This window comes from Antechinus flavipes, chromosome 4 (assembly GCF_016432865.1).
Source record: "Antechinus flavipes isolate AdamAnt ecotype Samford, QLD, Australia chromosome 4, AdamAnt_v2, whole genome shotgun sequence".
Classification (NCBI taxonomy): domain Eukaryota; kingdom Metazoa; phylum Chordata; class Mammalia; order Dasyuromorphia; family Dasyuridae; genus Antechinus; species Antechinus flavipes.
In genome coordinates, this window is record NC_067401.1 from 135,759,467 (window position 1) to 135,903,645 (window position 144,179).

Below are 144,179 nucleotides of genomic sequence, written 5' to 3' on the forward strand. Positions count from 1 at the left end.
GATGCTCTATTCACTTCGCTACTTAGCTGGCCCCTGTACAATGCATTCTTGGTTCTGGTTGTTTTGCATCAGTTTATGTAAATATTTCCAGGCCTTTCTAAAATCAGCTTGTTCAGAATTTTTTATAGAACAATAATATTCCATTATCGTCGTGTACCATAACATATTCAGCCATTCCCCAATTGATGGGCATGTACTCATTTTCCAATTCTTTGTTACCCCCAAAACAGTAGCTACAAATATTTTTACACATGTGTGTCCTTTTCCCTCCTTTATGATTTCCTTGGAATACAGAGCCAGTAATGGCACTGCTGGATCAAAGCATATGCACGGTTTTATAGCCCTTTGGGCATAGTTTCAGATTGCTCTCCAGAATGGTTGGATCATTTCCTTTTTTTTCCCCGAGGCAATTGAGGTTAAGTGACTTGCCCAGGGTCACACAGCTAGGAAATGTTAAGTGTCTGAGGTCAAATTTGAACTCAGGTCCTCAGGAACCAGAGCTGGTGCTCTATCCATTGCGCCATGTAGCTTCCCCTATTGTTGGATCATTTCCCAACTCCATTTTGGTATCTTCTGAAATGCACTAAATGATCTTTGAGCCAAAACAAATTTGAACTCATATGCTTACTAGCTATGTGAACCTGGGCAAGTCACGAAATCCTATTTGTTTCAGTTTCCTTATCTGTAAAATGGCAAACCACTCCAGTATATTTGCCAAGAAAACCCCAAATAGTATGACTGAACAACATCTTCTAAAACTCATTAGAAGTAAATCTTGAGTAATCCTCGTTGTACAACCCTACTTATCCATGTAGAAAATAGACAGTTGTTACTGGTAACAGAGTGATTTTTATTGAGGAACTATCACTTTTCAGGATGTTTTCTAAAACATCAGTTTCAGTTGTCACATTTCAGGGAAGTTTTTAAGCAAGAGGATTTGTTGGTAGTATGAGTAAGAGGAAAGGTGACCTTTGCCCTCAGGGAGGAAGGAAGGCTAGTTGAGTAACTAGGTGAAGAAAGAAAGATCCCGAAGGAACAGTTTTGAAATATGAGTCCTAGCACATATTAGGTACCCAATAAATATTTCTTCAGCAAACTGGAAAGACGGAAGAAAAGTGCAAAAAATGGGTTGTTGTCTCTTTTCAGATACAGATAGAAGAAATAAGTAGTTAAATAAGTTATCACTGAGCTCCAACCCACAAGGGGCAATTGGGGATATCTGAGTCTTTGTCCCTTGCTAGTGGAAATGTAGTAGGTACTTTACTTCCAGACCTTGAACTATGGAAATGTGTACCTAGTTGAATTTGAGGAGGAAATCTCTCCTTAAAAATCAGGAAGCTTTGATATTAAATGTCATGTAGTTTTAAAATGATAGGCTTGCCTTGTGTTTAAACTACTCTCAAACAGTTGCTTGCTAGGCATCTGGAAGTGCTGGAGGAAGGTTTTATATCCAGCATAATCAGAGAATGTGCTCTTGTCCTCTGGGCTGGACATAGGTGGTTACCCACCTCTTAAAATTGGCTACCTCAGCAGGGCAGCTCCTATCCTGGTAGGTTCTTGGAAGTCATGCTGAAGTGCTGTTGTTCAATTTCTCCTCTTGCCCTCTTCCAGGTTGAGAATCTGAGACTACCCTCCACCTTAGTGCCATAAAAGTAGATTCTAGAGGAGTCTTGACTTTCAGACTCAAAGCTTTAATTTTCCAGTAGCAATTTTGGAACTAGACTAATCTCTGAAAGGGCTTTGTAGCTTCTGTAGTGATTAGCATACTGTAACACAACAATCAGGCAATAAGCATTTTTAGATACCCACCATGAGTCTGGCACTGTTAATAACTGGGAATACACAAAAAAGACACAAAGACACTGCCTTTATGTTGGTGGAATGAATGGAGAAGGAGATATCTTCCTTTCTCACCAGATGGACCCCAGTTGTCCAGGGTTAATCGTTCCTTGCCTCCAGGCCCAAGCCCCCCCTCCTCTCTCTCCACTTTCACCCCAACTAGTAAATCTAACAGTAATCCTAAAAGGGAATTTGAGGCTATTTGTGACTCTTCCCCCCATGATAAAAGGGGGGGCAAAAGCTTACAGATCAGAGTAATCTGCTTGCAACCCACTTCCATTCTTGGGGATTACCATTGAAAGGGGAGGGAGGACTAGAATAAATCTGACAATTTAGGGTTAAGAACATGAGAAAGGACAGCCAAGAGCTTTTGGACTCTGCAATATGGAGTTCTCACAAAACTAAGGACCATGTTTTCTCATGTCAGAATTCTCTAATCACTAAATAGTAAGAACTGAGTTTGAGTAGATATGACTGTAACACTTGGAAGCTAGATACAGTGGTGTCAAACTCAAATAGAAACAATTCCCAGGCTTCATAGACTTTGAAAACCATAAATACATTATCTATGCTGAATTGTAGTTTTATTTATTTTGTTAAACATTTTCCATTTACATTTAAATTAGAAAGCACTTTGCCATATATGCTTCCTTTCAATCCTTGAGCTAAAGCATAGAGAGTGGCCTGAAGGTAATTTCAAAGCTTTTATCCCCAAATAAATAATAATTCTCCTCCTCTTCCTTCTTCCCCATAATATTCTGAGAAGGTTCCCCATTTCTTACATATATGTAATGTGTGTGTGTGTGTGTGTGTGTGTGTGTGTGTGTGTGTGTGTATAAAGGCATTCTCTGCATACTTCTGCTTATCAGCTCTTTCCCTGAAACATTTCTGAAAATGCTCTGGATAGTGTCTTTCTTTATAAGTACTCTGCAGTTGATTTGAATATTTATAATACCCAGAATAGCTTAGTTGTTGTTATTCTTCAAACAATATTACTATTACTATATACAACAAGTCTTGCTGTGACTTGTTTCATTCTTCATTATTTAATGCAAATCTTTCCATGGTTCGTTGAAATCAACCAGCTCATCCTTTCTTGTAGCACATTAATATTCCATCACAGTCATACCCCAATTGATGGGCAACCCCTCAATTTCCAGTTCTTTGCCATCACACAAAATGAACTATTTAAAAAATTTAATTTTAATTTTGAGAGGCGATTCATATATACTCTTTTTTAAACATATTTCCTTATGAATCATGTTGAGAAAGAAAAATTAGAATAAAAGGGAAAAGCCACAACAAAAAAATTAAACAGAAGAAAAATTAAAAAATGAATATAACATGTGTTAATTTATATTCAATCTCCTTATTTCTCTCTCTGGATGCAGATGGTGTTTTCCATCCAGAGTTTATTGAAATTGCCTTGGATAACTGAACCACTGAGAAGAGGCAAGTCTGTCACAGATGATCATCCCATAATCTTGCTGTTACTTTGTACATTGTATTCTTGGTTCTGCGTGTTTCGCTCAGCATCAAAGTACATCTTTCCAGGTCTTTCTAAAATCAGCTTGTTCATAAATTTTTATAAAATATTAATATTCCATTACTTTCCTATACCATAACTTATTTAGCCATTCCCCAATTGATGGGCATCTACTCATTTTCCGATTCTTTGTCTCACAAAAAGAGCTGCTACAGATAGACATTTTTGCACCTAGGGGTCCTTTCCCTTCTTTTATGATCTCTTTCAAATACAGATCCAGTAATGGCACTGCTGGTTCAAAGGGTATGCACAGTTTTATAGCCCTTTGGGCATAATTCCAAACTGTTCTCCAGAATAGTTGGATCAGTTCTCAACTCTGCCTTCAATGCATTAGTGTTCCACTTTTTCTACATCCCCTCCAACATTTATCATCATCTTTTTCTGTTATTTCAGCCAATATGAGAGGTGTGAGGTGATACCTCAGAGTTATTTTAATTTACATTTCTCTAATCAATACAAAGTTATTTTAAAGTCAGTTTTTTACTTTTTGAGACAGTACCTTCCAATGTCTTCCAAATTTCCCTTGGTATTAAATCCAGTGAGTGTGTCTTTACCACATACTTGCTACTTCTCTGTCAGTCAATAAGCATTTATTAAGTGCTTTCTGTGTGACTAGTTGTTATTACCATATTGTTGAAAAGAACCAAATCTGTCACAGTTGATCATCACATAATTTTGTTGTTACTGTATACAATATTTTCTTGGTTCTGCTGGCTTTGCTCAGCATCACTTCATGTAAGTCTTTCCAGGCTTTTCTGAAATCAGCCTGCTCATCACTTCTTATAAAACAATAATATTTCATTACATTCATATACCATAATTTATTCAGCCATTCCCCACTTGATGGACATTTACTCAATTTCCAGTTCCTTGCCACTACAAAAAGGTATATTGGAACTTTTAAAGGAATAAAAACTATTTTTTAATATATTTTGTGTTTATATCACCTTCTCAAATATACCAAATATCTCCCCTATTCAGAATTATTCCTTGTAATAAAGAATAAAAAAAAGAGAGGCAAAAATATTTTAGCAAGATTAACAATCAAATCTGAAGGTATTTATTATATTATATATCCATGGCTCCCTATCTTTGCAAAGAATGGAGAGCAGTACATTTCCTCATCTTTTATTCTGGGCTAACTTTGCTCATTACAATGATATAGTAACACAGTATTCAATTTTAGATTTCATCTCATTTTTTGTTATTGAATTTCTAATTACATTGTGCTCATTGTATACATTGTTTTTTATGATTCAGTTTATTTCACTTTGCATTAGTTCATTTAAATATTCTCATGCTTCATATTTTTCATATTTGCTGTTTCTTACAACATACTGTATTTTCTATTACAGTCTTGTTCCACAGTTTGCTTTGGACTTTTCCCAGTTGATAGACATTAATTTTGTTTCCAGTTCTTGCTATAAATATTTTGTGTATTTTTTTTTAACAGATTGCAATTCATGCCTTCTCTTGTGTGATTCTTATGCATGATCTTTTACAAATTATCTTTCTATAAAGAATCTGTCATATACTCTAAAGAGTTCTTCTAGGTCTTAATATTTCATGGATTCCACTGTTAACATTCAGACTTTTCATCATTCTGAGACTTTCTCATTTCGTGACTGATCCATCTTTTTTTTTTTTTTTCTGACTGTAAATAATGCCTTTTCTAACACTTTATGTATCCAAATCATATTTGGCAGTATGCTTCATCTTCTCATTGCCCTTTGGGTTACCCACAATTTTGATTCTTCAGAGATTGCAGTGGTCTGTGATTCTCAGTAAGCTGCCATCACTAAAACACTATTAGTTTTGAAAAGAAAATCTTTTTTATCAGGTAGTATTTGGTGATCTTGGCAAGTTATCTACAAAAAGAAAAGATTAAGTACAGTATTTCGTTTTATTACCAAATTAAAGTTGCTAAGAGAGGCAGCCCTGATTTAGTGGATAGAGATATAACCTCATCAGAAAGAATTGGATTCAATTGACACTTCTGACAGACAGGATAGGATATATAACTGTGGTCAAGTCACTTAACCTTTTGGTACCTCATGCAAGTCCACAGGAATATAAATTGCCAAACAGTTATTTAGCTGAATTAGTAGAGGGAATTTTCTCACTGGGAACCTCCCTATGTGGATGAAATAACAGGTGTGAATAAAGAAAATAGTCTAAAAAGATTTTCTTTCTCCTGGAAAAGAATTGAATTTCTGAGTTTCCCAACTTTACCCATCACCACCCCATGTCTCTTAATCTTACCTCAATCAAGTCTTTCCAACACTAGAATTTATTCCCCCTCCCATCCCAGGTCCTTATATATCTATCCCTGTGGGATAGGAAGAGTTAAACTACTTATTTTGAGCAACTTCATTCCTAAATAAATTTTGCTCCTAGTTCTCAGAATATGAATAGTTTACTACATACCCTGTATGCTAAGAATTTAACTAGGGTGGTAAATAGAGCATCGGTCTAAAGCACAGCATGAAATGGAACAGATAGAATTTCTCTCAACTCCTAACCTGCTTTTGCTATTGTAGCTGCTTCACCTTATTATCTTTGTCCTAATTAAGAGATAGATCTTCATGTCGGTGTTTCCTATTCTTACCCACTCTCCTCACAGTCTCTTTTGTTCCTTCTCTTAAAAGGGATGTAAGAAAGTTTGCATCTAAAGTCTGAACATGGGGAAATCAGCCCTTTTATCAGTCAAACCAAAGGGCATGTATACATTGACTACCTAGTTCTATTCCTATAATTCACTCTCCATTCTTTTCCATCTTTTAGAGTTCTTAGCTTCATTCAAGCCCAGGTTCAAACTTTTGCTGAGTACAGAGTCACGTGGGAGAGAATAACTGATTCTACCTCCATAAATTATATTGTATTTATGGATCTGTTTACATGTATCCCTAGAAGAATGTGAATTTCTTGAGAGCAAAGACTAATTTTTTCTTTCATTTCTGTAAAGCATAGGATTTTATACACAGAAATTCTTGGCTAGATATTTGTTGAACAATTAGACATGGGCCAGGGAAGAAGGTTACAATTTTTAGATGTTCTTATTCAATTCTTCCCCTTCCTCTTCTCCCCCAATGATTGCTAATTACATAAGTGCTTGCTGAAACTCTAATCTTTTCATCAGCTCAATCAATTAACAAACAGGATAGAGCAATAAAAAGACTATATTAAGATTTTAAAAATTCTAGTTTGAGATCTTCCACAAAATACTCTCTGTCTTCAAGTCATTTTTACCTCTTTGAGCTTTGCTTTTCTACTGTAGATTGACTAGATTATCCTTAAGGGCCTTTTTGTCTCTGACATTTTGTGGTTTTATGAAATACTTACCTAACGTGGTGTAATGGGAAAATAGTTGAACCTGATGTCAGGAGAGTCCTTTCCAACTCCCTATTTCCTCATCTGTAAAGTAAAGATAAAACTTGTAGTGCCCGCATCTCAGGATTATTGGAAAGATCATAGCACATAATGTTATTACATATTATTATAAGCACTTTGTAAACTTTGAAAGTAATATTAGTATTGCCCTTATAATGCAGTCATTCAGTTGGCTCCAGGGTCAATTTAGTGGTTCTATAGGGTCTGACTAAAGATTATAGACTCTCATAGAGCCTTAAAGGTTCTGCCATCTAGGCCTGTCATCTTTCTAGAATTAAACCGGAATAGTCTTGTAAATATAGGAAAATTCCCACCAGAGGGCGTTAAAGGTGCATTGGAATTGGAACTTTGGGGATCTCAAGTAAGCTATGATTTACTTTGAGCTCCAATGAGCTCCATTCTTGAGCAGGGCTTCCTTTGCCTGATACTGTAGGCTCCTTGCTGAATTTATGAGATTCTTCTAAACACTGTGCAAAGTTGGGAGAAGATGAGGCATCTATGAGGGGAGTACCCTACACCCCTAAGTCTACTTTTTTGATATCACAGGTCCTTTACCATATTATGATTGAATTGTTAGTTCCAAGATATGCTTCTAGGTTGGAAAATTCCTTGTCACAGTAGTACTGATTGGGTTAAGAACTTGTCTGAACCATTATCCCAGTGTGATTTGAGACAAATTACTTAGCTCTTTGAGGTCCCAGTTGCTTCATCTCTTAATGAAGGGGTTGTACAAAGTGGCCTCTTAAGTTTCTTATGTCCTCCTTCTCCTTTCAGCTTCCCCACTCCAGCTCTAAATTTACACCCCTTCCTTGGGCCTGGTTCCCTTGTAGGTTAATACAACTCTCATTTTATTCATTCCTGGGGTTGGAAATCTCTTATATTTTGCCTCAGGTCTTCTGAAGTGCTTTCCCTCTACCAACTCTGGGCTTTCTTTTTCTTTCATTACATCTTCCTTATATACACACAAACACATTTCCTGGAATGTCCCAGCTCAGGTATGGAGGTGGGAGAAGGAAGCCTGGATACCATGGCTAAGAAGGGTGTGACACTTGAATATGTTACTACTGGGAACACTAGGGTGAAACCTCTGAGAAGAGGCCCCAGGGTAAGGTGTTGATAAAGAAAGGCCCACCCTATTTTACTGTCTTTTACTGGAGAGGTTTCCTAGGAAGGTGACAGAGTCTAAACTGACTCACTCATTCCTTGACTTGTCAGGGATTACTTAAATATCATCCAAATTTCTCTAGACTTTATGGCTCCTTATCAATAGAAGCAATATCCCTGCAGTATCAGAATCAAGGGGGAAATCAAGACTATTTCTTTAATTTGTTTCTAAGAATCTCAGAAATTTAAACATGTATGTGAGATTTATCAGTCCTGCCACTTGATTTTACAAATACTAGCCCTGGAGAGTACAGTGGTAGTAAAATGAATCACTCTGCATTTGCTATGCTAAGTCAGACAGTCACTGATTATTTATTAAGTGACTGCTCTGAGCCTGGCACAGAGCTAAAGTATTGGGGATACAAAGAAAGGCAAGGCACTTCCTGATCTTGAGGCGGTCATAGCTTAATGGGAGAGACAACACTGTACATGTGCAGCTATGTACAAACAAACTATATACAGTATAAATAGGAACTAATCAATAGAGTAAAGGCACTACAATTGAGAGGGACTGGGAAAAGGTTCATTTAGAGAGTGAGATGTCAGTTGAGACTTGAAGGAAGTCAGGAGGCAGAGATCCAGAAAAAGAAAGTTCCAGGGTTGGGGAACAGCCATGGAAAATGCCTAATGATGGGATGCGGAGTGCCTTGTTTGAGAAACAAGAATACAAGGCAGTCAGTATCACAGCACCAGAGAATACACAGAGAAATGTAAGATGTAAGAAGACTGGGAAGGTAGAAGGGGTGGTGGCAGAAGGGGAGGTGCAGAAGAGCTTTGAACACCAAATAGAGGACTTTATATTTAATCCTAGAAGTAATAGCAAGCCACTGGAGTTGATCGAGTAGAGGAATGACATGGTGGGACTGGTGCATTAGTCAGCTTTGACAGCTGAATGGTGAATGACCTAGAATAGGAAGAAACTAGTTAGTGGCAGGCAGACCAACTAGCAGGCTATTGTAATAGACCAGGCATGAGGAAAGGAATATCTGTACCAGGAAGGAAGCTGAAAGAGAAGGAAGTGAAATCTAGAGATGTTGCAAAGGATAAATGGTCAAGACTTAACTACAGATTGGATCATAGGGCTGAGAGATCGTTGAGTATGGCATCTAGGTTGTGAGCCTGGGGACCAGAAAATGGTAATATTCTTGGCAATCATAATAGAAATTCAGAAGTGGGGAAGATTTAGGGGGAAAGATAATGAAATACATTTAACATGATTGCACATATCTAACCTATGGTGTTGAGGTCTAGATTTGGGGTGCCTAAATGAAATTAGGGTTTAGTTGAGGTCTAGTGGCAGGCTTGGGATATAGGAAGTCAAACAGCTCCCCTGCAAACCCCCCTGAATTCGGGGCAAGGATAAGGCAGTAAATGAGGACTAATAGCAGCAGGAGTCTCCAATAAAGGCAATTATTAGCCAATTGGCATCAATTGGCTAGATTGATAAAAAGAGGTTTATTATTGGGTTTGGAAGTAAGGAGATAGGTGATGGTAGAGATAAGGAGGGCACCAGACTAAGGGTCCAGTGGACTGAGGGTCCTCACATGGCTAGCATGTTTGGAATCTCTGCGAAGCAGGGGTTCCCAGCATGTCCCTTTTATAATAGGAGATTTAGCTAGAGGGGCTTTTGGGTGTAACCCTAAAGTTGGCTCAGATCTGGGTGGGGTTGGGACAGGTCCGGTTCTTCTATTGGAATTCAAAGGGACCAGGATTTGTGAGTTAAAGGGTAATTACATTCACTAGGAGGGGATGGGAAGCTAGAAAGGAATCTTTCCCACATCAATAGCAAATTGCTTGATGTCTTAGAGAGTGAAGGGAGTGAGGGAGAAAAATGTAGAACTCAAAATCTTATAAAAATGAATGTTGAAAACTATATATGTAATTGGGAAAAATACTATTTACCAAAAAAAGAAAAAAAAAAAGGGATAATGAGTTCAGTGTAAGCATGTTGAGTTTAAGATATCTATAGAACATCTAATTCAAGATATCTAATAGGCTATTGTTAATGCAGGACTGGAGGACAGCAGCAAGATATGTAGATCTGAGAATTATTATCACAGAGATAAGAAGTGCATCATTCTTGAGACTGTTTTACAGAAATAGTTAAATTTTATCTTGACCACATTCTTAGGAAAGGGTAAGAATTATATTCAGTATTCTAAAAGGTGGGGGAAACAATCAAGCAGATTTTTTTGTTGTCTCCTCCATGCAGGGCACCCCTCTAGGCACTGGGAACACAAAGATAAAGATAAAATGATTCCTGTCTTCAAGAAATTTACATTCTTTCAGGGGAAACAACACATACAAATAGAAAATAAATACAAATAAAATTTTGGGAAATGGTCATTAGCAGGGAGGAGGGGCCCTTAGGCAAGATCTCATTAGGAAGGGGGCACTCGAGTATTAAAAAAAAGGAAACTTATTAAGCTGTGATTCTCAACTCCATATGGGCTCTCATAACTTAAAGTGTGTGTGTGGGGGGGGTGGTCACAGAATTATGATTTATTATCAGTAAATATTTGATTTGTATATCTATTTGATATACCTATATGATGAGATCTTCAATGTTAGGTGTGGTTAACAGAGGAATTGATCCCTGAGGCAGGCAGGGAGAAGGCTCTGATAGAAATCATTCTAACTTCATGGTCCCACCCTCTGAGAAGATCTTCTAGTCTGAATCCAAGGTATGTTAAACCCCTGTGACCCACCCTTTGTAGAGGTCTCTAGCAGTCTCACCTTGCCATGCCCTGTCAGAAATCCCAGTCATGTCTCTGAGATTAAATTTTCCCTATAAAATCTGCTTTTTAGCCATCCTATGACTGCTGCCTTCCTTTGGATTAATCTGCCATGGCACCCTACCTAGTGACATCTTTTTCCCTTTATTCTTCCCCCCATGCCACACGGTATATCTCCTAACTCCACTATGTTTCCCAACCTCACTTCTCTTCCTTATAGCTAGCTCTTTTGGGGCACTCTGTCCCTCTCAGGAGTAAAGGCATGCCCCAACCTCGTAGGGTGTTTCTTTTCTCCTAGTAAATGGCAAGTTCCAATTTGCCCTTTCCATCATTAATTATTAAAACTAATTTCATATGGTTTCCCACTCTTATTTCATATTTACCAATCCTAGTGTCTATTGTGTCCCTTTATTTTGTCTACAACCTCTTTCCTAAATAATTTACCTTTTGCCAAAGACAATGGCCATTGTGAATTCTTCACATGACTGAACCCCAAGTTTTGGTGCTTACTGTTATCTGGTGTCTAACTCATCCTCATCATTTTAGTTCTCGGACTACATCATATACCACATCATATGTACTTGGGGTCCCATAAAAATTTCTCTGACAAAAAGGGATCTGCAGTGAAAAAAGTGTCCTGGTATAAAGGAAGCTAAGGATTAAGGATGGTACCCAAACTAAGAACAAAAAGAACAAAATGTCTAGTTAAGGTCTTTGCTCTTCTTTCCCTAGAAGATGATGCTATGATCCCTTTCTGTTCATTAAAGATAAGGATATTGATCTTAGAAAAGTCCTTTTAGTCCTTGGGAAAAGCTGTCTAGGAAAGAATCTAGTAGTTTTAGTTGACCTTTAAATGACATTTGTTCTAGAACAGTAGTCCACAAACAAATCTGGTCTGTTCCTTTTTTTTTTTTTTTTTTTTTTTGGTAGTGCTTTTATGTTTTAAAATACAAAAAAAAAAAAAAAAAAAATCCCCCCTCTCCCCCCAAAAAAACCCAAAACATTCCTTCAAGGCAAAGGAGGAGTGTTCAGCTTTTGCCTTCCTATCTGTTCCCAGTAACCAGCTGAGTGCCTGGAACATAGTAAGTACTTAAAAAATTCATGACTCCTTGATACATATACATACTTGCTTTATATATACACATATAAGGATATTAAAGATGAGGGTTGGAAACTAAATTTTTTTTTGATAGGGATGTATATCAAACAAGTTTGGAAACTATTGCTCGAAAATATGCCTAAATCAGATTGTAGCAGCTAAGTGATTCAAAGGATAGAACATGGAACTTGGAGTCATGAAAAAAATATGAATTGGAACTACTTCAGATAATCTGTGTCCTGCTTCACAAAGTTGTTGTAAGGACCAAATGAGTTAATATTATGTAAAGCATTTTGCAGATGTTAAAGTATTATCTAAATGCTAGATATTAATTATAACTTCATTCTGGCCACATTGCATTTTTCTCTACTTATTATTTCCATCCTTCCCTTTCTTATTCCCCCTTCTTTAGTTTTTCTACTTTCTTCCTTAAGTTTAAATCTTTCAAAGTCCTTCAAATTTTTCCTTTCCTTTAAGTCCTTTAAGGAATCACGTGTCCTTTCCTTTGTGGAAACTTCCCAACAAACTCATTTTGTCCACTCCCAGTTACAAATGAATTTAAGATTAAGATAAACTGCCTGGACTTTTGCTTTGTACTTAGCTGTCTTCTTCATATCTATTTGCATAAGTCTTCTTCATTTCTTTCCTCCCCTTCAGAATAAAATGTAAATTTCTTGAGAACAATGACTGTGTCATCTTTCTTCAATTCCAAACTTAGTATATTACCTTGCACATTAAAAGTACTTGTATTAAAGTTGTTATTATTATTTAAAAATTTGTTTTAATTTTGTTTCTCAGTCAGTTGAATAGAGGTGTTTGCCTTAGCTTCCAAGGTTAGACTGCTGGAAAATATACTTATGTCAGATAGGATTCTGGAGATACCATATGAAATAAGTCACAAGTAGCAGAGTATCAGAGATGAGTGTTTTACTTTTACTTCCATTTCAAATGTTGAACTCAGAACTCTGAATCTCTTTCCAGGGACTCACTACTTAACTGAATCCTGGAAATATCTGCTCTTAGTTTCTTATTACCAAAGAGTTCTTATCCTTCCCCAGCCATTATCATGCCTCCTAATAACAAAAGCTGGTTTCCAAGAAAGTAAACCTCAGCTCTATTCCATGACTGAGAGTAAGGAGTCATTTTATCCTGGCTGAAACAAACCCCCATCTGGAAGGAAGAAAATAATATCAGAGTTTCCATAAGAGTTGCCTAAAAGGGAGTGAAAAGAAAACAGCAAAATTGGAACCCCAGGCCTGTTGGGTTGGAAAAAGCTGTGGACCAGAAACTTTGCCCGGCAATATTCCATCAATGCTTTCCTCTCTTCTGTATCAGGGTTTCTTTACCTTCCTATAAAGCCATTCTTCCCTTCTTCCAGATATGTATGTATCCTACCTTTTTTTCTCAGAATATTTCTTCTATTCTCTGTGCCCAGTTCTCCTTCCATTTTAATTACCTCATAGCTAAAAAGCAAAAACAAAAACAAACCACTTGAAGTTTTACCCAACTGTCCACATAATATAAAAATCTTTCCTATGCTATATCTGGTAGAATGCCATGTCATTCTATGTTTGAAAACTTTCAAAGACAAGAATTTTGACATCTAGGGATTTAGTCCTGAAAGAACCATATCTAATCCTTTCATATTGTTATTTTTGTTTTTATAATGGCCTCAGCATTTCTTGAACATAGCAAAAAGGAAAGAAAAAATATTAAGTATTTCTCCATAGAGTCTTCTATTTTCTCTCATTTCCTCAAATTCCTACTATTTTTCCATTCTTTGTATATAACCAGGGAATTTCTGAACTATACTCAACTGTAGATTATGAAAAGTGAAGAAGGAAAGGGCATGGGTATCCACAACCACAGCTCCAGGCCAGGGTGCCTAAATAAGGGAAGGGAGGGGAACATTAGCAGGAAGATTGAGTCCGTTCTTCAATCCAGTGGGATTCATGACTTCTTGTAGTCTTGTGACCAAGCACTGTGCACACCCTAGTCCACATGCCTCCTCTCTAAGGGAGGCTCTTGCATACAAGCTGTGTCACTTCTCTGTCCTTTCTCATGGCTTCATGCCTTTTACCTCCATGGTCTCTAAAGGGAAGGTCATGGTGGTTATCTGAAATGATCTACTAGCTTCTGTCTCATTGAACAATTGTCAATATCATCCTCAGCTCCATAGGGAAAATAGCTCTAATTCAAATATATGAGGACACTGTGTAGACAGAGGCTACAAAAATTATATATGAAGAGCTTTGTGTGTAAAAAGAGATCATATTAAGACAATTGAAAGGAACTAGACTTGGAATTAAACAAAAACAAACAAACAAAAACCCTGCCTCTTATATATACTGGCTGAATAATCCTGGACAATTCACTGGATGATTCACTTCTCAGTGCCTTATGACTGTGTGGTTCAGAAATGGTGAGGGGTCACCATTTAATAAAAAAAGCTGGAGAGATCTCTAGAAGCAAAGCAAAGTTTATTATACATTATATCCCGAGAAGGGTATCCCACCGATGGAGTAGAAAATCGAATGGAGGAAGCACCATCAGGGGCAGAGCAACACTTTTAATCACTAACGCAAATACCCCTCCCACCACTAACCCTCATCCTTATTGGCTGAGGATCTTACAGTCTAAACACGGGAACTACCCAAGAAATTGAACTTGACCAATAAGTACATAGTTGCCCATATTTGACTGAAATAGAAAGACACTGATGTCATGGGAGGATAGCAGGAAGGAGACTTAGGGATGCCCTTGACTCAATCTTCAAAGTCCTTCAGGCCTACTCAAACTCTCAAGTAGATGAAGCCTTACTCGAATTTCACAACTGAAACTTGAAAGATCTCACCTCATCTCATTCATGTCTAAGATGAGGGGTGGCAGAGGAGGTACCTGGGTACTTTGACAGAGAAGTTCTTCGTTGGGGGGTCATTACACCAATGAAATCATAGGTCTGATTAAAAAAAAATGTGCATTTTTAAAACACTAAATATCATCTATTAGTCAATTTTGATGTTGCTAATTCTTAATCTCTTTGGTCCTATTAAAATTTAATTTTCTTAAAACTAAATAAAATTAGCATTTTCATATCCAAAGTAGGACAGAAAAATAAGATTGTATATGAAATGAGAAATCTCAATTACTTATAGCTTACTTTTTCTTTTAAGTATATAATAAATTCATCATATAACTTTCAAAGCTGCCCTGCTTGTCTATTTCCTCCTGGCATTCCTTCTGTTTTCATCTATGCATCTAAATAATGTCTCAGTGGAAACCCTTATCTTTAACACCAACTCCCTCTTTGAAAAAAAAAAAAAAACAAGAAAGAAAATGAAAATTCTTCTAATAAATTTGCAAAGTCAGAACAAATTCCTACATCTTTTGTAACTGAAAATGTTTTAGCATACTAGGTCATTACTTTTTGTCCAGATGTATGTATGTACATGTAGCATGATTCATCAGTCCTCTGAAATAGTGGTTGTTTATTGAGTTGTTCAGAGAACTTATGACTTTCAAAGTTGCTTTTCTTTACAATGAGGTTGCTGTTATATCAGTTATTCTTCTGGCTTTGCTTATTTCACTTTGCTTCAGTTCATATAAATTTTCTCAAGTTTCTCTGAAACTATTCCTTCAAACATTTTTTAATACTATTGTTCAGTCATTCCCCAGTTAATAGGTACTCTTAATTTCCAGCTCTTGTACTGTAATAATAATAATAATTTTAAAAAAGCACTACTATAAATATTTTACACATATTATTTTCCTTTTTTCTTTGATCTATATGGGCCTTAAGCTGAGTAGTGGTAATATATTCTGGGTCAAAGACTTTGCACAGTTTAAGATTTTCAGGGCATAATTCCAAATTGCTTTATAGACTTGCTGGACCATGTCCCAAATTCAATGCCCTCTCCTTTATACCAAGCTGCTTTTATTTCTGTGAGTCAGCTTGTTGTATTGTTGGATAATCCTCATTGTTGTAAAGTTATTTTTTTGTGGTTAGGTGAGATTTGTTTCCTTGTACTTTTCACGTATTGATCATCATTGTGTCCTACTGGGCTATAAAGAATAAACTTAATCCTTCTGCATGATAGCCTTTCCTCAAATATTATAACATAGCTATTCTGTTGCTCTTTAATATTCTGTTCTTTAAGCTAAACAATCTATGTTCCTCATATAAGGTAGTTTCTAAATCCCTCCTGTTTTCGTCTCTTGAGCACACATCATCTAGTCAGTGTACCTTTTAAAATGTGACACTCAGAAGTGAATGTAATTTTCTAGATGTGTGCTGAGTGTGATAGGATTATCACTTCTCTTGATGTTATTATGAGAAATTTGTTTTAACAAAGCTATGACTGTATTAGCTGTTCTTTTTTTTTTTTTTAATTTTTATTTAATGATTACTTTATATTGACATTATCCCTTGCACTCGTTTCTTTTCCGATTTTTTTCCCCTCCCTCCCTCCACCCCCTCCCCTAGATGGCAAGCAGTCCTTTATATGTTGGATATGTTGCAGTATATGCTAGATACAATATATGTTTGCAGAACCGAACAGTTCTCTTGTTGCATAGGGAGAATTGGATTCAGAAGGTATAAATAACCTGGGACGAAAAACAAAAATGCAGATAGTTCACATTCGTTTCCCAGTGTTCTTTCTTTGGGTGTAGCTGCTTTTGTCCGTCATTTATCAATTGAAACTTAGTTAGGTCTCTTTGTCAAAGAAATCCACTTCCATCAAAATATGTCCTCATACAATATCGTTGTCGAAGTGTATAATGATCTCCTGGTTCTGCTCATTTCACTTAGCATCAGTTCATGTAAGTCTCTCCAAGCCTCTCTGTATTCATCCTGCTGGTCATTTCTTACAGAACAATAATATTCCATAACATTCATATACCACAATTTACCCAGCCATTCTCCAATTGATGGGCATCCATTCATTTTCCAGTTTCTAGCCACTACAAATAGGGCTGCTACAAACATTTTGGCACATACAGGTCCCTTTCCCTTCTTTAGTATTTCTTTGGGATATAAGCCCAATAGAAACACTGCTGGATCAAAGGGTATGCACAATTTGATAATTTTTTGGGCATAATTCCAGATTGCTCTCCAGAATGGTTGGATTCGTTCACAACTCCACCAACAATGCATTAGTGTCCCAGTTTTCCCGCATCCCCTCCAACATTCATCATTATTTTTTCCTGTCATCTTAGCCAATCTGACAGGTGTGTAGTGGTATCTCAGAGTTGTCTTAATTTGCATTTCTCTGATCAATAATGATTTGGAACACTCTTTCATATGAGTGGTAATAGTTTCAATTTCATCCTCTGAAAATTGTCTATTCATATCCTTTGACCATTTATCAATTGGAGAATGGCTTGATTTCTTATAAATTTGAGTCAGTTCTCTATATATTTTAGAAATGAGGCCTTTATCAGAACCTTTAACTGTGAAGATGTTTTCCCAGTTTGTTGCTTCCCTTCTAATCTTGTTTGCATTAGTTTTGTTTGTACAAAGGCTTTTTAATTTGATGTAATCAAAATTTTCTATTTTGTGATCAGTAATGGTCTCTAGTTCATCTTTGGTCACAAATTTCTTTCTCCTCCACAAGTCTGAGAGATAAACTATTCTATGTTCCTCTAATTTATTTATAATCTCGTTCTTTATGCTTGGGTCATGGACCCATTTTGATCTTATCTTGGTATATGGTGTTAAGTGTGGGTCCATGCCTAATTTCTGCCATACTAATTTCCAATTATCCCAGCAGTTTTTATCAAATAATGAATTCTTTTCCCAGAAGTTGGGGGCTTTGGGTTTGTCAAACACTAGATTGCTATAGTTGACTATTCTGTCTTGTGAACCTAACCTTTTCCACTGATCCACTAATCTATTTCTTAGCCAATACCAAATGGTTTTGGTGACTGCTGCTTTATAGTATAATTTTAGATCAGGTACAGTGTACTAGCTGTTCTTAAAAGCAGTTATGTTATATTGTTGGCTCACCTTGAGCTTGTGACTATGAACTGTTAATTTCAGTGTCCTGCTCTTCCTGAACTTATATCTGAATTTTTCAGCCTAAATACAGGATCTTATGTTTATTTGTGTTAAAATTAATCTTTCTGAATTGGGTATATAATTTGAAATTTTGATTCTGCCTTTCCAGTTTGTCATCTGCAAATTTAATTAACATAGCAGATCAAAGTTTGGCTAGGCTTTCATTTTTCCTAAGCACATTTCAATTTTTGATCTCTAAATTCTAATGCAATTTTTGTTTTTTGCTGTGATCTCTGCCTACTTCTCTAGTCTTATGTCTGTGGAAGAGGGGATTTGTTACTACCTGAGGCAGTTCCAGGGCCCAACTGAACTGATGGTATTGCTGTGTGCATATGGGTATGAGAAGGAAAAATAGATGGGAGGAAGGAAAGCAATAGAGTGTTGGCTAGGAAATAGAGAGTGAGAATCATCATTCAAACCTATTACCTTTTCAGTGAAGATTTGATTTTCTCATTGTAGAAACCTAGGTAGAATATCTTGTACTGAAAAGTAGCAACAGGCTCAATTTGCTCTTCCCTGAAACTTAGGGGGTGGCTGCACAAGATTTGTCCAACTAGTTACCCAGATGATGGGGAAAACAGAAGGAAACAGACAAGCAGAAAGATGGCCATGATTATTGGGGAAGACATTTTATTTTTCTCTAAGTTTTAATTTGAAAGAAAAAATGCCTGGGAAAAATATTGTAATGGTCCTAAGAAAGTTTACTCAGATCAGAGGATCAAATACCTTGTACTATTTTGGGGGAAGGGATGAAGGAGAATTGGGGGAGCAGGTAAAAAGAATGAGAGAGTCCTTTTGCAAATCATTTTGTCACTGTTTTGGAAAGCGTGATCTCAGACTACTCAGGGCTTGAAAACTTGCTGTGATATTTGGTGGTTGATAAAAAAAGAAACAAGGATCTTCAGAGATCATTTTACTCCTCCCATCTTCAGGAAGATTTGTACCTGAGCTTTTCTAGATAGGAGTCACTTCTCTGAATGATAGGGCACAACAGTTTAGTGCTTCAGGCTCTTTAACTTAGTGCAATAAAGAACTTTGGAGGTTTCTGAACCATCCAAATCTTAAGAGAAATGAAGCAGCTTGTTTGAGGTTCACTGGGTTGGGATTTAAGCTGTGGGCCTCTGATATCAAATCCCAGTTTTTTTGCTTCTCACATTTAGGTGATAACAGACTTTGCTCTTTACAAAATCTACCATATGGTTTGTTCAGAGAGGAGTAGGCTGGAGAATAAGTCCTGGGGTTGGACCCCTCTGGTCTGAGTTTATGTCTCACTTCTTTTGCTTATTCCCTATGGGACCTTAGGTCAGCCATTATCTTTTCCTGGTTTCAGTTTCCTCCTCTACACAATTATTTTTAAGTCTATGATCTGCTGATGATCTTGTGAAATCTCTGTGCTCAACGAACCAAAATGATAAAGGGGGTGTGTGTCCCCTCGTTTTTTCCCTCTCTTTCTCTGTCTCTCTCTCTGTCTCCATCTCTCTGTCTCTCTGTCTCTCTCTGTCTCTCTCTCTCTCTCTCTCTCTCTCTCTGTGTGTGTGTGTGTGTGTGTGTGTGTGTGTGTGTGAAAGAGAGAGACAGAGATAGAGAGACCACTGGGGTTTAGTTAGAACTTCAAAGTTCTGTCAAGAAAAGTTTGAATTCATTGTCTAAGCATAAGTGGAGTGAAATAAATAAGTAAATCCTTCAGCATTTTATGCATTTATAGGGCAAGGTAGTCTAGCAGAAAGAACCCAGGCTGTGAGTCAGAAGACCCATATTCTATATTCATATCTGCCTCCAGTTCACTGCATGACCTTTGGAATGTCTCATCTAAATCAAGAAGTTAGCATCTTCTATGTTCTCATGGGAATGAATAAAGAGGCAGATAAAAGCTGTGGCAATATAGTGCTTTAAGATTTATGAGGGACTTTATATACATTATCTCATTTGATGTATACAATAACTCAGTAATGCAGGTACCATAGATATTATAATTTCTCTTTTAGGGAAAGAAAACTGAGGACCTAAGAGCAGAAGTGACTTTGTCTCACAGCTGGTAAATATCAAAGGCCTTCTGACTTTTTAATTGCCTTTTTCTCAGATACTTAGAACTCTTAGAAGAAAAACATCAGAGAGATAAATAAAGTTATTCAGATCATTTCTCAGCCATCCTCAATTTAAAAAAAAAAAAAAAAAGATATTAGCCAGTAAGCAAACCCCATGACCTGGATAAAGCTAAGGGCCTCAGTCTAAACATGACCCTATTAATGGACAGCTGACAGGATAGAAGGCCTAAGTCTTAAGCCAATTGCTATTTACAATTTTCTGACCCCCTATCTGCTTCACCCAGGTGAGTTATTCAAGTCTAGGCCAGTACTCCAAATGAAATACTTTATCCCTGAAATATATAGCTAACACAAAGGGAAAGGAAAAAAAAAAAATGCCAAGGGATAGTCAGAATGGGGTTGGGCTGGTTTCCAAAAGGAGAGAGTGGAAGGGGAGGGGGGAGGAGAGAAAGTAGAGGAGGGGAGCAGAAGGATGATGAAAGAAACTGAGAAAGAAAAAGTGAGGGGTAGACAGAAAGGAAGAGGAGAAAGATGACTGAAAAGAAGGAAACAGTTAAAAAGGGCTATATAGCAAGAATCATGAAAGGAAAGAAGCCAACAAACAGGAGGGGAAAAAGAGAACTAGGGAGACATGAAAGGAACTGTGGGATAAGGGAAAGAATGCTTAATTTGGTGTTAGAGAACTTCTGCCATTCATTGTGTGATCTCTGTGGAACTCAGTTTCCTCATTGGTAAAATGGGGTGGGGTTGGATTAAATCTTTCAGCTTGATATCCAGGCTCATTCAGCAAATACAAGGTCCTGCTATGTGCTAAGGACTGTGTTAGATAAGGGAATTTAAAGAAAATCAAAGCAAAACAATTCCTGCTCCCAGGAGACATGCACATATTTAAGTATAACAGAATAAATCTGCAAAAAAATCATGCAAAATAAGCACAAAGTAGGAGAAAAGGAGAGACTTTTTAAAATTGAGAGACTGGGCAAGACTAGATAGAAAGTGGTGCTTGAGCTTTATCTTGAAGGAAGTAAGGAGACTTCTTATAAGATGGAAGGGAAGAGGGATTCCGTGCCAGGCCTGGGGGACTGCCAATGCAAATTCACAGTGAATGGAGATAGAAATGTCATGTATGAGGAACACAGAAAAGATCAGTTTGGTTGAAACATAGAGGGCAAGAGTATATTATGAAACTATAGAGAGGTTGGGTTCAGGTTAATACTGCTGATAAAGACTCTTTAGGAAACAGGGATAGTATGGCACAAGGGAAGGACAGAAAGACAAATGGAAAGAAATAGCTAAGGGACTACCATCCACAGTTCAGAACCCCAAACACCCCTAGTTGGCTGGGCTGAATAGTACAGAATATAAAACCATTTCCCCATAATAGTAGCAGACGATCACAGAAGGTGAAAGCCAAGAGAGATCTTCGATAGTCTTAGCACTTTATGGTTAAATGCACATGATCTCATATGATTTCACAATATTTCTATGATAAAGAAAGTTCAGGTATTATCTCTATATTACATATGAGGATACCAGAGCTCAGAAATTGTGACTTGGCCAAGGTCACTAGTAAATGGCTCTTGATTCCTGGTCTTCAAACTCTAGGAATCAGTGAATATGAAAAAGAAAACCAAATAAATTGACAAATGACTTTAAAGATGCCTATTCCTATTACATGTAGCAAAGATACCAAGGATGACATTGAGGTTTCTGGCTTTGGATACATGGAGAATAGTAGTACCCTCAACAGTAAGAGAAAAATTAAGAACAAGAAAGGATTTTGAGGTAAGATAATGAGCTCTCTTTTGGATATATTAATTTGAAATACCTGTGGGACATCCAATTCTAGATTTTTTAGGATGATGTAAGGTGTGTAACTATCAGGTAGTGCATTTTCAAACAGTTTCTTAATTTTGAGTAGGGGGCTTATTAATTGCCTATGTTTCTGTTACAAAATTGAAGGGGAAATGCCTTTATAAAATGGGTCACAGTTCTGTCAAATCATTAAGCCATCTTAGAAGCCTTTTTTTGCCTATTGGAGACCATTCCTTGGTATTCTTTCCAGAAGGTGGGATAGAAAACTTCTATATTATTGAATATGATTTAGACAGTGTTTAAAGGGGAGCATTATTTTCACCTTTGCCTGAAGCTCTGAAATGGAAGTTGATCACTTTGTATGCTGGGTCAACTTCGAAACTCCATTTAAAGAGTAGTTTTCCCACCTCAGTCATCTCCTCATTTCTCACTTGGCTATATATACTACTTTGGCACAGGTTGACTGACTTCTCCACTGTGTCCCAGGAAGCTTATTATTGGGACAGTTTCATCATCCTTAAAGATCTCATCAGCCTTGGTATTTTATGTTATTGCACATTTATCGCTCATTAGAGGTGGGGCCATGAACTCCAAGACTCTGGTGGAGGTCCCACTTTGCCCTCCTTTTCAGCTTCTTTTTATATTTTCTCTTCCCATTAGATTGTAAGCTCTTTGAGGGCAGGACCTATTTCTTTTTATATTTGATTCTAGCACTTAGCACAGTATCCAGCACATGTTGTTGTATAGTTGTTCAGTCATATCTAATTCTTTGTGACCCTGTGGACTATACTCTCTATAGAATTTTCTTGGCAAAGATACAAGGGGTTTTCATCCCCCTTATGGGAGGCAAATAGAGATTAAGTGACTTCACAAGGTCACACAACCAATTCATGTCTGAGACCAGATATTGATTTAGGTTTTCCTGACTTCAGGCTTCGCTTGCTATCCATCTAACTGCCTATCTAGAACATAGTAGGCACTTAATGAATATTTATTGACCATCATATTCAAGCCACCTTTTCTGCTATCTGGCTTGAATACCAGCTCTCTTTGCCTTTTTCTATGTGGACCTTTGGCCCAAAGTAAAAAAGACTGGAGTTATACAGGTGATTATCTTTTCATCATTTTAAAATTTATTCCATGTGAACTATACTCACAGTCATCTTATACCTCCCATTGTAAGTTACAATATATCTAGTAAAATTCATTAGCCTTGTGTACAAGGGCTGTCACAGTAAACACTTTATCTTTTCAGCTTCACCTTATGCTACATATGCTTTACTCCTGGTAGAATATGAACATGTCCAGTGTTTTCCTATTAGAATACCTTTGCTTACGTTGTTTCTTCTGCTTTAATCCAGTTTCTGCCTGATGAACTTCTACGCATCTTCTTTTTTTTTTTAATTTAATTTAATTTTATAATAACTTTATATTGACAGAATCCATGCCAGGGTAATTTTTTTACAACATTATCCCTTGCACTCGCTTCTGTTCTGATTTTTCCCCTTCCTCCCTCCACCCCGTCCCCTAGATGGCAAGCAGTCCTATATATGTTAGATATGTTGCAGTATATCCTAGATACAATATATGTTTGCAGAACCGAACAGTTCTCTTGTTGCACAGGGAGAATTGGATTCAGAAGATAAAAATAACCTGGGAAGAAAAACAAAAATGCAAATAGTTCACATTCGTTTCCCAGTGTTCTTTCTTTGGGTGTAGCTGCTTCTGTCCATCATTTATCAATTGAAACTGAGTTAGGTCTCTTTGTTAAAGAAATCCACTTCCATCAGAATACATCCTCATACGATATCATTGTCGAAGTGTATGATGATCTCATGGTTCTGCTCATTTCACTTAGCATTCTACGCATCTTTTAAGCCATATTACAAATATTGCTTCTTTACTGATGCTTTACTTATTATAACAAAAATTATTCTTTTTTTCTGTTTTTCTGAATCACTCCAAGTGGTTTTCAATCTCTCTCACAGCATTTAAATTCAGTCTTGGATTATAGTCTTGTTTTTTAATTTAAATCGTGCTCTCTCTGCAAAAATTATTGCTAGATGGTTCAAAGGATATCCAATCAAGTCCATCAAAGCACTGTAGCTTCTTAAAAGGTAGGGTAGCTACTCATTTTTGTTTTCTGTGTAGCCATGATATCAAATTCAAGTTGAAGAGGGCCACTAACCTTGGATCTTTGATAAGGATCCTTGCCAGCTGCATATTGACTCAGAAAGCCACATATTAACATTATTTATATTCTGTTTTATTTTTATTTATTTCATTAAGTATTTCCAAGTTATATTTTATACTGGAATTGGCTATGAGCCTCATATTCTTCTGTGGAGCGTATAGCACATATATAGTTAAATATAGTTATTTGTTTTAAGTATTCAGTTCAAACTAAGAAGATCATATTTTTCTAAACTAGTTACCTGTAGTTAGTTGTCTTTGGACAATGAGAATTTGGACAGTGACCTAGGGAGGCAAGTATAGGAATCCAGTTCAATTCAATGAAGTGATCTTTCAGTCTTGACTTTGTTGCTACTTGATTTGTGACCTTAGGTTAAATTTTTAGATGTTCCTCCACTTTATGGTGGTTGTGGTTTCATTAATTTCCGAAAACTTTTTTTTTTTTTTACTATTTAAAACCCCCCACCCAACAATAGCCCCAAACCAACAAACAAAAAAATCCCTAAATAGATTTCTGTGAGCTCAACCTTAATTTGAGTCCTAAGCCTTAATGTTTCATAACATGGCAGGACTCCTTTGTACATCTTTGTTCCAGAAGAAGAAAGGGGATAAGGGGACTGAAGACCCATCATGGAAAAAAAAATGCTGACTGATTAAAATCCTATTTTGGGTGATGCAAGTCTTTGTAATTTGTGGAATAAAGTTCTATCTCAACTTAAAACTGCATAGTCATTTTTCAGTCATGTTCAACTCTTCATGACCCCATTTGGGGTTTTCTTGGTGAAGAGACTGGAGTGGTTTGCCATTCCTTCTCTAGCTCATTTTACGGATGAGCAAATTGAGACAAACAAGAGTTAAGTGACTTGCCAAGGATCCCACAAGTAGTAAGTGTCTAAGACTGGATTTGAACACACTAGGCTCAGCATTTTATCCTTGCATATCTAGCTTCCCCTTAGATAGAACTAGTATAGTCCTAATCTGAAAAAAAAAAAAAAAAACTTACCAGAGAATAAGGATAGTAAGTATTATAGATTAATGAATCTCTCTCAGCTTCTAATCCTTTACTCCTATATATTAGATATACTTCCTTGGTTAGCATAAAATGGTAAGATGAGGACTCCTGAAATGTACATAATCTACCAAAGTTGATGATGCTTTCTATAATCCAAAACATTTGAGAGCAGTGGAATTCTCAATCTATTCTTTACTCCTTAAAGCTTAGTGTATTGTATAGTGGGTGTATATTTAGTAAACCTTCCTTGAATGGTTTGAATTGTGCCTCTTTAACTAAAAAGCTTTATCTTCCTTTTGTGCACTGTCCTGATCTGTATTGTCAGACACTGGGGATACCTGTGCTCTGTCTCATTCTCTGTGAAGAAATATATAAATATGTATGTATATGCAGGTATATCTGCCTACATACATACATGTATGTATATACATACATACATATATATACTATCTATCTATACGAACTAAAATAGACTATTTATAAAAACATGCTATGATTTCCCAGGACCAAAGAAAATAAATAATTATCATAGCTTTCCTCTGAGCTCCCCTGAATTAATACAGCCATAATATCTGCTGATGGAACACTATTTAAATTATCATCTTAAAAACACACTAATTTCTTTTTATTTTTTGTATCTCCATTTCCTTATTTTAATACTTATTGCTTTATGAATCATGTTGAGAGAGAGAAATCAGAACGAAAGGGAAAAACCATGGGAGAGGAAAAAAAAACCCATAGCATGTGTTGAATTACACTCATATCTTCATATCTCTTTTTCTGGATGCAGATGACATTCTCTGTCCAAAGTCTATTGGGATTGCCTTGGATCACTGAACCACTGAGAAAGATCAGGTCTTTCATAATTGATCATCAAACATTCTTGATGTTACTGTATACAGTGTATTCCTGGTTTTGCTTATTTTGCTTAACATTAGTTCTAATGTTAAAAACCTGCATTCTGACATCTCAGAGGTTTCAGAAGTATTATTCAGTCTGTCAACATGTACTTATTAATTGCTTGCTATAAACCAGGAAGGTACATTCTATGTGAAGAAAGATATAAGTATATATGTATACATTCCTATCCATATGCATGTATATGTAGGTATATCCACATATACATACATATATGTGTATATGCATACATACATATACTATCTATCTGTATGAACTAAAATAGATACTGAAGATATAAATACAAAGAATGAAATAATGTCCACTCTTAAAGAGCTTCCTTTCTTTAGGGTAGACAGATGAATAAATAAAAGGTAGTTAAATCTAGAGGGTTAGAAGTATATGTTTTGAAGTAAAGGCTTTTGTGAGGTGGAAGTAAAAGAGTTAGTGTATTCTTGACATGTGAGGATGGCCATTGCAAAAGCAAGGAGATGAGATGGGAGATTTTGTGTGAGAAACAGCAAGAAGTCTATTTTATACAAATTGCAACTATAGCAAGGGGAGTTAATATCCAATAAGGCAACAACAGAAAGTCACTTTCTGCATAGAGGATAGATCAGAGTATGGAGAGATTTGAGGCAAAGAGTCTAATTAAAAGACCATCATAATCTAGCTGGATGTAGAGATGGCAAGATGTGGCACGACTGGATATTTGGAAGATGAGGGATGAAGATTTGAGCATAAGGAAGGTTTACATACCCGGGAGACTGAGAGAGTGGTGATACCTTTAACAAAAACAGGGAGGTTTGAAAAATAAGTTCTCTGTTACTGTTTTTTTCTTTTTCCTTTTAAACAACAATTTTATTAGTTTGTAGTGTCAGTCAACTAGGATACTATGTGCCAAGCACTGTATTAAACTGGGTAAAGAAAGAAAAACAAAAAAACCAAACTTGCTGAAAAACACTGATTCTAATGGCAGAGACAACATGAAAACAATTTTGTGCAATGATAAATTGTGGATAGATTAAGTTGATTCAGAAGGTCTTGAAGAAAGCTAGGGAAGCTAGGAAATGGAGGAAAGGGAGAATGTTCCAGATATGAAGGACAGTCAGTAAAAAAAGGTCAGAGTTGTGTGAAGAACAGTAAGAAGACTGGCACCAAACATCTTAGTGTAAGCTTATAAATAATACTCTGTTAGAAAAAATTGTCAGTCTACTTGAATCAAGTTCCAGCTTTCTTACACCCATGCACAATGCAGATTCTTCAGAATCATATTAGCAGATGGCATACTATTCCAAATATTGAATTGCTTACGGTATGAGGCAAAAGTCCCCAGGGCAAGCTCCTGCTCTGATTTTAAAAAAGGGATCCCATGAGGCCTTAGTATCTTTGGATCTACTAAACTATTGCTTTAAAAATCTTCTTACTCCAAAAATAATGTTAGACAAAAGGCAGGGAATGTTTTCTGCCAGGCCAGAGGGTCAACATAAATTCATTTTTGATCCATTAGAACAGCAAATTAGGACAAAATTAAAGGGAGGAGAAATTGAAACCAGTTGGATTTTAAGATTGCCAGGGCTTTATGATTTCAAGTCTTCTTTCTTTTAGTTAATTCCATTGGAGTGGTTAGATTCTGATCCATTTTTTTCCTTGCTTCCCCCTAAAAAACCAAACAGCCAAGTAATTACTGTTGATAGTAGCATGCCCGCTACAGAACTATAACCTTTACAGACTTGGGATTCCTCGAGAAATGTTGGAGTAGCATTCCAGAGACCCACGCCTCATATATACACAGATGCATTTTTGTCAGCTGTGAGGGTGTGGGCTGACTTTCACAGTGGTAGATGTAACTTTGCAAAGCCTTTGTGGCTAACCCTTCAGGAGAGGTTTCAGCCAGACTGGCTCATCTTGATTTGAGGATTAGTGGCAAGGGGCTGGTTTAGTCATGTTGCTTCAGTCATCAGGGACTGGCAGACAGCTAGTTGCTAGACTTAGGATCAAGCTTAGTGAAGAGGGAAGAGGTGAATTTTAAAAAAAAGTTAGAAAAGAACTAAGAGTACTAGATTATGACTCAATTTTAACTTCCCAATGGAAAAATACCAAAAAAATTGAAAGAATTTGAGATATATAAAAAGGCTTCCTCCAATCACATTCACATGCATAGGTATTCATTTTGTCAATCTCAAACAAAAAGAAAGCATCTTCATACTTTTTGTAATCATTTTATTATACTTTCATTTCATTAGCTTTTGTTATGGTCTTTCTACCAAAGTATACTTTTGTGACTTAAATGGCCTTGAAAAATTGCTAGGGTCAAAAAATTCATCCTACTGTGATCAAAATGTTTAGAGTGCTCCTTAAAAAATAGAAATAAAATATATTAATCACATCTCTATGAGCATGTATGTGTGTTTAACATCATTCACTGGATCAAAGGAAGGCAGCTGCTGTCATAATGGATGAAGGGCCTGATGTAGAAGTGGAAAGTTCAAACTTTGCCTCTAGCATAAACTGACTGATTGTACACAGGCAATTTAACTTCTTAGTGTCCTGGACAATTCTAAGATAGAAGAGTTACTGGTCACTCTTTGAAGAAAGGAGTTTGCACACCTGAGAATTTTTTCTACTGATGAAGTCACTTGGTCAATATCCAAAAATGTCCATAATTAAAGTAACTGACTACATATGTATGTACACATATATACACACATTTATAGGTAATATATATCAACATATATCTCTATACATTTATATTTTAATACCATTTATATGTTTATATATGTATGGCATATGTATTAAAGCAAGTCTGGTTTATAAGGGCTAGCTTAACCTACAGAGTAGACAGGCAACATTCCATCTGTACTTTTCATTTTCAACGGTCATCCCAACAGCCATTTTGAATTTCAGAAAGGAATCAACAATAAGTCTACATGGTATCAGTCTCTAATAATTTACTGTCAAACTTTTTTTGTGGACTCCCCCCCCTCCTTATTGGGATTCCACATATTCAAGACATTCTGCGGGTAAGAAACATGTTAATAAGATGATATTTACAGTTTCCACATCTGAAGATGGCACAGGAATGTTAGAATTTACAGAAAGTTAGGCCATGATATATATAGTAATTTTTTTCAAGAAATCTACATAATGAATTGTATGCTTAAATGGTATTGATGAAAATGTGAGAATTTAACAAGCATTTAGTAAGTGTTCACTGTGTGCCAAGCACATCTTTCCCTCAATGAACTTATGTTCTATTTTTTTTTTGGGGGGGGGAGAAGGTGGTAGTGGTGACGGATGGGGAAAAAGAATATGAATACAGAAAACTAAATATAAAATATGTACAAAGCAATTTGGGAGCAGAGCATTGATTCCAAATATGAAGAACAGTTAAATGTAAATAGGGGCTTCAGGGGATATAATGGAAGGGTAAGGGAAAATGAGCTGGAGACATTTTGAGGAATAAAGGATATAAGGTAGAGAGTGGAAACCCATGAAAGGAGTTTTGGGCTAGGTAGCCTATGATATTAGAAGACTTAGAATCATGAGGATTTTGAGCTTAGCCATGGGTCAGAAGATTGTTATGTCCTTCACAACGGTAATGGTAATGTTTATTTAATCAATCCTTGAATAAGAGGTGGAAATTAGTGGGGAAGGGGATATATAGATGGATTTTTTGCTGACTATTTTCAGCAGCAGACAGTCTTTTTATGGTCCTATATTTGAATACTGTAAGAGATTTTAAAAAATACTGCTAGGTTTATTGCTTGTTGATTTAAAAAACAAAACTTAGAACAAAATCATAGCTTTGAAGGTTCTTATCCAATAGGATGTCTATCATTAATAAGGAAAAAGTATATTTCTCCAAATATATAATTATGAAGAATAATTTTGTTCAGCAACATTACTTCAGGTATAAAACAAGATGTGTTCACTTAAGGTATTTATTTGCTAAAGCTATGAAGGATATCTTGCAATTCATGCAAAAGAATTCCCTGTTAATACCTACATTTTCCAAATATTATTTGCAAATGACAATGTATTACTTGCATTGCAACTTAGAATGCTATAGAGTCTTTTCAGTGAAATTTGAATTAATGCAAAAGAACTAATCCACATCAGATAAAAACAAAATGAATGAAAAAGACCCATATATTTTGATGGGTAGCCTATTGAATTAATCTAAGACATTTTGGACTGGGCACTGCTGACAAACAACAAGCTGGACCTAACATATTGTAGTACCTAGTAGATTTGGCTAGTGCATTTTAAAAATTGCCCATTTTTCAACAATTCCAAATTATTTGCTAATGTAAAAGCCCATCTTTTAAATACAGGTATTTAATGGATATAAATCATGGTATAAAGTTAATTTGGAATAATACAAATTACAAGTCAAAAGACAATGAATAGAAGATGTATGGTGATATAAGAAGCTTACAGAATGTTACCAATAATCATTTATTGCTTCTAAAAAGTGATGGAAAGGACACTGTCAGAGATGTATATGATGGATGACCAGAAGAGGTAAACTAATCATATAGCTGAATATTTGAGACAGAAGATGCACTGTTGGTATCCTCAAAATGTTAAAATAACCAAAGGAAAGCATCCAGTGCAGTAGCTATGTCCCCTATGAAAGATTTACAGAAAAATAAGGACAAGAATCAGAGGATGAGAAGATGTGGAAAGAATACCATTGTTGATGAGATCATTGCTAATGATCCACTAATATATCTAAATGGGTTCTTAGTATTCTCCTAAGTCTTTTTCATTTTCTTTTCAAAAAAAAATAATTTTTTTTTGAGGCAACTGGGATTAAATGATCTATCTAGGGTCACACAACTAATAAGTATTAAAGAATCTGAGGCCAGATTTCAATTCAGGTCCTTCTAACTTCAGAACTGATGCTCTATCCATTGGGCCACCTAGCTGCCCTGCCTTTTCCATTTTAAGATTACACACAACCAATGGTCCTTTATTTTTGTTTACCTTTCTCACTTCTTCGCATTATCCATTTCTAACCTTTATTGAGATTTTGCTTTAAAAATATCCCTTCCATAATCTTCCTTTTATGTCTTTTACTTCAATTTTTTATCTATCATTCCTAATGGGCTTAAGTATATGAATTAGTAAAGTTCCCTATGAAATCCCTAACCATACGGGAAGAAGCACCTTTTGATAAGAACATGTTTTAATGCAGGTTTTGTTTCTCATCTCTGTTTTACAGGTAGAGAGCCTGAGATAGAGTCATTCAAAAAACATTTGTTGAGCCCCTGTTCTATATAGGTTCCTCTGGAAAAATGTCCTTAGGTGACAGTCAGTCATTGGTGGACTTGACACAAGTTGACATGCCTCCAAAATGGCCACGGTTGATAATTTATGATTTTGTCCTAATGTTTTTCATCTGAAAAAATTTAAGTCCTTCCAGGTAACTGAAAAAGTCCAAGTAATAGTTATTAGCCTTGAAGTAGTACTTGCACTTTTAGACCCTCTCATGCAATGGAGTATGATTTTTTTCCCCCTAGGGACCTCATATATGCCTAGATTATTCATAGTCTTCTTTTTATAGGCATTACACCTTATGTCCCTCCCTGGCCCCACCTAATATTATTAGCAGAACATATATCTAATCCCAAATTCACCCTTGATTTCCTGAGTTGCAACTGCCTAGCTGTGGGAATGGGGTCCAGACAAGGTTCAATCTTTTATCTGTTAGCTCTCATTTTTCACTATCAGGAAGTCTATAACTTGGAGTCTTTATAAAAAAAAATCCATTCTGAGATCTTTTTTGCAATGTGTGAGGAATAGAAAGGTGAGAGGAAAATGAATAAAATATATAGGAAATTGTTCCTTTCATTACAATAATTGGGTTGAAAAATCTTAGAGGAGGACAGTGTGAAGGGGGATGAAACTTGTAGTTAGGAACACATATCAATTAGCAGGTTATTTCTTGAGTGCTTAATATATGCCAGGTACTGTGACAAGAGTTAGGGAGATGCAAAGAAAGTGGAAAATAGCCATGGCAACCAAAAAACTGACATTGTAATTCCAATAAGGGAGACAAAGTACATTAGGTATGTGTAAAATAAATTCAGAGTAGATACAAGGTAACCTTTTGGAACAGGTGCTAACAATTGGTGAGACCTAGAAAATACTCTTATAAAAGGAGTTGTTTCCCTTCTTCCTTGATAGAATGAAAATAAGATAGAGCGATAGTTAGTGTGCAGTGGATAGAACACTAGATCCAGAGTCAGGAGGACCTGAGTTCAAATATGACCTCATATACTTAACCCTAGATATGTGACTCTGGGCAAGCACTTAACTCCAATTGCCTTGACAACTCCCCCCCCTCACTCCTCCACCCCCCCCCCCCAAAAAAAAAAAAAGATAGACTTTTTGGATCTTTTTCTTTTTTCTTTTTTAATATTTTATTTTATTTTATAATAACTTTATATTGACAGAATCCATGCCAGGGTAATTTTTTTACAACATTATCCCTTGCACTCGCTTCTGTTCTGATTTTCCCCTCCCTCCCTCCACGTCCTCCCCTAGATGGCAAGCAGTCCTATATATGTTAGATATGTTGCAGTATATCCCAGATACAATATATGTTTGTAGAACCGAACAGTTCTCTTGTTGCACAGGGAGAATTGGATTCAGAAGGTATAAATAATCCTGGAAGAAAAACAAAAATGCAAATAGTTCATATTCGTTTCCCAGTGTTCTTTCCTTGGGTGTAGCTGCTTCTGTCCATCATTTATCAATTGAAACTCAGGTCTCTTTGTCAAAGAAATTGGATCTCTTTCTCAAAAAGGTTTATAAGATCCTCAGGATGAGAAAGATAGGTCAATCAAAATATTTATAGGAAGCTTTTGGAAGTTAGGAAACAAATTGTACCTTTTGAAATTTCTTTACAGAAGACTGAAATCTAGCCTGAACTCTTTCAGGGCCTTTTTGGCCCTCAATTTACCACTTGCAACATTTTTTTTATCCCTATCTACCAAATGTGTATGTGTGTATATGTTTATGTATGTATATAAACTGATAACTACTTTAGAAATAAATTTTAAGACAAGTATAATGGAAATGTATTGTGAGGATTCTGTCTTAATTAAGTGGTTAAAAATTTTCAGACCTAAAACAACTCTAATATATGTATATTGCCAAAAGAGAGGATAACATATATATATATATATATATATATATATACACACACACATATATATATACATATATATGTGTGTGTGTGTGTGTATTTCAATATTTAGTGTGATTTTGTACAGCTAAAATCAGACTATTCTTTCAAAATAAGGTATTTCTAAGCTCTGTTGTATTGCTTCTTGAGAACAAAATTGGCAGAATGTCTTTCATTCAACAAAAGTTTATTACGTTCTTACTATGTGCAAAGAGAAGTAATTCATCATGTTTATTGAATTAAGCAAGGCATTATGCTAAGGATTAAAAAAAGATAAAGCCCTTGTTCTCAAGGGACTTACTAATGGGGGGATAATATATGTATGACAAATAATACTGATAAAAATGTACTCTTAAGGGCAAAAGAAAGTTAAAGTATTATATTTTTGTCTTGGATGTTGGGTAATCAGGAGACATCTCATTTAAGGTGGGCCTTGAGGAAATTAAAGATTTCAACAGATGGAAATGTGGAAGGGAGTGTGTTCTGAATATAGAGGAAGAAGAGAGCAAGATAAGATCAAGGGATATTAATTGTTCATTTTCATTGGAACAGTATATGAGGACATGAAAATGGAAATAAAGATGGAAAAGTATATGAGAGGTAGATGAGAGCCATTCATATTTAATCTGATTGGAAGTAGGGAGTCACTGAAAGTTTCTGAACTTATTTTGGCAGCTATTTCAAGGAGGGATTGGAAAGGGGAAAAGTTGGAATGGAAGAAGTTATCAAATGGTCTAAGTAAAAATTAATCAAGGCTTGAAAATTTGAGAATAGGCAATATGAGATCTAAGTCGTATAGAGAGGCAGAACTGACAGGAATCAATAACTGTCTTGTTACCAACTGGCAACTGTTGAATGAAACAGTGGTAGGAATGAAAAAGGATATAATCCTCTCTTCTCAAGTGGCTTAATAACGGAATAATTCATGTACACAAGAATGATAAGTCTGGTCAAAGTGGTATAAGAAATTTTAGGAAACAGTACTTTGTTCTTGGGGTGAGGGGTAATCAGCAGATACTTTTCATCTAAGCTGGACCTTGGAGAAAGATAAAGGTTTCAACAGGCAGGAATGTAGCAAGAAAAGAGAGTGAGACCTTTAGAAATGTGGTACTGTGGGTCAAGGGAGATTTTAGGGCTAGATGTGCAGATATTGTAATCTGCTGTATAGAGATGATGATAAACCTTGGGAATAATTAAGATCAGGGAAGGAGATTATAGTGAGAAGCAAAAAAGCCAAAGTGTGCAAAAGCTTCACTATTTTCTCTAGTTATCTTCTCATCAGCTGCACTGTCAGCAAAACCAGAGATCATGCTTTAGAGAATTTAACCCTTATTTATTCCTACCCTGGGACTCTAGTTCCTCCCCTGATTTGTCATCTCCAGCCAAGCTTTGCTTTACCTCCCTACGATCTTGTAACTATATCACCCCCTTCCTCTTCCATTTTTTTGAAAATACATTCAATCAATATCAATACCACTATTAATACTGGAAACTGGAAAGTATTTGTTAAACTATCCCATTTTGTTTCTGTGTGCCATTTTGTGTCTTTCCAAACCACTCTTTTTTATGTGTTGTTTCCCTCTATTAGAATTAGAATGTTAAACTCCTTGACTGATGGTACAATCTTCACATTTGTATCATAGTGCTTAGCACATAGCACTAAATACATTCTTTTTTCTTTCATTCACTTACAGGGAACACATGCTGGTAGGAGAAGAGAGGAGGAAGAGGAAGAGGACTTATTGAAGGAAATCAAGGAGTGGTCTCACAGGTAAGAGAAGGAAATTACATGGAAGATAAGGGAAGGAAAGCAGTAAGAAAAAAAGAACTGGCCAATTAAGTCACAGAAAAATGATGGAAAATGATGACTGAGAAAATTCTTTAGTTTTGGAAATGAAGAGGTCATTAGTGACAGAGAAAACTGGTAGGAATGAAAGTCAGTACTGAGTTCAGGAATTTAAGAAAATAGTGAAAAGTGACAAGATGAAAACACTGGCCAACTCTTCTTTCCAGAAGTTTAAGTGGAAAAAAAAAAAGATGCTAGTTGAATGAAGAGAAGTTTTTTCCTTTTTTTTTTTTTTAAAGAATGGTAGAGAGAATGGAAGAAGCAAGTAGAGCTACAGCAATCATGAGCAAAGAGAAGGGATGAATAACTGAAACAGCATCCTAGGAAAGGAGGTTTAAATGGAAGGATTAGTTTTGGCAAAGAGGAAGGCAATCATTCTTTGACTTTAGTAAGGAAGGAGGTAATGGGTATAGAGTAGATTAAGCTAAAGAAATACAGTTCAGTTTTCTCAGCAGAGCAGAATAGTTTCTGCTCAAGATGTTTATAGGCTTGTGTGTGTGTGGTAACAAAACCTGTACAGAAAACAAAATAGAACTAGGGCAGTAAGAAAAGATACTACTAGGTAATAATAAACATTCACAAGAGAATTTCTAATTGGGAAGTGATTTGAGAGAAGAATAATTTTCATTTATAGATTGATTTATGGTTAGCATATTGCTTAGGAAGGACTTCTTGGAGGAATTAACAGTTGTCCTTTACCCAGTCTATCTTTTACACAGCTGCCAAATTAATTCTTCAAGCACAGTTCACAACATGCCAGTCCCCTGCCTAAAAAGATCCAGAGGAACTCTCTTTTGCCTCTCAGATAACCCAAACTCTTGTTTAATTTTAAAAGGCCTTGCTTTGCAGAAGTGAGTACTAACTTATCTTTCCATGCTTACCACACATTCCTAACTTTAAGTGCATTCTATTTTCCAGCCAAACTGGTCTGTTCCTCTTCCCCGCCCTCCCCAAGATTTCTGTGCTGTTGCACATGCCCAGAACGCTCTACCCCCTCCACCTGACTGTTAAGAAGCTATCTTTTCTCTCAAAGCTTAGCTGAAGCTGTCTTCTCCAGAAAGCCTATCCAGATTTCCCACCCACCCAGTACTAGCTAATCTCCCTCCATTTTAAAATTTCAATGGTTACAAGTAATGGATTTGGACTTTATGCTGACACTAGCAGAGTGACCTGTCAAATCACTGAACCTATTTGCTCATCTGTGAAATAAAGAGATGGCACGGAACTCTAAATCTGTCATCCCACGTCTACTTCCAGTAGAAGGCAAGTTCTTTAAGGGGACAACTGTGTTTGTCTTAGTATTCCCAGGCGCTAGCAGCGTGGCATCAAGACTGAGAATAGGTGTCTTTTAAATTAATGAGCAAAAGACTGTAATTGGAAGTGGAAAAATTCAATTCGGGACGGAGACCCCCCGCCCCGATCCTAGAGAAAGTTTCACGTCGTTTCCTCGGATTTGCCCGAGGCCGGGGCGTCACGAGCCGGAGCCACAACAAAATTTTCCTCCCAGTTTTTCATCACCTCAGGATTCCAAGAGGTTGATGGAGCCAAAAGGGGATTTTCCTGGTCGAATTTTCCGAAGCACGGCTTTAAAGCCTTGGTCGGATTTTGGCTTAGAGGCAAAAAAAAAAAAAAAAAATTCACGAAACTTGGATCTTTTTTCTTAACTCAACTGACTACTTCCCAGTCTTTCTGGGACGCACAGCTCATGGACTCCGCGCCCCCTGCCTGACAGGTGCACCGCCTCTCCTTCTGCTCCCCTCTGCTCCCCTCCGCTCCGGCCCGCATCCTGGCCCCCCCTACGTCGCGTTGCAACCCTGGGCGTGCACGCCTCGGTGGGGGCGCGCCCGGCTGCGGGATCGCGCACGCATGCCTCCCGCCGCCTCCACCTCCCTTTCCCTCCCTCCACCCATCCCTCCACCCCCTCCTCTTCCCTCCCCCCTCCCCCCTCCCCCAGTGTGCCGCCCGATCGCTTGCTCGCTCCCTCCCTCGGCCCCTCGCACTCGCTCGGGCTGGGCCTCCCCCTCCCCCCGGCTCTCTCGGTCTCCTCAGGCGGTAGCCCGCGCTCTGTGGATGTGGCTGGCCGCCGCCGCCGCCGCCCCCCTCTCCCTAGCTCGCCGCCTGCCCTGTAGCCGCCGCCTGCGCTTCCTCGGCCCTCCTTCTCCTCCTCCTCCTCCTCCCCCCTTCGTCCTCCTCCTCCGCCGTCTCAGCTTCTGCCTCGGCCGCCGCCTCCACAGCTTGGGCCCCGCCGCCGCGATGCCGGAGAAGAGGCCCTTCGAGCGGCTGCCGGCCGACGTCTCCCCGATCAACTACAGTCTCTGCCTCAAACCCGACCTACTGGACTTCACCTTCGAGGGCAAGCTGGAGGCCGCCGCCCAGGTAGCCCCGAGCCCCGAGATCGGTCCCGGGGACCGCACGCGGGTCTGGGGAGGGGTGAGGCGGGCGTGGGCATGTGGGGGGATCAGGGCAGTTAGGCCGCGTCGCTGGAGGGGGGGAGGCGGCGGCGAGGAGGGCAGGGGGCCGCGCCCCGCCCCGCTGGGCTAGGAGGCCCCGGAGGAGGAGGCGGCGAGGCCCACCCTCCCCATCTCTTTTCGACTTGCACTAGGGGAGGTGGGGGCGAGGTCCTCTGGAAAAAAGCTGTGGCAAAGGACTGGGGGCAGGGGAACCCAGAAATCTGTCCGAGTCTCCCCTCCCTCCCCAAAAGAGCCTCGGAGCACACCTGTGTGGATCTCCCCACTCCGCCCCTTCCGGGCTTTGCTGCATTATTCTTGAGAGGGTGATTCAGGGAGGAAGAGGGGTCATCGGAGAGGTGTCTCTTCTTCCTCTACCTTCCAGTCTGTCACTTCTCTGTCCTCCCGCTGCCTGGGGGACTGGGGGTTGAGGTTGCGGGAGATTAGAGGCGGGGGAAACCGGGGGAGACCGGGGAAGGTTAATCTCAGTCCAGTTTGTTGGCACATTTTCCCCGCCCTTGTTCTAAGGCCAGGAAGATGATCCTCCCCCTAGTGACAGTGCAGCAGTGACTTTGTTCCCCTCTCTTTTCTCCTTCCTCTCCGCCCCCCCCCCCCCATCCCCTTCGAAGCTGGGGCACAACCCCTTCCCTCCTTTTCTTCATTTCAGAGTCCCAGCGCCCCGATTTAGGGGCTCTTTGAAGCAGGTGGATTTATTGCTACAGTGGTAGTTACCAAACAGTGCCTTCCCCGAGAACAGTTAGTTTTAGCATATCATTGGTGAAAATATTCTTTTCTTTATAATTGTAGGTATGAGTAAGTCGTACTTTTTTTCATCGTCTGCTTTATTTCAGATTTTGCTAAATTTCAAGCCTACACATGTACCATTTAGAGTGGTTTGAGAAGAATGAAATGGAATTTTGAAATAGGAAATGTTTAGTCTAACTTGGATCAGTTATAGTCTTTAAAACACGTGCCATGTTGGGAGAAAAATGAGCAATAATGTATTTGATGCCCTTAAAATGCTTTTATGGCTTTCCCCCCTTTTTCTTTATTACAATGGGGATAGGAAAAACCCAATAGGCCTGTGTTTTAGAGAACAGGATTTATTAGTGAAATTAAAGAGATATGAAATAGTCTTGGAATGTTTGTTAAAAGCTCATTCAGTGAACTTGGCAGACTTCTATGACAGCCTAAAGGGCAAGATAAACAGGGTAAAAATTCTTCCAAAATGGTTGTTCAAGCAGATGGAATATTTTTGATGTGCTACTGCGTCAAAAGGCAAAATTTAGCATTGTGAAAATAAGGTGACTTAAAATTTTTTTTTCCATTTATATAAATGAATGCCCAATGAGAAGATCTTGGTCTAAAATTAGGATTTGGGAGTCTGGGTCTAGTTATGGTTTGAGTGGAGTGATTTTTTTTCTGCTGTTTGATATGTTAGCAGGGGGTAGGTGGGAGGATTTGTAAACATTATTCTGTCTTGTGACTTGGCCAAACTGCAGGAAGATTGACCTAGTGATGAATGAAATGGTGAGAAAAGAGTAATCCTTAAAAATCACATTTTTTTTTTTCATCTTTTTTAAAATTGTCACAATTGCTCCTTTTTCAGAAAAAAAAAAAAGATTTACAAGAAGTACATAGAGAAATAGAAAATATATACAGGCAAAAACAATTTTAAGTTTATTTCATAGTTTGAATTTAAGGAATGAGAGGATAGGGCTAGAAGTTTTTTTGTTTGTTTGTTTGTTTGTTTTTAATGGAATACCTGGAGCAAATAAATACAGGTTTCTTTTCTTTAAATATTCTTGCTCTTCAAAAGAGCTGACCATTACAGGAAAGCCTATTTTTGGATTTGAGAACCTATATATTAATGTATTGGAATTATAATAAAAACATTTATGTGTATGTAAAATATTGGAATATGTAAATAATAAGAGGAACATGAAGCTATTAAAAGGTGGTTATAGTATGTAGATTTAAAGAGTATTTAGCAAGGTTTGTTAATGTTCATGTGAACTAAAACAAGAAGTTTCCTCTTAATATGGACATTTGACTTAACAAAATTAATACCTTTAAAGACCTATTTTGTAATGCAGATGGATGGAATTAATTCCACTGGCGAAGTATCATAAAAAAGTATGCAAATTGTTCAGGTACCATAGTTGCAAAATCTTACGATAAGCCTAGAGTATTTGTACAGGTTACATATTAGAAACTTAGTGGATTTTTAACTTTGTTTTGGGTGTGGGCCTGTGGGGGAGGTGAAGAAATTATTGTCCATGTGCAGGTCTTTTGCCTTTGTGCAAAATTAGTGCAGATGACTTAGGTTTTGAAATCTTAATTTCTTTGTATCTAGAAAAACTAGTCCTTTTTTCCCCTTACTGTTTTTTTGTTTTTTTTTTTTTTTTTTTTTTTTTTTTTTTTTTTTTTTTTTTTTTTTTTTTTTTTGAGGCAAATGCATTTGGTAGATGTCTCAAATAGTAAACTTAAAGTAGTTTATAGATTAGTGAATGTGGCTATCTGTCTTGATAAAACCCTGTAATGATAAATGATATAATACTTGGGCTTTCTCCTGTGATAAAACAGAAGTAGCCTAAATCTTCAAGGCCAGAGATCAGTATATGCCAGCAAAAAATTATATTGTTACTGAGAGGGTAGTTACAACTATAATAGTTATTTTGACTGAAAGGAAGACTCCTTGGCACCTTAATGAATATTGTCAGATCCTTGTGGTGTGGTAGTTATTCTTCAAAGCATTTTTGCATTCCATGAGTAATCATTTTGATATTCTTTGTATTTCCACTTTTTTTGAGTGGGGTAGGTGAAAGGAGGGAAATGTTTGTAATTGAATTGAAATTTTTCAGATCAAGAAATACTTTGAAGAGGTTAATAAAACCTTATTCTGACATACACTGACTTTTCACTACTTTTTCCTCTAAATATGTTGTTGGGAGGAGGTCTAAAGTACAACACACTGGTATTATGCAGTAATATACTCCTTTAGCTAGTTGTCAGGGAAGAAAGTCAAGTTTTCTAAATAACTGTAGCAAACTTCTTTAGATTCCAGAACTTTAAAAAATGTAAACTTTTTTGAATGGAGAAATTTCTAGGATTGCACTATATACCTCTGTCACCTTAAAGTTTATGAAAAGTAATACAATTTTTATTACTCTAGGTAATCATTTCCATCATTTACTTTGCTATGCCATAATATGACTCTCACATGATAATTTCAGATGCCATAATATCAGATATATGATATATATATCATAGGGTTAGAATTGAAAAGGAGCTTAGAAATTATTTAATCTGACTTATTTTATAGATGAGTAGTAAATTAATGTTCATCAAGAAACTTTGATAAGATCATACATACAGCATGCAAGTAGCAGAGCAGCTAGTACTGAAACCCAGGTTGTTTGAGTAAAAGTCCTGTGCTTTTCCCATTGACATTGGCTCAGATTATTGAGATGTTTATAAAACTATTTGCCCCTTGAATAAATGACCCCTGCCTAAGTTTTTCATAACTTTGTGTCTTCAAAAAATTTTTTTTCTTCCATTATCCTTCTTCATCCTCAGTTGTTTGTTTTTCTATGTACCTTCTGCCCAACTAAGAGATGTCTTCTAATTTGTGATTTCTAATCACCTGTGAGCTGGAAATAGTCAGATACACAATATTATTAGATAAAATAAGTAAAGAGGTTCTGAAAGGGAAATTGAGGCAATCTCCTATGGTTGAAGTGCTTGAATTTTTAATAACAGCATGTACTTAATGCCATTCGTTTTAGCTGGTTAGAGATTTTAAAGCTTGCTTCCTGATTTTCATGATGGTCTTGCTGAACCTAGTGAGATGTACTATTGTAGTACAGATTGTCTGTTTATTGTACTCAACACAGACGTTTTTCTGTATATCTGAGTTTCTTTAGTTTGTTTATACTAGTCTAGAATGAGTCCTTTGGTATAATATTAATCTGTTTTGGCCCCAAATTGGTTAGGAGTCTTCTGAGATATGATTTATACTGAAATCAGGTTTTGAGATTTAAGTTTGCAGCTTTATTTATATATGTTTTTGTTAACATTTTGGTGTTAGAAAATTTGACCCATATTTATGTTAACAAATCATCTTTTTATGGTTGCCTTGAGAAATTTTACTGCTGCTTCATAGACTCAGATTATTATAAATTTTATATGCACATGATGAAACTCAAGTATCTTGCTAATCTGAATGAGTCATACTTTAAAATGACATCCATTTAAAAATGGTCGCAACTGGACTTTCTGTTAATGACAATCTGGGCTTAGTAGAGATTCTTGGTTCACGCTATAACAAATACCTTGTATAGTTCTGAATGATTCTGGTAAAAAAACTTAGTCAGAAAAACACAAGCTGTTACAGATTGCAGTCTCTCCAGGCATAGGAAACCTCCTTTGTAAAATTGTTACCAAGGGGTCAAACTGTCTTCTTAGCCCAGTTATTACTGAAGTGCATTCTGTATCTGACAACCTGGTAGGCTAAAACTCTGGGCAGGAAACAAAGGATACATGAATATTCCGTAATTTGGAAGAATAAAATGAAAAAGTTGAAAATGAGCTTGTTATTAAAACATTTTAATACTTAATATTTGCTTCAAATCTAGAAATTAGACACTGAGTCTAAAGTTAGGAAACTTGGGTTTTGGAACAAGAAGATAATCTGAAAGCAGTAATAGTAAAATTTGTTTGAACTGTTTATCACTTCAGTTGATGCTGAAATAGTATTGCTTATATGTTCTTGCTGAGAGAAATCATTGATGAGCTCAGTTGTATTATCAAATCAGTGCTGGTGTTTAGAAAGTACCAACTTGGAGTAAGTTGGAGTAATAACTTGGAGTAGTTTTGAAATCATCTTTGATGTTTCTTACAAGACCATGTATATACCATTTACAATATTTATTTCATGAGTTCTATGGATATTTTCTTTTGAAATCATTTTTCTTATCTCTTTAATTTCTGTAATATGTTTTAAGAACATGCAAGTATTCCAAACCAAGGTTAATCTGTATCTGTTAGCTTTTTTCAAAAATAGCTTTTATGAGTAATCTCTAAGTAGTATGAGTAGTACTAAGAGATAAAAAGTACTTCAATATAGTATGGTTTTTTTAAATCTTATATAACTAGTATTTAATTATAAAATGTTGGGTGATGCTCAAATATCTTTTTGGTTGAAATCCATCAGTGTTTTTTTTTAAAGTCTAACAAGTTTTTAAAAATTAATGAACTCTTCTAATAAAACTCTGGGTGAAGTTATATTTTTAAAATATTTCTGTTCCTTCCTTTCTACCCTTTCTAGAACTGACAAATGTTCTTGAAAAAATAGTAACTGCTCAGCATTTTAAGTTGTTAGTGTGAACAGGTGGTTTGCCCTAAATATGTTGGAAATTATGTCCTGCTAGAAGTTGTAGACTATCCATTTCCAAGATATGCATATACTTTACTCCACAATTGTAACAGTGGTAAGATGCTAAATGTAATTTGGCATAGCCTTTTTAAAATAGGAGAGTAAGTATTATTTTGAAGCTGGTAGATTAACTGCTTGGCTACCATTAAGTCTACACTAGATGTTGACAAAATGAAAATGTGGTTGCCTAGATAAGGAGAAAAAACAGGTAACTAAGCCACTGTAATTGTTCTATTAGCATAAACTTTAAACTCAGCAAAAGATAACTATACATTTAGCCCTTTGGGGAAATGATCTACTCAGTCACTGCTTCGTTTATGTGTACTTTTTTTTTTTTATTGCAAAATAACAGTCCAATACAATATAGCTGGTAATTTATGAGTAGCAAAACCTCTAGTCCAAATATTGTAGACTAAATAGCCTTTTGTGATATAATTGACTTAATGCTATTTGAGGATATTTTTCTGAAATAAATTATGGGAACAAACATTGTTTTTAAAATATTGCTTTCTGAATAATACATTGGCACTGAAACAAGAAAACTTAAGGAAAGATTTTTAAAAATTTGTTAAGGTTCAACACTGTACTTCCAATGATTTAATTAAGGCTATTATTGACTCAGAATTAATCACTGGTTAAAAATAACAACTTTTTCCTTCTACTTTTTAGTGATATAATTATCTCCTTACCAGAGACATCATGGTGTAGTAGGTAGAGTTCTCCACTTAGAATTGAGGAAGAATTGGATTCAAATTCTACTTATTCACTAGCCTTGTAATACTAGACAAGTGATTTAAAATCTCTTAAGGCTCAGTTTTTTTAATCTATTAAATAGGGGTGAAGGACTTAAAATAGCACCTATATCACAGGGTTGTTGAGAGATTTGTAAACCTTTAAACCTTATATAAGTTTGAGTTAGACTGTTAAGTGTAAATTTCTTAAATGTATAAAATTAATGATTTAAAAAATCAATTTTCTTTAGAAACTTTGGCCTGATTTGATGTATTGCAATTTCTTTAGGACATTTGCCATTCCTATTCTATGCCATTCAGTTGTTTAAGCCATTTCATTAGAATGAATTGTGTTCACTAAATATTACAAAATAAATTTGTATGTAATCAAAACTTGTGGGCAGGAGTCCTTTATTTACTCAGCTTATTTAGATGTACAAATTTTAGCAAATGTTACTGTAGCTTTTACTGGTTTTGACATATTTTCATGATTTATACTAATTTACTCAGATCTTCTATTTCCATCTCTGATCTCTTAATACCCAAAGCCCAGTTTTAAATGAAGGTTTTGCATTAACAGCTATTAACAATGGCACACAGTTAAAATAAACAGAGCAAACATCTTGTGAAAGAAAGATCAAGAGGATTCATGACATTGTTGATTTTTGTTCCTAGGTGAGGCAGGCCACCAATCAGATTGTGATGAATTGTGCTGACATTGACATTATTACAGCTTCCTATGCACCAGAAGGAGATGAAGGTAAGAACCATTTTCTGCTTTGGTTTGTTACACTATAAATGTTGTTTTAGGAAGTAAATAAGTCTCTGTAAGAATGTCTTAGATATGGAGTGTTAGACATTTTAATGCCATACTATGTTTGAGAATAATATAATAATAGAATGATGGACACCGGACAGTTCTGAACCTACTTCTTACATTGAATTTTTTTGTGGCCCTGGGCAAATTATTGACCTTGGTTTTTCACAAATGAAAAATGGAATCTACTCTAATACCAGGCCTGTTAAAATATACAGTAAAGGCATTTACTAGAGTTACTTGGTTCTAAGTTTATACATAGTTTTCTTAGTTTTACTCTCAAACTGTAGCTTTAAACTAATATTTTGAATCTTACTGAACAAAGGAGCAAAGGAAATTTATATGGTGATGTGGAAATGGTTGAAAGGTACTTTAAGCAGAAAGGTCTTTTTAAAAGAAATAAAATCCATTGAATAGGAAACCTTTATATTGGCATCTTTTAAATGAGTGGAAAAAGTTATATTAAATCATGTAATTAGGAAATGGATTGTAGAAACAATTCAGTTGAGGTCTCAAATCTTAATCCTATACAAACTGCCATGTAGAAATCATGATTGGCATAAACTTACAGAATTTACATTGGCAATTCCAGCAGAATTACTTTTTAGGGTTTTATAGTTAAACTGGAAGAAAGCTGGTAGGTCAAGCCTCTCATTTTACAAAGTAGGTAGCCTAGACAGGTTAAGGTGCCTTGCCCAGGGTCACATAGGTATTAAGTGAGAAAGCAAGAGTCCACACCCAGATCCTGTGACTCTAAAGCCAAAGCTGGAACTTGTTGCCTCCTATGGCATGCTATCTTACAATTACCAATATCTTTGCTATCTCCCTGAGAAGAGATTATTAAAATTGGATATAATATAAGAATTAAGAGTTGAGTTTTTAACTTGAGTATTTAGAGTAATATTTTTTGTTCTCTTCCATCTCAGCCTGTTCAAGGAAGTATTTAAATACAATTTAATACCTAAAGGTCTATTTGATGATTATTTTAAAAATTCTTTGGCCCATAGGAAAGAAGCAAAATTTAAATAGCAGATGCTCAAACTAACAAAGCACTCGTGTTAAATTTGATTACAAATGGGATGAAACTGCTGTGGTTTTAGGTTTAGAGGAAGCAGATCCTTTAAATGGATTTGAATAACTTCCAATTTTGTTTGGAATGGCTTGTTAACTCAAAAGAGTGATTATTTAATTTTTCTAACTGTGAAGAAAAATGGAAACACTTAGCCAGCCATACCAAGACAAACTTTCTTCCTGGACTGAAAACACGCGAATTAATTGGAAGGATGCCAAAGAAGTTTTTAGTGGTTCCCATCTTAGACAGGTTAAAGTGGAAGAAAATAAAACACTACCAGCAATTACTCCTCTTGCTGGCTTGCTTAGCTTGTGTTTGATTTTTATCTTGTCTACTATTCTTTGAAAATTGTTCTGAAAAGGTTTGCAAAGAAGTCAGAGGGCCTCCAAGTTTTGAATGTGCATACATTCAAAGTTGATGCCCAACTTGATAGTGATCTCTAGTCCAAGGAAGCAGTGGTGGGTGTATTAAGGGAGTGGAGAGAAATGAAAACTGTTGTAAGGAAGTAAAGAAGGCTTTGAGAAAACTGTAGATGAGGCATTAATGTTCATAGAAAATTTCAAGTTAAATCTTTCCCTCCAATTTAGGCAAGGATATGTTTCCTGAGTTCAGTTTCCTTATAATTGTTAATGATCTCTGCCTTAAAGGAGGGGGGAAGGGGATTCCCAAACTAGAGGGCCTTGTGAGAATTCACTCAACTCAAAGCTTTGAAAATATTGGATGCTAGCAGGTCACACTAGCTTCTTATTTTGTGGTATGTGTAGAGAAATACGAATAATTCAGAGTGATTTTTTTACTTTATTTACAGTGCTGTTATTATTTAGTATCTACACACAAATGTGTACCTTGCAATTATTTTTAGAAATAAGGTTAGATTCACCTGTTTTCAGGTATCATATGCCTGCTCTTGAATAATGATAGACATGATCATTTGATGTTTCTCCATAAACTGATAGTGGAACTTGATAAATTTGACTCCCCAAATTCTTAATACTAGATATTAATGAAATATGAAAATTTTGGGGAAATGGAAGAAACATCAATCTTATGCGCCATCTAAAATGCTTTTCAGAAAAGCTGGTTCGTTTGCTATAGGAAGGACTAACTTTTGGTGCATTAAGATGAAAATGATGATAATTTGAAGACATGAAACCATTACCACATATTTAACCTTCCTTCCTTTTAAGTTTCATTAATGAAAAAAAGACTTGTGCAGTAAGCTATAGTATTCCAGGAAAACCATGGCCTATGTCTCTTCAAACTAAGACACCTGTCCTTAAATAGAAATAGTTTATTTTTAAAACATTTGAGTTCTTTGTAATATTTTAAAATAAATCAGTAAGAAAAACGGCTGAAAACTGTTTTTTTACTGTTCTGCACTTCAAGGGTTGGTGAAATCACTAGCACTTAAACCAGTGCAAGGAATGCACCTCCCTACACAGTGCAGGGATTAGTATTGTCTTCAGCTCCCGCAAGAGAAATACGAAACTTTTGAGTGCCTGAACTCAGGTCCTGACAGGTAAAGAGCCTTTTAATTTATCCTTAATAGATGGCTTGGACATAACCTAGAAAATTATCGTTTCAGTCTGTACTATTTTTTTCTTCTGTTTACATTATGAGAATTATGTTTGTAAAATTATTTGTATAAGAGCATTGCCATACAGAGTTCCAACACATAAGATTTTATATTCAGTGAAGTTACAGGAGAAATGTGTTTTAACAGATTTATTTTTGAAAATGGATATATGAAAGAGAAGAGAGAGTGATAATATATGAAAATTTGGAATACTGCCAAATGGGCAGGGATTTTGAAATAAAATTCTTAAATTTGCCCCAGAGACTGGTTGACCCATCTTTAGTAGTTCAGACTTTTTGATTTGCAAATTAGACAAATCTGTTTTTTGGCTTTACTGATAGCTTTATAGAAATGAGTGATGACTTATAAGAACATTTCTAGTCGTTAAAATAGTATATTAAATAGTAGTATAGGATTGATAAATGTGAATAAAATTAGTTTTTAGCTTTAATGTATCATTTAAAAACAAGATATTGGCAAAATAATAACCCTAAAAGAATGGGAATTTTGTAAGACACTTTGGAAAACTACCTAAAAAAGTGGAAGGAATCTTAAAATTTTGCATTTAGTTCTATCAAAGAATTTCAACTATGGGCAAAGCAAATGTGAGTATCCATTTAGTATGAAATTTATGTAGCTGAATAGCATAATACAAAACTGAATTGAGGGCTTTGTAGTAAAAAACTACACAAATAATATAAAGGGTATAAAAATAAAGATCCTTGTCAGTGGCATGAACACTGTAACTTTGGGGTAGTGCTTCCAAAAATCTAGCATAAACTACTATTTGATAGCTTTTGCTCATTGGTACTATAACAGAATAGACTCCTATTTGTTTTCTCTTTGACTGCCACAGGATTCTTACAGTTGTAGTAAATGGCATCCTTGGCGTAAAGTGTACTTTACGGTACATTATTCTAAATAGTAGGGTTAGTTAGGCAAAAACCACTGAATATTCTTGACTCAATTGAAGAGCCAAATATTTTTCTCATTTTCAGAAGAATCCAGTTTTATCAGTTCAACATGCTCCTAGTCATTTTTTAAAATTAGGTTGCATTTTTAAATTTAAATGTTTTATTTATCTTTGAACATTAGTATATTCAACTTAACTTTCTTAGTAACTGTTTACACCAATGAGCAAATGCTAATTTATGTGCCTACTCTGTCAGATACTGGGATAGGATGTGGAGATACAAGGATAGTATGTAAAAAGATTTAAATGCCAAAGAGTATTTTTGCATTTTATTCTAGAAATGTGAATTTAAATAATTAGTCCCTTGCTTCAGTGGACAATTCATTCAGCAAACAATTAAGTCTTCGCCCTTAGGGAGCTTACAGTCTATAAGTAAACATAAAAATATGCACAGAAGTTTATTCAAACATGTACAAAAATAAATACAAAATAAATTTGGAGGTGAGGGATGACATTAGCAGAAAGGAGGATCTGAAAAGGCCTCTTATTGGAATATGACAGTTTTAAAATTGAGTTTTAAAGAAAATTAGTGAATTCATATTTAAATTAATTTCAGATTATAAAATATTGTTGTTTTCCAGTCATTCTGTCAGATCTTATGAAGATTCTAGATTTGTCTATTTATACATTAACCTTTCCTCTTTTCTGGTCCTTATAAATGTGTTCTAATTTTCTGGTTCTGCCTCTTTTTTTTTTTTAACTGCATATGAGAGGTAGCAGACTGAGCTTATCTTGAAGCCAAGAAGATTTGGGTTTCATTCCTTCCTTGTTTGATGCAATTTATTAAGTATATACCTCTGGCAAATTATTGCTCAGGATACAAAACAAAATTTTTTTTAAGACAGTACATGAATCTTTGTCCCTGGGATTCTCATAGAATAATTAACCACTTTTAAAAACTCAGAAATGTAAATAAAATTGGATCCAGAATTTTGTATATTTGCATTTGTATTTTGAAGATGAACATGATAGTGACATCAAGGAATCTTATTTTATGATTTAATTACATTTGAAATGGATAAGGTGAACTAGCATTTGTTGAAGCTGCAAATGATCTTAAAACTTTTGATTTCAAGTAAAAATGCCTGATTCTGGTATTCAGGGATCTATTCCTTTTGAGTCTTACTTCAATACTGCTTCATAAAGTTTGTTCAGCCAAATTGGACATACTTCATCTCTCTGTTATCATCCTCCTCTTTATTGTCTTTATGCTTTTGTGCTTTTTTCCCTATGACAAGAATGTTTTCCTTATTGAAATTATTCTCCTTCTTCAAAGCCCATCTTGGGGCTACACGAAGGCTTGTCTGTTGGCTCCCAGATCAGATACAAAATTGATAATATTATCAGAGCTCTCCTTGTCTCATAGTTGTACATATTTTCTCTTTCCTAGTAGATTGTAAGCCCTGTGGGGATAACGTGTGGGGTGTTATGTATATGTGTATATAGGTATATATTTACCTGTATTTGCTTTCACTTAATTGTTTTCTGAATGAATTATTCACTAAAGCTTTATACTAAATATGTACATTTAAGCCTCTAGGATAAAATACAAAAATATTCTTTACCATTTAAAACCTTTTACAGTCTGCTTCTGGCCTATCTGAGCCAGATTATTTATTATACATTATGCTCCTTTGTGTGTTCTCCTTTCCAGTCAAAATGGCCTGCTTGCCTCTTAACATAGTATTCCATCACTTTCATCCATGTGTTTGCGCAAACTGTTCCCCACATCTGGAATGCACTCACTTTGTCTTCAGTCCTGCCTCAGAGGGCTTCCTTCAAAGCTTAGCCCAAGTGCTGTTACTTCCTTGACTCTGATATCCCAGCTAGGAAGGGTATCCTTCTTTTGCATGCAAATAATTTTAAATTTTACCTTGCAGGAAATTTGTATTTATTTCTTTGTGTATACATGTTGTTTCCCTCACAATGTAAAGCCCTTTGAGAGTAGTAGAGGCACATTGGCCTTTAATCGAACTTGTTGATTGGAGTATAATGTAAAACCAAATAAACAGTTACTTGGCTCAAGCCTGCTACTATCCTGTTGACAGTGGATCAGAAAAAAACTCATGAATAGGACATGTGATTAGGAGAAAGAAATATAGTGGTTGGCACATTTCATTTAACTCTTGTTGTTAAAGAAATGACTTTCCTTGAACCAGATATTAATAAATGATCTAGTTGATGTTTGGTAATCTGAGAGTTGTATTAAAATTTAACTCTGAGAACATTTTAAATGACTAAAATCATTTAAAAAACAAATACACATACACATTTTGGTGACTATTAGCCACTATTAATATTTAGAAACTCTTCCAGTAACAAACACATTTGTTTTGTAGAATATCTTGTGGTGTCCTGTGTAAAATTTTTGGAGTTGATTTTATGTTAGTATTAGAAGAACCTATAAATTGGAAACACTAATGGACGTACTTTATTTATCTGGCTACTAGAAGCGCAAGGATAAAATTTAAAATAGTACTTTATTGGTTCTGTGGCACATATAGTAGGAATGTTACAATTATTACTCCATTTGGGGGAAAAGGTCAAAATAAGAATGTTTCAAAGGGTGACTTTTCTGCAATTGTATATTTTTCTCCTTGATTATTATTTAGACCAGATTTGTATTTTTACTACATTAACAAGTGGTTTATACTAGAGTTTTGCAAACTTAACATTATTAATAAACTGGCAAAATTGTGCCACCATCATTGAGGCTGCTCAGTCCTATCTGGAAAGTCCCTAGCTTCTTGAAAATTTTGAAAGTTATAAATTCTACAGTAATTTAATTTGGGTGGGGGTGTAGGTGATGGATTCCTCTCCCTCACCTCCTTAATTTCCTGGCTGTTTCACATTTCACTCATAATTCTTTAATGAAATGGATTGTTAGAAAGACAAACTTTAGGAATGTTATATTTTAGTCTTATGTTGTAATTACATTATGATCTCAGTTTTATTAGGAACTTTAAAACTTCATTTATTTAAATGAGGTATGATTAGCATTGTCTTTTTCATTGGTCTTCTGGAATCGTGCTTGATTATTGTACTGATCAGGCTTTCAATGCTGTTTGTCTTTGCAGTGTAATAAATGTTATTGCATAAATTGTCTTCTGGTAGTTGGTTTTGTTTTCTGTTTTTTATTTTTAGTCTGTTCAGTTTGTACAAGTCTTCCCACGTTTCTCTGAAACCTTTCCTTTAGTTGTATCTTAGAAGCACAGTAGTTTTTCATAACATAATTTGTTCAGTTTTTCCCCACTTGAAGGGCATCTCATTATTTTTCAGTTCTATGTCACTACAAAAAGAGCTGCTATAAATATTTTAGTGCATATAAAATCCTCTTTTTTTTGATTTATATATTTGGAGAATAGGCCTAGTAGTGGTATCACTGGGGCAAAGTGTATACACACTTTAAAAAGTGAATAGATCCAAATCAGTTTCCAGAAGTGTTACACAAATTTATCAATTACATCAATAGTGCATTAATGTGTCTTATTTCCCCCAGCTTGTCCAGCATTTGTCATTTTTCTTATCTTGGCCAAGCTAAGGGGATAAGCTAGAACTACAGAATTAATTTTATTTATATTTCTTTAATTTTTAGTGATTTAGATTCTTTTTATTTTTATTTTTAAATTTTTTTTATTATAGCTTTTTTATTTACAAGTTATATGCATGGGTAATTTTACAGCATTGACAATTGCCAAACCTTTTATTCCAATTTTTCCCCTTTTTCCCCCCACCCCCTCCCCTAGATGGTAGGATGACTAGTACGTGTTAAATATATTAAAGTATACATTAAATACAAAATAAGTTTACATGTCCAAACCGTTATTTTGCTGTACAAAAAGAATCAGACTCTGAAATATTGTACAATTAGCCTATGAAGGAAATTTTAAAAAAAATATGAGGGCAGGAAAAAATATAGGGATTGGGAATTCAATGTAATGGTTCTTAGTCATCTCCCAGAGTTCTTTCGCTGGGTGTATCTAGTTCAATTCATTACTGCACCCTTGGAACTGATTTGTTTCATCTCATTGTTGAAGATGGCCAGGCCCATCAGAATTGATCATCATATAGTATTGTTGTTGAAGTATATAATGATCATCTGGTCCTGCTCATTTCACTCTGCATGAGTTCGTCTAAGTCTCTCCAGGCCTTTCTGAAATCCTCCTGTTGGTCATTTCTTACAGAACAATAATATTCCATAATATTCATATACCACAATTTATTTAGCCATTCTCCAATTAATGAGCATCCACTCAGTTTCCAGTTTCTGGCCACTACAAAGAGGGCCGCCACAAACATTCTTGCACATACAGATCCCTTTCCCTTCTTTAAAATCTCTTTGGGATATAACACTGCTAGATCAAAGGGTATGCACAGTTTGATAACTTTTTGAGCATAGTTCCAAATTGCTCTCCGATTTGGATTCTTTTTAAATTTGAACTTTTTTTTCTTTGAGAATTGCTTGGTTTTATATCTTTTGACAACTTATGCAGAAGGTCTTATTCTTTTAAGTGTAAATAAATTTATCTTGAATTAAGTCCTTTGTCAGAGAAGCTTATTTCTTTGACCTTACTCCACTCCAGCCTCAAGTTGACTGTTCCTTTCTTTCTTTATTTGTTTAGTTTAGTTTAGTTTGGTTTAGTAACTTAATTTTATGTAACCAAAATTAACCCTTTTTATCTGTGTGATCCTTTGTGTCTCTTGATCATGAACTCTTCCCCATCCATTGATCTGAAAGGTCATTGCTGCTTTGCTCCTATTTATTTGTCCTTCACCTCTCTTTGACTTCGTTGAAGAATATTCACAATTTCTAAAAAAGGTATATCATTTTATGGTTTTACCAGTATGGGTGTATCTATTCTCACAGCCTGTTTAGAATTGACTTTTTAATATTATTTTTGCAAATATGGGTATGAGATAAAATCTAAGTTTTATTGATTTACATTTCCTTTACTAGTGCTTGCTTTTATTGAATTTGGCTAAAAAAGATGGTTATCGTAATTACTTCAGAAAGAGCTTTTGAAATAAAATAGTATGTCAAATTCATTAAAGCTTTGACCTTGAGGCAGCTAGATGGCAAAAGCAGTAGATAGAATACCAGCCCTGGAGTCAGGGAGAATCTGAGTTCAAATACAGCTTCACTTAACACTTGGCAGGTCATTTAATCCCAATTTTCTCACAAAAACAAGCGAGCAAGCAAGCCTTGATGTCATCATACATCTATTTTAGTGATATTATATATAGATAAATGGACACGGTGATGAAACTAAAGTGTAGTTCTAATGGACAATAATATAGTCACACCAAGCTTGATATTTTATATCACTTTTGGCATATGATATGGTAAAGATTACTATCCCTTATGAAGGCTTTGTGAAGTGGTTTAAGTGCTAAGAAAAATATATATAGATTTCTTTTCAAATTGCCTAAATTTTAGTTCCATTTATGTATGTAAGGAAACTTTCTTTGAATATCTTAGGCCACTCTCTTTGATCTTTTCTGTGTAGTTTACACTATTTCTGAGCTTTATATTTGGATAAATTCTGCTTCAGATATTTACTAGCAGTGTAACCCTGGGCAAGTCATTTCATGTTCCTTAGCTTCAATTTCTTCATCTTTAAAATGGCAATAATAACAACTACCTCATAATATTGTTGTGGAGGTCATATGAGATATGTAATGTACTTTGCAAATCTTAAAAGTGCTATATGCTACCTATGATTATATGGAAAGAGCTTTGAAAATACATGTAGGTAAAACTTTAAACTTTTCTTATCTATGATACATATTATATATATAAATGCTAGTCCGTGATCATTAAAAAATTCTTAAAAGCAATCATAGATTGGGGGGATTCCTTCAGTCCTATAAATGCTTTGTTCAGGCCTCTTAGTATATTAGTCAGCTTTTAGCTTAGATGTAGATGCATTTTTCTAAGCAATTTAATAGTGATATTTTTACTTGAAGTGGGTGTTTATTCATTTCCATTTTAAAATTATAGATATTTAGATGAGCTGATCTGTACTGTTGTGGAATCTTCTTTTCATCCCTTTAATACTCTAGTCACTCAACAAATATTTATTAAAGGCCTGCTATGTACCAGGCACCGTGGGATACCCTAGGGTTACAAATACAATAAATTAAATAAATGTAAACATAAATGCTAGATCATTTATATGAGAGAACATTAGTAGTTGAGAATTTCAGAAAAGACTTCACATAGAAGGTAGGTACTTCAAATAGGTCTTGAAGGAAGAAAGGGCTTCTATAAAATAGAGGTGAGGTTGGTGGATGGGATCCAAGTTAATTTATTCTCTCTCATCTACTAACACTGCTTTGAACTATGATTGGGGGAAAATATTTGTAAAATTTCCTTTGCTCTACTTTCTGCCATTCTGCTTAGACAAAGATATATCCACAAATTATAATGCATTGTATTTAGTGCTGAGGCATCCCAAGGTGAACAAGGCCACTGGTGGGAAATTGAAGCTGTTGAATGAAACGCAGCATGACTGGAGATCCTTAAGAAAATGTGCTAACTTCAAGAAAATGGAATATGGGAGAATTAAAGCAGTGTTTTAATGTTGGATATTTCCCAGACTGTCCTGCAAAAGCTTTTTAGATTTCAAAGATATTTGAATCTGTAAACTTGTTGAAGTGGCAATATGTTAGTGTAGAATGCAGTACTCTTCTATGCCCTCCTTATTATATATGTACTTATTTAACATTTTCCTCATGGGGTCCATCCAATGTTTTAGAAGCACTCTTCTGAATTTCTTGACTTTCTGTGGAGTGCACACTCTTTCTCTGTCTAATATGTTTGCCTACCTCCTTTTTTGGTTACATCCTCTGATGATATCCATTATACTGCTCCTGTACAATTCTTTGTTGGTAATGTTCCATTCTGTCTTTATGCCCTCTTCACATCTCTCCATTGTCTTTGGATGAACTATTTCTTTAATTTTTAGGAAACTTCCATAAGTATACTAATGAGAATATTACTGTAAAGATTCTTCTTTACAGCAGCTTTCAATTTTATAATTATACAACTGACAGAAGAATACAGGAAATACTAGATCTCAGTTATTTAAAATTATATTTTCAAATTCTCATTCTCTTCCTTCTGTTTTCCTTTCTTTCCATCCTACCCTCATTGAGAAAGCAACAGAACTAAAACCCTTATTACAAATGTATGATCAAGCAAAACAATTCCCACAGTGACCATGTCCAAAAAAATCCAAATCTTTCCCAGGAGTAGAGTTTTAGCTGGAATTGTGGCTGGTCATTGTTTTTATTAGAGCTCCTAAGAGTTTTTTTCTTAGAAATGAATTTCCAGTTGATAAAATTTCATCTGAAGAAATCAGAGCTATTTGTAATCATGTGAAAAAGTAGACTATATCACTGTTGCTTAGAAAAATGCAAATTAAAACTACTCTGAGGTGCCACCTTACACCTATCAGATTGGCTCATTTGACAGAAAAGGAAAGTGACAAATGTCAGAGGGGATATGGGAAAATTGAGATGCTAATGCACTGTTTGGAGGAGTTATTACCTGATCCAAACATTTCAGAAAGCAATTTGGGGCTGTGTACAGTGGAATATAAAAGTGATCCAGCATAATCCACTACTAGCTCTTTATCCCAAAGAGATCAAAACAAAAAAGGAAAGGCACTTATTTGTCCAAAAATATGTATATATAGTAGTTCTTTTTGTGGTGACAAAGAATTGGAAATTCTGGAGGTGCCCATCCTTTGGGGAATGGCAGAACAAGTTGTGGTATCTGATTGCAATGGAATATTATTGTGCTGTAAAAAATGGCAAGTAGGATGATTTCAGAAAAATGTGTAAAGACTTAGATGAACTGATACGAAGTGAAGTGAGCAGAGCCAGATCATTTTATGCAGTGACAGCAGTACTCTTATGATCAAACTATGAATGAATTAGCTATTCTCTGCAGAGAATAGCAGAGAATTGGCAGTTATTTGCCAATAAAGATAGAGCTGATACTATTAGCATACTATTTTTCCACCTTCTGTATTTTGTTTTTTCCTTTGTTTCTGTCATCTTTCACAACATGGTTGAACATGTATTATCTATATCAAATTGCTACCTTAGGGAGAGGTAAGGGGAGGGAGAGAGAATTTAGAACTCAAAATTTAAAAAAAAGTTGAAAATCATCTTTATATGTTACTGGGGGAAAATAAAATATTAATATTTTAAAAAAGAATTTTGTCTTAGGACAAAAATTATTTGTCTTTACAATATTGCTATTGCTATGTAAATTTTTTTCCTGGTTCTGTTCTTTTTTTCTCTGTATCATTTCATGTAACTCTAACCTATGTTTTTTGTAACCATCTAATCATTTCTTCTACCACAATAGTATTCCATATATACTGCTGTATTTAAACAATACATTTTATTGATACATTTCCTCATGATAATATTATGATAAATTTGTTCTATTTATTTAATAGTAAATTTGCATACAAACACACATACATTTCTTCAAATATCATATTGGATTAGTGCTACACTACATGTCAACGTTTTTTTTTCTCATTAGCATTTTATTTTTCCAAATACATGTAAAGATAATTTTTAACATTCCTTTTTGTGTTCCACATTTTTCCCCCCTCTTTTTCTGACTTCCCTCTCCCCAAGATAGCAAGCAATCTGATAATAGGTTACTATACGTGCAATTCTTGTAAACTTATTTCCATATTTGACATGTTGTGCAAGAAAAATTAGCTCAAAACAGAAAAACCATGAGGAAGAAAAAGTGAGCAACTGATCTTCCCTCTCAAAAAAGGGGAAAATACTATGCTTTGATCCACATTTAGTCCCCATAGTTCTTTCTTTGGGTGTGGATGGCATTTTCCATCCCAAGTCTGTTGGAATTATCTTAGATTACCACATTGTTAAAATAGGTTGGTTTTTATGATCTAGGTTAAAGAAGGCCCTAATTTATAACACTGCTTCTGTGTAAGATATCTAAATTTCAGCCATCTCACTTAATGTGAATATAATTTTTTTTAAATTCTAAGTACTATTATTTCTATAAAGTTTGTGAAAAGTTTGATATACTTTTAAGAGCATAGTCCTGAACGCTTGTATATCTACTCTTTCTCATAGCTTCTATTTTCTGGATAAATTATATTATACTTTAACTTAAAAGGCATTTTGAAGCTGTTTGTATTGGTTTTTATATTTATGAATAAAATATTGAGGAAGAACAAGTGCTCTAATATGAAACTTTATTTCTCAAGTTTTACTTTAGGCAAACCTTAGTTAATTTGAGTTTTCTCTTATTCAACTTAAAGAAAAATAAGGAAATTTAAAAGAAAACATAGATTTAGTCAAAGATTTAGCTTTAAAGAAAAAAGTTAACAATTACATACAGCTGTCTTCTATGTACTTTACTTAAGTTATTATTTTTGGTAATTCATTTTTTCCCCAATTACATGTGAAAACAATTTTTAACACTAATTAAAAAAAAATTAGAGTTCCAAATTATTTTTCTCCCCTCTCTCCCTCCTTGAGATGATAATCTATTATAGGTTATACATGCATAATCATGTCAAACATATTTCCATATTAGTAATTTTGTAGAAGAAAACTAGAACAAAAATGTAGAGAGAAAGAAAATGAAAAATAGCATTTTTCATCATGATTCCTTTGGAATTGTCTTGGATCATTGTATTACTTAGCATAGCTAAATCATTCCCACAAGTTTGTACAATTTGTTACTGAATACAATATTCTTGCTTCACTTTGCATCAGCTCATATAAATCTTCTTAGGTTTTTCTGAAATGATTATCTTAATCGTAATTTCTTATAGTACAGTAATATGTTATAAATGTCCATGTATAAATAGGTCCTCTTCTCTTTTTTTGATCTTTTGGGTTACTGACCTAGTAGTGGTATTGCTAGATTAGAGGGAATACTTTTATAAATCTATTGAGCATAGTCTCAAATTGCTCTCTGAAATGGTTGAATCAGTCCACAATTCCACAAATAGTGCATTAATGTCCCAATTTTACCACAACCACTCTGACTTTTGTCATTTTCCTTTTCTATCAAATTAGCCAATCTGATAGGTCTAAGATGGTACTTCAGAGTTGTTTTAATTTGCATTTATCTAATCACTTAGTGATTTAATGCATTTTTTTCATGTCTATAGATAATTTTGATTTCTTCATCTGAAAAATGCCTTTTCATATCCTTTGAATTGGGGACTGATTTGTATTATTATAAATTTGACTTAGTTTTCTCTCTATATTTGAGAAATGAGGCCTTTAATAGTTGCTGTAAATCCTCTTCATACCTCCCTCCCAGTGTTCTTTCCTTGGGCTTATTTTTGCAAAACCTTTTAAATTTCATCAAAATGATCCATTTTACATTTTGTAGTGCTTTGTCTTTTGCTTGTTGGGTCCTCAATTCTTCCTTTATTCATAGAGCTGACAAGTAAACTATTCTTTGCTTACCTGATTTGTGGTATAATTCTTTATATGTAAATCATGTACTCCTTTTGTCCTTATCTTGCTATATGGTGTGAAATGTTGGTTTAGTTTCTGCCTTACTGTTTTTCAAGCAGTTTTGTTCCCAAAGCTTAGTTCTTTGGGTTAGTCAAACTAAATTACCATGGTCATTTACAAGAATGTATAGTGTTCCTGATATTTTTCACTAATTCTACCAAATCTGTTTCTTAGCCACTACAAGATTTCTTTGATGATAAGTTAGATCTGGTATGATGGTAATATTGGGCTTCCTTGCTTTACCCCTGATCTCTTTGGGAAGGCTTCTAGCTTATCCCCATTACAGATAATACTTGATGATGGTTTTAGATAGATACTACTCAATATTTTAAGGAAAGCTGCATTTATTCCTATGCTTCAGTCATTATTGAACAGAAAAATAATCTTGTGGGTAGATTCTCCCATCATAAAAGTATGATTAGTTAGCATAGAGCAGGAAAGAAAGCTAATAATATTTTAAGATAATATTTAGCAAAAGATTAAAGAGAAAGACAGATTCTTCTGGTTGTCATTCAGTTAATCAGAGCCTTGTGTCTTGTGGTTAATTTTAAATTTTTCTTTAGCTTTACATTTTACAATGTTTTTACTGCTGATTCTGTTTGGAGTGATGTTGCCCAGCCCTGAAGTCGAGAGGACCTGGGTTCAGATGTGGGCTGAGACACTTAACAAACACTGCCTAGCTGTGTGACCCTAGGCAAATCACTTAAACCCCAATTGCCTCAGCAAAAAGAAAAAAATAAAGGAGGAAGTTTTTGCTATATGAAGATACAGTTTAGAAGGATTGGTAATCTAATTTTTCTGTGTAACTGAAAAGGGAGTTCCTCTGGCAACTTTTCATTTGTGATAAAACAAATTTGTAGTGTTTAATAAACTTGGAGCTTTGAACAAAGGGCATATAAAGTTAATCTTGTGTATATCTTAAATAATTGGTATTCTTGTATAATTTTTTAAACCAATTTTTTCAGTGTATCAACCTCAGTACAATTAAAATAGATCACTTTAATGACCTTGTCTTTAACAATAAAACTAATGGTTTTCCAAAAGTCTCTGTAATAAATATTTTTTTTTGACTTCTTTCTTTCCATTGATTCTGTTTCCAGCTTTTGAAGCAAAGTTATGATCATTTGCTTCCATAAACCTTCAGAAAGTAACTTATCAGAACATATTAAATGTTTCATAGTTAATATCCACAAATAATTGCTACATTTTGTAGAATGTAAATGCATCGAGGATACTTCATTTTAGAAGATTACTATTCTGTTGACTCCATTTTTGTTGTTTATTGAAATGCTGAAGCTTCTTAAATTTGTAGTGAACATTAGCATCCTTCATTGGGGTGTACTACCCCATGCCTTAGTCATAAAGAAACATTCATAAACAATATGTATGTTTTGTTTTCTCCCCTAAATGCTGAACATGATAGCAACCTTGGGAACAGGGGACAAGTGTGGAGCTAATCCCCAGCTTTTTTTGATTGGGGTTCAATGCCATTTAAATCTAGAAACAATAAATAATATGTACAAATATTGGAATTCTGTGTGATGTCTGGGAATCTTTCTGTTTTTTGGAAAGTTAGAGTAGGAAGCGATTTTGACTTGGCTTAGGTTGAACTCTAGGAGCCTCTAAAGGATAGTTACATTAAAAACATCTCTTTTAAAATTCCAGTCTTGGTATGATTCCTGTAAGAAAAAGAATGAATTGTATTAGTTGTATTATAAAGGAATCAGAATTGGTATTGTCTAAAATTGTGTAGATTTTAGAGTCTGAGAATCTGTAAAATCCAAGAGAGTTGTATGTAATACTGTCCCTCATCTCTAAATTTTTAATCTTAGGATCTGGATTCTGGCTTTACTACTTATTACTTGTGTGAGCATGGGCAAATAACTTTAATTTCCTGGATTTGTTCCCTCATTTGCAAATGAAGGCATTGCTCTTCAGTGCCCTGTTAGTTATTTGTCTTGTATATAGCTTATTTGTATTTCTTCACCATTAGAATGAGTTTTTTGAAACTGATTTTGAAACTAAAATTGTCTGATTCATCTTGAAATTCAACCTTAATTTTGGACTTCACTAACAAACCAATTTCCTCAGCCTTCCTAGAAGAATATATCTCAGCATTATATTATATTTAATGAAACCTCTTGTGAAAAATTACTGTTTTGAAAATCTTTGTGGAACTTAGCTTTTTGGTGCTCTACAAAAAAAGATCTCTGTATAGTATTTTTAGTAGTTGGATAGGATTGATCCATAGCAGGGGAGCATAATTTTATTGTATCTTTTGTCTTCTGAAATTGTGGTAACTTGTTTAATCTCTTGTGTATGTGAGAGAAATAATAGCACAGAAAGGGAGAATGTCATAGAACTATGTCATAGAAATATGAGGAATACCTTAAAAATCTTGCTTTTTCTGCCTCTTCCACATTTATGAATTAGCTTAAAACTTGTAATCATTTTCTTACAGAGGCAGAAGACTAAATTGTTCTGTATCTTGGCATTTAAGAATCATATATATATATAAAATATATATGTATTACATGTACAAAAATATACACACAATATATACATAAAACACACATATGCTTTTGAGAATTGTTTAAGATAGTAAGTTAATTGCTTTTAATGGAAATTTTGATTTGATATAGGCTGTTGTCTGAATCATGTTCATGAGTTTAAATTGGTACTCTTTGTTTCAGAAATACATGCCACAGGATTTAACTATCAGAATGAAGATGAGAAAGTTACATTGTCTTTTCCTAGTACACTTCAAACAGGTAAGCAATAAAGTAATATTCAGAAAAAATGAGATATAGAACTTATTTTTTATTCAGAATAATTTAAATTGAATTTAAAATGTTTTATTTTGAATAACATCTTGAAAATGAATGTTTTTGTCATCCAATAATTTATGTATCCTATATATTTCCCTTTTTTGTTTTATTTTTTTCTGGTTATACATGTAATATTAACTTTTAAAATTCTTTATGAATCATGTTTGGAAAGAAAAATCAGAGCAAAAAGGAAAAGCCACAAGGAAAAAAAAAGTCAATATAGCATGTGTTTCCATAGTTTTCTTTCTGGATTCAGATGGCGTTTTCTATCATAAAGTTTATTGAGACTGCCTTGCATTACCACTGACAAGAACCAAGTCTTTCATAGTTGATTATCACACAATTTTGCTGTTACTGTGTACATTGTATTCCTGGTTCTCCTTGTTTTGCTCAGCATCAGTTCATGTAAATATTTCCAGACATTTCTAAAATCAGCTAGTTCATTGTTTTTTATAGAACAATAACATTCCATTACTTTCATATATGACAACTTAGTCATTTCCCAACTGATGGGCATCTGCTCATTTTCCAGTATTTTGTCACCACAAAGGAACTGTTACAAACATTTTTGCACATGTGGGTCCTTGGGGTACAGACTTATTAGTGACACTGCTGAGTCAAAGGGTATGCTCATTTTTATAGCTCTTTAGGCATACCCCCAAATTATTCTCCAGAATGTTTTGATCATTTCATAACTCTACCAACAATGCATTAGTGTCCTGGTTTTCCCAGATCCCCTCTAACATTTATCATTTTTTCCTGTCATCTTAACCAATCTGAGAAGTGTGAGGTGGTACCTCAAAGTTGTTTTTAATTTGCATTTCTCTAATCAGTAGTGATTTAGAGTATTTTTTTTATGTGACTATAGATGGCTTTAATTTCATCATCTGAAAATTGTCCCTTCATCTCCTTTGATCATTTATCAATTGGTGAATGACTTGTTTTCTTTTTTAAATTTGACATTTCTTTATATATTTTAGAATTGAGACCTTTATCAGAAACATTGGCTATAAAATTTTTTCCCTGTTTTGTACTTCCCTTTTAATTTTGTTTTTTTGGGGTTTGCTTATGCAAAACCTTTTTAATTTAATATAATCAAAGTTGTCTATTTTGCATTTTACAATGTTCTCTAGTTCTTTTATCCCATATATTTTTGATCATATATATCTATATAAGCTTTCAGTTGAAAATTACATCATGACTTGTATTTTTTTTTTTTAGTAGATTAAATATTATGTTGGAAGATTCAGGTTGATTGAGACTGGTCCTGGGTCAACAGTTTTCTTTTTAAATGAAAGAAAGATGAACTTAGTGAGAAAAGTGCTCACTTTATTATTCTGTTTTAAGTGAGTCATCTTGTGTAATTCACTCAATTATTCAAAAAACATGTATATGAATCAAAATTGTTTTTCCTCTAATTTAAATTTATAATTTCAGGGCTGTTTCATCTTAATTTCTAGTTGGATCTTCACTCCATTTTTAATTTTTTACATACCATGAAATTACTGATCTATAAGATGTTTAAATAAAGGTGGTCTGCTGTTTAAAGAAATTCTGTGGGAATGAACATGGGACAGGAATCCTTTTGTAATGGAAACGGCCATTCTAGAATTTATCTGTTTTGTCAGTTCAGATGGTATCAGATTTTCTTAAAGCAGGCATACTTATATTTTAGAAGTCAAGATACTGACTATTACAGTTAAACTAATGATTTTCTAACAGTGAAAGATTTCTTTATTGGAAACCTTGTCAAAGCAATATTGATCCAGAAAAATCTTGTAGCTTTGTAAATTTCATTCCTACACATTGTGATTATAGGTAGTTTTTCTCTTTTAGGACATCTCCTATATATTGTTTTATATCTATATAACATTCACACACACAACTATGTGCATGTATAGCCATACATGATTCACGATGCATCTTTGTGTATTTTATCATCATCATCATTAATTATTGCCTAGGTATTTATTGCAAGTGGTTAACTCCAGATTGGGTTGTTCAGTATTAGTTGAGATTTTACTTTTCCCACATTTTATAATTTGGAAAGCACAAAGTAAGCCATTTCTTATACTTTCTAGTATGTTCACACAATCCTCTTTTGTGTTGTGGCTGTCTTGCCAGTCATTCTGATATGATTTTATTCACATACGTGATCCTTGCTGAAAGTTGAACTCAGAATGGAAGTTTGGGAGAAATCAAAGTCTTGAAGTTTGAAGTTCGACAGAATCTATATTATGTGGATGATTAATGGTGATGGTTTTTTCTTTTTTTTTTTTCCCTCCCCAGAGGTTGGAAGGGGCTATGTGAAATATATTAGTGGATTATGTGCCTCTTAAGTGCCACTTATCCTGTGCTGGTGATGGGATTCTATTTATATAGTTGGTATTCACAGATTCTTAAATAAATTTTTAATTCTAATGAGAAATAATTTTTTTTCGATTAATTAGAACTTGAGCAGGATATAGCTAAAATTATTTTAACTTTGTACATCTATTCTTCAAAGTTCTAGCAACATGTTACTAGATAGTAAGTTTTTCATCTGTGGTAATAGTAAAAGCTAAAGCTGATATGGCATATAGTATTATTCATTTATGTAGAATAAGAATGTGGGACTTTAATCAAATGAAAATATAGTTAACCCCTAAAAAAGGTAAAATAGATTTTTTAACAGATCATAATACCAGCCTTATTCTATCTCATATTTGCCTGATAATTAAGATCTTTTTTACCTTATTAGGGTATGAGCTCTGTCATAGTGAAACCAGTAAGTGGAAAAGCTTCCACTTAAATTTTTACATAACCCTGGTTATGTAGGTGTATAAAATCAGCGCACAAATCAAACATTTATTGAAAATCATAGTTTCTTAATCCCCACATTCAGTTACTTCATATGGGGTTTCATCTCACAGTTTAAGTAGCTGAGATCTAATTCACCCATTTTTCAGTTTGTAGTCATTTCAATGCCTGCTTTGTGTTCAGTGTTAAGGAAACAAAGAAAGGTAAAAAGACAGTCCTTCTTTTCAAGAAGCTTATAGCGTAATGGGAGTGACAACATAAAAAGAATTATGCACAAATAAGGTATAGACAGATGAAATGGAGGTGATCAACAAATGAAAGTCACTAACATTCAAGGGGATTGGGAAGAGCTTGGAGAAAATGGGATTTTAGTTGGGACTTGGAAAAAAGTTGATGGAAGCCAGGAGCCAACATTATTATTACCTTTGTCGTGAGAGTGAGAGTTCTACACTAGATGTTGGGGATAGCCAGAGAAAATGTCTAGAGTCAGGAAATGGAGTGAACAATAGATTGTAGAGAATGTAGTAAGATGAAAAGGTGTTAAGACTAGAAAGATAATGAAACTGAGACTGTAAGGGCAATGTCTCAGTTTTTACTTACTGTCATTTTTGTTGTCATTTGTTGCAGGAATTTTAGCATTATATTACCATGGTTCTTTTATCTTCAGAAAAGGAAGAACTAGGAAGGACTAGATTCTGACAGTTAGGGGAGAAGGATATTAGGATTTTGGCATTATTTTCAAATTATCTTCTGTGAGACTGTTTATTTTGTTATTTTTTAATATATATTTTTTTAAGTTATAACTTTTTATTGACAGTACATATGCATGGGTAATTTTTTACAACATTATCCCTTGTACTCACTTCTGTTCTGATTTTTTCCCTTCCTTCCCCCCACTCCCTCCCCTAGATGGCAGGCAGTCCTATACATGTTAAATATGTCACAGTACATTCTAGATACAATATATGTGTGCAGAACTGAACAGTTCTCTTGTTGCACAGGAAGAATTGGATTCAGAAGGTAAAAATAACCTGGGAAGAAAAACAAAAATGCAAACACTTTACACTCATTTCCCAGTGTTTCTGTCCATCATTGATCAATTGGAACTGAATTAGATCTCTGTGAGTATTTCTTTGCTGAAAGAAAGAGGTTTTCATTATTTTGAATTTCAGTAGATCTTATAGGTTGTTTGTCTTTCCTAATAACAGCATGAAATTTTCAGCAGATTATAGGTAAAGTGTTAGTAATCTTTCTATTTTACCTTATTAAACTACTAATGATTTGCAGGCAAAAATTTGAAACTGGTGCTGATGAAGTACAAGTCCATTTCTTGCATCTGCACCATCAAGTATGCTGGCTGGTTGTCTTTATAACACTTAATCATTGGAGCAGCACTTTTCTCGGTGAAGTACTAGTAGCCATTCAAATCTAGAATCATTTCAAGTCTCCCTTCTTTAAAAAATAATTCATTTGTCATTCTAAGCAAGGCCCACTGGACTATTACATCTGACTTTCAGGTGAAACTTGTTTTGTTGTTTCTTCCTTGAAAGCAAAGACTATCTTGCCTTTTTTTTTTTTTTTTGTATTCCCAGAATTATGTATATAAATAGTAAGCATTTAATAAAATACATGCTTCATTTTTCATTCCTTTCTACATGATTGACTGATACTGAAGTTCTTTCTGAAAGGGACACTCCAAAACAGTCTGAATAACATAATTAAGACTAAGGGTGTGGCTTCCAAATTGATTGCTTAAACAATGATGATACTTTTCTGGATATATGTTCTAATGTGTTTTCTTTATAATCCTACTCCTAATTAAATTTATGAATATTACAAACAGTAGGCTTAGTCTGTTAGTAAGTAGTAATTTTAATTTGTGTAGCCTGGTTTGTGAAACGTTGGTAACAGTTCTATAGTTGTTGATTTCTAGTGATTTTAAATTTATGTCTTGAACCCTAGAAGCACTTGTAATCTGTTTTCTCTGGAAATTAGTTTCTGATGAATTGATTGTACTGAACTAGGACTAAATGGAATTATCTAACTTATCCTACATTTTTGTCAGCATTACATTACTTATAAATTAAACATATATAATTATTTGCTGTTTGAAAAAATGGTAAGCTTCAAGGTTCATTTTATTGGCATATTTTTTAGATCAGTCCATGACTTTTCATAAAGAATTACAATGGTGTCAAGATGAAGAGTGGCTGTCCTATTTTGAGTGAACCTAGATAACAAAGATTATTTATAAATTTTTCTTAGGGATTTATTGTATATAGACAATTTTAAAAATTTTATTAGATTTTAATATTAACATTGACACACATTCCAGTATATAAAAAATGTATAAAAGAGCAGTTGAAAATTTATTTCTGTTATGTAGTTGTCATATACATCTATATATATGTGTGTGCCTGCCTGTGTGTATGTGTGTATTTTAAATAGGTAGAGGCAGAATGGATTCAGGTCCTATCTCTGGCAAATACTGATTCTGTGGCCTTAGGCAAATTACTAGCCTATCAGTACTTTAGTAATTCTCAAAGACTATAAGTTGCAAAGTAGGTGCCAGTTGGCACTGGTATAGGGAGTTTCCAGTGTCAATCAAATTACAAATCTAGTCATTTTCCTTTACATTTTTGTAGACATAAATTTGTTATCCTGGTTCTGCTTATTTGACCTACCATCAGATCACATACAAATCTTACCACTATTCTCTTAGTTCTTTATACTTTATATAATGGGTATCATTTCCCAAGGTGCAATAATAATCCTTTTTATTTATATATTCTGCCCAACCATTCCTATGTTAGTAATTTTAGACTAAAAGTTAATGAAGTGACATAGATGAGTTTATTTATCTTTGTTAAATAATATCTAATATGTGACTTCTCAATAATGATATGATTCAGGCCAATTTCAATGATTTTGTGATGATGAGAGTCATCTACACCCAGAGAGAGGACTGTAGAAACTGAGTGTGGACCACAACATAGCATTTTCACTTCTTTTGTTATTGTTTGCTTGAATTTTATTTTCTTTCTCATATTTTTTTCCTTTTTGATCTGATTTTTCTTGTGCAGCAAGATAATTATATAAATATGTATGCTTATATTGAATTTATATATATATGTGTGTGTGTGTGTATATATATATATATACACACCATGTTTAACATAAAAAGAATAAGATCCAATATTAATTGTAATTTTGGTCACATGAAAAAATGTTATACCACCAAACAAGTGAAATAGATTTTTATACAAGTGAAAGTTATTAAGATTCATTTTTGAATCATTCCTGGAATCTCAATTTTATTTATTTTTGTTTCTAAGGTATACATGGGGGAAAAAATTTAAGATGCCAACTGAATAAAACTGTTTTGAAAGTTAGCAGTTTTATATTTAATTGCATGATAGTGATTTTCACTTGTCCTCTGTCACAGGTACAGGAACCTTAAAGATAGATTTTGTTGGAGAGCTAAATGATAAAATGAAAGGTTTCTATAGAAGTAAATATACCACTCCTTCTGGAGAGGTGCGCTATGCTGCTGTCACACAGTTTGAGGTATGTGCTGTTTTCCCTACTACTTTAGTTTTTTAAATACTAGTATTTGAAGTAGAGATTATTTCATTATAGTAAGTAATTAGTCAAATTCAGATAATATTAGCCTTAATTGTTTTTATGGTTTCAAGATCTTTGTCTGATATTTAGTAAAATAACTATAATGGTGATTGAATTTATACTTTGTGTCCCAAAAGTCTCAGCCCAGTTTTAAACAATTAAACTGAGCTGAGACTTTTGGGACATTCTGTACCAGCTGCATTTACAAGAAACAAAACCAAACAGATAGATACTGAAGTGGATATTTAGTATTTAGATTGATTATAGCAGTGGCAGTCTTCATAATCAGAAACTTTTTTTAGTGTTTGAAAAGTGGCAAGTTCCTACTAAAACTAGACCATTTAAAGAATGAAGTTAATTTCCTGTGTAATGGGAAATGTTCCTTTGAGCTTTTAGAATTTTGGCTTTGCCTGAATGAGACTTGCTTTGTTTTCTTTTAAGAAAGATTCAATTGTTAGATTGAGGTGGGGGTGGGAGAGAGTTGGCTTCATTTTAGCTTTTTTCCTTAGGTTTTTTTTTTCCCCTAAAGGTGATATAATTTGTGTGAACTAGTAGAGTACATTTCTTTTTATTCATCAGATGATATGTATCCCATATCATTGCTATTCCTACTTTTCCTATTAAAGATTGAAGCACATCAAGACGTCTAGAATTGAATTCTAAGAACCAAATAAGTTGAAGAAAACTAGTCCCGTGGAAATTTAAAAATAGGGATCACCTTGCATTTCAAAAGGTTTTTCTATTCCTCAGCTTCGTAACTGTTTTTCATTATTTTTTTAAATAAGGGAGATGACTTTTCTTCTTGCCTTAGCCTTACTACATGCTATATTAATTTTTATATTCTTTCTCCTATTGGGGTGAACATTATTAATTGGCAAAGCTTTTGGTATTAAGGTTAAAATAAATGCTGTAATATTTTGTGATGAAAGCAGAATTAGAATTTAAAGTATTATTATGCTATTTATCATTAAAGCCTTTAGTAGATGATAGCCAAATGGAATGTTTGTGATTTCTTCATGAAATTTACTGTTTTGCTAATTTAGAATTTTTTTTTTCCTTAAGGCTACTGATGCCCGGAGGGCTTTTCCTTGCTGGGATGAACCTGCTATTAAAGCAACATTTGACATCTCATTGGTTGTCCCAAAGGACAGAGTAGCTTTATCAAACATGGTATGTATGTATAAATAAGTGGTTTGGAATTTGTAAGAAGCTGTTAGAAATTTAGTTTTTACTTATTTAACTTTTTCTTAAGTGCTTTTATTTGAATTTACTGTCTTTACTCTTTTGAAAAAAATATCATCTTAAGGTATCTTAACTGCAAGTAGCTAAGAAGAATCAAGTTAAAACTGTACTTAAGATTGTTTTTATTACGTTATGGGAGAAAGTAGTTTGGCTTTTTCTCAGTAAGCTGCAAAATTTGTATTTATGTTATAAAGGAAGTTGTATTGGTAGCTAAACATATTTTAGAATCATATATCCAGGCTAATTTTACTCATAAGCGAAGTAGCCGTCCCTAGCCTGTAAGGCAGGACTGGAGGCAGTCTTGAAATTATTTCCAGTAACACTAGAAAGACACTGCTCAGAAGCTTCCAAACACATCTCTCTCAGGATGACTGATTTATATGAAATTCCATAGTTTTGTTCCTTTATTCCTTGTCAGATAATTAAAAAGCAGATATCCCTGAGAAAGCAAATATCCCTAAAACTGAAATATTTGTGCCTTTAGATCAATGAGTTTTTCCTATTCTTTCTGAAGATCTGATTTTATTGACCTAAGCAGGAAGACAAGTATTTGAATTGGTGGAAGTGATGGAACCTAATAAGCATAAAATTGGTGGGCCCTTCACAAGCAAACTTTGGTCAGTTTCTCAAACTGTCTGATGTGTATACTTGGTTAAGAAAGGTTTCCATCTTCCAAAAAAGTATTTGTAATTCTGATGTAGTACAATATTCTCCCATGAACAAGTCATTTCTTTATCTTCACCTGCTCCAAGTATCTTTTATAATATAAATCCTCCTCAAAGAAGTTATATTTTGATGCCTAGCACCCTAGTATGAATGAGTTAGAGAGCTTTCAGTACTGGATTGGTGAAGTCAGGACAGCATAATAGATCTAGGCCTATTGTGGATGGTAAATAATAAGGGTTCTAAATGGGAAAGAAAGGCCTGAAGAAAAGTTTTATGAATTTTGCAGTCTTACTTTTGTAGACTCCCTTGCTTGTCAGTGACTAATGTATGTATCTTTCTTTTTCTGCTATTTGAAAGAATGTAATTGATCGAAAACCATACCCTGATGATGAAAATTTGGTTGAAGTAAAGTTTGCCCGTACACCAGTCATGTCAACATACTTGGTAGCATTTGTTGTGGGAGAATATGACTTTGTTGAAACAAGGTCAAAAGATGGTGTGTGTGTTCGTGTTTATACACCTGTTGGCAAAGCAGAACAAGGAAAATTTGCATTAGAGGTAAATGTATTTGGTGGGGATCCATGTTGAACAGTTTTATTTCTAATGGATCATTTTATAATTTATAATAACAAATAAAATTTGTTGTGTCTTTATGGTTCTCTATTGCTGTTCAGATAACTTCATATTGAATGATTGTTTTGCAATATGCACATTAAAAGAATCAAATTATAATAAAAAAGATATACTGACTTTTTATCCAGGGGCAGAAGGGAAATAGTGTAGTTATAATTTTAATATTTTTATTAATTGATTAGAATTTTAATAACTACTTTTTGTAAATCTTGAGATATGTATAGCCTTTTGGAGATGGTGTTTTCTGCATTTAGAAACTTGATATACCTAGGTTTCCCCTGTGATTTATCTGCTAATTACAATCAAAAGCTTTATCAGGCCTGTCCTTGTGTTCATTTTTTTGTAGGTTGCTGCTAAAACTCTACCTTTTTATAAGGACTACTTCAATGTTCCTTATCCTCTACCCAAAATTGATCTCATTGCTATTGCAGACTTTGCAGCTGGTAAAGTAAATTTCATTTTATTGCTGAATTGTATTGATCTTTAAATTATATTATAAGAAAGTAGGATGTATTATAAATATTCATAATTTTTTTGTGTTTATTTTATAAAGGTGCCATGGAGAACTGGGGCCTTGTTACTTATAGGTATGTAGGCAGCACATTATCCTGCCTTATCTTTTCTTTCTTAGTTTTCATATATAAGAACTGCTGACATTTTATGTGAATATCAAACAATTACAAAGTAGTATAATAGACTTAATTAATTCTTTTTCTTTAAAAAAAAATACCCCTAACTGCATTTCAAAAAGTCATTGGAGCACTTTAAGCTTACTGTGCAATGCTGGGAGATTTCAAAATGCTCATTAGTAGAATTTTTCAGATGATTCTTCATTTTAATTGATGTATCATTTTGCCATAATAATTCTGTAGTTATTTCTCTAGTTTTGAAAACTGGCCTCAGTTGTATATTTTCTAGCTAGGTTTTTACATCTTTATTACCACTATACAAACATTGGTTTTTAAAGCACTGTCTGTAAACAAGTTACTAGCTTCCAGTTTCAGTTGCCTGCTCGAGTATAGTCAGCTCAGTGTTTTGTTTTTTGTTTATATGGAATGCATTTTTTCTCTTCTCCATTTTTAGAGAAACACGAGATTCTTCCTTATCTTCTAGATGAAATTCCATGATTTTAGACAGCTTCATATTTTATCTTCAAAGTGCGGGGATTCCTTTCTGGTTAAGTCTTTGATCTTTTATAAGTATTTAGGTTCTGTTAAGAGCTGAGCTAATCTAATTTGATTTTTTTTTCTTGTCTTTGCATACAATGGAATACTCTTTTCCTTGTAGATCTGTGAAATCAAATTTGATTTTTTATGCAAAATAGTTTGGAGGAAACTTTTTTCAGTGTATTTTCCTATTACTACGTTAGTTTTTCTTGCAGTATTAATCAGCTTGATTTTTTTCTTTTTAAACATAGGGAGACTGCATTGCTTATTGATCCAAAAAACTCCTGTTCTTCATCCCGCCAGTGGGTTGCTCTGGTTGTGGGACATGAACTCGCCCATCAATGGTTTGGAAATCTTGTTACTATGGTATCTAATATTTTTAAGTGTTTTCAATATATTTAACTTCATCCTGCTATTGCTGCAAATTCTCTTGACTATGCAGCATTTCTGGGTTGGTTGTAGTATCATAGACAATGAAATAAATGGGTGTTATAAAGGAATTATTTTTAAAGGTCTCTGTTGAAAAATGAATTTCAGAATTCTTTTATTGATTGGGTGTTTCTGAATATTATTTGTTCAGCAGAAAAGGTATCAAACTTGTTTTCATATTTGTTTATAATGTTTCATTGATCTAAATATCCTTCACCTACACGTAAATATTAAGTTGCTTTAATAAGATAAGCATTCTGATCAGGTACCAAACTAAATTGGCTATTCTGATGCCAGGTAGAGTTTTGGGAGGGGAAGGAAATGGGTTCCTTTTTTCCCTTAAAAGTATTTTCTTTTTTTCACGTAAACCTAGTTTAGCATTCACTTTTATAAGATTATGAGTTCCAATTTTTTTTCTTCCCTCTCCCAATGGGGGTCACTTATTAAGACTTTTAAAATAATTTCTATGAGTCCCTTTTATGTAATATGGACACTCATATTGGGGTATGATCTTTCTATGTTGTGTTCCCCTCTTCTCTTCCTCTTCTTTAAGTAGAAATCAAAGTGAAGCTAAAAGGTGTTTATAAATTCCCACACTGTATAATACTGAAAACCTTGTTTACTAGCTTTCTGTAGTGAATAGTCCCTGTCCTTCAGACTTAGTCTGCCACTCTTCTCTCACCCCCTAAGCAAATACTATTTATGGAAGCCAACTGTGTTAGAGGTTGGGAAGGAGATTGCTGTGCCAAAAGCACAGTATTTAATAAACGAACTAGAAGTAACACTGTAGTGAAAGGACTTGAAGATTATGAAGCCAGCCAAATTTCCTAAATGTGGTATTCTGGCTGCCAAAGAGCAGAACGTGACTTGGATGGAGCTTGGGTCCATATGTTATAACAAGGAGAAGAATGAGGAATTTATCAAATCAACATGGTATATTTGAAATTTCTAAAGAAAGCCCACCTTTTTATTTGAAAATGATAATAACTACATTCTTAAAATGTTTTTTTGAGGGGAGAAAGTTCTCTGAGATCTAATTCACTGTAAAAAGTGATGTCCTCATCCTTGAAAGTTGAGAGGTATGCAAAAAGTATCTTTGTTAGCTAAAGTGGGTTAGCTATTTCTTTCCAAACAAAGAATGTTTTTGCACAGCTTTTAGAAGAGGGCGTGAGTTGTGGTTTCTTGGAGAGGCCTTTAGGAATGATTTCCCTCTACTGGGAGAGGATGTATTTTACATTTTAAGATAACTTCAGATCTCTTAATCATAAAATGCAAACTCACTTTTTACAGTTAAATTATGTGAAATGGACATAACATATTTTATACAAATTGGAGAAAAGTTTTGTGCTTGCTTATAGTCTTAGTTGGAATAAATAGCATGATAAATTTATGACTGGTGAGTATCTTCAGCTTGTAAAATGGATATTTTTTTAAAATCTGATCTGGAAATTTGAAAGTAAAGTTGGAGGGCATTTTGCTTTCGTAGTTACATTAATCCCTTGGAATTCATTCTGCATTTGTCTTATTAAAATTGCTGAAGGTCTTTTCTCTCCAAATTAATCCAAAGTTGATTTTATTTATTCAGGACACAGTTTCATATAGAATTCCATACAGCTTTCAAACTACTATTTACTATCCCACTGATAGCTCATACCCATCAGTGTATATAGTTCATATAGCCTTTTCTAGATATCTATGTAATGATTGGCAATGGTTTATTTTCAGCAAGCATGCCTCGTTTCTCTCAATACTCTTTTCTCTTTGAAAAGAATTTCTCCTATATAAATTCTGTGCAGGCATCTTCTCATTTTTGATCTCTTTGACATCTATTACCCCCTTCCTTTTCTGTATATAATAAAGTGAAAACTACCTAAAAGTGTGGCTAGTATCATTTGAGACACTCTCATTAAACTTCTGTAGTCTGTTCCATATGGTTTTGCTTGATTTCATTTTTTATGAAACTTCAGTTTTGAATTGCTTTTGTAATTCATTACATTGCTATTGTTGTGACAATAGACTGAAATGTTTTATAAATTAGTTGAATGGATGTTTTCTTAAAATGCTCCTTGATTTTTTTTTTTTTTTTTTAAGGAATGGTGGACTCATCTTTGGCTAAATGAAGGCTTTGCTTCTTGGATTGAATATCTGTGTGTAGACCATTGCTTTCCAGAATATGATATCTGGACTCAGTTTGTTTCTGCTGATTATACCCGAGCTCAGGAACTTGATGCTTTAGATAATAGTCATCCTATTGAAGTAAGTTAAATAAGCTATTCTTTCTTGCTGTTAATCTTAAAAATAAAGCCATTATTTTTCAGTAAAATAACTTGTTACAAGTTAAAATATTCTCAAAGAGTCCAAAAAAAGGAAAGGTTTGCATACATAGTTCATTTTAATCTGATATTTTAAATTTTTAAAACTCTATTAAAAGTTTTTAAATTTTAATTTAATTTAATTTTTTTCCCCTGAGGCAATTGGGGTTAAGTGACTTGCCCAGGATCACACAGCTAGGAAGTGTTAAGTGTCTAAGATCAGATTTGAACTTGGGTCCTCCTGACTTCAGGGCTGGTGCCCTACCCACTACACCACCTAGCTGCCCCCAAGGTTATTTTTAAAGTAGGCTAAGAATGTGTTCGATCTTGTACATATAAATTTATACTACATTACATATTCTTGCTTACTGAAGTATGAACTACTGAAGTATAGTTATAAGCTACACATTTAAGACTGGTCTTTACAGTACATATTTATTGTAAAGCTTTTTTACATTTTAAAAACTTACACAAAAAGCAAATTAATGGAATATGGAAGAAATTAACTTATCAGATCTCTGGAAAGGAGAAGAGTTCATGACAAAGCAAGAGTTAGAGAGATGCTTAGCAGGTAGAATGGGTAATTTTTATAAAATTTAAAAAGCTTTTGAGTAAACAAATGCAAATGAATTTTTTTTAAAAGCATGGGTATGGGGTGTTTTTACAGAAAGTTTTTCTGAAAGTTTTCATTTTTAGGATATTTTGAGAACTGAGTCAGATTTTCACAAATAAGAGTTGTATTTCTCAATTGATAAATGATCAAGGGATAGGAATTTGCAGTTTCCAGATAAAGAAGTCCAAGCTATTAACAGCCATATTTAAAAATGCTCTAAATCACAAATTAAAATAACACTGAGGTACTATTCTCACATTCAGCAATTATCTAAGATGACAAAAAAGATAAATAACAATTGTTTGAAGGAGATGTGGGGGGACAATGTGTTGCTGGTGATTCAGCCATTCTGGAAAGCTATTTAGGACCATGTCCAAAGAACTGTTAAACTCTACATGCTTTTTGACCTACTCTTAAATATATATACCAAAGAGATCAAAGAAAAAGGGAAAGAGTCCATATGTACAAAAATATTATATCTACTCTTTCTGTATTAATAAAGAGTTGGAAACTGAAGGAATGCCTATCAGTTGGAATGGAAGAACAAACTAAAACATATGAATGTGATGGAATACTATTATACTAATACATGGTGAAGAGACTGGTTTCTGAAAAACCTGAGAAGACTTATAGGAACTGATTCAAAGTGAAGTAAGCGGAACTAGGACAACAATTTAGACAGTAACCAACAGTACTGTAAAGATAATGAAATTTGAAAGATTTTGTGTCTAGTCAACCCAGTAACTGATTACAGCTGCAAAGAACTCTGTTCAAACATATACTCTTCGCTTTCATATAGAAAATAGACTCAGCATAGAGTTCAGATTAAAGTGTTGTTCCTTTTCTTTCCTTCTTTTTTGGCCATGACTAATATTGGAGTTTGTTTTGTGTGATGAAACATTTGTAATAGTTTTTGTTTTTCTCCTCTTCTCAGTGGTAGAGGAGTGGCGAGAGAAAGAGATAGAATTTGGAACTGAAAAATAAAACAATTTTAGAAAAATTTAAAAAGAACTTACCTGAAAAGATTGGCTCAGTTTAGCTGTTTCCGTTGTTCTTCTTAATACTTTTTATTGTCATTTAACATTTCTTTATCCCAACTAATTTACTTGGAAAAAAGTAACAAGAGTGAGACATCAAAAATGAGAGTCTGACATCATTGAACATGGTGTTACATAGCTATAAATAATTATTCTTGATATGAGAAATTAATGAAATAATTAGTTTATAATTTTCTCACACTCTTGCACTCCCATTTTTTTTTTATTCTTTCATTCCACATAGTCATATTAGATTGATTTTATTTTGTGACAGAGTAATGAAGGAAAGGGGATAAGGTTAACCATTCTACTTTATGAATATGCTATTTTAAATTTGTGGCAGGTCAGTAACATATAATGGGTGGATCTCTTGTTGGATATAAAGGTATTCAAGAAAGTAATTTAATTTTTTAGTCTTTCTACTTTAATAAACTTTGAATCATACCGTATTTGGCAGGTCAGTGTGGGCCATCCTTCCGAAGTTGATGAGATATTTGATGCTATATCCTATAGCAAAGGGGCATCTGTCATCAGAATGTTGCATGACTACATTGGGGATAAGGTAAAAAAAAACACACACACACACACACAAAACAGTCTTCTACAATTTATGGTAAAATTTATAGTAAAGTATTACTTAGTGTCTATGAAGAAATGTGTTAATGTTATCTTTAGAAATGACTTCTTTATTTGGATTAAATTTCTAATAGCTGAACAAGTTTTTATGTATAGAAATGTTGCCAGGTTTTAGTTTGCCTTAGTTTTTGTTTACTTTGGCTGTCAATGTTCTCTGAGATAGTTGATCTTGTAAAAAGAATACAGATTATTTATATATTAAATGAAAATAGAAAAGAATGTTTTAAAAGCTTTTTTAATGTATGAACTTGAAAAATGATCATTTCCATATTCAAAGAACAGAAGAAAGAGCCTTACATATAAAATCTTGACTCCTTAGAGTACCTTATTTAAAAAAAAATTTTTTGTATGTGTTGAATTTAACAATGTAGTACAAATGCAGCCGTGCTTGAATGTCCTTTTCTGGATTTCCTTTTATGTTTTTTTTAAAAATATATATTAATGTTTATGGATGATTTTTTCTTAATTTTCTACTGGAAAGGATTTTGTTTTTAATGGTTATAAATAGTGGTGGAATTGACATTTAAAATGTACAATTCTAACTTTGGTACTTGAATGTAATTATAGTTATTTTCAAAATGTAGAAATAAATTGAAATAAAAAGCAGTAGTGGAATATTTTGATAAAAGAGAATATCAGTGTGGATATGGGCAAAAATCTGATAGTGACCAAATTATCATTTTGAAAATTGTATGTTTTCAGGACTTTAAGAAAGGAATGAACATATACTTAACGAAGTTCCAACAGAAAAATGCAGCCACAGGTAATCTTTAATATTTCAGGGGTATGAAAAAAGAAAGAAGTTTTAACATTTTATATTCAGGAATCCTTGGATGTGATGTAGTGACTCATAACAATTTCAGTGTTTTCTCATATGCTCAGTTTGCCATTTAGTTATGGCTTAGTAAGTGATTTATCTTTTCCTAGGAGTATGTCTCAGTGGGGCAAAAGTCATTGTCATCCATTGTCTTGCTGACTCAGCAGTATGTGCTGCTACTTTAATTCTTTAAAGGTGCTATATTTGCCTCAAGCAGAAGACCCTAGGCTATTGTCCAGATTCTAGAACTTTTGTCTTGCTTTGTAAGACAGTTGTTAGATAACTGACCATTAAATCATCTATAAAAATGGTCATGTGGGATTATAAATCTAAAATGAAATCATTTCCTTGTATTCTGACTTGTAATCCTCACAGTTGTTTTTTGAATCTCTGATCTTCATGGTTATTTACTGAGTATACAATTAAGAGTGAGTAGATGCTGCTTAGATACAAAAGACAAAGACATAGTTCTTTGAGTTTTCTAGTATACCAAAAAAATGTTTTTAGAAATAGGAAAGAATATGGATGCCAAATGTAGATAGACATCACTTAGAATGCCAAAATTCCATTGTAACCTGGACATAGTTTAGTTGTTAGATTGCTATAAATAGCTGTTGAATTTAGTTTTCCATTCTCCCTAGATAATACATTTTTTCTTTTGGTGTATCTTTCCTAATATACTTTTAAATTTTTCATATGGTAAAGTCAATATTATGCCTAGGATGGATTTGGTGGGACCCTGAAGGGTGGGCTTGAGAGGAAAAGAAATTGGAAATTCTCTCTTTTCTCTCAGAAATTCTCTCTTTCCCACACACACTGAAAAAAGCTAGCGATATATGATACTAATGTGAAATTAAGCAAAACCCATATTTCCAGAAAAAGCAAGTGAGAAAATTATACATCAGTTTGTACTCTCAGTTCTCTCTCTTGTTATGGATAGCATTTTTTCATTGTGAGTTCTTTGGAATTTCTTGGAATCAGTTGTATTGATCAGACTAATGAAGTCTCTCACAGTTGATAATCATTGCAATATTGATGTTGCTATGTACCTATGCATCTCCCCACTTCCCTGTTCAACAGTTCATGTAAGTCTTGCCATGTTTTTCTGAAATCATCCCCTCCATTTCTTATACTATAATAGTACTCTGTCACAATCATATGCCACAGCTTGTTCAGGCATTTCCCTGGCAGTTTGTGAAACTATGAACAGGCAGTTTTCAGAAAACCAAATAAAAGCTATCTGTAGTTGTATGGGAAAAAATGCTCTATATCACTATTAATTAGAAGAAGCAAGTCTAGGATGAGGGGGAAATAGATATACTAATGAACTTATGGTGAAATAGTGAGCTGTCTCAACTATTCTAGAATTACATCCAATGGGCTATAAAACTGCCATAAATTTCACAGCTCTTTTTTCTTTAATTCTGTTATTCTAGTCTGATTTTTAAATCTTTTTTTTTTTTTTTTAAATTTCTTTAGATCTTCTGACAACACTTGCTGCCAATTTGCGTTTTCCTTTGAGGCTTTACTTATCGATATTTTCTTTTCTTTTTTTCTGAGGCAATTGGGGTTAAGTGACTTGCCCAGGGTCATGTAGCTAGGAAGTGTTAAGTATCTAAGGTCAGGCTTAACTCATGTCCTCCTGACTTCAGGGCTGGTGCTCTGTCCACTGTACTATCTAGCTACCCCATACTTATCAATATTTTCAAGTCATTGTTTTATGTGTTTGTTTCAAGCTTCCCCATGGTAGCTTTTTGTAATCAAGTTCTTTTTTGGTTCGTGTTTGCACAATTTTCTAGCCTGTTTTCTTTCCTTTAGGCTTTAGAATAATGTTAGCCTCTGCTCTCTTCTTGTGGGGTGGGGAGGTAGGGTTGTATGAACTTGGCTTCTGTCTTTCATATCCCCTCCTTTTACAGCTCAGTCTAGGGGCCTGTAAGTTTCTGGTATCCCAACATGATATGAAGCTGGGAGAGTTCTGTCTACTGCTGCCATCTCTCCACCTCCCCACTTTCTGTACATTGTCAGTTCTTGACCTGATCTGATTGTATGATTGTGTTTCTGAAGACTGTTGCTAGTCTCAGTTACTGTTGAATCTCAGAAAGGTTCTGCATGTACTTCATGCTTGAAACACTAGTTTCCCCTTGGTTTTTCTCTTGCCATACTCTATTCTACTACAGACTTATATATATGGACTAAAAGTTAGAACTGAGTACCCACTTTGTTCTTGAGCTTAGAGCCTCACAACAGTATTTCTAGTACTTCTTTCCTGGCTTTTACATAGACAGAGACTCCTGCTTTCTCATTTTCATTAGCACTCCTCTCTGTCTGGACCTGGCAATGGATAAATGGACAAGAGAGCTATTAGATGGCACCCATTCCTTCTTCAAGGACTTTTATAAGCATCCCCTAACATTTCTGCTCAGATGTTTAGTCCCTTACGTCCTTTTGTACTGGTCTACTCACTGCTGCTGTGATGCTTTCCTTGCTAGGGCCCATTCTAATGTATGTAGACCTCTTTATCTTCCTAAATTTTCTAGAGAGGAAAAAATGACTCACAGTGATGTTTTCTTACCTTTCCTAAAGAAAATTCAGTTTGGTATATTTTCTAGTTTGTTGTGGAAGAGAGTGTTTTGGGATAGGTAGGCAGAATTGCTGGCTCTTGTTTCACCATTTTGACTTTGCCCCAAATAGCAATCTTGAGCATGTAGTATGTTAAATAGAAAATAGATTGCTGGGACAGGTCTCCTTTAGTCTTGTGGGGTATGGGTGTGAATGTAGGGAGGAAGAGAGGGAGAAAGGGAGGGAAAGAAAGCACAAGATGTTAAAAGTCACTAATTGACTTATCTACCAACTAGGCAGATTATACCTATGTTAGTAACTAATGTAACAAACTGATACATTGTTTAATTTATTAACACATCAAGTGACAGGTAAACAAGACTAATAAAGTGATCAATCAGATCAAATACAGATCAAATCAGATCAAACTTAATATTTTATTCCTAATAAGGAAGTAATTATAATCAATTATATTATAGACTAATTAAAAAATATGCTTTGATTTGCTAGATTGTTCCTAATAACATCATTTCCCTACTCTTCCTACTTTGGGACCGGCCTTTCTTCCTGGCTGGACTTCTCAAAAGAAGTTTTCGCTTATTCTTTGTTTTATTCTTAAGCCTTTCATAATCTGCTAAAACTTCTCTCAGAGATCACCAATGACTTTTTTTTAATCAGGCCTCATCCTCTTTAACTTCAGTTGTCTTTTATCTTTTTGAAACATTCTTCTCTCATTGCTTCTCGGGGAAAAAGTACTTCCATATTCCTTTGGTTTTTCTATGTCTCTTCCTTGGCTCATTGGTCTTTTTCCCTTCAAAATGTCAGCCTTTTCTATAGCTTTTGATCATCTCAATTCAACAACCTTGGCTTTAGCTGAACCTTCCATGCAGATAACTCCTAAATCTTGATCTGTAGCCTTGACTTCTTTGTTTCAAGCTCCACATTTATAACTCATATGTCTGCTGGATATGTCTCAGTGTCCCAATGATATCCCAAATTTAATATTAAAAAAAAATTTTTTTTACTTAATAATATTTTATTTTTCCAATTACATGAAAAGATGGTTTTCAAAGTTCATTTTTGTAAGATTTTGAGTTCCAAATTCATACCTCTCCCTTCCTTTCATTCCCCCTCTATAAGACAGCAAGCAATCTGATATAACTTATATATGTACAAACATTTTATTATTATTATGTTGTGGGGAAAAAACAGAACAAAGGGAGAAGACCACGAGAGAAAAAACAATACATACAAGATGAAAATACAGTGTGCTTTGATCTGCATTCAGATTCCATAGTTATTTGGATGTGGATGGCATTTTCCATCCAAAGTCTGTTGGAATTGTCTTAGGTAATTATTGCTGAGAAGAGTTGTCTTCATATCATAGTAACTCTTAGAGAGTTTTGGTGTTAGTGTGTATGGTATCCTCCTGATTTTGCTCATATTGCTCAGCATCATTTCATTTAAGTCTATCCAGGCTTTTCTGAAATCAGCCTGCTTCTCATTTCTTATAGAATAGTGATATTCCTTTACATTCATTTTAACCATATCAAGTTTAATATTTTAAAAAGTTGATTTGTCGCTCTCTTTTCACAACCTGTATTTCCTTTCAATATCTATAGAATTGCTCACAATATAATACCAAGAACATGAGCCTACATAATGATTGTAGTCCCTGTTCTGTCACTAACCAATTTTGTATCTTTATATCAAGTTTTAAATAACTTGACCTTAAGGGGGATTGGATGTAGATCACTTTAATGTTCACTCTAGCTCTAACCTGAAGTCTTGTCTTCTTTAATCTCACATTCTGAGTCCCTCTGCTCTACCTTTCCAATTTTATGGTTCATTATTTGCCTAGGCTATTTACTATTCTCTTTTTCTGCTGAGCCACAAATTTCTTTTCCCCAAGTTTTGGGGCTTTTTTTGTGTGTGTGTGTGTGTGTGTGTGTTTTTAGTAATTTTAAGTTCCAAATTCCATTCCTCTCTCTCTTCCCTCTTTGAAATACTAGCAATCAGATATATGTTACACATGTGCAATTATGTAAAACATTTCCAAATTAGTAATTTTGTATAAAACTTGAATAAAAGAAAAAAATGGAAAGAAAGTAAAAAATGGCTTGCTTCAATCTGTAGTTAGTTAATATTGGTTCTTTCTCTGGAGGCAAATAGTATGTGCTTCATCATTAATAGTTTGGGATTGTATTATATCATTATATTGCTGAGAATAGCTAGACCATTCACAATTCTTCATTGAACAACATTGCTGTTATTATATATGACATTCTTCAGGTTATGTTTGTTTCACTGCATAATTTCATGTGAGTCTTTCCAGGTTTTTCTGAAAGCATTATGCTTCTCATTTCTTACAGCACAATAATATTTCATTACAGTCATATGCCACAGCTTGTTTAGCCATTCCCCAGTTGATGAGCATTTCTTTGTCATTCAATTCTTAGCCATACAAAAGGAGCTGCAATAAATATATTTGTACAAATAAGCCCTTTTCTCCCTTTTTTCCCAATGTCTTTGGGGTATAGATTTAGCAAACTAAATCACCCTAATTTGATATCACCCTAATATTATCTGAACTGCTCTAGGTGCTAAGATGCAAAACAAAACAGTTTTGCCTCTCTCCCCAACCATCACCCCATTTTTTCAATTCCTATATGGTTTTGGAGGCTAAACTTAAATGTTAACTTCTCCAAAATCCTTTTATAATTATCCCTTCCTTTTAAGGTAATTGCTTTTTTTTTTCTGAATTCTGTAAGCATTTGATAATTAATACACTTTAACATTTTCTGTCCTGTATTATAATTTTTTGTGAACATATTATCTCCCCATTTGACTGGGGCATACTATTATTCATTGTATTTGCCAAGCTTAGTATAGCATTCAAGACATTATGCAATTTTTTTTTTAATTAATGAAGGAAAGTAAACTATCAGATTGAGAACAAGAGTGTCAAAATGGATAACAATTTACTAATTTATTAATTAATGAATTTTAACTTTCTGTTTGAATATGAATAGTTAGTATTCTCTTTACTATTTATCTTGATGAAGATAAATAACTTTTATTTTTTTATTTTTTTTTTTAATTTTATTTTATTTAATAATAACTTTGTATTGACAGAATCCATGCCAGGATAATTTTTACACGACATTATCCCTTGCAATCACTTATGTTTCGTTTTTTTCCCCTCCCTCCCTCCTCCCCCTCCCCCCCCCCCCCCCCAGGATGGCAAGCAGTCCTATATATGTTAAATATGTTGCAGTATATCCTAGATACAATACATATTTGCAGAACCGAACAGTTCTCTTGTTGCACAGGGAGAATTGGATTCAGAAGGTAAAAATAACTCGGGAAGAAAATCAAAAATGCAAATAGTTCACATTCATTTCCCAGTATTCCTTCTTTGGGTGTAGCTGTTTCTGTCCATCATTTCTCCAATGAAACTCAGTTAAGTCTCTTTGTCAGAGAAATCCACTTCCATCAGAATACATCCTCATACAATATCGTTGTCGAAGTGTATAATGATCTCCTGGTTCTGCTCATCTCACTTAGCATCAGTCCATGTAGGTCTCTCCAAGCCTCTCTGTATTCATCCTGCTGGTCATTTCTTACAGAGCAATAATATTCCATAACATTCATATACCACAATTTAAGGTAAATAACTTTTAATAGAAATAATAGATATTATAGGAAAACATTGGCACAAGAAAGTATTAAATGAGCTTAGCCATCTGTAATAAAATGAAAACAAGACTATTCAAATATGTTCATTCACTTAGTGCTATTGATAACTTTAAGCAAAGCTTAATCTTTTAATTTAAAACAAATGATTGGTTTTTACATTAGAATTCAATCTAGGAGGAACCAAATAATGTCAAATCTTTGTGATGTAGATTTAATTTCTAATTTGTTTCTCATAAAGAATCCTAAAGACTTTGAATTTTTATTGATTGCATTTCTTTTGCAGAGGACCTTTGGGAAAGTTTAGAAAATGCCAGTGGTAAACCTATTGCAGCTGTGATGAGTACATGGACCAAACAAATGGGGTTTCCACTCATTTATGTGGAGGCAGAGCAGGTAAATTGACAAAATCCAACATCGTGTCTTTTTCTATGTAAGAGAGAAACCAGGAGAATATTAGCAGACTTCTTATATATGTTAATTTTAATATCTTAATTAGAGTTTCTAGATGATAACTTGGCAGGGGGGGCTATTTTTAGAATCTTCTTTCTGATTTACTTATATACCAAATCAATACTTCACTGAGTTTGGTATTTATTAATTGGTTTGATGTATGGTTAGAATGTATTATGTGTTATTTTGGAGTCATTTCATTGAATTCGAGGAGTGACTGAGTTAACCTCCAACTGAATTGTGAGGTTGTACATCTATCCTTAATGTCTGTAAGACACAGTTCCGTTTAATTATAAACATACCTCCATGATAGAGATAAGTTCAGAATGCATATTGAAGCATTTTCTTTTGGACTTGGCTAACATGGGAATTTACTTTGCTTGACTGTACATATTTATAATTGTTTTTTTTTTTCTTTCTCAGTGAAAGGGAAAGATGTGAGGGAGACATTTGGGAATTGAAAAAATATAAATTGAATTATTTAAAAAACATTAACTTATTGTGTAAGACTAAGAAGCTGCATGGTGCATTCAATTTTTTTTTTCTTTTGCTATTGTCATTCCCTTTTTAAGGAGAACAGAAATAGATCTTTAATCAAATGTGCTTTGGTATGTTATGATAAATCTGTTTTATGAAGTGTATATCAGTTTGTGACTGCTTTAATTTTAGGGATGGAAAAATTCCAAAGTGTGCAAAATTTTGGTGCATTTTTTTAGTATAAATATACTAATAATTATAATCCTGTTGCTTTTAAATTGCCATTCTGGAACTGCATTTTCATCTGTTTAATAGATAGGCTAAAAATTTTGATAATATAGGTGATTAGGCTTAATGGAATATTATGCCTGTTAAAGTTTATTGACTGAAAGCGTGTACTTGCTGGGTTTTTTATCTTCACTAAACTGTGAGGTTTTTTTAAGCCAATTTTTTTAGAGCATTGAATTTCATGAAGCGTAGAGTAGGTTTTTTTGTTTTGTTTTGTTTTTTGTTAAGCTGTTAACAGGAATAGCATCTAAGAGAGGTGTTCCATTCATATTTAAGGACAATATTAAGGACTGACAATATGGATCCACAGCCATAAACTCATTCATTTATCTAGTCCTTTTATGACCCAGAGATACTAAGTAAGCTTTGTGAGTTTACTGTTTTAAAGTTATGTGTAAAGTGTACTTCAAACCTTAATTTTATCGAACCTAAATAAATAGTGAGACAGAAGATTTACATTTTAAAAATAGGTAAATTACTGGTTATGTAACACACATGTAGTAGCATTATAATCACTGAATTTTAGAATGGGAAGGGACCTGTAATATCATCTTGTCCAATTGTCATTTTAGAAGAAACTAAGACCCAAAGATATTGGCCTACTCAGTGTCCTATAGCTAATTATTGGCAAATGAGAGAGAGTCACAACTCACTTTCACCTACTATCACTATTTTGTTTCCTACATTTAGGGTTAGGGTTAATTTTATTTTTTTATTCATAAGTTTTTTTCCCCTTAGGATGCTTAATTAATGTTTTTCTTTTGAAAAATGAGGAGGAAATGGATAGTTTGTTTTCATCTTGTTATTTGCAAATACAGGAACTCCAAAACTCCTCTTTTTAAAGTAAGTTTGATTATTTTATATGGTCACAGCTGAAGAAAATTGAAAGCATACTTCACTTTAATCATCTGATTTATATGGCAAATAAACTTGTTGGAATTTGCCCAATCACAAGTATTGATTGGCTAAGAAAACTCTGTAGCCCCAAGTTAGAAAATATTGCAGTCCCGTGGTCCCTAGTCTAGGCAAAGTTTGTCTGCCTCTGTTTCTAATATTCTTTACATTTTAGAAGGGAATAGATAAATCGGTATAGAAAACCTTGGTTGTGGTCTAAATTTAACATCTGTAGTACTAGTAATAACATATTTATGTTGTCCTTTATAATTTACCATTTTTATCATACTCCTCATATTATGTATAGAAGCATTATTTTGTTGATGAGGAAACTGAAGCAGAAGAAAGGCAAATAACCTCCACACAGTCATCAGCAAGTAGCAAATTTAAGCTTTTGATTTTACTTTATGCCCCAAATATCTACACACAGTGGATATTTGCTTTCTTTTCTTTCCTTTCTTTTTTCCCTTTCCTTCCTTCCTTCCTCTCTCCTCTTCTTCCTCTCTTCCCTCCCTTTCTCTTTCTCTCTCTCTCCCTCCTTCCCTCCTCTCTCTTTCAATTGGGATTAAGTGACTTGTCCAGGGTCACCACACAGTGGATATTTGACTAATTCTGTGTAAGTTTTATTATGGTGCACTTAATACATTGCGTCATCATTGGGTAATAACATGTAGAGCTAAAAGTGACCTCAGAAGTTATTTAGTACAACTTCTTTATTCTAGAGATTCAGAAAATGAACTGGGTGGTTTCTTAGGTTCCTTCCAACTCTAACTTTGTGACTTGGAGAGATAAGTGACTTACTCTAAATCATAGCAGTAGGGATGGGTCCTTTAATTTCAAATTCAGCAACATTGACATTTAGACCTCACTTTATATAAGTGGACTCTGCTGATCTTTATATGAAGAGATTTTTACATAATGTGAGTTTGCCTGCAGATGTGGGAAAGGGGGAGGAAGTGAAGCAGGAAGGAAACTACATGTTGTGGAAGGATTGGCATGTGGTTCAAGGACAAATAGAGGCTGGGAGAGAGAAGTGAGAGCAGGAGGAACACATGGGCCAAGGCCAGCTATGTGGGGTCTGACCAGAACCAAGAGGAAGAATGCATGGGAACAGACATGAGGTGGACACAGACAGGAGCATATGGGCAATATGTGGGACTGGGCACAGACACACAGTACGTGAGCTTGGATGGATGAAAGAAATCACTGGTGGAAAGGTGGAACAAGACAGAAGTCTCCTTTCTTAGTGCTGCAGCTCTCAAATCAGGCCCCCATCCAGTAGCACAGGTTGTGTGTGTGATTTCTCCTCATGTTCATTCTTCTGCTTTTACTTGGAGGGGGAAAGAAGGTGGAAGTCCCCAGAATACCAAGACAAGGAACAGAGAGCAAGAACATGGCACTGTACAGTAAAGCTAACATTAGTGTATTTTTGCAATGAGTATTTCTTTCAGAATTCTTTATATAAATTTTTTTATGTAAAGTTGATTTTGCACAGTATGAATTTACGTTCTAATGCAGGAACTATCTGTAATAGAAAGCTTACAGAGCCTGGCATATAGTAGAAGCTTAAGAAAAGCATATTACTTGAATGAATTTTCTTTTCATAGCATTAAGAAAGCCATTATTTCATCATTCATATTTTTCCCTTAGCTTTACAACTCTATAATTTCTTGTGGTCAGTCCATCCAGAAATAGTATCTTGTCCATTTTTGTTGCACACAACGATCATAAATATTTCCTAGCGCCTGAATCTGTTCTGCCATTGTTGTGACAACTTTTAGAGCTTGTTTTCAAATTTAAAAAATCTTTTCTTGAATTTATTTCATATCTGCTTTTTTTCTGTCCTTCCAGAAGCATAAACACCTGGCTTTATTTCTGGATGTATAAAATTGTCACTACAGCAAACATTTCCAAGCCAGATTAATTTTTAAGGCATTTTTTCCCCCTAAATAAAATAGCCCCATTCTTAATTGAAGAAAACTTTCTGAGTAGATATTTTGGGATACTTTTCCCTTTCTTACAAGTAGGTTGTTGAATTTCTTTTTCAAAGTACATTTATTAATTTATAAGCTGTTCATAAAATTCTGCTGTTCCTGCTTCATGCTTTTCAGTTGTAAAGTTTTTTTTCTTAGTATTAATCATTATCATGTTAGTGTATAGTAGGTCAAATAAAGAAATAATGTCCTTCCACACACTGTAGAATCCTAAAATTGAATCCAAATGTGTTAATCCACTATATACACTTCTTGTTCTTCAACTTTGCTCTATGAAGAAGAAAATTGTATTGTTCTTTTATAGTTTACTCAGCTCTTTGAATGTACATAACCTTTTTGAATGTCTAAGGAATCTTTTCATAGTCTAAGGAGGAACATTTTAAGTGCTGTCATTTTTTCTTAGGAATGCATAGTGCCAAGAATTTGATTCTAGGACTTGCCAGTTTAAGAAATGATGAAAATTATTAGCCTGTGATCTGCCTTCTATTCCCAGCATTCTAATGAAATGGCTTTCTCAAAGATTATCAAAATTTTTCCCCAAAAAATTAGTACTAAATCTTTTCCAAAAATGTTTTTTTGAGTGTGCTTAAATTGAACTCAAAATTCTCTCCCTCCCTTTCCCAATTCTCTCACTTATTGAGAAGGCAAGCAGAATTATTTCAGTTACATATATGAAATCATGCAAAATGTTTCCATATTATTTGTGTTGCAAAAAAATAAAACAAGAAAATTATATTTCTATTTGCATTCACAGTTCATTAGTTCTATCTCTGGGGGTGGAAAGCATTTTTTAAAATTATGAATTATTTGAAATTGTCTTGGATTATTATATTGATCAGAATAGTCACATCTTTTATAGTTGATCATCTTTATAACATTGTTGTAACTGTTCACAATGATCTACAGGTTTTTCTCATTTCACTTTGTTTCAATTCATATAGGTCTTTACCACGTTTTCTCTGAAACCCAACCCCTCGTTGTTTCTTAGATTGCAATTAAATACCATAACTTGTTCAGACATTTCCATTGAGGAACTCTAAATTTCCAATTCTTACTACCACAGAAAAAGGAGCTTATAAACATTTTGGTACATATAGGTCCTTTTCCTTTTTTAAAAAATTTTTTGGTGTTCAGACCTAGGGATGGGTTAAAGGGCATACACAATTTTTTATAATCTTTTGAACATAGTTCCAAATTGGGCTTTTTTTTGGGGGGGGGGGGGGAGTTGGCTGAGGCAATTGAGGTTAAGTGACTTGCCCAGGGTCACATAGCCAGGAAGTGTCAAGTGTCTGAGGTCATATTTGAACTCAGGTCCTCCTGACTTGTGGCCTGGTGCTCTATCCACTGCACCACCTAGTTGCCCTTCCAAATTGTTCTTTAGAATAGTTGGACCAGTTCACAATTCCACCAGCATTTTGTAAGTGTACCTATTTTTCCCTCCTCATCCTTTAGCATTTTTCATTTTTGTTAGGTGTCAGAGTTTTCATTTGCCTCTCTTTAATCAATAGTAATTTAGAGCATTTTTTTCATAAAGTTATAGATAACTTTGGTTTCTTCTTTTGAAAACTTCTGATCAAATCCTTTGATTTTATCAGTTGAGGAATAGCTCTTAAATTTATAAATTTGACTCAGTTTCATGTATATTTAAGATGAGAAAGCCAGGGATCAAAGTACAGTCTTTTATTGTCTCTTCCATTCCAAAATCTTGTCTCCTTCATTTGGGGCTTGGTTAGTTTTCTAGAGGCCTTCTCTCTCCTTGGTTCCAAGAGCTCTTGCCACTAGTCCTTTGCCTCTGCTCCCTTCAGCCTCTAGCCAGCACCAAGTTCAAAGTTGGAATGAATCTGACTTCACCTCTGAGAGTGAGCTTGTGGGCTTCCTCCCAGAGTACTCCTCTCCAACTCCTGGCAATGTTCCAAAGTAACTGACTTGAAGCTCTTAAGAGCTTCTATATATATGATCTCCCAAAGGTTGACTCCTCCTCTGAGAGAGTGGGATTGTGGGATGCAAGAGTGGGATTATATAGGTTTCTGGCTTGTGAATCTTATACTGAATACTGACTTGTGAATCTCCCAGATGTGTGAACTCCAATGAGTACTTAAATACTTCTTGCTTATATGAGCTCTCTAAAGGTGGGAACACAAGCATTGTATCAATTCCATTGAGTTAACACTAGGATTCTAACATCTCCCTTGAGTTATCACCTTGTTTCAAGTTGAGTTAACACTAGGATTCTAACAGTTTACTTGTTAAAAATTCTCTTAAGTTTCATGTTTGAATGTCATATTTTCTAGTCAGTTCTTCTTTTTATCAGGAATGCTTGAAAGTTCTCTATTTCATTAAATATACATTTTTCCCCTGAAAGATTATACTCAGTTTTAATGAGTAGATAATATATCTTAGTTATAATCCTAGCTCCTTTGCTTTCCAGAACATCATATTCCAAAGCTAGTAAATTTTATGTGATTCTGACTTGGGCTCTATGATATTTGAATTGTTTCTTTCTGAATGTTTTGGATATATAGTTTTTTGGGTTTTTTTTGACCTGGGAGTTCTGGAATTTGACTGTAATATTCCTGAGAGTTTTCATTTTGGAATCTCTTTCAGGAGATAATCAGTGGATTCTTTCAATTTTTATTTTTGCCATCTAGATGGACACTATTGAGGCAGTTTTCCTTGATAATGGCTTTTAGATAGTCCAGTAATTCTTAAATTCTCTCCAGTAATTCTTAAATTCTCTCTGAGTCTATTTATCAGGTCATTTGTTTCTCCAGATATTTTACAATTTATTTTATTTTTTTCATTCTTTTGACTTGTTTCTTGATGTCTCATGGAGTCATTAGCTTCCACTTATCCAGTTTTAATTTTTTTTAAGAAATTGTTTTCTTCAATGAATTTTTGTACCCTCTTTCCAATTTGGCCTTTTTAAAAAGAGTTCTTTTCTTTCTTTCTTATTTTCTTTCTTTATTTTGGTGAGGCAATGGGGGTGGGAGTCAAGTGTCTGAAGTTGGATTTGAACTCAGGTTCTCTGGACTCCAGGATTGGTAGTCTGTCTATTGGACCACCTAGTAGTCCCAAATTCTTTTCTAAAGTGAATTTTAGTGTCCCTTCTACCATTTGACCAATTGTTCTTTTTAAGCTGTTATTTTTTGGGGGCCGGGAGGAGATGGTGTTTCTTTTCCTAATTTTTGTCTCTAGTATTCTTATCTCTTTCAAGAATTCTTATTGTGCTTGTGTCCAATTAATATTTTTCTTTGAAGCTTTACCTATTGATGTTTTTAACATTGTTGTCATCTTCTGGGTTTATGTCTTAGTCTTTTCCCTGTCACCATAGTAGCTTTTTATGGTCAGGGTTTTTGTTGTTGTTGTTTGTTTGCTCACTTTTGCAACCTGTTTCTTGATTTTGCAATTTATTTTAAAGTTGGGCTTGCTCATGTTAGGGTGGGGAAGCACTATCCCAGTCTTCAAGGTTTTTTGTGCTGCTGTGGAATTCCATAGTCCTGGGGGTTCAAAAGTTTTCATTGCTTCAAAAAGTGGTATAATCCTGGGAGATCATCCTTTCCTGGTCTGTGTTTTTGATCTTTACCTAGGAAGGGTTCCTGTTCCCCCTGCAACTGCAAGTGCTAGAACTTCTTTCTGCCTTGGAACTGGGACCAAGGTCCTTTCTTCCTTGTGAACAACTACAAGTACTTTTCTCCATCTTGAACTGCTTATGGACAATAGAGTTGCCAATCTCAGTACCAGTTACATCAAGTGTCCTTCTTAAAATTTTTCTAGAATTCTGGGTTTGATTTTCTCCATTGTTGTGAATGTACCTGTACTTGCATCATCTCTCTGATCCTGTGTTGTAAGTGGGTAATTTTTCCCCTTTGTATTCCCACTATTTAACAAGAGTACTTTGCACCTATAGTTCATGTGTTTGTGGATATTATTCTATGTTTACATAGCATTCTATTTCTGACAAGCTCTTCAGTTGGTCAGATGTCTTTGGGCTGAGAATTCCTGCAGTTATTGCTGTTCCTCTTAATTATTTTTATTTATTTGTTTATTTTGGCAAGATAATTGCCCAATGTCACATACCTCTTGTTAAGTCCAATGGCCCTGTCTCATACTCATTTTCCTTGATCTTTCTGCTGTATTTAACATTATTCGCTGTCTTTTCTTGGGTAGTCTCTTCTTTGATATCCATGACTCCTCTCTCACTGTTTTTCTTCCTGATTTATACGTTCTCAATTTCTTTTCTTGGTTCATCTTTCTCTTGCTGTCATAGGCATTCTTCTCTATATGTGCTTTATCCCTTGATTTTTTTTTTTTATCTATTCCCATAAATTCAATTATTAGCTCTATGCAGGTAATGTGCCCCCTGAATTCTAAGTAGATATTTTCAAATGTTTAGACTTTTCCAATTGGCATATTAAATTCAGTATATCCAAAATCAGGCTCATCTTTCCTCTGAAATCCTCCTCTTCTGATTTTTCTGTGTCTATAAATCATACCACCGTCCTCCAAGTAGCACAAACTTTTGAAGCCTTGGTGTTATTTTTGACATTTCCTTAACTCATATATAGTTACTTGTGAAATAGCATGAAGTCTATGGCTATTATAGTAAAATTTTCCCTTCTCTATTCAAATGGCCATCTAGTTTGATACCCTTGCTTTGATTACTATAAGAGTTTCCAAATTAGTCTTTTTGACTTGATTCTCTTCTATTCTTCACTCAGCTGCCAAAATAATGTTCCTAATGGCCCATTCCCTCACACAAAACCTTCAGTGCCTCCTTTTTATCAAAGAATAAAACCGTAAATTCTTCAAGACCCTCTACAATCTGGCTCTAATCTATTTATCTGGCCCCGTTTCTCATCATTTGCCTTTATACCATCTAATCAGTAGTTCATCTCCTGCTTGTATGCATTTGTGCAATCCCTTCTTCATAACTGGAATGTCTTACTTCCCCATCTTTGCTTTTCAGAATCCTTTTCTTTCCAGTCGGTTCATTTACTACCTCCTCCATAAAGCCTGCCTTGATCTCTCAATACTAAAACATTTTCTCCTTCCTGAAGTGTTCCAGAGTGCTTTGTTTGATTCTCCATTATTCTGATCATACCTGTACTTGCATCCTCTCTCTGGTCCTGTGTTGTGACTGGGTCATTTTTTCCCTTTGTATCCCCTCTATTTAGCAAGAGTACTTTGCACACGTAGTTTATGTGTTTGCAGATATTATTCTCTGTTTACATAGTAATGTCATTGCTATTTAATATTGAGTGCACATTACACTTTTTTAGGGACTATGTGTTGAACTAGCATTACAATGTGCTTTTTCACAGAAATAATTGAAAAAAAATCTGTTAATACTACTATAGCCTTTGTTTTGCATTTTAGGTAGAAGATGACAGAGTACTGAAGTTGTCCCAAAGGAAATTCTCTGCCAGTGGACCATATAGTGGTAAGCTAATGATGAAAAAGATGCTAATCAGTATAACCTAATGTGTATGGCACCAACATTTGTCAGCCAAGAAGAAATCCTTTTTAACATCAACTATTCCTTTTTTAAAAATGATATTAAAATTAATTTGTGGTAATAGATTAAATACAAATGAGTATATATTTTAATTCAACTTTGCTTGAGGAATGAAACTTCTCTTCCACTCGTGCTATGGAAGGGGGCTTGGGACAAAACTACAGAATGCACTCCACATGAATTATAAACAGTTTTTATTCTTGTAGATCTTCGGTGAGAGAATGAAAATTATTTTTATGTGTATGATGATTTCACCTCTTAGGGATTCTGGTAGAAGGGCTAGAGGGTTAAAAAAATTTTTTTAGGAATTTAGAACTTAAAAAAAAAAAGATGGGACATTGTATAGATTGTCCCTTTGGTTCCCCTGCTTTTTATGGAATCAAAGGTTGGACGGACTGAAGAACAAAGGGGACATCTATGGAGAGAAGTTTCAAAAATTTATACATACTTGAGACACATTTTGTGTAATGGGCTATTTATCTTCATTTCTGAACTATGTGCCTTTCTCCCCCTTCTTCCCCTCCCCTCCATTTTATATGAATATATATGTGGATGGGTAGATAATTTTGTTACTTAAAGTGATTTAAAAGTAAAACTCAAAGGAAATTATTTCCTATGCTAGCTTACTTTCTTTAAAGTACATAACACTATATAAAACATACCCAGTAACTCATTTGAAATGTACGAGCTCTTTGTAGAAATGACTCGTATTCCAGATTTATTGGCTGAAAGAGATTAAATGTTCAGGATAAAAATTCCAAGTGTATGTTTACAAAATGAACTGAATTGTTTGTGAGTAAGCTTATGAGAACAAAAATCTCATTAAAGTCACTCTGTATATTATGTACCATGACTATCTTTTTTAGTTGGTACCTTAGCATAGGATCTCTTTTGTTGTTTGGCATTACAGCTAATTTATCTGAATCAACAGAAGTTTTACCTCTTAGGTGTGCTTTCTTGATGGTAAGATTGGAAAGCTAACAAGCTAACAGTAAGCACGCTCTCTCTCCCTCTCCCTCTCCCTCTCCACACATACACACAGAAACAGAGATCCTTGCGTTTTTACAGGGAAAAGCTTTTCGAATTTTTGTTCTCAAATAACCCATTCAGTTTATTTCCTTGAATTTTAAAGTTGTAGGGTATCTTAGAGGTTATCCAGCCCAACTTTATGCCATATATAGAAATCATGTATATAACAAATAGTTAATCTAATACTTGAATCTATCCAGTGATGAAAAATCTCTGTTTGACCAAGTAAATGTTTCAATTTTTGGAAATCTCTATCCCATATTGAACTCATTTTGTTTTATGCTATCCTCCAGAGCTGCAAAAATTAAAACTAGTCCTTTTTTCATTTTTTTAAAAAACATACTATTAGATATTTATAGAAAGTTGTGGACTTTTTTGTTTTCATTAATCTAATTAAATATCTCCAGTTCCTTCAGCTTTTCCTTGTAAGGCATAATTTTTAGGTAACTCTTTTGATCACCTTCTTAAAAATAATAGAGCATTTTTCAATATCCCGCCTTAAATTTTACATACAGAACTGAGCATATTTGGCTATTGCCTGGCTAATGCAGAATGGAGTGTGTGACTGTTATCTTAAACAGTACTTTGTTCTGGATGTTCTACTTCCATTAATGCAGCCATGTTACATTGTTGACTCCTAATCCCTTTGGAATAGTTATGCCAGGTCTTTCCATTCTGTGATACTTAAGCAGCCATGTATATATATATCTCATTTACCCACATGCAGGATTTTGCCTTGAGTCCTATTAAAACTTCATCTTAATAGTTTTGGCCCATTGTTCTAGCTTCTCCAGATCTTTTTTTAATCTTAATTTTACCATCCAGTGTATTATCTATTCCTCCTAGCTTTGTTCACAAATTTGATAAGCATGCAGTCTATGCTTTATCCATGTCATTGATAAAATGTTGACCAGGACGGAACTGAGGCCAGAGCCTAGTGTCATACCACTAAAGAGCTTCTCTCAGGTACACATCAACATACTTTGAATTTGGTCATTTAGTGAGCTCTGTGAATGCACCTAATTTTATTATTATTCAGCCCGTATTTTTTCATTTTGTCCACAAAGATCATGAAAGATTTTGTCAAATGCCTTTCTGAAATCTATATTTATTGTGTTTAGTGTTATCCGTTTGTTCATTTGATCTGCTTTTTTATTGTCCTTTAAAGAAGGGGAAAATTAAGTTAATTTGGCATGACTTGTTCTTGGGCCAGCCTATTCCTAAGTATGTATGTTGTTATCTAATAAATTTATCCATTCCAGATTTTTGCTGTTGATCAATTAAGAGAACACTAGATGATCAGTTTGGGGGGGCCTTCCAACTCAGTTTCTATGATTCTATCACCTGATATGTAGTTTTCTGTAATCTATCTTTTCCCCTATTTGAGGAATTAGTACAGCCATTGGGGATTTACATTTAAAACTCCAAACTTTTTTCATTTTCGTACTTATGGAGAGTTGAATGGGAGGGGGAAGAAAAACCGTTATAATAACGGTCGAATATAACTACAAGTGAGTAAGCTGTTGGCTGACTTTATGAGGTGAATCAGTCTTTCAGGGAATTAGAATATCATTAGAACTTTTTTTGCACTGATAATATTTTGCAAGTCTAAGGAATAGATAATATTTCTTGAAATGAGCCATTTACTCACCAATATGTAGAATTAAGCCTTTGTGAAAATAGGCTCCCTGTTCCTCAAAGCATCTTTTTTATCATTGTCTTGCTTAGGAGAGGATTGTCCCCAGTGGATGGTTCCTATAACAATTTCTACCAGTGACGAACCTAATGAAGCCAAACTGAAAATTTTGATGGAGAAACCAGAGATGACTGTGGTTTTAAAAAATGTTAAACCAGACCAGTGGGTAAAGGTTAGTTCTATTTGTAGAATTTTTATTCCATTTAATAGGCATATACTTTCTGGCTCCAGATGTTTCCTTTTTTTTTTCCTCTTATTCTTCTGAGTCCTATAAACTGATTCTGTCTTGTATTTGTTTGGTTTAGACCAAGGTGTTTTATCAAGAAATTTCTTCTTAAAAAGAGCTCAGATAATACAACCTATATTATTTTGCAAGTCTAGGCATGATAAATCAAGTGGTCCCATCAGCAAACCAAGGAACAGTTTTTGAATTGATCTGTGAACAGCTTTTTTAAGATTTCCATAGCAACCATAGCTAAAGTCCAACCTGGAAAGAGAGAGTACTGGGGGGGTGGGGGGGGGGGGTTTGGTTGTTTTTACATGTAGTTTTTTTTCTTATTGAGGGTTGGATTTTCCTTCATTGAGAGTGATCCTGAAGTTAAGTTTAAGAGAGGAGTAATTACTAGGTAGCTTCTGAATTTAAAAGTAGTAGTTTTTCTATCCTCAATCTTAGGGCTTAAAAATCTCAGTTTTGAATCTGAGTCTCTCAATTACAAATAGAGATTCCTATTTTCTTATTTGCCACTCATTCCTTCAACCCTTCTGGTGCTAGCTTTGATGGCAGGACAATTGGTATTCTGTAACTGTAACAAATAACAAAGTAATTGTCTTTCTCTTGGTTGAGGCCATAAAAGATCATTTTGCTGGCCTTAGGCAAGGCATAGTTTGAGTTACTTCATATTGCTTTATTTTCCTAATTCATAAATAAGGACAGGGGAAGGGTAATAGATTACTTTTAAGCTCTGACATTCTGCAATGCATTCATCTGTTCACCTCAGGAGACCTCCATGGGGATTATATCAAATAATTTAGATCAAAAATGTCCAATCATTCATAACCTTAATTAAAAGTGAAAGAATTAACTAGTAGATTATATAAATATGTAAGCAAAGTATAAGAGAAAGCCAGTTACACATTTCAAATAAAGATGCATTTTTTTCCCTCCTATCCAAGTTCCCAGACCTCTCTGAAAATTATTTGTGGATCTCAGGTTAGGGATCTAGAAGATTCCCCTTTAATCCTAGTAAGTCTCCAAAGTACAGGAGGAGAGAGGCAGAGAAGTGTTACAGGAGATTATTCCTAAATGTTTGCTAACCTTTTTGGAAGTAAAGTTCCCTTTATTACCAAATGAAGTAAATCATTTGCGACAATTACAGTTTTGCAAGCATGACATGACATTAAGGAGACAATAATTGCAGTGAAGTATTTGAGATTAGTAGATTACATGCTACTAGCATGTAATCTTGATTAAATCAACCCAGACAGAATGACTGAAATTTGAAATTCTATCCATAGGATCATAGAGAGCTGGAAATAACCGGTCTAACCCTTTTATTTTATATACAAGGAAAATGAAGCTTACAAGATATAAGTGACTGGTTCAGGGTCAAATAGGCAGTGTGTCAGAGACAGGAATAGAAACCAGGTCTTCTGAATTCCAAGGCTAGCCCCTGTCTACTCTTCCATGCTCCCTTTCCATATAAATATGAAGTTTCTAAGCCTAAAATTTGACTCAGCAACAACTAGAACTTCATATCCTATTCTGTATGTGTGTGTGTGTGTACATATGCATGCATATATGTGGTTTTTTTGTTTTGTTTTGTTTTGCAGTTAAACCTAGGAACAGTTGGATTTTATCGGACTCAATACAGTTCTGCCATGTTGGAGAGCTTATTGCCAGGCATACGAGACCTTTCTCTACCCCCCGTAGACCGACTTGGGCTACAGAACGATCTTTTCTCTTTGGTGAGTCCATAGGCTTGGTTGGTTGAGGGATTTTGCTCTCATAAGAATATGTGATTAATATACTTACAATTCAAAAGACTTGGCTCTTCCTTAAGGTGGAGTAACTTTGTGCTTATGGCATGCAATTAGCGATTCCCTCAGAAATATTTCTTTGTACTCAAGTCTAAGTTGCTATTCTGCAACTGTAGTTAGATGTTTCCTTATAGGTTCTTTTCTGTCCAGGGATTAATTCTTTTTGCTTTAATAGAAAATGTGTTTGTATAGACTACTGAGATTTTAAAAACGCTTTATTTAAAATTGTCTATTGCATAAAAGCTATAGCTAACTCTTGTTGTGGGAATCATAGGATGCTTTTCCTTAATAGTGCTTTGATTTTTTTCCCTAAGTCCTATGCCAAATAACACTTGATATGTAGTTTAATAATCAGGCAGATGTTAGATAATTTCTGGGTGCTTTTAACAGTTTATAATTCTGGATACCTTTAATAATTACTAGACTCAGCATGAAGTTTCCTTTAATTTGGATCTTAAAGTTTCTCTACTCCTTGCTGATAAAACTGGTTTTGGATTCCTGTTTTGTATAAACATAGATTAGCATGGAAGCCCAAAACTTCAAATCTGCTGATTCCAGTGGCAGATTCATCCTTTTAGGAGAATAGGCTCTTTGTGTAGTTGACTGCTAGGATAGAAATTGGTTTTTTTCTAATTCCACTTTGTCAGTAAAGACAAGAATGAAAGAGCTTTGAGTCCTTTAGTGCCTTTCAATCAACTTCTCAAATTTATAAAGGACAAGGTAAAATTGATACAGTTTGGATGACCTAGTTTTGAAAGTACCTCTGTTAAAAAGTAAAAGCCTCAGAAACTTAATAGACTTAAGAAGCTGTTCAGTTTTCTTTCTTCCTAAACAGAATAGTTTTGTTTATTTTTTTAAGTCTTGTTGAAAATTAAGAAAAACACATAACTATTGGATTTTTATTTTAACAAGTGCTCCTCTGAACTCAAATGTTATGTTGTTTACTTCTAAGATTTTGCAAAAATAGATAATGTTGAATTTGTTTGTGTATCTGTGTTATAATTCTGTTTGGAGATTAGATTAATTTTAATTTTTTCTCTCCCAGGCTCGAGCTGGAATCATTAGCACTGTAGATGTTCTAAAAGTCATGGAGGCTTTTGTGAATGAGCCCAATTATACTGTGTGGAGCGACCTGAGCTGTAACTTGGGGATTCTCTCAACTCTCTTATCCCACACAGACTTCTATGAGGAAATCCAGCTGTTTGTGAAAGATGTCTTTTCACCCATAGGGGAGAGGCTGGGCTGGGATCCTAAACCTGGAGAGGGTAAGGAGATTTATAAGTATATGTTTCAGAATTAAGATTGTTCAGCTGCATAATAACATTAACATAGTTTTTACCTCTGGATGATATTAATATTTTAATAAATTGAAAGTTCCCATTGAAGCATTTATATCATCTTCTCCTTGAAAGTTACATAGACTGATAGATGAAATTATATGTTGTCTAAATTATCTGATAAATGCAATGTGTAAAAGATAGGTATTCATAGACCCATAGCCACATCTGAAATATGCTTATCTTAGTGCCACCAATTTGTATCGATTTCCTGATAAGCAGAAGATAGTTATCTTGGTTCACATAATTCCTTTCAATTTTTGTCTATAAACCATTACTGCAATGTTATTGGATTTCTTTTCAATTTAAGAGATAAAAATGAAAATACAAGTGTTTCTGTTGGTTTGACTTTTTTTTTTTTGGTGGTTGATACCTAATTTTCATTAGGTATGAAATTAATCCTTTATAGTTGAAAACATTAACTTTTTGCAAATCGTAATATTGTTACTTGAAATTTGATGGTATAGTGAAATGAGTTTTGGATTTGTAGAGAGAGAACTTCATTTTAAATCCCAGTTCTGTTAATTAAAGTTTCTGTAATCATGGACAAATCAATATGTGAAAAAGAGAATTAGATTGGATGGCCTCTGAAGTCCCTCTTGGCTCTGTACCTCATATCTATGACTTTTGTTCTGTGGTGATCACATATAAGCTCAAAATCTACCCTTGTGATATATAAGAGATCTCATTTTACTGATACTAGAACAAAGAACACACTTGAACAGCTTTGTGTGCCACAAAAAGTCTGATAACAAGCCAGATTTCCCCAGGACTCTTTCTTATGCAGACTTTTTGAACAGTATTCTTTTTTTTTTTTTTTTTAATAATTTTTTATTGATAGAACGCATGCCAGGGTAATTTTTTACAGCATTATCCCTTGCATTCATTTCTGTTCCGATTTTTCCCCTCCCTCCCTCCACCCCTTCCCCCAGATGGCAAGAGTCCTTTACATGTTGAATGGGTTGCAGTATATCCTAGATACAATATATGTGTGCAGAACTGAACAGTTTTCTTGTTGAACAGGGAGAATTGAATTCAGAAGGTATAAATAACCCGGGAGGAAAAACATAAATGCAAGCAGTTTATATTCATTTGAACAGTATTCTTAGAAGAAAAAATCAAGGCTCCTATTTCTTTGCCCCACATGTCTGCTCTTTGTTCTTTGGCTCTGATAAAATAATCCTGTGATTTGTTGTTGTTGTTATATATGGAACATATGATCCTGGGTGTGCAGACTCTTATTAGGTGCCTTGGATATAACTTAATGATCAAGTATATATGCCTTAATGGTTTTGATAGGAGACCTTAACCCAAACAATAAAACCGTCATCAAATTGAAGGATTAATTAAATTCAGATCTATGGCCTCTGTGATTTTACTTTTGATTAGAGGGCAAATATATCTTTTTTTTTTTTTTTTTTTTTTTTTTTTTAAGCTTATCTAGCATATCATTTCATGCTTCTTTCCTCTTTTGAAATATTTCCAGTAAATTTTTTTCATTAGTTCCAAAAGATAGTCGCAAATGTCTAAAGAAAATTATTTTGTAATTTTGATGGGTCGGTCTGTCAGTCATTAAAACACTTTTGATATCCTAAGCACTAAGGACACAAATGCAAAAGATAGTTCCTACCCTCGAAGGGCACACATTCTAATGGAGAAGACAATATGCAGACAATCGTGTATAAATAAGCTTTATACAGGATAAATAGGAAATAATCATAAGAGAGAAGACACTGGAATTAAGAGGGATAGAGAAAGGTTTCCTATAGACAGTAGGATTTTAACTGTGACTTGGAGGAAACCTGGGGATGCTGGGAATGGAGATGAGTAGCATTCTAGGCATGGGAAACAGCCAGTGAAAAAGCTTAGCTGAAAAATAAAAGTATTTTCTTTAAAGAATAGCAAAGAAGCCACTGTCACTAGAAAAGAGTATATGGAGGGGAGGGGTGATTTAGATGTTTAAGAAATCTGGAAAGGTTGTGGGATTGGGGAGTGAGGAAAAGTTATAAAGGCTTTGAATGCCAAATTGGATTTTATTAATCCTGGAGATGGGGGGGCGGGGAGTAGACATGATCTGATTAATTTGACAGCTGAAGGGGAGGGTGGATTAGAGTAGGGAAAGAGTTTGACAAGTAGGCTATTGCAGTAATTCCAGTATTTAGAGATGGAAGACTTTTACCAGAGGTGGGACACTATCGGAGGTTGTGTTCAGGAGATAAATTCGCAGAGGTAAATGGCAAAGATAGAATCAATCAGCCTTGGCAATAACTTGCATATGGAGGTTGAGAGATAATGAAGAATCCAGGATGACTCTTAGATTGGGAGAAATATGGTGCTATTGCCAGTAATTGGGAAGTCATGGGGATTGGGGGACTCTGAGAAGGAGAAAATAATGGATTCTATTTTGTATATGTTTCGTTTGAGATGTCTACAGGACATAAGATTTAGAATTTAGCAAAGAGGTTAGGACTGGATGTGTATATTTGAGTCATGAACATAATGATTATATTTGAGTTTATGGGATCTGTTAGATCACTATAAGTGAAGTAGTATAGAGGAGAAGAAAAGAAGTCCTGGGACAGAGCCCTGAGACTCCTATGGTTAATGGATCTAACCTGTATGCAGATCTAGTAAAGGAGAGAGGAGGAGTGGTCAGATAAGTAGGAGTAGAACCAAGAGAAAGTGGTATTCCAAAAATTTGGAGAGAAGAGAGTATTTAAGGAAAGGACATCAAGGTAAAGTGTACTAGGTTGCAGAGAAGCCAAGAAGAATGAGGATTGAGAAAAGGCCACTAGATTTGGCATTGGAGATATTTTGGTAAATTTGGAGAGGGCAGTTTTGATTCAATTATAAAAGATCAGAAGACAGATTATAGAGCCTTAGTAAGAGAGTAACAGCAAGGAAATGGAGAAACTTATTATAGGTAGCATTCACAAGTGTTAAACAAAGGGTATAAGAGATAAGGAATAATATTTAATAGTGACAAGTCTTAACAAGTGAAAAGCTTTTGAAGATGTGAAAGATCAAATAGGCTTGATTGTAGGCAGTATAGAAGCAGCTAGTAGATATGGAGAGATTGCAGATCAGTTAGAGAATGAAATGATAGAATTGGTAATTCATTGGAGAAATTGTGATGAAATTTTTATATATAAAAGCATTAGCATTAACAGGGAGAAGGGTAACATCTTCATGTGAAAAGAATAATGAGCAGTTAGTGGCAGAAGGTGTCAGAGTGATAGTAAACTGAGGAGGGGAGAAAAGAGAGTTCTTGAATGGCCTCAAAATTTTCAGGCCAATATTAATCTCTCAGCTGAGAGAGTGGGGTTGGGAAAATACATGGGAAGTTTGAAGAGGGAAGAAAAGGCTTAGAAGAGTTTCTAGAGTGAGTGGGATAATAAGTTGATTGATTGATTGATTGCCTGGCAGTAATGAAGACCCAATTGAGGTACACAACGTAAAATTGTACTGGACCCAATTAAAAATAGTTATGTGATTATCTGTTCAGCTGCATATGTGAGTGAGGAGTGAAGATAGCAGATAGGGAGAATGATTGTACAGTGGGGAAAAAATCGATGTTATAAGAGGAAAAGGTACTCATTAAGACAGTGTAAAGTTGAATTGGTTCTCCAAAGATTTCAAATTCAGGAAAGGAGAATGTGGCTAGGCAGAGGTAATGAATGGCGTGGGATAGAACCAAAAGAAAGAGGGATATTAGATCCTGGTGTGATTTCATATTAAAAGGCAGAGAGTAAAGTGGAAAGCCAATAGACATGATGAAATAAAAGAATTTCAGAATTTATGAACTTATGGAGTTGTTATATTTGTGAATGTTTAAAAAGATTCAAGGGTATGATTTTCTTCATGGCTGAGATTGAGTGGAAGATTAGGTCATGAGAAATAAGAAGGCTGAGGAACTGTGAGGATGGGATAGTTTGAGAAAGTATCAATATTTATGTTCAAGTACCCTAGCATGAAGGCAGAGTTGAGGAAAACAAAGATTGTAAACCAGATACCGAACTCATTGAGGAAAGAAGGGGAGTGTCTTGGAGATCTACTGAGAGCTTGACAAGAATTATGATTGTATAGACCTCAAGGAAAAAGATTACAGAATAGTAGTTATAGGGGCATTGAGGTGGCCCAGTACATAGAGCACTAGTGTGGTGATCTTCTTCCCAAATGCAGCCAGATGATAAAAGTTCAGATCTTTTATTATCTCCAATATAGCCTGGTTAGCTTAGAGGCCTATCTCTCTGCTTGGTTCCAAGAGCTCTTGCTGCTTTGTCCTTTGCTTCTGCCTCTGCTTTCTTCAGCCTCCAGAGCCAGCACCACTCTTCATGTCATTCCCGTGAAATCTGACCGAGAGCCTCTGTCTGTTTCTTTTATCCAAGAGGGAGGAATTGTGGGATACGAGAGAGAGGGATTATGGGTTTTCTCCCATAGTGCTCTCTGGCCCAAAGAGCTTTAAGGGAGGTGTGAACTCATAAGGATACAAAGTTTACTTTGTGAAGCTGGCATACTTGTGAACTCCAATGAGTAAAGGTGTAAACACAAGCCTTGTATTAATTAGTCCTACTTAGTACATTGTTTCGGGTTCTGCCCAAAACATCTTCTTGTAAGATTAGATCAACTCTAATTAGTTAGCAGTTTGTAAGGATTCCAACACACTAGATTCATCTTCATGAGTTCAAATCTGGCATTAGACACCTCCTAACTGTATGACCCTTGATAAGTCACTTTCTGTTCAGTTAAATGAGTTGGAGAAGGAAATGGTAAACCATTCAGTATTTTTGCCAAGAAATAGATTCATAAAGTCAGACATGACTGAAACAACTGAACAACAATGGCAGTGATGGGGAGAACCTGGAAGTGGCAAATAGAGAGCATATATTCCAACTCCTCTACCTCAACCAGTGAGCCATTGCTGGAAAGAGTGGCTAGGGAGGCTGTCATCATGAGGAAAGGAAGCAGATCTCAAGTGAGACACAAAAGGAATGAGAAAGGAAAATTTTAAAGATGAAAACAAGTTTTCTTTTTAGTGGAGCATCCAGAGGATACAGGGGAAGGGAATGAATAGTGTTTGGGACTTTTAAGAGGGAAATGTGTTTAGAGGAATAGTAATAAGGAATTGAAGGAGTAGGGTTGAGAAATGGGTTTTGGTATTTTCTTGTTGCCATCCAGTACTTGGCATATTATACCATTTAAAAATGATGATAAATAAAACTTATTTCCTGGACCAAAGAAATGCTTTTTGCTGTGTAGTAAAATCATTCTCTATTCCTTCATTAATATGGACGTTGTTGTATGATGTAAAAAGAAATTCTACAGAATTTAGAGAATTCATTTTAACTACAGTCACAATTCTTATTCTTCCACAGGTCATCTAGATGCACTTCTGAGGGGCTTGGTTCTGGGCAAACTAGGAAAATCAGGACATAAGCCAACATTAGAAGAAGCTCGTCGTCGGTTTAAGGACCATGTGGATGGAAAACAGATTCTTTCTGCTGATCTGAGGAGTCCTGTATGTTTTCCTATGTTGTTATTTTAATTATTAGAGTACTCTGTCCCATTCAAAGTCTCCATCATTTGGTTTAAAAGTTCTTTTCTTTACAGTAACTAAAATTGACCTATGTCATCAATTCGGCAAACGTTTATCAAGCATTTACTATATGGCAGGCATCCTTTGAAGTGTTGAGGATTAAAAAGAAGTAAGGGAAGAGGGAGGGGAATAGTCACTGCTCTTAAAAAGCTCCTCTTAGGCTAATGGGGGACACAATATACAAATAGCCACCTTTAGATAATTGACAAATGGAGATAATTTTGGAAAGAAATCCAGAAGGTTTAAGGAGAACTGAGAAAGGCATCGTACATAATAGTTGAAACTTGAAGGAAGCCAGGAAACAGATGAACAGGGAAGAGTCAAAAGACACTTACTTTAGGAGGTGGAGTGTTGTGTGTGAGGCACAGTATCCTTGATTACAGAGTACATAGAGGGCTATAAGATACAAGAACAGTGGAAAAATAAGAAAGGGCTATGAATGCCAAATTGAATTTTGTATTTGATCCTGGAAACAATAAGGACCCACTGGTATTTATTGAATAGAAGGTTACTATTATTGGATCTGTGCTTAATTAAGGAAGATCACTGTGATAGCTTAGTGGAGGATGGATTACTATGAGGAAGAGGTGTGGGCCAGCCAGTGCAGGAGTCCAGTTGAGTGATCTTGAGGGTTTCTCCTAGGGAGATAGCAGAGTAAAAAAGGGGTATATTTGAGAGATGTTTAAAGGTAAAATTAACAGGCTTCTTTAATAGATTAGATGTGGGGAGGAGGAGATTTTGACCATGAAAACAGAATGGGAGTTACTGGGAGGCCCAGCATGTTTCTGCCACTCTTCTTCCCCCGCCCTGCCCCGGCCTTTTTTTTTTTTTTTTTTTTTTTTAACAATCACTAAAGGTTAATACTCTGCTTAACACTTAATAAATTTTAGTAGGCTAACTGCATATAGCATCTTTTTATCAGTTTACCTTGTCAGAATATCTAAAACAAAATTATACCTCACCAAATTCTCTCTTTGACTGTTAACATTTAGGTGTATCTTACTGTTTTGAAGCATGGTGATAGCACTACCTTAGACATTATGCTAAAGGTGAGTACACGTGGAAGCTGCTTTGTGACCTTGAACTGAGATTTATTCTTAATCAGTTGTGGGTAATGGTAAGGGACACATCACCAAAAGAAAGTGTAATGTCTCAATAAAAAGATAGGGAAAGAATAGTCCTGCTGTTGTTCAGTCATTGCAGATGGGATTTTTCCATCTAAGACATTGGAGTGATTGGTCATGTCCTTCTCCAGCTCATTTGACAGATGAGAAAAGTGAGGCCAACAGTGTTAAGTGGCTTGCTAGGGACTGTCTGAGGCCAGACTTGAATTTGGGTCTTCTTTCCTCCACATCCATTTACTGATCTTCTCTCCCCCCGGCCCCCCTCCCCCCAACTTGATGATTATTCTTTCTACTTCTTGCCAGTTTATTGCTACATGTTTGACCCCACCTACTTGACCTAAAATGTTCATTCTTTCTTTCTTTCTTCATTTTTAAAAAAAATTAAATGTCATCAGGATGTAGGAAAAAGAACTTGGGATTGAAAACTCGAGTTCAGATCTTATCTCTGACACTTGATATAGTATGGGATTATTGCTAAGTCTCCTTACTTAAGTCAATTTCCTTTTGTCAGATGGGGATAGCATTACTTGTATTCTTTGTATGGTTGTGAGGTAACACTTTTGTCGATTTTGTTATAATCAAAACAGTTATTAATAATAAAGGTTAATAAGAAATTCAGAATTAAAATTCCTTGCGGTTCTTCTAAGTTTTAGCTCCAAATTTAGGAAAAGTCATTATCATAATTATTACATTTGAAGCTTCTTCACAAAGATGTATGTTCTGGTAAAGATATAGGTTCTGTATATTTATAAAATATTATGACTTGAAATTTAAAAAGGACTAATAAGAGAAGATTTGACTAAAAACTTAAAAAAATTATTATTCTCTGCATTTGGCCAGGCTTCAAACATTAACTACAATGCCTACCAGTACATACAGAACAAATGTTGAAAATTACAAAGTATGTGATCATATTACCCAAGGACTTAGCGTAAATTAATAACTTACTCTACTACCTTTGATGATAGAATGAGGTTTGTATTCTCTTGGTAATAAGGGGAAGGGGGAGACCAGCTGTTTTATAATTAAATTGAAATGTAGTGTTAGAGGTGCCATCTAGTGGGCATGGTTCTCTACTTAGATCAGATACTTGAAAAAAGGGATGTTATACTATACTGTTTGAGAATGTATTCTGATGGAAGTGGATCTCTTCGATAAAGAGATCTAAATTCATTTTCAATTGATCAAGGATGGACAGAAGCAGCTACACCCAAAGAAAGAACACTGGGAAATGAATATAAACTGCTTGCATTTTTGTTTTTTTTCCCGGGTTATTTATACCTTCTGAATCCAATTCTTACTGTGCAACAAGAGAACTGTTCGGTTCTGCACACATATATTGTATCTAGGATATACTGTAACCTATTTAACATGTATAGGTCTGCTTGTCATGTGGGGGAGGGGGTGGAGGGAGAGAGGGGAAAAATCGGAACGGAAGTGAGTGCAAGGGATAATGTTGTAAAAAATTACCCTGGCTGGCATGGGTTCTGTCAATAAAAAGTTATTTAAAGCAAAAAAAAAGGGGGAGGGGGGAGTGATGTTATAATTCTAGCAACGAAACATTTTGTAGAATCAACAGAGGCTTTTGTTTAGTGCTAATAATTACTGAAGTTTGAGTTTTATTTCGTTAGAACGTTCTATAGGCAGCACTGTCTAGAGGAAATTAATAACTCTACTCTTACTCTCTGTAGCTTCACAAAGAAGCAGATATGCAAGAAGAAAAGAATAGAATTGAACGAGTCCTTGGGGCCACTTCACCACCTGAACTCATTCAAAAAGTCCTTACCTTTGCACTTTCAGTAAGTTAACTGGAAAACTGCTTTTGAAGCTAGTTGTCTACTAATGTAATACACGGTTCTCTGGTTTGGCATTCTGATCATCAGTCTTACTATTTTAAAGCTTCCTTCTCAGGAAAACTGACTTGGGAATGTTTCCTTCTCCAAGGGAATCAGTGCCTGCTATTTGTTTTGGCCTGAAAGAATCTTGCACTGATGAGCCCCAGGCACTTTTGATAAATACTCTAGTTTTGTCGTGTACTTTTTCATGTCCTATCGTCATGTTTAACAATGTTTCCTTTTCCTTGGTGTTGATTTTTTTTTTTTTTAAGATAAATTGAATGTCTTAACTTAGGTCTGGTCATTTTAGAGTTCATAGAACTTAAGGTCATCAAGTCCAATCTCCTCTTTATTACATATGGTAAAACTGAAGTCCAGTTAAGCTGTTTGCCCAAAATCACATAGTATCGTGAGGAAAGTCTTAAATCTTAGTCTTTCCTGATCACAAATTCATCTCTCTTTCTATTATGCCACAAAGTCATTTAAGTAATGGTAACTTTGGGAGTTAGTCACTTATTCTCTCTTAAGTATTATTACCTTACACATTTAAGAAAGACTAACCCTTTTAATTATTTATTTTGAAGGAAGAGGTACGCCCACAGGATACTGTATCAGTTATTGGTGGGGTGGCTGGAGGCAGTAAGCAGGGGAGAAAAGCTGCTTGGAAATTTATAAAAGACAACTGGGAAGAACTTTATAATCGCTACCAAGGAGGATTCTTAATATCAAGACTAATAAAGGTACATAAAATGATTTGTGCTTCCAGTTTTTACTTTTTTTTTTTTTTTTTTTTTGATCTTTTCCTCCTCAATTTATTTTTGGACTCGTAGAAATTTGTTTCCAGCTTTTTCTACTTGTTAACTATGAAACATTTTCCTTTGTGAGTTAAACTATGCATTCTTTATCCTTTCTCAGCTCTCAGTTGAGGGATTTGCAATTGACAAAATGGCGGGAGAAGTTAAGGTAAGACTATTCTACTTTAAATGTAACTTTCAAACAAATTTTATTTTTGATATCTCTTGCTAAATTATAATCTTAGCTGAGCCTGACATTTCAATTGTAGTATCAGGCTTAGATTATTTCAAGCACCTAGCTGTTCCTTGCTTCTTATCTGAAGAAAAGATAACATTGGTAGACAAACTGGGATTGCCTGTAATCACGAAAATTTAGAGATAGTATCATCTTTTCTGGAGACTCAACTGGAACATGGTTAAAGTCCTATTTAGATAAAACTGTATGCTTTCAGAGAATTATCTTCCTAGCCACCCTTTTCAGGGTTGATAGGCAAAGCCTCCTCTGTATGTGGACTCTGCACTTAGGGATTTTGGCCTATCTGTTGCAGGCCCAAATTGATTGTTGTCTCGTTCTTTGCTTAGCCACTTAATCACTGAACTTTTTTTTTAATCTGAATTTTGCTTCATTCTTTTGGAAAAACTTCAAAGTATGAAAAAGCAGTGTCTTTAATTCACTTTATAAGCCCAGAAAACCCTTCTCCCATCATCATTGTTAATTTCTGGGATTACCTAAGAGAAAAGTAGTTGCCCCCATAAGGGATTGCTACTATAATATAGTTTGTATAGATAGGAATGATCTGCTAGGTGAGGAAAACTTCAGTGCTCCCATTTCCCCCATTTTCCTTAATATCTGTATGTCCTTTCACTGAATCTAAGACAAGTAGCATTTGAATGGAATTTAAATAGAAGAAATGGAATTGCAAGCATTCATATAATGCATTCGTCTTCACCCATTTTTTTCCTTTTACTCTTCATAAAATAACACTTCCTTAAAACTTTTATGTTCTTGGCTATCTTGAGTTAGATTGAAGGTTATAAGAACTATTGTTCATAGGTGTTTCCTATAGCTAAGAATGGGTAAAGGTTTCAGTAGTGATTTTTTTTTTTTTTTGAGTAAGGCTTATGAAAATTTTGTAGGCCAGCTAATTTTTTCTCTAATATTATTTGAAATGTTGCTTTCTTCCTCTGAATTCAAATACTCTTTAAGCATGACATAAACACCCACATTCTGGGTTGTTTTGCAACAGGCTTTCTTCGAGAGCCACCCAGCTCCCTCAGCAGAGCGTACCATCCAGCAGTGCTGTGAAAATATCCTGCTGAATGCTGCTTGGCTGAAACGAGATGCCGAAAGTATCCATCAGTACCTCCTGGAGCGAAAGGCCTCACAACCCACAGTGTGAACCCCCAAGCATGCAGCCACTGTTGTCCTGCTACCTCTTGGCAAGGAGAAGGTGGAGCTACCCTACAGCTGATTCATATGCCAAGAATTTGAAGTCTTTTCTCAAACCAATGGGGGTTGGACAATGAATGTAGTTAACTGGTTCCTGCTCACACTCCAGAATTAAATTCTATTAAAAAAAATCAATTCAACAAAAAAAAAAATGTAAATATGATAGTAATAAAATAGAGCATAATGAAACTGTGAAACTTCCTGAAGCCTTGTCAATGGTTCAAAGGATTTAACTAAACTCCTATGATGTTAATGACAGATGTTCTGTTTTTAAAACCCTACAAAAGGAAATTTGAGAGGCTTCTGAGTCAAGAGGAATTTGTGAAGTATCTTGGGCAGGAATGGGTTAACGCCTCTGCAAACAGCCTATGAGCCAAGGGTAGTGTGCTTTTGGGGAACGGTCAATATGAAAGGCAGATAGCTGGTATGATATAGTCTGAGTCTGTGCATAATTCTGAGTGTGTTTTTTGGGGGGGTGGGTGGAAGAATGATAATCTGGGAGATTTATTTTCCTGCATAACGCAATCAGAACCAAGGATAGTAGTCTCTCTCTGCCTCCTTCCCTTCTGTGTGACCTCTTGGCAAACAAACAAAACACCCAATTACTCAGTTCTCCCTCCTTCTTGGTCCTACCTCTTGGTGTCCTTCTTAGAGGTAAAGGAAAAATAAACATCTTTATAGCCACATTAAATAAGAGAATCTGATGCACATTTTCTTTTTTAAGGTGATTTTTTTTTTTTTCCCCTATTCTTTTTTCCCCCCCTTTTGGCAAGAGTCCTAAATTGCACGCAAATGAAGTAGTAGAACTATAAAGGGTTTTATTTGGGCCTCAAGGGATTTGTTCTACAGAAAATGCTATTACTTATTTGACAGATCCAGTTGTTGCACCTCTTCATGGCCAAGTGGCATTAGCTTGTGCTGATTATTTGTGCATGTGTGAAATGGATGATAACTGGTTGTAAGAGCTGAATTATACCTTAGTAATAACTGGCAAAGGTAAGAGTATAAATCTCTTACCACCCTTCATTCCATCTGCAGTGTATTCTACTAACAAGACCTCACTCATCTAATCCATTGGGGTTATTTTTTGGGGGGGGGTGTTTGTTGGTTTGTTTATTTTTTTAGCCCTGCCTCCACCCACCCTTTTTTGTTAACAGGAATTCATATTTGGTGTGGCTTAACTATTTCAGAAGGTCATCAGATTAACTGTCAGACTGCTTCCCTGAAACATTTTTTGTGCTATTGTTTTAAAAAAAATAATAATAATTAAAAAAAAAAAACTGTTGGCGTTAATAAAAATGTCAATGTGAAATTGATGCCTTGATTTTCTTTTCTGTTCACTAAGAAGTTTAAAGGATCTTACAAATTTCCTAGATGCTATCATTTCAAACAGGATAAAACTTGGGTTAAACTTCTCTCTTCAGAAAAAGGGCAAAAAAGTCTTTCAGATTACTATTCAAATTTATTTTGCATCACTCTCCTAACTGGTTAACTTTGATTCTAGAAATACCTGATATTTTAGGCCTTGAAACCTAAAGGAGGATCTTAATAGAATTAGGCTTGGAAATAAAGAGTCTTCAGACTTTAAAGCAGCATTCCCAGAAGTTAGCCCAAACTTATAAATAAGGAAGAAGTGTGCTAGAAGGGGAAGGGGTCCAAATTAGTGCTAGAAAATCTGGGTTTTATTTTGTTCTGTTTTGTCTGAGTGACATCACTTCTCAGGGCTTTTCCTCTCTGATCTCCATTGGTAAAATAAGGGAATTGGATTGGATGCTTCCTAAAATCCCATAATTTTTAAATGCTGAGTCACAGACATGAGACACAAGCAAATCAATGTGGTCCAAAGGAAATCAGGCACTAGGCCTAAAAAGACAAATAGCTACAGTCCTTTGGGTGAGAATTTCAGTGGGAATGAGCAGATGGTCCTGACTGCAGGTTAAAATTTTTTATCATATAGATAATGGCAAATCAGCTGTAAATAGAAAGGGGTGGGAAAAGAGTTATAAAGTGATTTTTGTTCCTTGGGATAAGGCTTCAATGTAACTCTCAACACTTTCAGCATCATTTTACCATTACAAGGAAAACAGACCAAAAAGCACCCTGAAGAAAATAGACTTCTTAATCAGATTTCCCGATGCTAATTTTTTGGTAATCAAGATCAGTTTTCATGAGACTTTTTTTTTTTTTAATAAGTATTTTCTCTTTCTACTCTCCCTCGGAAGGGGGGAAGGGGGGAACGGTAGGAGATACCTTTGTAACAAATGTGCATAGTATGAAACAAAATAAATTCCCACATAGATCATTTCCAAAAGTGTACAGACAAGATTATTTCTTTTTTTTTCTCCTTTTTTGAGGCAAAGGTAAGTGACTTATCTAGTACCACACAGTTAATACATGGCTGAGTCTGGATTTTCCCTCAGGTCCTCCTGACTCCCAAGTCCTGTGCTCAATCCACTGGACTATTTTTTGATGGGCTTTAAAGAATCTAGGCAAGGTTTCATGGGAGAATGGGGCAAGAGTTTAAATCTGATTTAGAAAAAGAGAATATATGAATAGAATTCTAGACTGAAAAAATAACCCCATAATAACTTTTGACCTTGGAATGTAATTTTCTTTACACATAGGATATGTGATCAGAGAATGCATGTGAAAATAAATAATAAAACCATATTGTGAAGAACTTAGAATATAGGAAGAACTGAAAAACAGTCCAGATATTCATTAAAAAAATTTTTAAACCTGGGTTTTGTTTTTTTTTCTCATTTAGTTTCCAAGATAATTTTCATGTTATTTTCTTGCTCAAAAGTATTCAATGGTTCAATTACCTATGGGATGAGACATATCTCTTAGCTTGGCATTAAATTTCACAATCTTGATTTCAAATGGTCTTTTCAGGTTTATTTTACATTGCTCTCCTAATTGATGTTAACTTTGGTCATTGTTCTACCCTTTCCTGACCCCTGTACATTTGTATAAACTTTACCCCTTCTTAGGATGTAATGGGGCTGAGGCTTTAGTTGATGCACTGAGGTCCCAAGCACATGGACCATACTCTATTAATATATAAGCTTGGAGCAAGAATGGCCCCCGCGCACTCTTTGTGCAAGTCCTGATGTGTTGTATAGGAAATGACGATTTTGGTGGGTGGAGGCAGGGAAGTGGAATAGGAAGGGGAAGAAAAGACTGCTTGCATTGCCATTATGGCGGCCTTTCAGCTCAGGTCTCTCTCTGCTAGCTGGCTTCCTGTCGCAGCTGCCCATATTACTATCGCAATCCTTCTTGCCCATATTGCTATCGCAATCTTTTTTCAATCTCTTCACTTCAGTAAAGATTGAAGATTTTTCCCTTAACATGAATTCCTGACTCCGGCTGACTTTAAATACGCGGTCATTACACTAGGATACTCTCCCTTCCATCTTTGGTTCCCCTCATTGCTATCTCCTCTGTGAAGCCTTCCCAAATGAAAAGGATCTCTTTTCCTAGTTTCCCTACAAAAACTGTAAACACCAGCTTTCATTATATGTTATCTTAGTCCTATCTTTTATCATACTAATACACATATTGTTTCTCTATTGGGTGATAAGAATTTTCTTTGTACACCCATTATTAAGTTTAGTACTATATATTCCATAAATATTTATTGAATGGAAAAGGTTATCAATAATGTGAAATAGATCCCAAGTAATCAACCAACTACAGGTGTTCTTAATAAACTTGAAAGCAAAAGTTGCCATGGATAATCTCCTGGCACTAGGCAAGCATTCATTGAAGCATAGAGTTAGAACTGGAAAGGGGCTTTAGATTTTGTCAATGTGGCTCCTCTTATAGATGATAGGTAGTCAAGTCTCAGTCTTACTTGCTGCAGCCATGACTAGCAGTGAGGGCTTTCTTCTTGAAAGCCATTATCAGATTCAGAGTTTGCATTGGCCTCTCTTGAACTTAAGGCTCTTCGTCCTTGGTGGGAGGAAAGAAAGACAGCATGATCTACAAGTAGGAGTCTAAACTCTTACTTTCAAGTAGTAAAGTCACTGTAAGTAAGTCACTTTAAAAAGACATGGTTCTCACACCTCTCAGAATGGCTAAGATGACAATAAATGATGAATGAGGAATGTGGCCAAAAACATCTAAAAGGAAGTGTTATGGCTAGAATATCATCAGTCCCTCCACAGTCCACAGTCAATAGTACTATAAAGGATATCACAGCGTACCTTTCTTTTTACTTCTATTATTATTTTTTAATACACATTTCTTTATGAATTATATTGGGAGAGAAAAATCAGTACAAAAAGGAAAATCTATGGGGGAGACGGGGAAAGCAGAAAAAATAATATAGCATGTGTTGAATTACATAGTTCTTTTTCTGGTTGCAGATAATGTTTTCTATCCAAAGATGATTGGGATTGACTTGGATCGCTGAGCAACTGAGAAAAACCAAGTCTTTCAGAGTTGATCTATTAATATTTCTGTTATTATGTATAAAGCATTTCTGGTTCTGCTTGTTTTGCTCAGCATCAGTTTATGTAAATCTTTCCAGGTCCTTCTAAAATCAGCCACATCATTTCTTATGAAATAATATTCCATTACTTTCATATACCACAACTTGTTCAGCCATTCCCCATTTGATGGGCATCCACTCATTTTCCAATTTTTTTGCTACCACAAAAACTATTATAAACATTTTTACACCTGTGGGTCCTTTCCCCTCCTTTTAAGATTTTGTTGGGATACAGACTCAGTGTGGCACTGCTGGGTCAAAGAATACGCACAGTTTGCCCTTTGGGCACAGTTCTAAATTGCTCTCCAGCATGGTTGGATCACTTCACAACTCTACCAACAATGTATTAGTGTCCCAGTTTTGCCACATTCCCCCCCAATATTCATCATTTATTGTCATCTTAGCCATTCTGAGAGGTGTGAGAACCATGTCTTTTTAAAGTGACTGACTTACAGTGACTTTACTACTTGAAAGTAAGAGTTTAGACTCCTACTTGTAGATCATGCTGTCTTTCTTTCCTCCCACCAAGGACGAAGAGCCTTAAGTTCAAGAGAGGCCAATGCAAACTCTGAATCTGATAATGGCTATTTAATGTGCTTCTCCTCCTCTCTATAAAGACTGGAATATATCACAACATATGGAATAGTGGAAAGGATTTTGGTCCAAGAATCAGATGTGGATTGTGAGTTCTTAGCTTGCCACTAACTAGCTATGGGAGCTTGGGCCAGTCACTCCTCTCACCAGGTTTCCCTCATCGTTAAATGAGGTTGAACAAAACGAACTCCGAAGCAGCCTGCTGGTCTGCAGAGTGGCTACCTTCTAGGCCAACAGCACGTTTTTAGTGTTCCACAAAACTTATTACCAAAGGTCCTTGGGTTTTTTTAACTTAGAAATTTTGCTCTTCCCTCCTCTTCCTCCTTCCTTCCCAAACTCTAACCTCTAGGACCATGACTGGTGTGCTGAGATGGAGGACCCCAGGGTGCAAGAGTTATGAAAATAAAAATGAGGCAGAAGACTGGTATGAAATTTAGACATTTTACCAACCTTCATTAACATTTGGATTGGAACACTCTTGTATATTTCTTCTTAACTCGAAGTCTTTTATAAAGACAAGCAATTTGACGTAAGTAGAATAAAATCTTAGAGTTAGGAAACATGGGTACAAATCCTATCTCTGACACTCATCACAGCTTCTCTGTGCCTCAGACAGTTCTCTAAGATTTTAAGAAGGTTGGGAGAGAGTGAATTCCTAATTGCCATACAAAATAATCATGCTAGTAGTATATCTTCTTGAGCAGAATGTTTTGTTTTTTTCTAGTATTGAGTTTGCATTGTATAGAGCTGTCTACCATGTTTTGCTTATTCCTTTTCATAACCAAAAGTACATATTTCTAGTATGTGTTAGGATGTAGTCTGCGGCCATGAGAAGCTGACTGAGCCATACAAGATTCAGTGACTCCATGTGCTAAGTCAGTTTTTCCCAAACCAACTTGTAAATCAAAGTAAAATTTCTACTAAGGATATCCCTGGAACCTCAATAAGATCAAGGCCTTTGCCTTCAAGCATCTTACATTTAGAGAGGGAAATAAAACACCAACACATTGTTATAATACAGAATATTTCATGGTGAGTATATTAAGAGATTGAAAAAGCAAAATAATTCTGTGAAACACAAAGAAATACAGGGAGTTGGAAACTGGGAATTGAGTGCCTGCTATAAGTGCAGGTTTACCTTATTCTCTTCCATTGAGGAGCCTGAGAATGCTTGGGTTGAGCTTTGCTCCCAAACAAGCCATCACCACAATTTTCTTGTAGAGCAGGGCTCCCAGAGCTATTAAAGAGATCTTGACTCAGAATCACAAGATCAAAGCTTCTTTTTCCACTCATGATCTCTTTTTGCCTGAGAAATTATATGACCTTGAGTATATAGGTTTATAACATAGATATACAAATCAAACATTTACTGAAAATCATAATTTTGTGACCTCTGCATTCAGGTATGAGACCCCACATAGGCTTGCGAACCACAGTTTGAGAAGCTGGACACTAGTGGACCTGCATGGAAACTGCCCCACATCCATCAGAGATCCTGAGCCTCAGGATGCTAGTGATATTGAAAATTGAGTGACAACTAAATGTTCCACCTTCAGTGTGAGCTTTGGGATAAGGATATATGGTTGGTGCTAAGAATAAATTAGGTCTATTCCAAGAGACCCACAGAAAACACCAGTTACTGACCCAGATGCTGAGACAGAACCCATCCTACTTACACTTATTCCCTTGCCTCTGTATCTCTGCTTCTTGGTGTTGGAGTTACTTGCTATGAGAATCAACTATCTCAACTATCAAAGTATCCAGGAGGGTTGAAGTCATAATGAAATGGTTCTTCCTTTCCCCTTCCATCTTATGTCAGACAAATCCCTGGGACTCATTTCACATTTGCTGACATAAAAATTACCCCTCCTAGGAGGTAGAGCCAAGATAGAAAAAGCACTCAGTCAAGTTCTCCCAAATTCCACTGCAAACAACTCTAAACATCTCAGATAGAATCTATGCGGGGCAGAACCAGCAAAAGTTTGTATAAAACAATTTTCTAGCCCAAGACAACATAGGAGATAGGCAGGAAAAGTCTGTCTCATGGGATCGTGGTAGGCCCCAGGAGTGCAACACAGGCTTTGCAAATAGTTGCATGGCTGCAGCAGCAGATTTAGCAATTCTCAGCCCACAAACTGCATCTGGAAGGGAGGAGGAAAGAGAATTTGAACAATTGCAGGGGGATGATTTGCTGATGCTGGGTTCAGGATCTTAACTGCAGTGTCTATTGTGGCCATTCCAGATCACAATCCCAGCCCAATGGCACTTAAGGCCACAGAGAACCAGGGACTCAGGATGTTCCATGGTAGACAGAAGTGCATATAGTTGTTCATGGGGGAGAAGGAAACCTAGTCTCATTTCTAAGAACCCTAGCAATTGCGAATGCAAGCAGAGCAGGGCCATGAGGAGGACTAGCACTGCTAGTTACAGGGGATAAGATCCCTTCCTGGGTAAAGACTAGAGCAGACCAGGAGAGCAGTGACCACAACTCTTCTGAGATCATATCACCTTGGAAGCAGTGAAAATCAACAGGGCTACCTCTGAAAACAGCAGCAAGAAAGGCCTAAAGGTCCTCAAGGAGCAGAGCCCAATTTTAACAAGTTAAAAGTCAAGAAATTAGCTAGAAAACAAAAAAAGAAACTAACTTTGACAAGTTACTATGGTGACAGGGAAGATTAAATCACAAACCCAGAAGATAATGTTAAAGCAGCTACATGCAAAGTTTTAAAGAAAAATGTGAATTGGTCATAGGCTGCTTTTCCCCTCCTCCCAAAAAAAGAATTCCTGGATGAGCTCAAAAACTTTCTAAAAATGAAATGAGACTGGTCAAGGAAAAATTGGGAAAAGAAATTAGCAATGCAAGAAAAACATGAAAAGAGAGTCAATAACTTGCTCAAAGAGGTACAGAAGAATACTGATGGAAATAACACCTTAAAAAGCAGAATTGGCCAAATAATGTACAAAAATTCACTGAAGAGAAATCGTTAAAAAGTAGAATTTGTGGGGCAACTAGTTAGTGTAGAAGATAGAGTACCAGCCCTGAAGTCAGGAGGGCCCTAATTAAAATTTGGTCTAAAACACTTAACACTTCCAGCTGTGTGACCCTGGGCAAGTCATTTAACCCCAATTGCTTCAGCCAAAAAAAAAAAAAGGTCAAATGGAAAAATGCATAAAATCTCCTTGTAGAAAATCCCTAAAAATTAGAATTGGGCAAGTAGAAGATGATTCCATTAAATACCAAGAAACAATTTTAAAAATTAAAAAAAAAGAAAATTTGAAATGTCTCATTGGAAAAAAATGATTTGGAAAACAGATTCACTAGAACTCATTTAAGAATTATTGGATTACCAGAAAGCCATGATTAAAGAAAGATTTAGAAAGCCTATTTCAAGAAATTAAGGAGAACTGCCCTAATATCAAAGATGTAGAAGGTAAAACAGGAATTTAAAGATTCCACTAATTACCTTCTGAGATTCCAAAATGAAAACTCCCAGGAATATTATAACCAAATTCCAGAACTCCTAGGTCAAAGAGGAAATACTTCAACTAGCCAGAAAGAAACGACTCAAATACTGGGGAGTCACAGTCAGGGTCATACAATATTTAGCAACTTACATGTTTAAGGATGGAAGAGCTTAGAATATTGTATTCTGGAAGGCAAAGAAGCTAGGATTATAACCAAGAATAACTTATTTAGCAAAATTGGATATAATTTTTTTGGGGGAGGAGAGGGAATAGATATTGAATGAAATATTAAACTTTTAAGCATTCCTGGTGAAAAGACCAGAACTGAATAGAAAATTGACTTTCAAATACAAATCTCAAGAGAAGCATGAAAAGATAAACATGAATAAGAAATCATAAGGGAATCAGTAAAGTCAAAATGTATATATTTCTATATGGGAAGATTATACATATAATTCCTAAAATCTTCTTCCTTAGGCCAGTCAGGTATCTACATAGAGGCACAAATGTGAGATGACTATAGTGGAATGATTTTTTTTTTAATTGAAGTTATTTATTCTCAAAACATATGCAAAGATGATTTTTTAACATTGACCCTTGAAAAACCCTGTTCCAATTTTCTCCTCCTTCTCCCTACTCCCTTCGCTAGATGACAAGTAATCCAATATATGTTAAACATGGTTAAAAAATATATGTTAAGTCCAATATAGGCATATATTTATACAGTTATCTTGCACAAGAAAAAAACCAGAAAAACAATGAGAAAAAAATAAAATGCAAGCCATACAACAAGAGTGAAAATGTTATGTTGTAATCCACCCTCAGTCCTCTGAGTATAGATGACTTTTGATAGAATGATTTCAAAAAAATAAAGTTAAGGAGTAGGAAAGAGGAATATATTGGGGAAAAGGGGAAGGAAGAAGAAAAACCCATAAAAAGATTGAAAGGAATTTTGCAATAAAGGGTAGTAGGCAATGCCTGAACTTACTCTTATTGGAATTGGCTCAAAGAAAGAAGAACATACACATTCAATTTCACATAGAAATATAACACACACATATACACATATAATATAGAAAAATAACTTGTAGACGTGTAGCTTAGGAAAATAGAAGGGGAAAGGCGACATAAGAAAGGAAAGAGGCTAATAAAAGAGAAAGATTAAGGGAGATAATGGTCAGAAGCAAAACATACTTTTAAGAGGAAATAGTAAAAAGAAAGATTAAACAAAGGATGAAGGGAAATAAACAGTTAAAAATCATAATTCTGAATATGATTGGGATGAGCTCATTCATAAAATAAGCAAATAGCAGCATGGATTAAAAACATGAATCCAACAATATGTTTTTTATATGAAATACACCTGAAACAGACATTGGAAGCAATAAATCCTGTTGATCCATTTTTATTATACTTCAAAGCTCAGCCAAGAATAAACTACCCAGCTAAGCTGAGTATTTTTTTCCACGGAAGAAGATGGATATTTAATGAAATAGAGGAATTCCATCTGTTTTTAAGGAAAAAACCAGACTTAAACAAAAAATTTGATCTCCAACAACAGGAATCAAGAGAAGTAGAAAAAGATAAAAGGAACTCTTGAGAATTGTATTTCTGTTGTGGATATACAAAAAAACCATATGTATAATTTGATTTTACCAATATAACATAAAAATTATAGTATTTTATATATATATATATAGGGAAGTAGAAATGGAAAGGGGATAGTGTCAGAAAAAGGGAAGAGGGGAGATAAAAAGAGGGAAACTACATGTGACAGTGAAGCAAAGGAAACCTATCATATATGAGGGAACTTAGAGAGGGGGAGGAACATTGTGTGAATCCTACTCTCATCAGAGTTGGCTCAAAGAGGAAACAATTTACATATTTGTTTTATAGAGATTCTTCTCTCACTTCATTAAAAAGTGGGAGAGGAAAAGGGAGAAGGAAAAAGAGTAATAAAGGAAGGGTACAAGAAAGGGGAAGGGATTCAAAGGGAGGAGGGAAGGATACTAAAGAGGGAGAGCTGCGTGACATTAGTAGGACCAATAAGTTTAATACTAGGGAAGAAGGGAAGGAGGGCAAGAAAAAGAAAAGTATAATCTGGGGATATTAGGATGGCAGGAAATACAGAATTGGTTATTTTAACCGTAAATGTGAATGGGATGAACTCTCCCATAAAGAGGAGGCAGATAGCAGACTGGATCAAAAGTCAGAACCCTACAATCTGTTGTTTACAGGAAACACATTTAAAACAGGGAGATACATACAGAATAAAGGTAAAAGGCTGGAGCAGAATCTATTATGCTTCAGGTGAAGTCAAAAAAGCCGGGGTAGCCATCGTTATCTCAGATCAAGCAAAAGCAAAGATTGATCTAATTAAAAGAGATAAGGAAGGAAACTATATCTTGCTTAAGGGTACTATAGACAATGAAGCAATATCAGTTTTAAACAAGTGGTATAGCATCTAACTTCCTTAAAGAGAAGTTAAGAGAGTTGCGAGAAGAAATAGACAACAAAACTATAATAGTGGGAGATCTTAATCTTGCACTCTCAGATTTAGATAAATCAAATCACAAAACAAATAAGAAAGAAATTAAAGAGGTAAATAGAATATTAGAAAAATTAGGTATGATAGATCTCTGGAGAAAACTGAATGGTGACAGAAAGGAATATACTTTCTTCTCAGCAGTTCATGGAACCTACACAAAAATTGACCATATATTAGGACATAAAAACCTCAAAATTAAATGCAGGAAGGCAGAAATAGTAAATGCTTTCTTTTCAGATCACAATGCAATAAAAACTACATTCAACAAAAAGTAAGATATAATTAGACCAAAAAGTAATTGGAAACTAAATAATCTCATCTTAAAGAATGATTGGGTGAAACAGCAAATTATAGACACAATTAATAATTTCACTCAAGATAATGACAACGATGAGACATCATATCAAAATTTATGGGATGTAGCCAAAGCAGTAATAAGGGGAAATTTTATATCCTTAGAGGCTTACTTGAATAAAATAGAAAAAGAGAAGATCAATGAATTGGGCCTGCAACTTAAAAAGTTAGAAAAAGACCAAATTAAAAACCCCCAATCAATTACTAAACTTGAAATTCTAAAATTAAAAGAAGAAATTAATAATATAGAAAGTAAAAATACTATTGAACTAATAAATAAAACTAAGAGTTGGTTTTATGAAAAAACCAATAAAATCGATAAACCTTTGGTAAATCTGATTAGAAAAAGGAGAGAGGGAAATCAAATTAGCAGTCTTAAAAATGAAAAAGGAGAACTTTCCACTGATGAAGAGGAAATTAAAGAAATAATAAGGGGTTACTTTGCCCAACTTTATGCCAATAAATTTGATAACCTAAGCGAAATGGATGACTACCTCCAAAAATATAGGCTTCCCAGATTATCAGAGGAGGAAGTAAATTGCTTAAATAGTCCCATTTCAGAAAAAGAAATAGAACAAGTTATTAATCAACTCCCTAAAAAAAAATCCCCGGGACCAGATGGATTTACATGTGAATTCTACCAAACATTCAAAGAACAATTAGCCCCAATGCTTTATAAACTATTTGAAAAAATAGGGAATGAAGGCGTCCTACCAAATTCCTTTTATGACACAGACATGGTACTGATACCTAAACCAGGTAGGTTGAAAACAGAGAAAGAAAATTATAGACCAATCTCTAAATTCCTTTTATGACACAGACATGGTACTGATACCTAAACCAGGTAGGTTGAAAACAGAGAAAGAAAATTATAGACCAATCTCCCTAATGAATATTGATGCTAAAATCTTAAATAAGATATTAGCAAAAAGACTACAGAAAATCATCCCCAGGATAATACACCATGATCAAATAGTATTTATACCAGGAATGCAGGGCTGGTTCAATATTAGGAAAACTATCAGTATAATTGGCCATATTAATAATCAAATTAACAAAAACCATATGATCATCTCAATAGATGCAGAAAAAACATTTGATAAAATCCAACATCCATTCCTATTAAAAACTCTTGAGAGTATAGGAATAAATGGACTTTTCCTTAAAATAATCAGGAGCATCTATTTAAAATCAGCAGTAAGCATCATATGTAATGGGGACAAACTGCAACCATTCCCAATAAGATCAGGAGTGAAACAAGGTTGCCCACTATCACCGTTACTATTTAATATTGTATTAGAAATGCTAGCTTTGGCAATAAGAGTTGAGAAAGAGATTAAAGGAATAAGAATAGGCAATGAGGAAACCAAATTATCACTCTTTGCTGATGATATGATGGTATACTTAGAGAACCTCAGATACTCTACTAAAAAGTTATTAGAAACAATCCACACCTTCAGCAAAGTTGCAGAATACAAAATAAACCCACATAAGTCATCAGCATTCTTATATATCACTAACAAAACCAACAGTTAGAGTTACAAAAAGAAATTCCATTTAAAGTAACTACTGATTGTATAAAATATTTAGGAATCTATGTGCCAAGGGAAAATCAGAAACTTTATGAGCAAAACTACAAAACACTTTCCATACAAATTAAGTCTGATCTAACCAACTGGAAAAATATTAAATGCTCTTGGATTGGGCAAGCAAATATAATAAAAATGACAATACTACCTAAATTAATCTGTTTATTTAGTGCTATACCAATCAGACTCCCAAAAAACTACTTTGATGAACTAGAAAAAATAACAACAAAGTTCATATGGAAAAACTTCAAAATTGAGGTTAAAAAAGGGGTGTGTATGTATGTCTTATGTGTGAGGGGGTAAGCAATCATGATCTCAGCATCCATATTCTTAAAAGAAAAAAATTAAATGAATAGGAAGAAATAGATTGTAAAAATATATCAGTGGAGAACCTCAACTTTTCCCTCTCAGAACTAAATTTAGCCACTAAATAAACAAGAAATAAGGAAATGAATAAAATTCTAGTAAAATTAGATATAATAGATCTCTGGAAAAAGTTGAATGGGAACAAAAAGGAATATCCCCTTTTTTACATAATGGCACCTTTGCAAAAATTAATCTTTTTTTTTTAGGTCATAAAAACCTGACAACAAAATGTAAAAAAGCCGAAAGAGAAAGCAGAAAATACATCTTTTTCAGACTGTCATGAATGAAAAATCCTAGAGACATACAGGATTTACAATCCCTACGGGATTAACAATTATTAATTATAGTTAGCAAATAATTTAAAAGATTAGCAGCAATTTCAGGCACCAAAAATAAATTTTGAATGACCCTGAGGTCAAAGGTTATAAAGCCTTTGTTAAGGGAAGGGCAGGGAAAAGAGAGGGGGTAGATGAGGAAGTGGACTTTCCTGTTGAAGATGTGCTGCCTCCAGCTATCTTGACAAAGGTATCTATCATTGTCAATGAATAGTGATAGAGCAAGAATTCCACCTACGTAAGATTCTCTTTATAAGATTTTCTAGTTGGACACTCCTACCCAACATCAAAAAACATATATCCCAAAGATTTAGACAATGTATCAGCAATGTTCTTCACAAGTACTGGGAAAAAATAGAAAGGGGGAAATCTTAACCCTCATTTAATAATTGGTTGTTAATATAAGAGAAATAATCATTTTTCTAAAGACCATAATGCAATAAAAATTATGTTCAATAAAGAACTGAGGAAACAGATTTCAAAATTAATTAGAATTTAATCTAACATTAAAGAATGAGTCAAAAGATAAATCATAAAAACAATAAGGAAAATTACAACAAGGAAAAACAATATATTAGAATTTATGGGATGCAGACAAACCAATATTTAGGTTTCCCTAATTTTCCCTAGTAATTTTCCTAAATTCCCTAAATTTCCCCCAATATTTAGGGGGAAATTTATAGCTCTAAATGCTTATATCAATAAGATATTATTTATAGAAGTAGTACTATGACTTCTTTTTGCACCTTATTTTAAATAGTGTTTTATTTTTCTAAATACAGGTAAAGATAGTTTTCAGTATTCATTTTTTCCCCTGAGGCAATTGGGGTTAAGTGACTTGTCCAGGGTCACACATCTGGGAAGTATTAAGTGTCTGAGGCCAGATTTGAATTCAGGTCCTCCTGACTTCAGGGTGTTGTGCCACAGTTCTCTTTTAATGTCCTGACTCAGTTTCCCTAATTGTCCTATTCAGTTACTCTGCCTCAGGTTATAACCATTTCCTCTTAATGTTAGGATAAAGATCTTATATCTTAGACCTTAGGCTATAATCATTCCCTCATAATGTTTGCTGGAATAAAGGTTTTTATCCATTTTAGATGTCATTAAAATATCAGGAGCCTCTCCAGTACCTCCCATTATGTCATCTTAGGTGCTTCCTCCCATTAGGTCATCCCCAAACAGGTACCTCCCCCATTATGTCATTGTTCTTGTTATCCTATAAAAATCTTGCTGTCCCAATACTCAGGGCTGGATTCTTTGAGATGATAGTCTCATTCAGCCCCGGGACCAAACATGGATCGATTGGTCCCAGTAAATCTCTCCCATTTAATAAATTATTAAATACTCTCTAATCTCTATTTTGCTTACTTTCTCCGGCATTACAAGGCCTGGTGCTCCACCCACTGCACCATCTAGCTGCCTTCATTTTTGTAAAGCTTTGTTTTCTAAATTTTTCTCTCTCCCCAAGATAGCAAGCAATCTTGTATAGGTTAAAATATGTGTGATCCTTTTAAACATATTCCCATATTTGTCATGTTGTACAAGAAAAATCAGACCAAAAGAGGGGAAAAACCCACAAGAAAAACAAACAAAAAAGGTGAAATTCTATCCTTTGATGCACATTCAGTCTTCATAGTTCTCTCTCTGGATGCAATTGACATTTTCCATTCCAAGTTCATTAGAATTGCCTTGAATCACCACATTGTTGAGAAGAGTCCATCACAATTGGTCATTACATAATCTTGTTACCATGTACAATGTTTTCCTGGTTCTGCTCACTTCATTCAGCATCACTTCATATAGATCCACAAAGATTTTTTCTAAATAAATATTATATACATTTCAAGTTGCTTTTTAAAATAAGCTTTTCTTTTTTGTAAAAAAAGCAGCAAAACAGTTCTCAAAAATTCAAATACATATTCTACTGTTTCTTTAGTTCATAAACTTCACAAGTATTCAATTAGATTTTCTAAGCCTACCTATCTTTTGGATGGTCCTAGAGTCAAATAAACTTTTCTCTTTTCCATGAGTTAACTCTTAAAAATCTCTTTGGTGGCCAAAGAGCTGGACAGCTTCCCAGATTAAAATTGGACATAATCTATAAACCTAATTTTGGTGGTCTGGATAGCAGTATCTAGTTTGAAATAAATATGTGACAAATTCACAAGGGCTATCGTCTTTGGCAAAATATAGATTTATTTAGGGGAATAGGTTACAGACAAAATGAAAGGATAAAATAGGCTCTCGAAGGGATAAATATGAAATAAAATTGGAAAAACATAAAGTTAGTTACACAAGAAAAAATACAAGTTCCTCAGGGAATTCACAATTAACCGGGAGAAAGGAAATACCCCATGAGGTGAGAGAAAGCAAATGACTGGCAGGTTAGACTAACTAGAGTTAGTCAGATGCCAGGAAAAAGGACTATGAAGTTACTCTCTCTCTCCCCCTCTTCACAGGGAAGGCACTGTGAAGAGGGGGAGAGAGAGAGTAACTTTATAGTCCTTAAATGAACTTAGCAAATATTTTCAACATAAGCAGATCTTTTATAGAGGAAATTTACCCTTAGGAGAGTCTATGGCAGTAAAGGAAAGAACTCAGAGGGAGGGATCAGGAGCCAGACTTGCCAGACCTGCCTAAAGATATGCTAAGCAATATCTCAAAAGGTTGTTAGAAGATATCCAGAGATTGGAGGATGAACAATGAGGCTTGAAATAGAGTTCTTTACCATCAGGATAGTCTGGAAAAGATAAGTTCCCATCAAGATTGTCTCAAAGGGTGTAGTGAATATCTTTAAGAGATGCTAATTAGATTGGAGAAAGGATGGATGAATTAACAATAGACTCTGACTTCACATTATTCTTTTCAAACAGGATCTGGGCTTCCTGACTGGGGAAGAGAGTAAATCACATCATTAAGATTCAATTAAGCCTGGATTAATATTTTTAAATATTTGAGATTAATTCCCAATTAAAGTTTTAGTTGGAAAGAAATTACTTAAAAGCAGATAAACAATCAAATTGTTGAACATATTCTGCATCTTTATATAAATTGCCTTTCAGAAGATTCTTTTAGGGGCAGAGAGATGTATATAGTTCAGTAAACAACATTATCAAAAGAAAAGGATTTACTCAGATTAATTGGGTGGGAAGCAGAAGAGCAGCTGGAGAAAAAGCCATCTCAAACTGTTATTTACAAACTATTTTGGCTTCTATTTGCTTCTGTTGAAGCAGGGTACAGCTTCTAGGGGATATATAGTAGTGATGAGGTCCCCTGACCTTAGAGTTCTTTGTTCTATCAACAATGTCAACTGTTATGCCATAGTTCTCAGTTTCCATAATTATCCTGATCCAGTTCTGACTCAGTTTCCCTGCTTCTCAAAGCTCACTCCTACAAAACTTCCCCTCTCTCTTTTGTCAGAATATTTGATAAGGATAAAAAATCTTATGTTTTAGAATATCAGAATGCCTTTCCCCTTCCCAAGCTCCCAGAATGTCAGATACCGTCTTATCAAGCTGCTTCTCCCCATTTCCAGGGTTCCTCTCCCCATGCCTCCCCTCTCCCTGTCAGAACCGGATTGTCACTCTACCCCCTGTACGTGGATATAGATCATTGAGAACTCTCATTGTTTGCTGGATTCTTGGAGACCATAGTCTCATTCAGCCCTTGGACCAACCATACATCCATTTGGTCCCAGCATATCTCTCCCTTTAAATAAATTATTAAATTGTTCTTTAATCTCTATCCTGCCTCAGTTTCTCTGGCATTACAATTCTAAGTCTTCTGTCTTGGGATAATACTGCAAACATTACTGAATGTCAGATAGATAATTCCCAAGTGCCTGGGAAAATAGTGAATAGATCACCCTTCAGACCTACCTGTAAACTGTAAAATTAGCAAATAAGTCACATAAAGCTCTGACCTCTCTAACTTTGTCCTATAAATTTATCTTCTTTTTCCTCATTCTTTGCTAACTCCTTTTGGAATTTAGCCTGCTTCAATTGGCATTACAATTACAATAAACTTTGCCCCCTTGACTTTTAGACGGATCCAAGACTGCAAATTCTTTTGAGATACCTCATTACACTGGTCTGCAATACCAACCTTTTGGGTTCTCCTTTTGAACCTCAACAAAATGATTCAGCCAGAGAAAGTGAGTCTCTCAAACTCTGAACTTCTGATTCTTTCTGGTTGAGTTCTTGTTCTTTAACTGAGGGTTTGTTAAAAGATCTATGTGGGATAGTATCTACCACAAAAACAATTAGTGACTCTCAAGAATAAGAAAAAGCAAAAACAGTTTATTACGATCTTGCAAGAAAAGACAATCTCCCATCTGACAAGGTCAGTAAAAGAAGTGCAAATTAAAAACTGCAAATATTCCCACCTCCCACCAAAACATTCCTAATTGCAAAGTCAACTTTAGAGGTTATAAATTATGCTTAACAATCATTTTTGAAGTTCCCCCACAGGTCCTTTAAGCCTGGTGTTAGACTGCAGTCTCATTCATCTGTAACATCTGGTAAGGTCCTTCTACTCTGCTTTTTCCAGGACTCCTGGAATTGCTAATTCCAAAGCTGTTGTCTGGGCCAGCAATTCTTGCTTCCTAAGGGCTGAAAAGGACTATGATACTGGCAGTATGTAATTCTTTAAAAACTTAATCCTTTGTCTGGAAGGATGGGACCTCTCCTCCCTCTCCTGGATAAGGCATTCCATACAACATTTCAAAGGATGATAATCCTATATCCCATCTAGGGACTGTTCTGACTTTGAGAAGTGTTTGTGGCAAACATTTTGTCCAAGGTAACTTTGTTTCAATGCCTAGTTTAGTGATCTGTTTTTTCAAAGTTTGATTCATTCACTCTTCTCTTCCTGAGAAAAGTGGATGCCAAGGGATATGAAATTCCCATTTAATTCCTAAACACATTATGACATTCTGTAATACCCTCGCAGTAAAATGAGTTCCATTGTCAGAGTCGATCCTTTCAACTAACCCAAATGGCTTCCATCCATCCAGTTAAGTGATCTATAATTACCAGTAAATGTTTGTCTCCCAATTAGTGCCATTTCAGTGAAATCCACCTAATACTTTGGAAGAGGCTTAGCAAGATTTCCCTTCCTCCCTTTGTTTCCTCAAGACTTTTTTGTTAACGATCTGACATATCACAGATCTTTCTGTGTTGTTTTGTCACTGTATAAATCCCCAAACACCCACATTATTTAAGAATTATATCATACATTGCCTAGGTTCCCCAATGACTCCCCCTACCCTGAAGAATTCCCATCAATACTCTTGTTATCCTTTTGCTTAACATTTTTCTCCTATCTAGGATTACCCACTATCCATTATCATCTTTAATAGCCCCTAATTTAGACAACTCTTCTGTTTCCCTTTCATTATAGGTAAGGATCACCTTGGGATGATCTATTTGAGATATCAAAACTAACATGGGATTTTTCCTGTCCCTTAGTCCAATTCTTCTTGCTTCTTCATCTGTAAGCCTATTTCTCTTCTAGGAGTTTCCCTTTTGGTGCCTTTTGACATGTACCACCGCTATTTCTGGTGATAATGATGTAATATAACTTCTAAGGGAGACAGCAATAATTTTAAGTTCCCCTCACCTTAGGGGGCTTCTGTTCTAACAATCTGTCTATGATTCTGAATCTTTTGGCTTTGTGATTTGATCCTGAGGCCCTCTGATTTAAGAATGCTATTGTTCTGTCAATGATTATAAAAGTCCTCTGGCATAGAAATATCATAATATTTCCCTTAAACTTTAGGGAAGATATATTAGTGATCCTGAGACTATTGTTCTAACAATCTGTCCATCAATGATTTCAAGTTTTCTGTCCTTAGAATAGTCCTACACACATTACTGTCTGTAGGTCAGTGATAACCAAATTCTTGAGACCATTCCTTGGCTCTACTTCTAGGCCATAAAATTAGCATATCAATGACATGAATTATATAAATATTTCTCTTTCTATTTCTTTGCTAAATCTTCTAGACTTTACCCCCTTCAATTGGTGTTACAATTACAATAAACTTTGCCCCTTGATATGGATATGAGTTCAAGCCTGCAAATTCCTTTGAGCTATCTCGTGATAATGTTCTATGACCCTCAATCTTTTGGGATCCCTTCCCAAACTCAACATTTGGTGACCAATATGGGGAGAATCTGGTCTCCCCTGGCTTGATTCCCTCCTTGTCAAGGTTAAGCCCATTTTTTCTTCCACAATCCTACAGCGCGATATTCCAAGCCACTGGAAAGGAGAAGGCTTATCTGGATCATCATGAGCTGGCCTGGGGATGCCCTGATTTGGACATTTTTGAAATTTTCAGCAAAGTTCCTAGGGAACCTTTGCCTCCTTTTTACCTCTTCTGAGATGCCAGAGGAGACAAAGTGTGTATAGGATAGCTTTTAGCAAAATTTTATGGCTTTTGGCAAAGATGGGATAGTCCTCTCTTGTCATTTTTGTCTGTCTGCGTCTTTTTGCAGAATGTCTGTTCTGTGAGCTAGATTTTGTTACCAGAAAAGATTAAAATGCAACCAGCAAGAAAATTTCTATGCTGTAGTTAGAATGCTAAGTTTATTTATTTATTATTATTTATTTCTCACCTTAGAAGGGGAAAAAGCCCAACTTTTTTCCTGTGGACTTCAGCTCTGGCCAAGATGGAGGCTATACAAAAAAATTAGCGAATTTAAATTAAAATAACATCTTAGTAGATTCTCAAAGTTTTGAGAGCAATGATTAAGAAGTTTGGCAATTAAGTCATTTTAAGATGGCAGGAAAAATTCCTGAAACATTGGGGATAATTCCAAGAATTCACCCCCTTCTGAAAGAAAAGAAAAAGAAAAAACCAAACTAGGTAAATAACAACTTTTTGCTAATCCTTCCTTGACTCCTATCTTTTCTGAAGTCCACTTCTGCTCCTTTGGGAAAGCACCCCAGAAGGTATTAAGGGACCCTGTCCATTCCACTCCCCTGAGTCTTGAGTTTATCTCAGTTGTGGGGACTGCTAACAAGATGTCCCTCTACTTGCTAATTCTTTTCATCTCAGATCAGATTAAGAAAACAGGAATTATAAGGAATTATAGGGAAACTCAAATTCTGCTTTACCTGTAGAAATAGGAGAAGTAGCCATGGGGCTCCCACACAACCTTCCCCAAACACCTCCCCAACCCAGCTTGGGGGAATGGGGATGGAGTGGGAATCAGGTTCCATGGTCAGCATTTCCTGAACCCTGGCACCTGAAACTACCATCAAAGGGATATCCTGGCACCAGTTACCCCAGCCTTCAGAAGGTTCTGTCCAGAAACTGCTTCCCAGGTTCTAGGTACCCCAGCACCTCCCAGCATGGCAATGTGAAGTTAGAAAGCCAGTCAGCCTCTGCATTTAGTGAGACCACCATTCTCTGTTTCAGTTGTGGACATGTTTTTAGCTATGTAATTTATGGCAAGTTATTTTATCTCTGCCCAGTTTTCTGATTTGGAAAGAGAAATAACAATTGTTCTTATGACGATCACATGATTGCAAAAGTGCTTAGCATAAAACATGCTAGAATGTTTTGTGAATGTTAATTGCTTTATTGAATATAATTGCTTCATATTTGGTAACTTTTGGGGTATTTAAAAAATGTGACCAACAGATAAATGATTTCTACATGTGTGTAAAATAATTTGGAAATTTGTTTGAGATATGATAGTAAAAGCAATTTTAAAGGAGCTCTAATTAAAGCCCACTAAAGGGTTATGTAAATTGTAATTTATTTGTACTGATAGTGTTAATAGAATGGTTTGGCAACTTTAGGAAAACGGAAAAACAGTTTGCTACTACTTTAAAAACTCTGACTATAATCAGCCTGCTTTTGAATTATCTAGAATCAGACTTCTGAGGGCCCTGTCAGTAAAATCTGGCACCTTAACCCTTTTCCTGGCTCACAAAAGAGAAATGATTTGCATAAATTGGAAAAAAACCAAATGGCTATTCAGTTTGCCTAGAACATTTAATCAGAATCTAGGGAATCTCATTAACTAAAGTTAAGTCAATTTAAAAATCTGTTCTATCTCAATTTTAAGAATTATCTTGTTTTCTCCCTAAAACAAAAGGGAAATTTATTTAAGGGGATGGAAATTACAGCTAAGACTATTTGGCCATTACTTAGGAAAATTCTAAAATTGTTAACTAAATTATTTGGAGTTACTGCCATCATATTAAATCTAAAATTGGTCATTTCTGTGTGTGGAACTAGAGAGATAAAGTGAAAGCCTTATAAGTTCACCTCCAAGTATGAGGTGTGCAACAACTTTTCCTCTTTCACAGAGTGGGGAAAGGTATCAAACAACACTACCATGAAAACACTAAGAATAGTTGGGTGGCAAAAGCAAGCTCAGCTTTCATGGGGTCTCTGTCAACCCCCCTTAATCTGTATGCTTACCTATTTTCTTGACACCACCAGGGTAAGCAAGGTCATCAGCCCTGAGAAATGAGCCTGTTTAGGGTTTGTAGCTTTTAAACAAGGGATTGTATTTACTAACAACCTATAAACTTATATAATGATTGATTCTTTACATCAGGATAAGTTTAAGCATATAAAACATATTTTTAAAAAATCTCCTGTGTGTGTATGTCCTGGTAAACTTTTAGAATAATGTATCTAGCCCTAAACTATGAGTAGTAGAATTACCCATTAGAGATAAAATCTATTGGGACTATAATTGATATTTTTTTGAGTTTTTAATTTGATTGTAACTGACTATTCGAGAAAAATGCCGTAAGTTACTCAGAGGAATGCCTTCCTGAACTATTGTCGTAGGTGGACATCTTATCTGGGCAAAAGTTGGGAGGATATTCTTAGTTTCGGCTTAAGGTGGGAGCCTTCTGACTCAGTTTCCCAGCTCTGTTTCTTTTTTCCCACCTGATTATTTCTGAGTCTGGCTATTCTTACTGCATGATTGCCTGTTAAATAGAGCTGAGAATGCTTTATCCTGTCATGTGTGTACTCTTTGAAGCCTGAAGGGACTGTTTTGACACTATTATAATCATGTCCCTACTTTTTCCTCTTCTAGCAAATTTCTGTAATCAGAGCAAATGGTCAGTAGAAGCCATGAGCCCAGTACAAGTATCCTAGGGGACACAGTGGTTTTCTACCTTACATCTTAAAGATGCTTTTTTTTGCACACCATTGCATAAAGATTCACAATTTCTTTTTGCCTCGGATGTGGCAAATCCAGGGAAACCTAATCCCCACCAATTAACATGGGCAGTTGTGTCCATAACATGGAGGTAGCTCAGGGCTTCTGTGACAGCCCCCACATATTTGGACAGGCCCTGGCTGTCCCGTATGTAGAGAGTATCTTGATTTGCAGCCCCACAGAGGCTTCTCTGGCTGCAGCCATACAAACCCCTAACTTGCAGCCCCCCCCCCCCCAACCCAGGGCCATGAAATTTCCTTGTCTAAAAGCCCACTTTGCCTTTCAGTCTGTTAATCACTCCCTCAAATGGGGGTCTGATCAGGCCAAGGGTTTTAGAACACTGAAAGCCAAGCTAATTTCTTGCCTTGGTCTTAGCTCTACCTAAAGCCTTTTACACAGTACATTGATGGAAGGTGAGGCCAGATCCTGGGATCTCTGGACCCCTTGCTTACTTCTCAAAGAAACTGGATTTTGGAGGGCAACCCCCTGCCTTAGAGCTAGCCGCCACAGCCCTTCTAGCTGAGGAAGCCTCCAAGTTCACCCTAGGCAGCCACTGGGGGTTCCGACCCCACAACGGGTTCAGAACATTTTAGAAGCCTCAGTGGCTTGCCAGATACCAGGCTCTCCTGCTGGACACCCCCGACCTGACTCTGGGTGGTCACACCCTTACCCCTTCCACCCTGCTCCCTGGCAACACTCAGTTGGGTGATATTCATAATTGGGAGGAAGCTTGAGATTCTGTCTACTCCAGTCCACCCAGATGGTGAATGGTTTAAAGTCGGGTCCAGTTTTCTTGAAAATGGGGAAAAGGAAGGCAGGTTATTCTAAGCCACTCCCCATTGGGACTTTTGCCTAGAAAGCTGAACCCATTGCCCTTATTAGGGCTTTGGAACTGGGGAAAGGAATGAGAGTGAACATCGATACAGACTCCAAATATGTATTTTGTACACTCATGGGGTTATATGGAAAGAAAGGGGACTTTTGACAACAAAACAATTATGGCGAACTGTCCATGGACTTAGAGAAATTTCTATTATGTCTTGTAAAGGACACCAGAAGGGGGTTCACTTCAGGTCAAGGGGAGCAGGCTTACAGATTCAGCTGCTAGAGCTGCTGCCATTTGCCCTTGACCATGGAACCTTTAATTCCCCAGCTCCCTGACTCTTAGTCTCCTTCATGTAGCTCCCAGGAACAGGCCCTTTGCTAAAGAAAGGGGGTACACCTTTTTCCCCTCTGGGTGGTCTCAGACATCTTCAGGCCAGCTTCTAATCCCAGAGGCAAGTCAATGGAAACTTCTTTTTGGCCTATACTAAGCTACCAACTTGGAAAGAAAATGCTCTCTAGTCCCTTGTGGAACCTATCTTCAATCTTCACAAGCTAGGAGAAATAATTAAACAGATCTGTCAGGTCTGCCCAGTTTGTGCCCAAGTAAATTCTGAAGTCTATCTGGAGGAAGGGCACACATTTGGGGAGGACTGGCAGGGAGATTTAGTGCCCCCTTTCAGGGGGCTTCAAACAGCTTTTGGTTTTGTTAACATCTTTATTAATGGGTAAAAGCCTTTCTTTATAAGACTGAAAAGGCTTAGAGGGTTTTGCTAAAGGAAATCATACTCACTTAAGATTAATTATCATCTCCACTCTGCCTGGCAGTCTCAGTCTTCTGGGAAGGTAGAGAAAATGAATCACATCCTCAAGTGAATCTTTAATAAACTATGTCTGGAGACTCGAGAGAATTGAGTGAAGAATCTCCCAGTAGGAAAGGCCTTATAAGGTCATTCTGACCACTCCAACTTCAGTCAAACTCGAAGGTTTCCCCAGCTGGATTCATGTTTCTAAAATTAAAAGTGCTACTTCTGGTACTTCTTCTCCTGCAGATATTCTTGAATATTCCTGTGAACCTATAGAGGACCTGAAAGTACTTTTCTGCAAGCCTTCTGGAAACACTGGAAACACACTGAAAAAGGAAGGGTGAAATTACCTGTGTCCTTCTCCCCCTCCCCCTCCTTCCTCTCTCTTCTTCCTTCCCCTCTTCTTCTCCCTCTCCCTCTTTCTTTCTTTTCCCACTTTTTCCAACACTCCAAGGATGAGATTTTGCTCCTAGTATTTTCTCTCCAGCTCTCGGTGTAACTTTGTGGGCCCCCACTAATGGGGAGATAAATCAGATTAGGGAAATCCATGGGCACTAGGAGCATTCAGGATTGTGGGGTGTGCCCTCAGCATCCTCAAGGGAGCCCACATATGTGACCTAATGCATTATTTACAAAGGCTCCTTTTCCAAATGTCACCATCTCCCCGCTGGATGCCTCTCCATTTGTACTAGCTACCTCCCAGGGGAATAACTCTAACCTATCTCCTCTTTTTTTTTTTTTTTTTTTTTGCTGGAAAGGGATCCCTTACCTACATGATAATTGTAGGATTTCCATTCCAAAATTATTCTGGCAAACTAGCTCAATCATTCTACACCACCTTCCTTGAAGCTTCTTCATAATCTCCTGAGAACTAACATTCCTATTGGTAGATTTGTTTCCTTCAAGTCCAAGCTATGAACTTCACTTATTTGCTCACCCTGAATATCGTTGGTTAATTGATTCTGACTCCCATCACCCCTCTCAATGCTGCCATCACCATCTTCAAATCATGTGCTGCACCCACCCTCCCCCCAGTCTGGACCCCACTAGGCAAAGGGGCAGCTCTACACCCCTTATCAGCATGAAGCAGCTCCAGAAGATAAGGGCTTCATCCCTTTGTCCCAAATGAAGATACAAACTGCTTAAGAGGGGAAATGATGTAGTATAGATTCCAGGGGGAGACAGCAATAATTTTAAAGTCCCCTGACCTTAGAGGGCTTCTGTTCTAGCAACCTGAGAGTGGTTCTAAATATTCTGGTTTTGGAATCTATGATACTGAGGCCTTTTGATCTAGGAATGCTATTGTTCTGTCAATGATTGTAAAAATCTTCTGACCTAGGAATATAACAATATTTCTTTCCTTAAACTTTAGGGAAGATATATTAGTGATCCTGAGACTCTCTAATCTCAGGATGCTATTATTCTAACAATCTTGTCTGTCAATGATTCTAAAGTCTTCTAGCTTTAGGATAGTCCTAGGTCTGTTGGTCAGTGATAACCAAATTCCAGAGACCACCCCTCATTTCTCCCTCTAAGCCATAAAACTAGCATATCAATGACATGAACTAGATAAATTTGCTTGCTCCTTACTAAATCTTCTGGACTTCAGCCTTTTTCAACTGGCGTTCCAATTACAACAAACTTTGTCCCTTGACTTGGATATGGGTTCAAGCCTGTAAATTCTTTTGAGACACCTTGTGACACCAGTCTGTGACCCCAACCTTTTGGCATCCCTTCTCAACCTCAACAGTCTTGCTTCTTTATCTGCAAGTCTATTTACCCTTGCTTCTAGGAACTTCCCTTTTGGTGTCCTTTGACTTGTACCACCAATATTTCTGGTGGTAACAATAAATTTTCTAACACTTGTTTGATTAGTTCACCATGAGCTAAATCCTTTCTCTTACTATCTATGTGCCCCATTCCTCCCAAATTTTTCCAAATGTATGTATTACCCCATAGGCATATTTGGAATCTGTATATACAGTTCCTTCTTTCCTACTCAGTTTCTGAAGGGCCTAATTTAGGGCAAACCAAACAGCATCTCATATGGGAAAGTCCCAGATCACTTCTGGGAACAGTTCGAATTCTTTAACAGAGCAATAGGCAAACATTTGGTCCAAGGCAATTTAGTCTCTAACATCAATTTATTAATCCATTTCTTAATGATCTGATTCATTCTTTCCACTTTCCCCATGACGGCAAATGCCCAGGTGCAAGGAATTGTTACCCAATTTGCAATCCCTTCCTCATTATTTCTTATAAGACCTTATAAGTATTATCAGAATCAATCATCTATACCATACTTAAATACAATTTGTTCCAATGTTATTTCACTAACCGTTCTTAAAGCAGCTGAGCTCAAGGGAAAACTTCCACCCATCCCCTACATCAGTTTCCCCACTGATGTCATTTCACCAAAACCTAACCTAAATATTCTGGAACCAGACTCCCTCTCTCTAGAGGTAATGTAATGTGATTTTGTGATCCCCTCACCTTGGGGGGGGAAGGGAGGTTTGTGTTCTAATGGGTCAGTGGTCCTGGGTCTTGTGGCTTTGGAGTCTGCCTCAGGAAACTCCTAATCTATCTAATTCTGACCACTTCTTAGCCAGGTCATAGAATCAACATGCCAATGATAGACTCTTTAGAGTTAGGCCATGAGAGGCTGAATAAAGTTGTTCTCTCTCTCCATTTTTGGCTACTTCAATCTGAAATCTAACCCACTGCCATTGTCAGCATCAATAAAACTCTTTGCCCCTTAACTTGGAGACTGGGTCTGCGAAATCTTTTGCAATACCTATGACACCGACCTGGGGACCCCCAAACCTTGTTAAGATGTCTCATCCATCAACAGAGGGACACCTCCTCAATACCCTCCCATTTATCTCTAGATATATTACACACCTTTCAGATACAATTTGCTCTTCAATTAAACATATTCCTATACACCAAATTTTCTTGCTTTTACTTCTTTGTTAAAGGGAGAAAGAAAGACAAACCTTTAAGTTGAATATTCTAAATAGCTTTGGACTAAATTTCATAAAATTTTTAACACAGCCCAATTGGGCTGACAATATGTTAAAGCACAGCTCATATAATTTTTACAAATTGCCCAATACACAATTTAGCAACCAACATAGTAGCTTAAATATATTTTATCTAATTAGGAGATATAAACATGTGACTTCTTTAGGCTAGTTATCAGAGGACCAAAAATTTTAACTTAAAATCAATCAAATACAGATTTAAATTTCTAGTAACAATACTTCATATCAATATATACATATTGCTCAAAATTTTATACCACAATAAACAAAGTTCACAATTATAGCATGCATTAGTTAATAGTAATTATGTCATACGAATTCAGAATCAGAATTTCAATTTAAACAGCCCTAAAATTTAAGGTGGCAGAAAACTGCCTTTTAAGTCTATCCACAGGACTTTAAGAACTGGCAGACTTTAGAACTCTGAGGAAAGAGGATCGGAAAAATTTACATCTAGGTGTCTGGCTACAGATCTGTGGTCCTCCATGCCGGAAGTATGGGGGAGGGATGGCATGTCAAAGGTGTTGGGGCACCAGTGCAAACTGGTTATAGAATTTGGTTATAGAGCAGTTTTTTTCTTGTCTATAAAGCATTTAACCCCCCTGTACACAACTCACTCCTTTTAAAGAAAAAAAAAATTGAAATGTAAGGCTGTGTAAGATTTGTTTTTAAACTGTACAGTGTCTTTTTTTGTATAGTTAACATACCAGCCTAACCAGGATACAAACCTGAGAAGCTTGGAAAATCCCAGGGAGGGCATTTTTTTTTCCTGCAATTTTTTTCCTCTATAAGTCTCAAATTTTGGCCCTCAGATGTAATGATGTAAATTAGGCCTACTTAAAAATATAATAGCACAACTCAATTTAGCTGACAGACATTGCCAAGCAACTTAAAACTTAGTCTCACAACTCCCAGAATCTGCTAAAATGTTTTAACAGTTCTATAACTTTATCTATTTCTGCAGACCTAAACTGGCCAGTTCTAGGTCCACAGAAATGTCGATTTTTTTCTTTTTGGTGTGGAAATTTAAAACGTTCCCAATTTCAGAACTAGTCCTTCCTTTTTCTAGCTAAAAGCTATTTGCTTAAGTCCAATTACAAATTGAAAAAAGCACTTTAAAAATCCCAAATAACCAAATCTTTTCCTTTGTAATTTGGCTGACAGAAACACAAGACAAAACACAGGCTCACACACACACACAAACACATACATGCTCTTCTCTACATTAATCAAGCTCCCTTTCTTGGCCCCACCTTGGGGAGTTTTGGAGCAGAAGCCTTAGGAACTGGCTGGTGGGTTTTGAAGGCTCCTCTCGAGTAGGGAGAATGGACAGTTTCTCAGAGTGAGCTGATTATCTATCAAAACAAAACAACAATATTTAATCCCCATATATTTAATCCCAATTCTTCCTAAAGAGCTATCTTCCAGGAACACCAGATAGATTTAGAGACAGCTACTTTTCTTTCCTAAGGTTCACAGTATTTTATCCTCTTTTAATGGAAGACTCACTCAATCTTACCAAAGTAAAACAGGAGAATCCTTATGGACTCGAACCGCCTAGGATTTTCCCAATATCCAGAAGGCTCATCAGTTGCTTGGCAGAGGAAAGTTAGTATCTCTCCCCACCAACAGTTTTTGCCTTCTGGGCTGTGCTGCACAATTTACCCGAATGATTTCAAACATTCCTCAGCTGGCTTATCTCCTGGGTTGAATTAATTCTTTACCTAGTGTCTCTCTTGGGGAGTTTACTCGATTGGAGCGACAGTTCCTGAGCCAAGTCCAAGGAACACCACAGAACCCTTTGGAGGGTGCCTGCCAAGGATTTGATACTAGAGAGACTCTTCAAGAACAGGAAATATCCCAGAAGGAGCCGCCAAACTGTGTGGGACAGTATCGACCACAAAAACAATCAGATTCTCAGAGTAAGAAAGAGTAAAAAGCTGTTTATTACAATCTTGCAAGAAAGGGCATCTGCCATCTGACAAGGTGTTTGTCAGTAAAAGGAGTGCAAAGTAAAAACTGCAAAACACAACATTAAGTAGCCTGAACACAGAAGACCTCTATCCCCCACTTGACCTTTTCTCCCATTTTTTGCAGGAGTCTGGGCTTACATTCTAATTGATATAATATGGCTTTTAGGGGAGACAGCAATGGTTTTGAGGTGCCCTGATTTTATTTTTATTTATTTATTTATTTTTTGTGATATATATTTTTAAAATTTTTATTTTAATAGCCTTTTATTTACAGGTTATATGTATGGATAACTTTACAGCACTGACAATTGCCAAACCTCTTGTTCCAATTTTTCCCCTCCTTCTCCTCACCCCCTCCTCTAGATAGCAGGATGACCAATACATGTTAAATCTATTAAAGTATAAATTAAATACAAAACTGTTATTTTGTATGTACAAACTGTTATTTTGCTGTACAAAAAGAATCAGACTCTGAAATAGTGTACAATTAGTCTGTGAAGGAAATCCAAAATGCAGGTGGGCAAAAATATAGGGATTGGGAATTCAATGTAATAGTTTTTAGTCATCTCCCAGAGTTCTTTTGCTGGGGGTAGCTGGTTCAGTTCATTACTGCTCCATTGGAACTGATTTGGTTCATCTCATTGCTGAGGATGGCCAGGTTCATCAGAATTGATCATAATATAATATTATTGTTGAAATGTATAATAATCTCTTGGCCCTGCTCGTTTCACTCAGGATCAGTTCGTGTAAGTCTCTCCAGGTCTTTCTGAAATCATCCCGCTGGTCATTCCTTACAGAACAATAATATTCCATAACATTCATATACCACAATTTACCCAATCATTCTCCAATTGATGGGCATCCATTCAGTTTCCAGTTTCTGGCCACTACAAACAGGGCTGCCACAAACATTTTGGCACATACAGGTCCCTTTCCCTTGTTTAGTATCTCTTTGGGGTATAAGCCCAGTAGAAACACTGCTGGATCAAAGGGTATGCACAATTTGATAACTTTTTGAGCATAATTCCAGATTGCTCTCCAGAATGTCTGGATGTGTTCACAATTCCACCAACAATGTATCAGTGTCCCTGTTTTCTCACATCCCTTCCAACATTCTGCATTGTCTTTCCCTGTCATTCTAGCCAATCTGACAGGTGTGTAGTGGTGTCTCAGAGTTGTCTTAATTTGCATTTCTCTGATTAATAATATCTTGGAGCATCTTTTCATATGGCTAGAAATAGTTTCAATTTCTTTGAGAATTGTCTGTTCATATCCTTTGACCATTTATCAATTGGAGAATGGTTTGATTTCTTATGAATTAGAGTCAATTCTCTATATATTTTGGAAATGAAGCCTTTATCAGAACCTTTGATTGTAAAAATGTTTTCCCAGTTTATTGCTTCCCTTATTGCTTTCCCAGTTTATTGCTTGTCTGCATTAGTTTTGTTTGTACAAAAACTTTTCAGTTTGGTATAATCAAAATTTTCTATTTTGTGATCAGTAGTGATCTCTAATTCTTCTTTGGTCATAAATTCTTTCCTCTTCCATAGGTCTGAGAGGTAAACTATCCTGTGTTCCTCTAAATTATTTATAATCTCATTCTTTATGCCTAAATCATGAACCCATTTTGACCTTATCTTGGTGTATGGTGTTAAGTGTGGGTTGATGCCTAGTTTCTGCCATACTAGTTTCCAATTTTCCCAGCAATTTTTGTCAAACAGTAAGTTCTTATCTCAAAAGATGGGGTCTTTGGGTTTGTCAAACACTAGGTTGCTATAGTTATTAACTGTTTTATCCTTTGAACCTAACCTATTCCACTGATCAACTAATCTTTTCCTTACCCAGTACCAAATGGTTTTGTTAACTGCTGCTCTATAATATAATTTTAGATCTGGTACAGCTAGGCCACCTGCATTTGATTTTTTTTCATTAATTCCCTTGAAATTCTTGGAGGTCACCTGATTTTAAGGGGGCTTCTATTCTAACGATAAGTCAGTAACTCTAAATCTTCTGGCTTTGGAGTCTGCCTCAAGGACTTCCCACATCCAATCTGAGAACGACAATCTGATTCTGAATAGAGGATTCCTTAATTCACTGCTGATTGTCAGATAGCTTCTGGACTCAGGACCAAACTCCTGAGACAATCATGATACTCTATTGGTCATTGAGAACCAAATTCTGGAGACCACTTTCTCTATCCCTGGGCCGTAGAATTAGCATGTCAATGATAGAAATCTAGATAAAACTTTCTCCTCTCTCTTAGCCCTTTACTAATTTCTTTTAGAATCTAGCCTGCTTCAATTGATGTTATAATTACAATAAAACTTTGCCCTTTGACTAGGAAGTGGGTTCAAGCCTGCAAATTCTTTTCAGACACCTCACCACACTGTCTGTGATCCCAAAATTTTGGGGTCCCTTTCCCAAACTCAACATAATCATAGAAATCTATCCCAGAAATAAAAGAACAAATTGGCTTTAAAATAGGTACTTAAATGCTAATTAGCTATAGCTCTACTTGTTATTATAAAGTCTCAAGTCACAATTAAGGTATAGTTTAAAGCTATATTCCCATTAGATAGTCTTCACTCAGTTAATTTGACACAGACCTAAGGCCATTTTTGAATCCATTCTCTGACATGGTTCCTGGGCTTATAATTGTGGACCATATATAGCCACTCCAACGAGTCCCTATAAAAGGATGGCTACTGGGCATTAGTTTTGTATTTTTGCCTTTGTGGAATATCATTGTGTTAAATGTGCTGAGTGTGTTTATATGTCTGTGTTACTGCTTTTCCTCCTCCCCCTGTGGTTAGAGGAGGTTAGAGAGAGGGAAGGGTGTGATAATAGGATATAACAGTGTTGAGATTCAGAAAGGAGAAAGGTTGGGGACACAGACTGATGTTGTGAGGTGTCTCAAAAGAATTTGCAGGCTTGATCCTATCTCTAAGTCAAGGGGCAAAGTATATTGTAATTACAACGACCATTGAAAAGGGCTAAATTCCAAGAGAATTTAGCAAAGAAGCAGGAGCAAGAAGACAAATTCATGTGATTGATATGCTAATTTTATGGCCCAGAGGTAGAATTGAGGGTGGTCTATTGCCTAAGGAACTTAAGTTATCACTGACCAGCAGATTATCTGACAGTCAGCAGGGTTTGCAGGACTATCCTAAAGCTGGAAGCCATTAGAATTATTGAGAGACAGATTGGTAGAACAAAAGCACTCTAAGGTTAGGGGACCTCATCACTATTCTATTTCCCCTAGAAGCTGTACCCTCTTCTACTTGAGATGAATCTTGCCTAGAACACAAAAGGGCCCCAGTAGAACCAAGCTTCTGAGGTTGGGCAAGAGTCTTCAAATTTTTCTTTCTGACATCAGATATGTCAACCTGAAATAAACAAGACCACCAAAACAGCAAAAACTAGCGTCTTTTAGCCCAAGGGGGCCACCAGAGTGGAGTAGGGGGCTGGGTTAAATGCATTTTAACTAAGAGAAAGTATTATGGAAGGGACAACTTTAAGAAGCAGTTATTTAATTGTTTTGAAGGAGTATAACTTTTAGGGGAAACAGCAATAAGGAGCTCCCCACTTCCTCCACCTTAGAGTTCTGTTGTTCTAATAATCTGTCCATCAATGATTGTAAAAGGCTTCTGGCCTAGGAATACAATAATATTGCATTTTCTTCCCTTAGACTTTAGGGAAGACATATGAGTGATCCTGAGACTTTCTAATCTTAGAGTGCTATTATTCTGACAATCTTTCTGTCAATGATTCTGAAGTCTTCTGCCTTCCTAGATCTCCTAGTCCTAGATTTGCTGGTCAGAGACAATCAAATTTCTGAGACCCCTTCCTCAGTTCTACTTCTATGCCATAAAATTAGCATATCAATGACATGAAGAACTGGATAACAGGATAAAATTGTCTCCCTTCTCTTGATCCTTTGCTAAATTCTTTTGGAATTTAGCCTGCTTTAGTTGGCGTTACAATTACAATAAACTTTGCCTCTAGACTTGGAGAAGGATTCAAGCCTGCAAATTCTTTGGAGACACCTCAGGACACCAGTCTGTGACCCCAAACCTTTTGGCATCCCTTCTGAACCTCAACAGTTTCACATAATAACTGAAAGTCCACAGAGAAAGTTGGGGGGAGGCTCAGAAGCAATGGGACTCTTCTTTTTTAAATTGGATTTCCATAGTTCCTTTGTAACTGCTTTCAATACCCCTCAGGCAACTCATAGCTCTGGAATTCTAACAGATTTGGTGCTTTCAAAGGTATGTTACTCAAATTTTCTATGGTCCCTTATTCCCTCTAGTATAAAACAACAGCCTGCTAATTCTGGTATTTTTCTATAGTTTTTCACTATTGCCCTTTACACACTGTACCTTACAGTCAACCTGAAGTATTTAATATTGCTAGAACCCATATTCCATCCATCTTCTGTCTCTCTAGAATACACTCTTTTTTCATTTCTTCCTCGTGGAGTCCTTTGCATCTTTCAACGTTCAGCTCAGATCCATCTCATATGGAAAATCTTTTCTGATCTTTAAGTTATTACTGTTTATTTATTTATCCCTGTGTTATATCCTGAATGTTTT

General features: G+C 35.3%; 1 protein-coding gene across 1 annotated transcript; it reads left to right on the forward strand.

The window, feature by feature from the left end:
- Positions 1-36,449: 36,449 nt before the first annotated feature.
- NPEPPS (aminopeptidase puromycin sensitive) lies at positions 36,450-111,314 on the forward strand. Its single transcript, XM_051994679.1, has 23 exons — positions 36,450-37,213; positions 44,128-44,212; positions 61,120-61,197; positions 67,499-67,620; positions 68,740-68,847; positions 69,943-70,143; positions 70,565-70,661; positions 70,772-70,805; positions 71,636-71,750; positions 73,905-74,069; positions 76,233-76,337; positions 77,114-77,174; positions 83,770-83,879; positions 92,966-93,029; positions 95,862-96,001; positions 97,660-97,794; positions 98,912-99,131; positions 104,579-104,721; positions 105,792-105,848; positions 107,615-107,722; positions 108,343-108,498; positions 108,674-108,721; positions 109,800-111,314. Exons 1-23 carry the CDS (start codon positions 36,704-36,706, stop codon positions 109,950-109,952), a joined length of 3,015 nt encoding a protein of 1,004 aa, XP_051850639.1. The 5' UTR covers positions 36,450-36,703; the 3' UTR covers positions 109,953-111,314.
- The last annotated feature ends 32,865 nt before the right edge of the window (positions 111,315-144,179 follow it).

Bases quoted from the DNA above. Each gene is read 5' to 3' on its own strand.
- NPEPPS (XM_051994679.1), top strand. From the start codon at position 36,704: ATGCCTCCCGCCGCCTCCACCTCCCTTTCCCTCCCTCCACCCATCCCT. The intron at 67,621-68,739 runs GTATGTGCTGTT...TTTTTCCTTAAG, and splicing joins CTGCTGTCACACAGTTTGAG to GCTACTGATGCCCGGAGGGC. The intron at 74,070-76,232 runs GTAAGTTAAATA...CGTATTTGGCAG, and splicing joins ATAATAGTCATCCTATTGAA to GTCAGTGTGGGCCATCCTTC.